The 127,525-nt window shown below is 49.2% G+C and overlaps 5 protein-coding genes and 2 pseudogenes across 13 annotated transcripts in view; all 7 read right to left on the bottom strand.

The window, feature by feature from the left end:
- Positions 1-12,748: 12,748 nt before the first annotated feature.
- Positions 12,749-23,829, bottom strand: LOC116479559 (uncharacterized; annotated as a pseudogene).
- Positions 23,830-40,685: 16,856 nt separating this feature from the next.
- LOC116479632 (putative elongation factor 1-alpha-like 3) lies at positions 40,686-42,576 on the bottom strand (annotated as a pseudogene).
- A 9,295-nt stretch (positions 42,577-51,871) lies between these two features.
- LOC116479631 (free fatty acid receptor 3-like) lies at positions 51,872-53,011 on the bottom strand. The gene has a single exon (XM_032171645.2). It carries the CDS (start codon positions 53,009-53,011, stop codon positions 51,971-51,973), a length of 1,041 nt encoding a protein of 346 aa, XP_032027536.1. The 3' UTR covers positions 51,872-51,970.
- Positions 53,012-63,803: 10,792 nt separating this feature from the next.
- FFAR3 (free fatty acid receptor 3) lies at positions 63,804-65,992 on the bottom strand. Its single transcript, XM_032171644.2, has 2 exons — positions 65,751-65,992; positions 63,804-65,521 (listed from the first exon to the last, which is right to left on the bottom strand). Exon 2 carries the CDS (start codon positions 65,508-65,510, stop codon positions 64,470-64,472), a length of 1,041 nt encoding a protein of 346 aa, XP_032027535.1. The 5' UTR covers positions 65,511-65,521; positions 65,751-65,992; the 3' UTR covers positions 63,804-64,469.
- Positions 65,993-70,444: 4,452 nt separating this feature from the next.
- FFAR1 (free fatty acid receptor 1) lies at positions 70,445-76,387 on the bottom strand. The gene is made up of 2 exons (XM_032171643.2): positions 73,460-76,387; positions 70,445-73,102 (listed from the first exon to the last, which is right to left on the bottom strand). Exon 2 carries the CDS (start codon positions 72,753-72,755, stop codon positions 71,853-71,855), a length of 903 nt encoding a protein of 300 aa, XP_032027534.1. The 5' UTR covers positions 72,756-73,102; positions 73,460-76,387; the 3' UTR covers positions 70,445-71,852.
- A 544-nt stretch (positions 76,388-76,931) lies between these two features.
- Positions 76,932-103,269, bottom strand: CD22 (CD22 molecule). Of its 5 annotated transcripts, none has more exons than XM_032170497.2 (15): positions 103,166-103,269; positions 94,747-94,788; positions 91,893-91,948; positions 91,043-91,420; positions 87,670-87,975; positions 86,275-86,541; positions 85,880-86,143; positions 83,134-83,391; positions 82,671-82,934; positions 82,312-82,575; positions 79,323-79,419; positions 79,122-79,197; positions 78,541-78,659; positions 78,025-78,109; positions 76,932-77,694 (listed from the first exon to the last, which is right to left on the bottom strand). In XM_032170497.2, the coding sequence occupies exons 3-15, from the start codon at positions 91,924-91,926 to the stop codon at positions 77,563-77,565; spliced, it is 2,544 nt and encodes an 847-aa protein (XP_032026388.1). In that variant the 5' UTR covers positions 91,927-91,948; positions 94,747-94,788; positions 103,166-103,269; the 3' UTR covers positions 76,932-77,562. The 5 variants fall into 5 exon arrangements, with proteins under 5 accessions (XP_032026388.1, XP_032026390.1, XP_058281865.1 ...); XM_032170499.2 differs by having other exon boundaries at positions 91,043-91,414; XM_058425882.1 differs by lacking the exon at positions 85,880-86,143.
- Positions 103,270-110,351: 7,082 nt separating this feature from the next.
- Positions 110,352-127,525, bottom strand: part of MAG (myelin associated glycoprotein) — a 19,593-nt gene continuing 2,419 nt past the window's right edge. For 4 of the 5 annotated variants that reach the window (XM_032170494.2, XM_032170493.2, XM_032170495.2 and 1 more), the window contains 9 exons: positions 126,641-126,709; positions 126,115-126,483; positions 124,043-124,339; positions 123,545-123,802; positions 121,323-121,583; positions 113,995-114,282; positions 113,513-113,609; positions 112,145-112,244; positions 110,352-110,868 (listed from right to left, as the gene is read on the bottom strand). In XM_032170494.2, coding sequence (XP_032026385.1) covers positions 110,704-110,868; positions 112,145-112,244; positions 113,513-113,609; positions 113,995-114,282; positions 121,323-121,583; positions 123,545-123,802; positions 124,043-124,339; positions 126,115-126,483; positions 126,641-126,686 — 1,881 coding nt within the window. In that variant the 5' untranslated portion in view covers positions 126,687-126,709 and the 3' untranslated portion in view covers positions 110,352-110,703. Of the gene's footprint in view, positions 110,869-111,836; positions 111,882-112,144; positions 112,245-113,512; positions 113,610-113,994; positions 114,283-121,322; positions 121,584-123,544; positions 123,803-124,042; positions 124,340-126,114; positions 126,484-126,640; positions 126,710-127,525 lie in introns of all 5 variants that reach the window. The other variant, XM_032170492.2, reaches the window with a different exon arrangement.

Raw genomic sequence — 127,525 nt, 5'->3', positions numbered from 1 at the left:
AGAGGATCACTTGAGCCCAGCAGATCAAAGCTGCAGTGAGCCTAGATTGTGCCACTGCACTCCAGCCTGTGGGACAGAGTGAGACCCTGTTTTTTGTTTTTTGTTTTGTTTTGTTTTGCTTTGTTTTTAAAGGCAGACATGGTTCTTGCCTTCATGAAACTGACATTGTAGTTGTGGGGAGGGATGAGACACTAGTATAGTCTCTGCAGGAATATAGAAGGTAATGTGGGGCACGCTTTCGGAAGGAAATAGAATTGGATGATAGAATAGAGTAACCTGTGCTGGGGGCAGCAGGGAAATGTCCTTGAAGGGGTGACGTTTGAGCTGAGGCCTGAAGGTGCTCTCCATGGAAGAGCCGGGGGGAGAAGCACTTGGGGCAGATGGGATATTTTTTGCAAAGGCCCTGAGGCGATACAAAGCTTGGTGTGATGGAGAAACCGAAAGGAGGCCAGTGTGGCTGGGGCGGGGGAATGAGCGTGAGGGAAGTGACGGGAAACCAGGTCAGAGACGTGACAGTGGGGGATAGAGGGAGTGGAGGGAAAGCACATCGTGCAGGGCCCTGTTGTCCAAGGTAAGGATTTGGATTTTATTCCCAAAGTCATAGGAAACTCTTGAAGGGTATTAGGCAGAGGAGTAAGTGATCTGATGTATGGGTTTCATTTCTTTTATTATGTTTTATTTTCTTTCTTTATTTTTGTATGGTGTGTGGGTTTTAAGGATTCCTCTGGCTGCCTGTTTGTGTGCGAGTGTCTTGCCCCACTGTCTGTCAAAACTTTCTTCCTCGCCTGTAATTCCAGCACTTTGGGAGGCCGAGGCGGGGGGATCACAAGGTCAGGAGATCGAGACCATCCTGGCTAACACGGTGAAACACCATCTCTATTAAAAATACAAAAAATTAGCCAGGCGAGGTGGCCGGCGCCTGTAGTCCCAGCTACGCAGGAGGCTGAGGCAGGAGAATGGTGTGAACCCTGGGGGGCGGAGCCTGCAGTGAGCCCAGATCGCGCCACTGCACTCCAGCCTGGGTGAAAGAGCGAGACTCCTTCTCAAAAACAAACAAACAAACAAAAAACAAAAAAAAAACTTTCTTCTTTCCCTGCCATTAGGGAAAGCCTCATGATTCAGCAGCTGCTCATTTCTCTCTCTCTCTCTCTCTCTCTCTCTCTCTCTCTCTCTATCTCTTCTGGTTTCACTGTCCTCCTGTAGTTGAATCCAAAGCTCATACCACTCTCTGCACAACAGCCAATAAATCAAGAGACAAGATATCGGGGGAAGGAAAATGACATTATTTCAGAGAGCCAGCAGACTGAGGAGATAGCAGACCTAGTGTCCTGAGAACCATCTTAAGTAATAGAATTTTGGGCTCCTTTTACATTAGGGAAGGGGGAAGAGAGTGGGGTTTAAGATCAAGAGGTGACCGATGATTGCGGACATCTGGATGGCAGTGAGTGTCCGAGGAGGGGCATTGTGCAACTTCTTTGTCCTGCTGAGGTCACAATGTTCCTATAAATCTTTAACATGATGTAGCTGCTAGTGTGTACGCCCTCCTTAGCTCCTTGGCAGTGAGTGTTGGGAAGGGACTATTGTCATCCTTGTTTTAAAGTTAAACTGTAAACTAAATTCTTCCCATGATTAGCTTGGCTGATGTGCAGGAATGACAAAGGCCATTAGCTTGTGAGGTTAGAAGCAGGGTGGAGTCAGCTATGTCAGATTCTGCTGTTACACTCCATGTAGACCCACTTTCTAGATGAGGAGGGGGAGCATAAGGGTCCTTTGCGTCTCTTGACTGTCCTCACATCATCTGCTTTTATTATTTTCTGTAAATGTTTGTCATGTCCTGAATTTGAGTGAATACCACAAGCTTCCTGGCAAGGAGATGTTGATAAGAATGAGTGCGGCTTTCCCCTTGAGTTTCGTCTCGCCCGGCCTCCTGCCCACTCTTGACTAGACGGAAGGGACCACAGGCTCTGAGGATGATCGAGGAATCTCCACTTGGGGAAGAAGTCAAGCCACAAGTGGTCTTGTGATCCTTAGACCTCTTCAGCGTCCTCCTCTCCACCCTGGTCACCTAGGGGGCATTCCTACCCTACCCCTCTCCAGGTGTTCAGCCTGGGTAGGCGGGAGGAGGAGGAGGCGTTTCAGGCATGGGAGTATGAACCTGGAGCAAGGCTGTGTTCCTCCTGCTTTCTGCCAGCTGGCCTCACCTTCCCCCTTTTACAGCCTTCCCGTCTGATCTGGCATGAGGAATGTCAGGCTTCCATGACGCACCCCGCCCCTGTCACGTGAACATCTTTGCTGGGGTTAACGGGGGATTGTGCTGAAGACAGACTCTCCCATGCTGTGGAGTATTCAGAAGCCTTTACATTGGCCAATGTTTGTTCCCAGCCCTGCTGAGCCACCCCGTCTAGTATCTCTGAAGAGTGGAGGGTGATGGGGTATTTGGGAAGAGAGAGTGTGGGATGGGATGGGGTAAGTACATTGACAAAGCATGTTTCATGTTATTTTATATTTGAAGAACAAAACCAAAAACAGTTGTTTGCATGGCATGAAGTGGTGAACATCAGCTTTTGGTTTATTTTTACAAAAGATTGAGAAGGGAAGATGGCGGGCCAAATCCAGCTCTCAGTGGGGGCCATCCCCAACATTTATTTAGGCTGACCCTCAAGCCCCTCTCCACATCGCAAGTTCTTTCACAATTCCACCCCAGTCCAGCACCCTCTTCCATCAGTAGAGCCGTCCATAGCCCATATGGGAATGCATGTAGGAGCTAACCACGCAGGTTTTGAGGTTAGACTACTGGGATTCACATCGCAGTTCCCATCCCATTGGTAGCTCCGGGTTCCCTGGCAAGTGACCTAACCTGTAGCTAAGCCACTAAACTCATGATTTCAGGGGTTAAGAGTGTGGACTCTGGAGCCGGCCCTGTGGGCTGGACTCCTGGCAGCTACTTGTTGGCTGTGTAACCTTGGGCAAGGGCACTCATCTTCTCTGGGCCTCAGTTTCCTCATTTGTAGAACGAGAAGACTAACATACCTACGTTGTAGGTTTGCTGTGAGGATTGAAATGAATATGTATATGTTTGTGTGTATGTGTATTACACATCTCTACACAACCACATGTTGTGTGTATACATGTTTATAGTTGTCTATAAACATACGTACTGGGCTGGGGACAGTGACTTATGCCTGTAATCCCAGCACTTTGGGAAGCCGAGGTGGGCAGATCGCTTGAGCCCAGGAGTTCCAGACCAACCTGGGCAATAGGGCAAAATCTCGCCCTTACAAAATATACAAAAGAATTAGCTGGGTGTGGTGGCATGTACCTATATTTCCAGCCACTTTTGAGGCTGAGGTGGGAGGATTGATTGAACCCAGGAGGTTGAGGCTGAAGTGAGCTGTGATTGTGTCACTGCACTCCAGCCTGGATGACAGAGCCAGACTCTGTCTCAGAAAATCCCATATGTATGTATGTATGTATATGCCTGGTACATAGCAAGTACTTAGAATTGCTGGCTGTTACTATTATTAATATTTATTTTTGCTTAGGGTAAGGCTAAATTATATGTGAGAAAAATAAGTCAATTAAAAAAAAAAAAACAGTGGCTCTGCCAGGTGTGATGGCTCACGCCTATAATCCCAGCACTTTCGGAGGCCAAGCTGAGTGCATCACCTGAGGTCAGGAGTTCAAGACCAGCCTGGCCAACATAACGAAACCCTGTCTCCACAAAAAAATACAAAAAATTAACTGGGTGTGATGGCAGGCACTCCATCTCAAAAAAAAAAAAAAAAAAAAAAAAGAGCAAGTTTGCTCTCTCTGCTCTCTCTGTTGAGTTGGGATGTCCATCTTCTTCTGCCCTCAGACATCAGTTCTCAGGCCTTCAGATTTGGACTGAATTACACAACCAGCTCTCCTGGTTCCCCAGCTTGCAGACAGATGGGACTTCTCAGCCTCCATAATCACATGAGCCAATTCCCACAATAATCCTCCCTCTCTCTCAGAATAAATGAGGTAACATATGTGAGAACACTTTGCAAAATGGCAGAATACTCCTCTATTGTAAATTGTGTGAGAAACAAACTCTGCCAGGTGCCATGGCTCACGCCTGTAATCCCAGCACTTTGGGAGGCCAAGGCGGGTGGATCACCTGAGGTCAGGAGTTTGAGACCAGCCTGACTAACATGGTGAAACCCGTCTCTACTAAAAATACAAAAATTAGCCAGGTGTGGTGGCGGGTGCCTGTAATCTCATCTACTTGGGAGGCTGAGGCAGGAGAATCACTTGAACCCAGTAGGTGGAAGTTGTAGTGAGCCAAGATCACGCCACTGCACTGCAGCCTCGGTGGTGGGGTGAGAGGGGGTGGTTAAGGAGGCCCTGAGTGATAGGCGCCCGGCAGCTAGATGAAAGGGAAAAAAAAAGAAAAAGAAACAGAAAAAAGAAACAAACTCACTCGTCCAAACCAAAGAATGGACTTAGGGATGGGAGAACAGCAGAAGCAAGACCTTAATGGCTATCTTGCAAGATGGGGTGTCTGGCATGCAGGCACACCTGGAACGATTTCAACAAGCAATTTATTCCCGAGTGCACAAGTCCCTCCCCTAGTTCCTCACTGGCTGAGTACTATTGGGTTACAATCTTTCTGCATGTCATCTATTGGTAGTTGGGTTAAGGCTTTCAGTATGCTCTTTAGGGTCTTTCTGCTGCATTTTATTGCAGCCTATAATGCATTGCAACTGTTTCAGGACTCTTCAGACATTTGAGTTATGGCCATAGTGGCTGGACTTAGCTGATAAGAAAGAGTACAATTATTTATGTTGCAAGCTAGCCTAAATTATTTTTTTTTATTTTTATTTTTTGAGACGGAGTTTCACTCTTGTTGCCCAGGCTGGAATGAAGTGGCGTGATCTCAGCTCACTGCAACCTTTGCCCGCCTGGTTCAAGCGATTCTCCTGCCTCAGCCTCCTGCGTAGCTCAGATTACAGGTGCCTGGCTAATTTTTGGATTTTTAGCAGAGATGGGGTTTCACCATGTTGGCCAGGCTGGTCTTGAACTCCTGACCACAGGTGATCTGCCCGCCTTGGCCTCCCAAAGTGCTGGGATTACAGGCATGAGCCACTGCGCCTGGCCCAACTAAATTCTTTGGAGGGGTGGAAGGGGATGGTTAAGGAGGCCCTGACTGATAGGCACCTGGCAGCTAGATGAAAGGGAAAGCAAGAAGCGGGATGGGCAGGAGGGGGGGGGGGGGGGGGGTGACTTAGTACATTCTGCTTCTTTATCTCTTTGTAGCCTGTTTAAACCTATATTAAGGCACTTAGAATTGAAAATGGACCACCACACACAGGTTATTTTCTACAATTGTAAACAGACAACTGAACTCTTTTTTTTTTTTTTTCTGAGACCGGGTCTCACTCTGTCACCCAGGCCGGCGTGCAATGGCTCCATCACGGCTCACTACAGCCTTGACCTCCCAGGCTCAAGCAATCCTCCCACCTCAGCCTCCCAAGTAGCTGGGACTACAGGCACACACCTTTACGCCTGGCTTAGTTTTGTATTTTTTGTGGAGTTGAGGCTTTGCCATGTTGCCCAAGCTGGTCTTGAACTCCTGGGCTCAAGCAATCTGCCTGCCTTGGCCTCCCAAAGTGCTGGGATTATAGGCATGAGCTATTGTGCCTGGCCTCAACTGAACTCTATACAGGAGCAGTTCTTTTTTTCTTTTTTTTTTGAGATGGAGTCTCAGTCTGTCGCCCAGGCTGGAGTACAATGGTGTGATTTCGGCTCACTGCACCCTCTGCTTCTCAGGTTCAAGCAATTCTCCTGCCTTAGCCTCCCGAGTAGCTGGGACTACAGGTGTGTGCCACCATGGCTGGTTAATTTTTGTATTTTTAGAAGAGAGGGGGTTTTACCACGTTGGCCAGGCTGGCCTCGAACTCCTGACCTCAAGCAATACTCTTGCCTCGGCCTCCCAAAGTACTAGGATTACAGGTGTGAGCCACCACGCCCGGCCTAGGAGCAGTTCTTAACTTCTTTCCAGTGACCACACAAGGGACAGGTTATGTCCACATGCTGGATAGACTCCAAAGCAATCTAGCCGCAACTTCTCCCATCCTGCTCCTGCTCAAGAGAGGGAACATTGACAGCCTCCGAGTCAGAAGTTCCAAGGGGCAGAAGAGCTGCCTCTGTGCCTGTGGGCATGCCTTAGCTGTTCCCAGCTCCCCAGCTCCAGCCCAGGAGAGCATCACGCAGTCTCTCCATTAGAAGCTCTCCACTCCTGTTCCCTTTCTGTGATCTTTGCCTTCCCTGGTTCTGTCTGTCCCTTGGGAGTGAGCCCCTTGCTTTGCCCCCAACAGTGTGGCCCTCTCCTGATTCCTTCTCCACCAACATCCTTTCCTGGAGTACAGGCAGCTGCCCGGAATCCTTGCTCTACTCTCATTTTTTGTTGGGGAGTGGAGTGATAACCTGCAAACAGAAGTCTTCATGCTCCTTACTGAAGTTTGCAGAGTAGGAGCTGGCTCTACCTCCTCTGGCTCTGCTCTAGGGACAGGCTTTCACACTAAGATGGGCTGTGTCCGTTGGAAAGTTGGTAATTGATTACCTCCATGAAAAAGAAAAAAACAAACCTGAAAAATTCCACCTTTTCTCCAGAACCGATTCCGCAAATCTAACGTATGGATTCCCAAATGCAGACCTTGGCTGCTTCCCCGGTATTCCTTTGACTTCTACATTTAGGTATCTGGAGAGGTATCTCGTGAGGCCGTGTAGAGTGGAGGGCAAGGGCATGGACTGGGATGCAGACTGCCTGGATTCCAGCCTTGCTGGGCTCCCTCCAGCTGTGTGTGCTTGGACAAGTCCTGTAGTCTCCTGGGCTGTGGTTTCCTTCCCTCTAAATGGAGGCAATGATAGTGTCCACCTCATGGGCTTTTGTGAAGACTGAATGGGTTGATGTATCTAAAACTGTTGGGGAGCCGGGTGTGGTGGCTCACGTCTGTAATCCCAGCACTTTGGGAGGCCAAGGTGGGCAGATCACCTGAGGTTAGGAGTTCGAGACCAGCCTGGCCAACATGGTGAAACCCTGTCTCTACTAAAAATACAAAAATTGGCAACAGAGCGAGACTCTGTCTCAAAAAAAAAACCAAACCAAACCAAAACAAAACAAAAATTAGCTGGGCGTGGTGGGGACTCCTTTAATTCCAGCTACTCGGGAGGCTGAGGCAGGAGAATCACTCGAAACTGGGAGGCGGAGGCTGCAGTGAGCCAAGATCATGCCACTGCACACCAGCCTGGGCGACAGAGACTCCGTCGCAAAAATAAATAAATAAATAAATAAATAAATAAATAAATAAATAAATAAATAAATAAATCTCTTGGGTCAGGATCTGGGACACAGTCAGCGCTGTGTGTTTTGTGTTTGTCCTTCCTCGTGGTAGCCTGGATTCCTTGATGTCCCGGTAGGTCCACTCCTTCATCACACCTGGGACTACTCTCGTATTTGTTTCCTCTTATCCTGAGTCCTAGTGGGTTTTCATTTGCACTCCAGGGTTCAGCTGCAGACCCACCAGGTGAAGACCCACCAGGTATGTGTATGGGCAGTGGGATCACTTGGCTTGGACCCCAGATCTTTTCTTCTGCTTGGAAAAGGTTTACTAGTTCCAGCTTCATCTAGGTGTGGTTCCTGGGGAATTGATGGCCTGCTGGCCTCCACGTTCTCTTTCCCAGCACACCTTGCCCTGCTTCTGGGCCACGTCTCTCCAGCGCACCTGCAGGAGACCTCTGTGGATGCACCGTGTCTCCTAGTACTGTCTCCAGCCCACACTGAGCTTGTCTTGCGTGGAAATCTTTGTCTCTGCTGTTGCCTTTGCCTGGAGCGTCCTTGCCCCACACCCTCTCGCAGCTGCCTGTCGTCTTTCCAGTGTCTGTCCTTGGAGAGCCCTTCCTGGCCACTCCATCTAAAGGAGTCCTTGGCCAGGTGCAGTGGCCCACACCTATAATCCCAGAACTTTGGGAGATGGAGGTGGGAAGATCACTTGAGGCCAGGAGTTCAAGACCAACCTGGGCAACATACTGAAACACCCCATGCCTATAAAAATAAAAAAGGAAAAAAAGGGGTGGTGGTGCACACTTATAATCTCAGCTATTCTGGTGGCTAAGGCTTGAGCCTAGGAGTTCGAGGCTGCAGTGAGCCAAGATCGCACCACTGCACTCTAGCCTGGGCAACAGAGTGAGACCCTGTATCAAAAAATAAAAATAGGCTGGGCGCAGTGGTTCACTCATGCCTGTAATCCCAGCACTTTGGGAGGCTGAGGAGGGCAGATCACCTGAGGTCAGGAGTTCAAAACCAGCTTCGCCAACATGGTGAAACCCTGTCTCTACTAAGAATACAAACATTCCAGGCCGGAAAAGGTCCAACCACTGTTCCTCCAATGCCGGCGCTTTTCCAGAACATGAACTTCATGAGAGCTGCAGCTTCCTGTCTTGTTCACCAAAATATTCTCAGCAGCTTGAACAAGTCCTGGCCGGGAGCAGTTGATGAAGGAGTGAATGACAGGCAAATTGGGATGCAAGCAGGTGTCCATGTCTCTGGACAAGGGGGTGTCTTTTTTCCCCAAACCCCTGCAACAAAAGCCTTTGAGGAGAGCTAAGAGAGTGCTTTAGAGCACAGGAAACCTTTGAAACAGTGCCGAACTGTTGACGGGGATGTAAATTAATACAGTCATTATGGAAAACAGTATGGAGGTTCCTCAGAAAAGTAAAAATAGCACTGCCATATGATCCAGAAATCCCCCTGCTGGGTGTAGATCCAAAGGAATTGAAATCAGTATGTCAAAGAGATGCCTGCACGCCCATGTCCATTGCAGTGTTATTCACAATGGCCAAGATGAGGAAGCAACCTAGATATCCACCATCAGATCAATGGCTAAAGAAAATGTGGGCCAGGCGTGGTGGCTTACGCCTGTAATCCCAGCACTTTGAGAGGCTGAGGCAGGCAGATCACTTGAGGTCAGGAGTTCGAGACCAGCCTGACCAACATGGTGAAACCCCATCTCTACTAAAAATACAAAAATTAGATGGGCGTGGTGGCGGGTACCTGTAATCCCAGGTACTTGGGAGGCTGAGGTGGTAGAATCACTTGAACTCAGGAGGTGGAGGTTGCAGTGAGCCAAGATTGTTCCACTGCACTCCAGCTTGGGCAACAGAGCAAAAACTCCGTCTCAAAAGAGAAAAGAAAAGAAAATGTGGTGTAGATATACACTGGAATACTAGTCAGCCTTGAAAAAGAAAGAAACCGTGTCATTTGTGGCAGCATAGATGAGCCTGGAGGGCCTTCTGCTAAGCGACATAAGCCAGGCACAGAAAGACAAATACTGCATGATCTCACTTACGTGGAGAATCTTAAAAAGCCGATCTAGAAGCAGATCTCATAGTGAGAAGTATGGTGGTTACCAGAGGCTGGGGGAAGGGGCTGGATGGGGAAAGGGAAGATGCTGACTGAAGACTTCAAAGTTTAAGTTAGGAGGAATCACCTTTAGTGATCAATTGTACATAATGGTGTTTGTAATAAATAATAATGTAATGTATATTTCAAAGCCATGAAAAGAGATTTTAAATGTTTATACTGCAAGAAAAGGATAAGTATGTCAGGTGATGGATGTGTTTAATTGGCCTGATTTAATCATTCCACGTTGTAAACATGGATCAAAACATCATATTGTATCCCATACATAGATACAATTATTATTTGTCAATTAAAATGGAACTGTGCTGAGCCCACAGTAAGTACTCCACAACGTTTCCTGCTCCCCCAGGACCCAGGCAGAAGCACCAGCAGCTTCGATTCCCCTCCAGGATCCCGGCATTCAATCCTTTAGTGTTCCTGTCACCACATCCCACTGCTGTAGTGCAGAACGCGCACAGGGGAGTGGAGACTGGCAGATTCAGTCATCATGGGGCCAGGACCATGGTGTGAGGTGCAGGCGAGCACAGGGAAAGCCCTGTTCCTGGGCCAGAGTCCAGCTGGTAGCCGCTGCCCCAGGAGAAGCCAGACTGACGAAGGCACAGACCACGAGCCACCGTGGGAGCTGGAGCAGCCTGGCCATCTCGCATAGTGGCAGTTGCCACAGCAGGTGGAGCAGGGCAGCATTCTTCCCAGGCTACACACATGGCCAAGAGGCTGGCAGAGGGACCAGTGGCACAGACAGGATGCAGCTGCGGAGGACTGTCTGCCTAGAGACCTTGGATGCTCTCCTGATTGTATCTGTTGGATTTCCCACTACAGACAACAGACTCTCCTCTTCCCAGGTTAAGCGGAAAAGGAATTTTGTTCTTATTTATTTTATTTATTTTTTATTTTTTTTGAGACGGAGTCTTGCTCTATCGCCCAGGCTGGAGAGCAGTGGCACGATCTTGGCTCACTGCAATCTCTGCCTTCCAGGTTCAAGCATTCTCCCATCTCAGCCTCTGAAGTAGCTGGTATTAAGAGGCTGGTATTATAGGCACCCGCCATCACACCCAGCTAATTTTTGTATTTTTAGTAGAGACAGGGTTTCATCATGTTGGCCAGGCTGGTCTCGAACTCCTGACATCAGGTGATCTGCCTGCCTTGGCTTCCCAAAGTGCTGGGATTACAGGTGTGAGCTTACCATGCCTGGTCTATTTTTTTTTAATTTTAAAATTATTTTTATGGAGATGGGATCTCACTATGTTGCCCAGGCTGATCTCAAACTCCTGGCCTCCAGTGATCCTCCCACTTGGAGCCATCCTCCCATCTCGGCCTCCCCAGACACTGTGATTACAGGCGTGAGCCATCCCACTCAGCCTAGGAATTTTGTTTTTAAAGGGTATTCGGTAGCTTGTGGAATCTCCAGGCCAGCCAGAACACCAGGCTTGGAGGGTATGCCTGGATGATACCCTTGCAGACACCACCGCCTCCACCACTGGCACAGACTCTGCAGTTCACACGCTTGGCACTGCTGCCACACCCTTGGCACCTCTCTCTGCTGCCCTGGCAACTGGCTGTGTGCTGCCGGCTCCCTAGAGTGGCCTCCTGGCCTAACGTCACAGCTGTGCAGCACTGCCCCCACCTGGGCTTGCTAATTGGCTGGACTTTGGTCACATGCCTGTGCCCTAGATGGGAGCCGACTCTGAGAAAGCAAGTTTCTGCTTCTCCCTTGGGCAGGCATAGATTTACAGGCAGGGAGTTCAGAGGTTCTGGGTGGCCAAAAAGAATGACGTAAGTCCTTGATAGAAGACATGTAGTCAGAGCCAGGTGCAGTGGCTCAGGCCTGTCATACCAGCACTTTGGGAGGCCAAGGTGGGCAGATCATTTGAGGTCAGGAGTTCGAGACCACCTGGCCAACATGGTGAAACCCCGTCTCTACTAAAAATACAAATATTAGCTGGGCATGGTGGTGCGCACCTGTAATCCCAGCTACTCAGGAGGCTGAGGCAGGAGAATTGCTTGAACCGCAGAGGTTGCAGTGAGCCGAGATCATGCCATTGCACTCTGGCCTGGGTGACAGACTGAAACTTTGTCTCAAAAAAAAAAAAAAAAAAAGGCATTAGAAACTAACTTCATCGGATTGTTTTATGACTGAGGAGTGATAATATGTGTGGAAACTTTCAAAACTGCAGAATGCACTTCTGATTGAAATAGTTGTTAAGCAGGCATCTGATTTATTGGTGCAGGGAGGGCTGTCGCCAGCATACTGGGGTGAAGTGCCATGCCTGGCCCATGGGCTGTGACTCTAACCCTTGCATGTCAGAATGTGAGTGCATTCGTGAATGTATTACACAGCTAGCCTTGAATCTTCTCTGATTCATTTTTTAAAATCATAAAAGATACAATTCAGAAATGCCTTTATTCTTTTTCTTTTTTGAGATGTAGTCTTGCTCCATCTCCCAGGCTAGAGTGCAGTGGTGTGATCTCGACTCACTGCAACCTCTGCCTCCCGGGTTCAAGCGATTCTCCTGCCTCAGCCTCCCGAATAGCTGGGATTACAGGTGTGTGCCACCATACCTGGCTAATTCTTGTATTTTTAGTAGAGACGGGGTTTCGCCAGGCTGGTCTCCAACTCCTGACCTCAAGTGATCTGCCCACCTTGGCCTCCCAAAGTACTGGGATTACAGGTGTGAGCCACTGTGCCCGGCCCTGGAAATGCCTCTATTCTTTATTATTATATTCTTTATCTTTTATTATTATTAAGTTACCTAAAAAACATTTGTATTCATTGCTTCCGGGTAACAAAAAACCTTGCTTCAGCTAATTGTGCAAAAATGAGAATTTATTAGCTATGAAATCGAAGAGTTGAAAGTGGCTTCAGGAATGGTGAGATCCATATGCCGAAATGAAACTTTCAGCCACCTGTCTCCATGTCTCAGCTCTGCTTCTCCATGCTGGCTTTGCTCTCAGGCAAATTCCTCCTGTGTGGTGGCGGGAAGCTCCAGGATTACCTTCTACCTTCCTAACCATCCTGTGGAAAGAGAAAGCTGCTTTCTGAATTAGTCTAGAAGAGTCTAGAAAAGATTGACTCTAGATGGACTGAGCTTGTCAAGTCTGGGTTGCATGCCCTGCAGTTATAACAGGGCCAACCTCCCTTCTCCCCCTGTCCCCCTCCCCACATCCCACAGACCAAGAGTAGAGGAGGAGTGGTTAACTAGAGGAAAATTGGGATGCTGCTACCAGAAGAAGGAGGGATGAATTCTAGGCAGGCAGCGCCCAGGTACCACTCATAGTAGGTCACCACACAGAGTGTGAGGACTGTCATATCACAGCCAAGTTGAATGCCAGGGCATTGCTCCACTCTGAAGAGAAATCCAGGGAGAATAAGGATTGAGGGAGCAGATCTGGATCCCAGTCCCACTTTTGGCAATTCCCAGCTCTGTGACTTTGAGAAAATGATACAGCATTCTGTGCTCAGGGCAATTCTCTGCTCTGTAGAGGATACCTGATTCTGCTTGGTGCCTTCCCATTTCAACCTCTGTCATCCCTCCACCAATTTCTCTCCTAGTTTTTGTTCAGTTTTCTTGATCTTTTACTATCCTGGTTTCCCTCCTGTGCTGGAAATGAAAGTGAGAAAACCTTGTTCCCCAGCAAGGTGAACCTGTAGTCACCTGGGTCTCTCATCCTTTTCCTTTCCCAGGTGAGAGCTTAGGGTGTCATCTCCTGGGACGTGCTGGGAGTATTTTATGTATATAGCATCATCCTGTTTCTAAGCAGACAGCTCTTGGTGATCAGCCTTAAGTGGACTTTTATCAACTTGTTGAATAATGTGCATAGATACAGCCACCTCTGCCATTTCAGGATCTCTCAGGAACCAAGAACTTTTACACTTGAGCTTGCTATGTGTCAGGAAGAGGAAGGTCAAGAGTTGAGCTGTTCTCAGGCGGCTTAGCCCTCTGTGTTTCCCCTGAAAGTCTGTTCCCACAAATCTCATTGATCCTTTCTAGATCTCAAGCCCTGATTATTCTTTCAGACTTTGTTCTGCTTTCATAATTCATTCAGGCATTCTGTTTCATTTCCTCTCTTGGTGGATTATTCCAAAGGAGCTTGTCCACTGCCAGTTTCTCCTATGCTTCCATCCCTGCCCCCGGCTACTGTCCTTGTTTGGTCAGTTTTCCCTATTCAGGGTCAAAGTGGAATAGGTTATTTTTGTTTGCTTGTTTCTTGAGACAGGGTCTCACCCTGTTGCCCAGGCTGGAGTGCAGTGGCATGATCATGGCTCACTGCAGCCTTGACCTCCTGGCCTTAAGCAATCCTCACACCCCAGCCTCCCAAAGTGCTGGGATTACAGGCATGAGCCCCTGTGCCTAGCTGGAATTGGTTATTTTTTTTAGCTCAGCCTCACAAAACCTCCCTAGAATCCCTGGACACATGAGCACCTAAGAAGAAAGTGGGGCCACTTATTAAAATGTCCACAGAGGGCCAGGGCTCCTCACATAACCTATCATTCTCTGCAGGCAGGAGCTCTGATTCTGTCTCACACTCTGGCCTCATGTCTTGGTGTCCCATCCCCTACCTCTGCACTATTCCTGGCTTCTTTTCACTTGTGCTTTCCTTAAACCACATAGACCTAAGTGGCTCTAGTTCCCTCGGAAGCCGTTTGACACAGACACATGAGCACAAGACAGACCACGCTCCATCTCTCTGCAGGAACCATGTCTTATCTTGGCCCATGTCACATGACCCAGAGCCAACAGAGGCTTCATTCTCATCCCCATGAACCAGGAAGCTTGGCCACCACCCCACATCCTCCCTCAAGATCCTAGCATCTTATTTTCCCCTTCTCTCTATCTCCAATCTGCACTCTCCTCCAAGACCAAGATTTCCTAGCCTTCCATTCACTGTTTCTCTCCCGCATGCATGTGCTTTTTCTTTATATGGTGAGATTGGGAGAGAAACCCCTCTGTGCTGAATTTAATTGCATCATTTAACCTTCAGCTTTGTTGGAAGCTGAACAAATGTTTCTTATGATTAGGCATAACTGAAGCCTGTCAGTAACACTATGAACCTGTGATCAGTTAAGCAGCTGACCAATCGTTACCTCCTCCTCCTTGCTCTTGTTACCCAATAAATAAGGGGGGCTGCCTTTGCTCACTAGAAGCAGGGAGCTCTCTTCTTCCCCATGCTAGCCTTTACTTAAAGCAGTTTCTTTTTTTCCTTGGTTTTCATTTCTACGTTCCTCCCTTCCTTCCGTCTTGTAAGGACGGTCTCGAGCAGTAACAGTGGTAACTGCTGTAATGACAGTCTCGAGCAGTCAGAGTAGTAACTGCTATAGTGACGGTCTCAAGTAGTAACCTTGGAAGTCAGCCACAATGCTTCTCTTGAATGTTCACGACAATCTGAATTCAGTTAAGAAAGGCAAGGAGTGGGGAGGTGGGGCACTCCTTTACCCCTGGAGTCCTGGGGAGAGTGTCTGTCCTGGATACATCTGGCACTTGTGCCAATCTGCTAGGTTCCTGTGAGTGTCTCAGGTGCTTCTTTGAACTCCCTTTCCTCTGGGCAGGTCGTGCATGCCTGGGTCACTCCCCACCGCTCATTACCTAGGGTCAGTCTGCAGGGCTGCAGGGCTGGGGTGGGGAGAAGAGCTGGTGGGAAGGCTGGTGAGCCTTCTTGCAGAAAGAGCTGGATTTACGCCATCACTTTGAAGAGGACCTTGGCAGCTTCTACTGAAATGCAGAATGCACATGCCGTGCCACCCAGTGGAAGAACTCTTCCATGTGTGTGCGAAGAGACACACACAGGGATGTTCAAAGCAGCATTGTCATGCTGGCAAAGAATGGGAAGTGATTTAAATGTCTATCAATAGTAGAATGGAAAAAATAAAACTCGTCTTATTAATATGAACAGACAAAAGAAATCAATGAGATATGTAAGGTTTAGTGATGGAGGCCAGATAGCAAAGGGGTGATTTGGGGTAGAAAGTAGCTAGTTGCAGAATGACTTGTACTATAGGTATTTATGGATATTTGAAAAGACGCAAAAGAATACTAAACAGTGTTTAGGTGCAAAGTATATTTGCAAGGTACAATTTAAAATCATGGACAGGAAGGATGCACTTAAAGTCCAATATGATGCTGCCTCTGATGAAGAAGGTAGGAGATTCAGTGAGGGAGAAGCATAATGGGAACATCAACCACAAAAATCCAAAGAAATACGACTCAGTGTTGGCTGGTGTGGTGGCTCACGCCTGTAATCTGAACGCTTCGGGAGGCCGGGTGGGCTGATCAACTTGAGGAGGTCAGGAGTTTGAGACCAGCCTGGCCAACATGGTGAAACCCCATTTCTACTAAAAATACAAAAATTAGCCAGGTGTGATGGTGTACACTTGTAATCCCAGCTACTCAGGAGGTTGAAGAGGGAGGATCACTTGAACCCAGGAGGCGGAGGTTGCAGTGAGCTGAGATCATGCCACTGCACCCCAGCCTGGAAAACAGAACGAGACACTCTAAATAAATGTCTCACAAAACTCAATAGTAAAACAAAAAAACAACCAAGCAATTCAATTAGAAAATGGGCAAAAGGCTAATCTTTAGAACAAGGACGAGCATAAAGCAATGAATATACAGGCTTGTGCAGAGCAATTACATTATGTCCATCTCAGCTTCAAACTGGCTTTAAGCTAAGGAAGGAGAATATTTGGTTTTCAAATCTAAAAATCCCCAGAGTAGATCTGCTTTAGGTCATCAAATGCCTGAATGTGTGGTTTCTCTCTGTTTCACCTTCCTTTAAGTTGACTTCAGGCTTAGGCAGCTTCTCTTCACAATGGCCCCCAGAAGAGAGGGACAAGCCTTCAAGTTCAAGATCAGTAGAAGAGAGGTTCTTTCTCCTGGTAGTTAAAAGAGAAGGGCTGGCCAGGTGCGGTGGTTCATGCCTGTAATCCCAGCACTTTGGGAGGCCAAGGTGGGTGGATCATGAGGTCAAGAGATCAAGACCATCCTGGCCAACATGGTGAATCCCTGTCTCTACTAAAAATACAAAAATTAGCTGGCGGGGTGGTGTGCGCCTCTAGTCCCAGCTACTCAGGAGGCTGAGGCAGGAGAGTTGCTTGAACCCGGGAGGCAGAGGTTGCAGTGAGCCGAGATTAATGCCACTGCACTCCAGCCTGGCGAGACTCTGTCTCAAAAAAAAAAAAATCCAGAGTGGGTGGGCTGGATCCACAGTGGGTGCACTCTGTCACCCAGGCTGGAGTGCAGTGGCATGATCTTGGCTCACTGTAACCTCCACCTCCTGTGTTCAAGTGATTCTTCTGCCTCAGCCTCTCAAGTAGCTGGGATTACAGGTGTGCACCACCACATCCCAGCTAATTTTTGTATTTTTAGTAGAGACGGGGTTTTGCCATGTTAGCCTGGCTGGTCTCGAACTCCTGACCTCAACTGATTCGCCTGCCTCAGCCTTCCCATGTGCTGGGATTACAGATGTGAGCCACCACGCCCAGCCTGGGTTCATCTTTCGTTGGTCTGGATTGAGTCATGCACCCAAGTGTGAACCATCACTGTGGTCAGAGGATGAACTGCAGATGATCAGGGTCCTGGTTTCACACCTGCCCCTGGAGCACGAGCTGGGGTTGAAGTCAGCTCCACCAAACCACATGGCAGAGGGCAAGGGAGGGATGCTGCTAAGAAGGCCAAACCAACCGGTGCCACCTCTGATCGCTGGTTCATTTTTGAAAAGAGACTGTAGAGCATGTTATGATAAACTTGCAGTCCTCAGGGTCCAACAATCAGTACACTCTTCCACCCCTTCCTCTTGTGTTTTTTGTTTGTTTGTTTGTTTGTTTTAGACAGAGTGTCTGCTCTTGTTGCCCAGGTTGGAGTGCAACGGCATGATTTTGGCTCACTACAGCCTCCGCCTCTTGGAGTCAAGTGATTCTCCTGTCTCAGCCTCCCAAGTAGCTGGGATTACAGCTGCACACCACCACGCCCAGCTAATTTTTATATTTTTAGTAGAGATAGGGTTTTGCCATGTTGGCCAGGCTGGTCTTGAACTCCTGGCCTCAGGTGATCCGCCTGCCTCAGCCTCCCAAAGTGCTGGAATTACAGGCATGAGCCACCGTGCCCGGCACGCCCCTCCCTCTTATCACTGTGTCCCACCCCTAGGAGCAGGACTTCCCCAAGGTCATTGAGAGTAACATTGTAAATGGTGGCATCTTGAGCCCATCTTTAGGAGAAAGGTCTCCCATAAGTTTACAGAAATCAAGTGACCTAACTTCACATCACAGTCCCTTTCCGGTGGACACTCACTCTCCCCACCATTAACCTGAAAACCAGAGAGGGCTGAAGGGAGCCTTGCCGGTAACCTTCAAACTTCCATTCCTCGCTTAACACAATGCCTCAGGAACCATTTATTTCCTGGGAGGTGCAACGGAACTACTTGAATCGCCCTAGCTTATATTAACTAGATGCTATCAAGTAGTCTAACAGTAAAATTGAGGCTTTCACAAAGGCTTTGTGAATTCCCCCATTCAAATAAAACACACTAAGCCTGTTCATAACTTTTGCCCTGAAAACCTTTCTTTAATCTTTGCTGACAAGAATTAAATGTGCACTTTCCCCAGGATGATGTAGGACAAATATAATTAGTATTACACTTTCCTTCTCCCCCAGTTCCTATAGCCTCTAAGATTGGAAATCTTACATATAGTTTGGGTTAATATTCCACCTAATTGTAGATGAAGTTATCCTTCCCCATAAAACAAGAAGAAAAACTCCAATTTAAAGAATCTTTAGATCCGGCGCGGTGGCTCGCGCCTGTAATTCCAGCACTTTGAAAGGCTGAGGTGGGTGAATCACTTGAGGCCAGGAGTTCAAGACCAGCCTGGCCAACATGGTGAAACCCCATCTCTACTAAAAATACAAACATTTGCCAGGTGTGTTGGCACACGCCTGTAATCCCAGCTACTTGGGAAGCTGAGGCATGAGAATTGCTTGAGCCTGAGAGGCGGAGGTTGCAGTGAGGCAAGATCATGCCACTGCACTGCAGCAGCCTGGGTTATAGAGCGAGACTCCGTCTCAAAAAAAAAAAAAAAGAATCTTTAGAACAGGAACTAACGTAACATGGTGAATACAGGTCTGTGCAGTGCAATTACATCCCATCCATCTAAGCCAGCTTTGTTACTTCATCTCCTCATTGAATAGTTCTGGTTGTTAGGTCTCATATTTAATACCTCAACAAGCTTTGCATTTTACCAGGCAGACTTTAAACTCACTTTGAGAGCTAAAGTGGCATTAGATTTCATGAAATTTCGAATCATTAAACACACATCAGGTAGCAGAAGGTTTCATATGTGCACAATTGCACTTAGCAGAGTAAGCCTGTCTGTCATCTCACGAGGTCAGCAATTCTCAAACTTGTGGATCTCAGGGCCGGTTTATACTCTTGGAAATTACTGAAGGGATGGATGTGGTGGCTCACCCCTCTAATCCCAACACTTTGGGAGGCTGAGGCAGGTGGATTGCTTTAAGCTTAGGAGTTTGAGACCAGCCCCGGGCAACATGGCAAAACCCCATCTCCTCAAAAAATATAAGAATTAGCTGAGCATGGTGGCATGCACCTGTAGTCCCAGCTACTCGGGAGGCTAAAGTGGGAGGATCACTTGAGCCTGGGAAGACGAGGCTGTAGTGAGTTGTGTTCATGCCACTGCACTCACCCTGGGTGACAGAGTGAGACACTGTCTCAAAAAAAAAAAAAAAAAAAGAAAAGAAAAGAAAAAAAGAAAATTCCTGCCAGGCATGGTGGCTCATATCTGTAATCCCAGGACTTTGGGAGACTGAGGTGGGCAGATCATGAGGTCAGGAGTGCGAGACCAGCCTGACCAACATGGTGAAACCCTGTCTCTACTAAAAATACAAAAATTAGCCGGGCATGGTGGCGTGCGCATGTAATCTCAGCTACTTGGGAGGCTGAGGCAGGAGAATCGCTTGAAGCCAGGAGGCAGAGGTTGTGGTGAGCTGAGATCACACCACTGCACTCCAGCCTTGGCAACAAGAGTGAAACTGTGTATCAAAAAACAAAAAAAAAACAACAAAAAAAAAACAAAGTTAAAACAGAAAAATTTAAAAATGTGTATTAACTTATCTTATAATAATAATAACCATAAAACCATTACATGTTAATTAAATGACGTGTTCCTAGAAAAAACAACTATATCTTCAAAAAATTCGTGACAGTGGCATTGTTTTACATTTTTGCAGATCTCTTTAATGCCTGGCTTAATGGAAGACAGCTGTATTTTCCTATCTGGTCTGCATTCATTCCGTCATGATACCACGTCACGTAGCTCTCAAAACCTCCACTGTGCACATTATTTGTGAGCTAATGAAGGTGAAGAGAGCAATCAGCATCTTAATAGCATTATGAATAGTTTTGACCTCACAGACAGTGCTTTGAGAACTGCTGCCCTAGATTCACATAGTTTGAAGCCACTTGGGTTGGGTTTTCCTTGATGTGTGGTATTAAAGGGAAGAAGGAAGGGAGGGAGGGAGTAACTCATTGAGGAACTCCTAACATCTTACAATGTTTAAAATAACCACTAAATAATGGAAACAGAACATACAGTTTCCAAGTCAGTGGAGGAATAAATGAAATGAGAAAGAAAAGAAATAAACAAACTGAATCTCAAAAGAAGGCTAGAGAGAAGAAAAAAAGAAATATTAAAAGGTGAGGGATGGCTTGGAAAGGTGGCTCACACCTGTAATACCAGCACTTTGGGAGGCCGAGGTGGTTGGATCACCTAAGGTCAGGAGTTCAAGACCAGCCTGGTCAACATGGTGAAACCCTGTCTCTACTAAAAATGCAAAAATTAGCCAGGCATAGTGGCACACACCTGTAATCCCAGCTACCTGGGAGGCTGAGGCACAAGAATTGCTTGAACCCAGGAGGTGGAGGTTGCAGTGAGCTGAGATAATGCCGTTGACTCCAGCCTGGACAACAGAGTGAGACTGTGTCTGAAAATAAAATAAAACAAAATAAAATAAAATATGAGGGAAATCAAAAGCACAAAATAATATGGTAGACGTTTCGCTTTTTCCTAAATAGGTGTGTTCACTCTGATATTTGTGATAGTTTATTTGGCCTGTACACTTATTATTTGGCCATGCATGGTGATACGGTTTGGCTGTGTCCCCACCTAAATCTCATCTTGAATTGCAGTTCCCATAATCCCAAGTGTCACGGTAGGAACCAGGTGGGAGGTAATTGAATCATGGGGTGGTTACCCTCATGCTGTTCTCCTGATAGTGAGTGAGTTCTCATGAGATCTAATGGTTTTATCAGATGGCTTCTCCCATTTTGCTCTGCACTTCTTGCTGCTGCCGTATGAAGAAGGACCTGTTTGCTTTCCCTTCCACCATGATTCTATGTTTTCTGAGGCTTGCCCAGCCCTGTGGAACTGTGAGTCAATTAAACCTCTTTTCTTTGTAAATTACCCAGTCTCGGTTATGTCTTTACTGGCAGCGTGAGAATGGACTAATACACATGGTATGCATGTATATTTCAATATATTTGCACATACTTCACTAAAAGTATTTAAAATAAGATGACAGAGATAAATTCAAATATATTGGAAATTATTATTTTATAACTATAAATGGACAAAATGATACAGTTAAAAGACAAATATTGTCCAGTCGTCAGACCAGATTACAAAAAAATTCAACCACTCTATACACTGCTTAGGAAAAGCACATTTAAAACATAAAGATATAGCAAGGTTGAATGTAGAAGGATGGACAGAGATGGACTAGGCAAATAATAAGCAAAAACCAAGTTGATGTGGCTCTGTTAATATCAGACAAAATCAACGTTAAGGCAGAAAGAATTTTGAAAATTTCAATTCACCAGGGAGACAGAACTACAAGGAGAAATAGACAAATTTACCATGATAGAAGGAGCATGTAACGCACCTCTTCATATAACTGATAGATTAAATAGATGAAAATGTATATAAAGGTTATGAAGATTTGAACATCATAAATTAACAAGTTTGATCTAAGGTATATACAGAGAATATGGCACCCAACAATTGCAGAATCTATCTTCTTTTCATTACTGGAATACTAGAATACTGTTTATATTCTAAGCCAAAAAACAATTCTCAGCAAATTTCAAAGAACTGATACCATTGAAACAACACTCTCTAGTTAGAAATGAATAACAAAAGGATAAAGGGGGAAAAAATTCTGTATTTGAAAATTAAGATACATTTCCAAAGTCAAGAGTCAAAGAAAAAAATCACATGGAATTTGGAGCCTATTTAGAACTCAAAATAATGAGAACGCTGCAAATCAAAACTTGTGACTTCCCACTAAAGCTGTTTGTAGAGGGAAATCTATCCAACACACTAAATGCTTACATTAGCAAAGAAGAAAGGCTAAAATGAACGAGTATCCAAGTTAACATGTTAGAAAAGGAGCAACAGAGAAGACTCAATAAAGTAGAAGGAAGGAAACAATAAAGATAAGATTAGAAATTAATGCAACAAGAAAACAAAGATAAATGCTGGAGAGGATCTTGGTTTTCTGAAAAGACAAATTAATGGACCTCTTGGCAAGACTGAGAAAGGAAAAAAGAAGGCACAAACACAGTAGGATGTAACCACTAAAAAGTATCATGACCTGTTTCTTCCCACCACGTGGACTCTGCTCCAAAGGACTGTTTCTTTTCTTGCCCGGTTTGTCCACCTGTGCCAGCCACTGCTTTGTTTCGGGTGCTGGTCCTTTGAGTCCACATGCAGGCACCTGCCTTGCTCCCCAGACTTGCCTGTGCTGGGTTATTCAGACCCAGCATGAAGAACCCCCCTTTCTGAATCGGGGCCAAGGATAGAATTAAGAGCTCTGCAGCAGATAAGTGAATGCTACTGTCTTCTAGATACAGAGTAGGGAAGATGAAGAATTCCAAGACTCTGATATTACAGGATAAAAAGGCTTGTGGCTTACCATGAGGCAGTACCAGCCATAATGAAGAAAATGTCATGGGCTGGGTGTGGTGGCTGATGCTTGCAATCTCAGCACTTGGGGAGGCCCAGGAGGGAAGATCACTTGAAGGCAGAAGTTGTTGAACATCCTGGCCAACATAGTGAAACCCTGTCCTCTATAAAAAATAAACAATTAGTCGGCCATGTTGGCGTGCACCTGGAGTCCCAGCTACTCAGGAGGCTGAGGCAGGAGGATGGATTGAACCCATGAGTTAGAAGCTGCAGTGTGATATGATCACACCACTGCATTCCAGCCTGGGAGACAGAGGGAAACCCTGTCTCTAAAACAAACAAACAAACAAACAAAACAAAACAAAACAAAAGGAAAGAAAAGAAAATGGAAAATATCATAGACCCCAAGGAACAAAATGAAAACACTCACTCAATGGCTGAGTTGGGTTTGAGCTATCTACTACTCTCCTTGACCTCTGAAACTGGGCACAGGAGAACTCACCTTTGTTCTGTTTCATTGTTCCTCTTTTTGAGCCCTCCTTCCCCAAAAGGTTACCCCAAGCTGGTGCCTCTAATCTCCTGTGAAGGTGACATTGGCCATCCCTAAGATCCGCATCTTCTCTCTGCAGCTGGCTCTCCAGAGCTTTCACCACCACCTAGACAGTGAGACCCCTGCCATGCTGCCACCTCTGTGGCCCTCTGTCAAAGGCTTTGTGCACGGTGGAGGAAAAGAAACAGAAAATCAAGGGGTTAGGCTGGGCATGGTGGCTCACGCCTGTAATCGCAACACTTTGGGAGGACAGTGTGGGCAGATCACTTGCGGTCAGGAGTTTGAGACCAGCCTGAGTAGAGGTTGAAACCTCGTCTCTACTAAAAATACAAAAATTAGCCGGGTATGGTGGTGGATGCCTGTAATCCCAGCTACCCGGGAGACTGAGGCAGGAGAATAGCTTGAACCTGGGAGGCGGAGGTTGCAGTGAGCCAAGATCACACCACTGCACTCCAGCCTGGGTGACAGAGCGAGACTCCATCTCAAAAACGAAACAAAACAAAACAAAACAAAATAAAAACAAAAACAAAGAAAGTCAAGGGGTCAATGCAGCATCGAGAGCACTGAACAACACTGCGCCTGCCTACCAATTTGACTCTTCCACTGGGGGAACCCACCATGGGAGACAAAGCATAGTGTCCAAACAGACCTGGAAGTTGAAGAGGGTCATGGCAGCCAGTCTCCTGGCTCTTCAGCACCTCCAGGTCACCACTTAGGGCCAGGAGAGCATGATCTGCACAAAGTGCCAGTGGCAGAAGGTGGTGACCGCCATGGGGGTGAAGAAGAGCTCCAAGCACAGCTCCAGCTGCAGCACCACAGCCAGCTGCTCTTGGGGGAAGTTCTCATAGCAGATATGGAGCCCTCTGGCATATCTCATCGTCTTCTTGGTAAAAACTAAACAATGAGCCAGGCATGGTGGCTCATGCCTCCCAGCACTTTGGGAGGCTGAGGCAGGCAGATCACTTTAGGTCAGGAGTTCAAGACCAACCTGGCTAACATGGTGAAATCCCAACTCTACTAAAAATACAAAAATTAGTCAGGAGTGGTGGCACATGCCTGTAGTCTCAGCTACTCGGGAGGCTGAGGTAGGAGAATCACTTGAACCTGGGAGACAGAGGTTGCAGTGAGCCAAGATAGTGCCACTGCACTCCAGCCTGGGCGACACAGCAAGACTCCATCTCAAGAAAAAAAAAAAGAAAGAGTAAGCTTAAATCTCCTCGAAGTGATCATTGAAAGGTAAACATTTAAAATAAAACTTGTGGCTGGGAGCAGTGGCTCACACCTGTAATTCCAACACTTTGGGAAGCCAAGACAGGAGGATTGCTTGAGTCAAGGAGTTCAAGACAGCCTGGGCAACACAGTGAGAGCCTTTCTTTACAAAATGTTAAAAAATTAGCTGGGCGTGGTGGTGTCTGTAGTCCTGGTTACTCTGGAGGCTGAGGCAGGAGGATCACTTGAGCCCAGGGGCTTCAAGGTTACAGTGAACCATGGTGGCACCACTGCAATCCAGCCTGGGTGACAGAACAAGACCCTGTCTCAAAAAAAAAAAAAAGTTTAAAGATGAATAAAATAATGAGGCCTTAACCTGTGATGGATAACATATTGCCGCTGGCCCATCTGTACATCTCATTCTGCATTTGGGAATTTCAGAAGTAGAGGACCAGATGCATGGGAGTGGCCCTGCCGCCGTGGGGCTGAGCTCTACGCTTTCCTCCTGCTCCTCCTCGCCAGGCCCTGACCATCTCTCCACTGACTTGTCCTGGCCCCTTTTCCATTTCTGTGGCCTCTTCCCTCTCCTCCTTGGAGAGTACCCCTGTCCTCCGCTCCCTGCGTGCTCTCCTTCCATCCCGTCTCTCCCTGGGGTTATGATCCCAGCAACCTCTTCCCTGAGCCCAGGTGAGGTCAGGTCCCTTGCCTTTTCCTGCAGGTAGATGGATGGGTTTTCAAAGATGTCTGGTTTCAGAAGCAGGTGGCATCTGGTCTAACTGGACCCCCTTTTCCTTTTCCACCAACGGCAGGCTTTTTGTACCTGGAAGAGTCATGTGGTCAAAAAGAGGAAAGTCAGTGGTGGTTGAGCTCTTTCTAAAGCCGCATGACCTTCTGGGTCTCCCACCAGATTTTGTCCCCAACAGACTTATTTCACCCAGAGTCCAATTTTTTTTTTGAGACAGAGTCTTGCTCTATCGCCCAGGCTGGAGTTCAGTGGTGCGATCTCAGCTCACTGCAACCTCTGCCTCCCTAGTTTAAGTGATTCTCCTAACCCCAGCCTTCCGAGTAATGGGATTACAGGTGTGCACCGCTGCGCCCGACTAATTTTTGTATTTTTTGTAGACGGGGTTTCACCATGTTGGCCAGGCTAGTCTCGAACTCCTAACCTCAAGTGATCCACCTGCCTTGCCTCCCAAAGTGCTGGGATTACAGGTGTGAGCCACTGTGCTCAGCCCAGAATCCAAATTTGAACAGTTTTTTCAGGCTTCCTCCTCCCCCTGCATTCTAAGAGGTTGCATTCTGTTTCCTGCCCATGGGCAATTATCCCACACGACTACACACACATCCATCTCTCACTTCCACTTTCTTTCTTTCTTTCTTTTTCTTTCTTTCTTTTTTTTGTTGTTGTTGTTTTGAGACAGGGTCCCACTCTGTTGCCCAGGCTACAGTTCAGTGGTGCAATCACAGCACACTGCAGCCTTCACCTTTCAGGCTCAAGCGATCCTCACACCTCAGCCTCCCGAAAAGCTGGGCCACAGGTGCACGCCACTGCATCTGGCTAATTTTTTGTATTTTTGGCAGAGACGGGGTTTCACCATGTTGCCGAGGCTGTTGTCGAACTCTTGAGCTCAGGCAATCCACCCGCTTTGGCCTCCCAAAGTGCTAGGACTACAGATGTGAGCCACCATGCCCAGCCCCAAGTTTGTTTTTAGAAAAAAAAACCTAGCACTGACCCTTGCCTATAACGGACACTCAAACCCTTGTGGAATGTAAGCATGGAGGTTGGATGTGCCTGTGAGTGCTTGCTAGCTGATGACACAAGCAAAAAATGTGTCAGAACCTGCGCCTTTTGTCTTCTGTCCTTTATCTGCATTCTGTTGCCCGGGTTACTGGTATGGGGACATCTTTGGTGCTGAGGTCTAGGTTCCAATGAGTCAAAGGGAGAATTCAAACTAAGTTGTTTGGCAGCACCCCAAGACTGTGCTGTCCTCACGCACAGCTGTATCACGGGAGTGGGCGGTGCAACATCTCAAATCCAACTCAACTGAGCAATGGTTCAGGCTGAGTCACACCATGTATGAATGGGGGGGCGGGGGTATGTGGCTCCTCTCCAACAAGCCACAATGTCTGCTTCCCTGTCACAAAACACATGGAGCCCTTACTCTGTGTGAGGTACCGTTCTAGGAGCTGGAGACAAGAGTGACCAGGATGGACAGAAAACAAGTAGACAAACCAACAAGGCAATTTTCCAGGAAGAACGGAACTAGGCCAGGCAAGGTGGCTCATGTCTGTGATCTCAACGCTTTGGGAGGCCCAGGCAGGAGGACTGCTTGAGACCAGAAGTTCAAAACCAGCCTGGTCAACATAGCGATACCCCGTCTCTACAAAAAATGAAATAAAAAGTCAGGCATGGTGGCTCACACCTATAATCCCAGCTACTTAGGAGGCTGAGGCAGGAGGAGGATTGCTTAAGGCTGGGTGTTTGAGACCAGCCTGGGCAACGTAGTGAGACCCCCTGTCTCTACAAAAAAGGAAGCTGAGGTGGGAGAATCATTTGAGCCCATGAGTTTGAGACCAGCCTGGGCAGTACAGCAAGAGCCCTGTCTCTACAAAATGAAAATTAAAAAGCTGGGTGTGATGGCATGTGCCCGCAGTCCCAGTTACTTGGGAGGAGGAGGCAGGAGGATCCCTTTAGCCCGGAGGTAGAGGCTGCAGTGAGCTACAATTGCACAACTGCACTCCAGCCCAGGCTACTGACTGTCTCAAAAAATAAAAATAAAAATTAAAAATTAAAAAAAAGAGAAAAAAATGTAAAAAAGCAAACCTTTTTTTTTTCTTTGATAGAGTCACTGTCACCAGGCTGGAGTGCAGTGGTGCAATCTCGGCTCACTGCAACCTCCACCTCCTGGGTTTAAGCGATTTTCCTGCCTCAGCCTCCCGAGTAGCTGAGCCTACAGGTGGCTGCCACCATGCCTGGCTAATTTTTGTATTTTTAGAAGAGACAGGGTTTCGCTATGTTGGCCAGGCTGGTCTTGAACTCCTGACCTCAAGTGATCCACCTGCCACGGTCTACCAAAGTGCTGGGATTACAGGCGTGAGCCACCACGCCCAGCCGAGAAAACAAATTTTTTAAAAGGGAAAAGGGTATAGCCACCAGCCACAAGGCAACTGGATCTTTGAGCCACGCCCCCACCCACTCTTGGCATTATCCATCGCCTGAGATTTTGCCAGTCGCATGGATATCAAGTAGCATCTCCATGCCGTTTTAGTGCAGTCTCATTTTTCTGATTACTAATGGTTTGCACGTCTCTCAACAGAACGCAGGCTTCTTTGCTCATCATCATTGTGCTGGACTCGTGTCTCAGCAATCGCTGTTAATTGCAGCAACAGAGACCAACTCTGGCTTATTTAGGGATTTAATGATAAGATATTGGGTAGCTCAGAGATGTGCCAGGAAGGCTGGAAAACCAGGCTTCTAGAATCAAGGAAGCTGCACAGCCAGGGCCACATTAAAAGTCATGCCATTAACTCAGTCCAGGAAGGACGTGGGAGTCCCCCCGCTACCGCACACTAGGACCTAGAGCCACATTCTGTTTGCCACCACTACTGCCACTGCCAGAAATAATTTTCCACTTTTCCTCCTTTGTGCCATTAGCCTCAAATTCAGAATTTGGGGCAGGTGCACCTGATTGGCTAAACGCAGGCATCAGGGATGCTTGGAAAATAAGGTCCCTGCATCAGTAGCTTCTCTAGTGGGAGATGGGCTCTGCCTCCTCACAAGGCTCATACGTGGCCAGTTGCCTAAACACAGAAGGGGTTCAGAAGCCAGGAAACCAAAAGATGGCCACTGTCCCCTCAGGGCCTTTCAGAGGTCAGGACAGCCTACACCACTTCCATTTTTCATTTCCCAGTATATGAAAAAAATGATACAATACCAAAACCGTGAGATTTATGTATTTGTGTCCTCATTTGAGGTGACCAAAACCATGCTGTTGGCTAGTTGCAGTGGTTCACGCCTGTAATCCCAGTACTCTGGGAGGCCGAGGTGGGCGGATCACCTGAGGTCAGCAGTTCAAGACCAGCCTAGCCAAGATGGAAAACCCTGTCTCTACCAAAAATACAACAATTAGCCGGGAGTGGTGGCTCACACCTGTAATCTTAGCTACTTGGGAGGCTGACGCAGGAGAATTGCTTGAACCCGGGAGGCAGAGGTTGCAGTGATCGCGCCACTGCACTTCAGCCTGGGCGACAGAGCGGGACTCCATCAAAACAAAACAAAACAAAACAAAACAAAACCAAAAATAAAAAAACAATAACAGAGCAACATTCTTAATGTGAAATAAGTAATGTATTGTTCACAAAATAGTTTTAGGATGTTATTTGTTTGTTTGTTTTTGACAGAATTCAGCACAGTGTAGAGCCAGAAATAGGCCACAGGTTTAAAGTTGGGTGCTGTCAAGATAGCCCTGTGACTGTATGTTTACCTTCATTCAGTATTCATGACAGAAGAGTGATTATGAGGCCGGGGCCAGATGGCCCAGAACTGCGATTCAGCGTTGCTGTGAGTTCAGGACTTGTCCTTGGGCAGCAGCCCCTCCCAGCACAAGCAGCCTGGTCTCTTCTGCAGGCCCAGAGCTGCACTGGATGTCTGTCGTGCAGACGCTGAATGCCAAAGAGGTCAGTTACAGCACAGGACCCTCCTTCTTAGAGAAAACACTCCTGCTTTCAATGCCTGAGGCTTGGGAATGGTTTAAGCACCTCGCTCCTCCGCAGCCCCAGGGATGGGCACTTAGAAGCCTGAGCATGTTAAATCATTTATTTATTCCCATGATTCCAGCCACCCTCACAGTGACCCTGGAGGTCTCCAGGCAGCTTGAATCCCTGTGCTCCCTTATCTGCTCTCGCTTGGTCAGAATCAAGGTGCGGAATGGTTCCCCATTATTATTTCTCTAATTTTAAAAAGTTGCATTATAACGCATGAATATAGCCTTTAAAAAAACCCAACAGTACAGAAGTAAAATGTGAAATACCATTTCACTTCTCCCTTCCCAGAGGAAACCTCTATTTTGTTTATGTCCATATATGTGCGTATACAAATATTTGGTTTAAAAATGCATACATGGGGCCGGTTGTAGTGCCTCACACTTGTAATCCTAGCACTTTGGGAGACCAAGGCAGGCAGATCACTTGAGCCCAGGAGTTCGAGACCAGCCTGGCCAATATAGTGAAACCCCGTCTCCACTAAAAATACAAAAAATTAGCCAGTGTGGTGGTGCGCACCTGTAATCCCAGCTACTCGGGAGTCTGAGGCAGGAGAATTGCTTGAACCCAGGAGGCAGAGGTTGTAGTTAAGCCGAGATTGCACCATTGCACTCCAGCCTGGGTGACAGAGTGAGACTCCGTCTCAAAAAAAAAAAAAGCATAACTGGGGCTGGGCCCGGTGGCTCGCGCCTGTAATCTCAGCACTCTAGGAGGCTGAGGCAGGCGGATCACCTGAGGTCAGGAGTTTGAGACCAGCCTGGCCAACATGGTGAAACCCTGTCTCTACTCAAAATACAAAAATGAGCCAGGCATGGTAGCAGGCGTCTGTAGTCCCACTACTCGTGAGGCTGAGGCTGGAGAATCACTTGAACCCAGGAGGCGGAGTTTGCAGTGGGCCGAGATGGCACCACCGCACTCCAGCCTGGGTGACAGAGCAAGACGCCATCTCAAAAAAAAAAAAAAAAGAAAGAAAGCGTAAATGGAATCATACTGTATTTTTCTGAAATTTTATTTTTCACCTTACAATATGCCTTAGTGATCTTTTCATGGCAGCCTATACCAATCTAGAGTCTTTCTAACGGCTACATGGTATTTCATTTTAGGACTGTCTTACAATTTATGTAACCATTTAGGATTAATTTACATAGTTTATAGTTCTTTGGTACAACAAACAGTGCCTCTGCAAATTTATCTATTATCTATCTATCTATCTATCATCTATCTAGCTAGCTAGCTAGCTATCTGAACAGGTGTGAGTATTTTGGTTAGATGAATCTTTAGATCTATAATTTATGTAATTGCTAGGTCAAAGAGATGTGCCTTGAAATTATTGATAGATATTTGCATATTACCTTCCTGATAGCGTTTGGTAATTTACATTTCCACCAGCTGTACATGGCAGAACCCCTTCCCCTACACCTTCTCCAATATTGGATGTTTGAATCTTTAATATTTTTCCTAATTATGGGTAAGGATGGGTAAGAATGATGAAATCTTGTTGTTTTAGATTACATTTGGAGAATTCTTCCTACTTAAGTGATCCAGGTCCATTTCAAACCACTGTGAGAAAGGATGGTCTATTCAGTAAATTATGTTGGGATAGCTGACTATCCACTGGGAAGAATTACAGCCAGGTAACAAGAATAAAAGGCAGGTGCATTCAAGATCAAAAATGTTTTTAAAAATAATAAATGTTGTGTAGGTATTGTGTAATTTTAAAAGTCTTATAAATAAGGAGGCTTTTTCCTGGTATGACATAACGTAGAAGTCATCAAAAAATGGTGAGAAATTTGAGCACATAAAAAGAGATAACTTATGAAAAACATTACAATCAACAAAGTAAAAGGCCACTATCCCTCTACTTATATACCTGATATGGGGTTTGTAAGCCAATATTCAAGGAACTCCTGTAAGTCAAATAAGAAGGAAGCAAGTATTGGGAGAAACACAAACGACTCTACACAATATGTAAATATTGTCTATCATTTTTAATCTGGGAGATTAATTTGAAAATAATATAGAGTATGATGATTAATTTTATGTGTTGGCTTGGCCAAGCCACAGTGCCCAGATATTTGGTGAAACGTTATTCTGGGTGTTGCTGTGAGGGTGTTTTTGGATGAGATTGACATTTAAATTGGTGGACTCTGAGCAAAGCAGATTGCCCTCCAAAATGTGGGGGCCTCCTCCAGTCACTGAAGGCCTGAACAACACAAAAGGCTGACCTCCACATGCAAAAGAGATTTCTCCTGCATACTGGATTCAGACTTTGTCTGCAGCAATGGGTCTTCCTGGCTCACCAGCAGGCTCTCTTTAGACTCAAACCACAACTTCTTCCTGAGCCTCGAGTCAGCCAGCTTCCTCCATCAGATTTTGGGCTCATCAAGCATTCACAATCCCATGAGCCAATTCCTTAAATAAATCTCTTTATACACACACGCAGACATGCAGACACACACACACACACACACACAGAAACACAGAAACACACAGGCATGCACACAGAGATACACACACAGACACACACAAAGACACACAGACACACAGAGACACACACTAACACACAGACACACAGAGACACACATGGACACACACACAGACACGCACACAGAAACACAGAGACACACAGACATACACACACAGAGACACACAGGCACAAAAACACACACAGAGACACACAGAAACACACACAGACATGCATACAGAAACACACACACACAGAGACACACATTAACACACAGAGCCACAAACATACATGCACACAGACACACACAGAGATATACAGACACACACACAGAGACACATACACACACACACAAAAACACACACAGAGAAACACACACACATTCACACAGAGACACACATAGAGACACACACAGAGACACACATACAAAAACATACACAGAGACACAGACACACAGATACACACACAGACACACATACACACACTCTATTGGTTCTGTTTCTCTGGAAATCCCAGACTAATACTTAAGTTTCTAAATTCTAAATATCATCTCAAAAAATTAAAATACAATATTTTCTCTTGTCAGCAGAGTTTGGAGTCTCTTACAGACTGTTGGGGAAGAAAGGGTTGACTCAGCCGGGGAAGGTGATTCATCGATATTTATCAAAGCTTTACATGTATATATCATTTAATTCAACAGTACGACTTGTAGGAAATGCACAGTGCACATGCCTTTATGTAAAAGGATGTTTCTTATAGCATTATTTATAATAGTAGAAAATTAGGAATATTTTTAAAAAATCATTCATTCATTTATTCACCATCAAATGCCCAGTCTGTGCTAGGCATGGTTTTAGGCACCCACTGGGTATATAGTGACAAACAAAACTGACATGATGACTGCTGTCATGGGCTTCTCAGTCTAGTAGGAGTCATGTTAAACAAATGAACACACAAATACAAACATCAAACCATCAGAGCGCAGTGTGAGATAATATCAGAAGGGGGCTTCTTGAGATTGGATGATCAGGGAAAGCCTCTCCAAGGCGTGACATTGGACAGAAACTTGGAAGAAGTGGGGAACCAGCCAGGTAAAGAGTGGAGGGCATGGTGCATGCAGACATTCAGAGCTTGGCCTGCTCAAGGGACAGAGAGAAGTCCAGGCCAGAAGAGCAATGTCAGTGACACTTCTCTGGGGATGGCCCCAGAGAAGCTTGGAGAGAGAGGCAGGACCTCAAAGGCTGTGAGGAGGGGACCAGAATGGGAAGCCATTGAAAAGTTTTATTCAGGGCAATGACAGGTTCCAATTTATATTCCTCATGAAACTGGCCTGATTGTCCCATAGATACTTCTTTTGGATCAACATAGAAATTCACCCTCCTTTTTTTTTTTTTTTTTTTTTAGATGGAGTCTTGCTCTGTTGCCCAGGCTGGAGTGCAGTGGCGTGATCTTGGCTCACTACAACCTCTGCTTCCCAGGTTCAAGCAATTCTCCTGCCTCAGTCTCCTGAGTAGCTGGGACTACAGGCGCATGCCACCAAACCCAGCTAATTTTTTGGATTTTTGGTAGAGACAGGGTTTCACTGTGTTAGCCAGGATGACCTCGATCTCCTGACCTCATGATCCACCCACCTCGGGCTCCCAAAGTGCTGGGATTACAGGCATGAGCCACTGTGCCTGGCCCCCTCCTGGTCTTAAAGTTTGAAGCCCACATTTGTCTTATCTGAGTTCTTGCCACAGGAAACTGACCCTCAGGCCTCCCAGATAATATCAACGAATTAAAACTCACCAGATCACTGCATCCAGACAATGAGATGCCAGACCCCTCATCCCTCCTGATTTCCTTATCCCTCCCTAATTCCTTTGACCAACTCCTCTTCCTTACCTCTCCCTAACTCTGGTTTTCCCACATGTAGTTACATTTCTTCCCTGCTATATAACCCCCTGATTTTAGTTGACTAGGGAGATGGATTTGAGACTGATCCCCATTTTCCTTGGCTAAAGCACTCAATTAAAGCCTTCTTCCCAGGCAATACTCATTGTCTTGGTGATTGGCTTTCTGTGCAGTGAGCAACGGGACCTAGACTGGAGCCCTGGCATTTCAGTAACAGATTTTGGTTCCCTAACTGGGAACACATTGCTTGTGGCTCAGCTGCTGCAGACTGGGACTTTCAGAAGCCCCCTGAACAGCTGTCTGACCGTTTTTGGCTGGAGGTGGGTTTCCATCTTTTTCTCTTTGGCCCTGCTGCTGCCAGCCCCAAATGTATTGCTGATTGCCTAGGAAGAACAGCCTTTGAAATTTGACATCTGTGTCTGGATGGATGAGTGTCTTTTCTGGGTTCCAGACAGCAGGAAGGGCTCCTCTCAATTTGGGAATTTTCTAAGGAATTTCCATTTGCAGGTTGAATAAGCCCAAATGATGGAGAGAGGAAAGCATCATGACTGTTTCAGTTTGGACACTCTTGGGGCTTGTTAGTGAGAACTAAGCTCTGATTTTTAAAATCTTGCCCAAATTCCTATCTAAGGGGTCTAGAGAAGTCATGCCCTACAAACCATAAATTCTCATCAGATTTTTTTTTTTTTTTGAGATAGTCTTACTCTGTTGCCCAGGCTGGAATGCAATGGTGTGATCTCAGCTCACTGCAACCTCTACCTCCTGGGTTCAAGCAATTCTCCTGCCTCAGCATCACGAGTAGCTGGAATTACAGGTGCCTGCCACTATGTCCTGCCAATTTTTGTATTTTTAGTAGAGACAGGGTCTCACCATAATGGCCAGGCTGGTCTCGAACTCCTGACCTCAGGTGATCTGCCTGCCTCAGCCTCCAAAAGTGCAGGGATTACAAGTGTGAGCCTCCAAAAGTGCAGGGATTACAAGTGTGAGCCACCATGCCCAGCCCAGATGGGTTTTATTTAACTCTATATATCGTGACTTACTTTCCAATCTTACTCTGGTATAACATTACATGACAAAGAAGAAAGTCATAATATTTTACCCCAAAACATGTTTCTTTGCCATATTTTGAAATGGCCCTGCAAAGTTGTCCTTTGTGGGGGAAATTTGCATCTGTAAAGAATCTCTATTAACATAGCTAGATCTTTTTCTTTCAGGCCCTCCCAATCCTGAAGAGATTAACTAAGAGTCTAGCACCTTTTAAAGGTCTGAATAGGAAACATTTGTCAATTACTGTTTCTAAGGGCAGCCACTGTAAGACTTCAAAAGAACCTTGGTTTCCACAATCTTTTAACCTGAACATTTCCTTTCTATGATCCCAGGTCTTTAGACAAACCCAACCAATTGTCAACCAGAAAATATTTAAATTTACCTATAGCCTGGAAGCCCCATCCCGCTTTGAGTTGTCCCGCCTTTCTGGGCCAAGCAAATGTATTTCTTAAATGTATTTGATTGATGTCTCTTGCCTCCTTAAAATGTATAAAACCAAGCTGTACCCCAATGACCTTGGGCACATGTTCTCAGGACCTCCTGGGCACTGTGTCATGGGCCATGGTCACTCATATTTGGCTCAGAATAAATCTCTTCAAATATTTTACAGAGTTTGACTCTTTTTGTTGACATTAGTAATTGTGTGTGGGCACAACTGCGTCTGGACATGTGAGTGATTTCTGGTGGGTACCAGGTGGCTGCTCTTGATTTGGGAAACTCAGAAGATATTTCTGTTTGCAGATGGAACAAGATCAACTCTTGCACTCTGACAATCCACTGACCCTACCCGAACCCATGACTCATGACTCAACTGGTTCTGTGGTTCCCACCCAGAGGCAGACTCAGTGCACAAGGACCATTTTCCACACCCCTACAGTTTTACCCCCAACCAATTAGCAGAACCCACTCCCTAGGCCTCTGCCCACCAAAGGTTTGGTTTGGTCTTTAAAAACCAACTGAGAGAGGAAGGCACCCCAGCTGTTTTAGTTTGGACACACTTAAGACTTGTTTGTTGCTGTAGCAGTTGGATTGCATTTTGATAATTGTTTGTTTATGTGTGTGTGTCAATATAGTTGTGAGAAACGAGAATTTGATCAATGGATATTCTTTTGCAATGCTCTGGCCCCTCCATGGGTCTCATTTTGCTGTTGAATGGGAAAGTGGGATGGAGCTCCATGTATCCAGGTTTTTACGTTGCTGTTCAAAGCCGGGTTGGGCTGTAATTGCCTGATGGATTTTTCTTGCCCACTGCACAGAAAAAACCAATTCACTGAGACCATGATACTGCAGTAGAGAAAGAATTTAATTAACACAGAGTTAGCCAAACAGAAAGACTGGAGCTGTTACTCAAATCAGTTTCCCTGAGGATTCAGAAGCTAGGGTTTTTATGGATTATTTGGTGGCAGAGGTCTAGGAGATGAGTGCTGCTGATTAGTTGGGGATAAAACTGTTAGGGTGTAGAAAATTGTCCTTGTGCACTGAGTCTGCCTCTGGGTGGGATCCACAGGACCAGCTGAGTCATGAGTCATGGGTTCAGGTGGGGTCAGTTGGTTGCCAGAGTGCCAAAGTCTGAAAAACATCTCAAAAGACCAATCAGGTTCTACAATAGCGATGTTGTCTATAGGCACAATCAGGGAAGTCACGAGTCTTGTGATCTCTGGCCACAGACTCCTGAGCAATAAGAGATTATTGAAACTATGCCTACATTTTAACAGAATCCAGGCCCCTCCCATAATCCTAATGTTGTGGCCTTTCATTAGTTTTATAAACGTGGCTTCAGTCACTGAGCAAAGAGGGTATAGTTTTAGGGAAAGACTGTTATCATCCTTGCTTCAAAGTTAAACTATAAATTCTTCCAATGGTTAGCTTGGCTTATGCCCAGGAATAATGAGGACAGCCAGCCTGTAATGCTGGAAGCAAGATGGAGTCAGTCATGCTAGACTTCTCTCACTGTCGTCATCTTTGCAAAGGTGGTTTCAAGGCCTTATTAGTACATGATGTTCTTCTGTGGTACTGTTTGGCCTCAGTGTTCTTTGGAGTCTGGGGAGGTTTGGCCTTTAAAAATCAAACTATAGGCTGGGCGTGGTGGCTCATGCCTGTAATCCCAGCACTTTGGGAGGCTGAGGTGGGCAGATCACTTGAGGTCAGGAATTTGAGACCAGCCTGGCCAACATGGTGAAACTCTGTCTCTACTACAAATACAAAAATTAGCTGGATGTGGTGGTGGGCACCTGTAATCCCAGCTACTTGGGAGGCTAAGGCATGAGAATTGTTTGAATCTGGGAGGTGGAGGTTTCAGTGAGCCAAGATAATGCCACCGCACTCCAGCCTGGGCAACAAAGTGAGACTCCATCTCAATAAATAAATAAATAAATAAAAATAAAACTATAGGTCAGGCACAGTGGTTCATGCCTATAATCTCAGTGTTTTGAGAGGCCAAGGCAGGAGGATAACTTGAGCTTAGGAGTTTGCAGCCAGGCTAGACAACACAGGAAGATCCTTTCTGTACAAAAAAATTAAAATATTAGCCAGGCAAGGTGGCATGCACTTGTAGTCCCAGATATACAGGAGGCTGAGGTGGGAGGATTGCTTGAGCTTGGGAGGTCAGGGCTGCAGTGGGCTATGGCTGTGATTGCACTACTGCACTCCAGCCTGGGCATCAGAGCAAGACCCTGTCTCAAAAAATAAAAATAAAACTATCATAGAAAGTGCTTTACTCAAAATTTTGGTTCATAGCCTTCATTGAATTACCTATCAGGGAAAACAAAGTTTACCTGTGTGAGTATGTTTATAAACTGGTGAATTTGTATTGCTATCTCATGGCAAGAATCCCCATGAAAAGCTATTGGATCTTTGCAAGTGCCTATGTTCCTGGATGTTATATGTTGTTTTTGCAGGGTGCCAAAATTGGCATGTAAATAAAGGAGCACTCATAAATTAAGTGTATGAGTCCAAGCATTTTTCAAGTTTACATGACTTAGGTAAATGTTTAATAAATAAGCTGGCTTTAAGATAATCAGTAAAATAAAAATAGAAATGTCTTCTGAATTGTCAGCATACATTTTTTTCTGGGTTTTATCTTTGTCTGTGCTAGACATTTTAAGGTATCAGAGTTTGGCACAAAAGATTATAAGATGGCAAATCTAGCCAGGAACAAAATGATCTTCGTGTGATTTTTTGATGGGTAAGACTAATTTAATGTTGTTAGTTTAAAAAAAGTAGAGGAATCTTCTGAGTTACGGGTGAAAATACCCAAGTATTTAACTTGAAATTTCTTACTTAGGTGAACACCTGATATTCACAGGTTATAAAAATGGTTAATGAAGACATAATGACTAGCTTTGTTTAATATCCCAATTTTCATTAGTAAGCTAGATAAATTGCTAAAAATGAATGAAATGTAAATGGGATAAATGCAGTAGGGAAACTTTTCATGTAATTTAAAATCTTGAAATTATATTGGGTGCTTATTGGATGTCTGGGACATTTCCAATTCAGAAAGGGTTATGATGTAGGAAAACATGTTTTTAAAAATTGTGGAATTGTCTTGCCAATGCTAACATCTGTTAGGCAGTTCAGGATTTCTTGCTTCCTAGGTTTTCACTAAAATTTAAGATTACAAAGAATAAGAATTCTAGTTAACATGTAATTCTGTATGTAAAATGTGCCAAAGAAGATGTGTTCTTATTGAGAATAAGAAAAATTTTTTCTAATTCAGAACTTATCTAGAGGTTGATTCACGTTATGGGCTTGGAAAGGTTATTTATGAAACAAGGTAGAAAGCAAAGGGGAGAGAGATGTGAAGACAGTTATGGATATAAAGATGTGTTTTTGGTAAGGAAGGTTATAAAGAAAATACTTTTGTAGGAGAAAGGATCTTGCATGGTAAATTTCTGTCCTAAAGTAAAATGAGGGGTTATTTAAAAATAAAAAATTTAGGACAGACAGGGCCCAGTGGCTCATGCCTGTAATCCCAGCACTTTGGGAGGCTGAGGCAGGCAGATCACCTGAGGTCAGGAGTTCGAGACCAGCCTGGCCAACATGGTGAAACCCCGTCGCTACTAAAAATACAAAAATTAGCTGGGCAAAGTGGCACACACCTGCAATGTCAGCTCTTTGGGAGGCTGAGGCAGGAGAATTGCTTGAATCCGGGAGGCAGAGATTGCAGTGAGCCAAGATCATGCCACTGCATTCCAGCCTGGGCAACAGAGCAAGACTCTGTTTCAATAAATAAATAAATAAATAAATAAATAAATAAATAAATAAATAAAATCAGGACATAACAGGAAGTCCAAGCATGTCATAGATGGTCTACATAAGTCATACCTAGTTTTTTATTTTTTTCTGTTTCTCTGAGTGTCTGTGTTCATGAACATACAGAAAAAATAGGAAGTTGAAAAAGTTTAGTTAATAAGATATTTTTGACTGGGCACAGTGGCTCATGCCTGTAATCCCAGCAATTTGGGAGGTTGAGGCAAGTGGATCACCTGAGATCAGGAGTTCAAGGCCAGCCTGGCCAACATGGTAAAAACCCATCTCTACTAAAAATACAAAAATTAGCAGGGTGTGATGGTGGGCGCCTGTAGTCCCAGCTACTCGAGGGAGGCTGAGGCAGGAGAATCGCTTGAGCCTTGGGAGGCAGAGGTTGCAGTGAGCCAAGATCATGCTGCTGCACTCCAGCCTGGATGATAGAGCAAGACTTTGTCTCAAAAAAAATAAAATAAAATAAAAATAAAATATTATTTAAAACATGGTGGGTGGAAAATTACAGAAATTTGGCTAGTTAACATTGCTCATAGTTAAAGCTGTTAGTTGTGATGAAGTTAAAATAAGAAATATTGTGAAGAAACACATTGACATTTTGGCAATTGTTTTTAATGTAGTTAAGCGTGAAGCCAGGTTTAGCATGCAGCCCAATTTCACATAAATGCTTGCACTGGTTTGTTTCACTCTGTATTTGCTATTTTGCATAGACAGTACTAGCACTAAGGGACTTACTGGTCATGTGCCTCAGGTGAATTTCTTTTTCTTTTTGTTTTTTAGAGACACAGTTTCACTCTGTCACCTAGGCTGGAGTGCAGTGGCATGATCTTGGCTCACTGCTACCTCTGCCTCCCGGGTTCAAGTGATTCTCCTGCCTCAGCCTCCAGAGTAGCTGGGATTATAGGTGCACACCACCATTCTAGGCTAATTTTTATATTTTTAGTAGAGATGGGGTTTTGCCATGTTTGCCAGGCTGGTCTCAAACTCCTGGCCTCAAGTGATCTGCCCTCCTCAGCATCCCAAAGTGCTGGGATTACAGGTGTGAGCCACCACACCCGACCTCAAGTTAATTTTTTAATTGCACAGAATGTATAGTGGTGTTGGTGGGTTTAAAGATATTAATTTGTGTACCAGGAACAAAATATCCATGGTGTTTTTCTTTGTTTGTTTATAGGCTCTGGGTAACACTGTAGCTTCCAAGGTGAAGTAAATAGGAGGTCGAGTGTGGTAGTTCATGCTTGTAATTACAGTACTTTGGGAGGCTGAGATGGGAGGATCACTTGAGCCTAAGAGTTTGAGATCAGTCTGTGCAACATAGTGACATCCTGCATAGTGACATCCTGTCTTTACAAAAAGTTTAAAAATTAGCCAGGCATGGTGGCATGGATGAAGCTCAGTGACATTGTGCTGAATGAAAGAAGTCAGGAAGCTGGGTGTGGTGGGTCATGCCTGTAATCCCAGCACTTTGGGAGGCCGAGGTGGGCGTATCACCCGAGGTCAGGAGTTCAAGACCAGACTGGCCAACATGGTGAAACCCTGTCTCTTCTAAAAATACAAAAATTAGCCAGGCATGATGGTGCATGCCTATAATCCCAGCTACTCAGGAGGCTGAGGCAGAAGAATTACTTGAACCTGGAGGGCAGAGGTTGCAGTGAGCTGAGATCGCACCATTGCACTCCAGCCTGGGCATCGCAGTGAGATTCTGTCTCAAAAATAAATAAATAAATAAATAAATAAAATAAATAAATAAAAAGAAGCCAGCTCAAAAGGTTACACACTGTAGGATTCTGTTTATGTGACATTCTTTTTTTTTTTCCTCATTAAACTTTTTTAATGGGTCTCAAAATTCTGTGACAAATTTTTGGTCAAGTTGTTTCCATTAAAAAGCACTGATTTTAAACACTAATAAATTAAAACTGCCACATGCAAAAGAGAAAACCAAAGTGGTCCACAAAACGTTCTCCTTTCCTTCTGAAAGTTTTACGATGCATTGTTATCATTAACCAGTCTTTTACTACTAAACTTAAATGGCCAACTGAAACAAACAGTTCTAAGACCATTCTTCCACCACTGCTTAATACCAGGATGGCAGATATTAGGGATAATATTCATTTAGCCTTCTGAGCTTTCTGGGGATACTTGGTGACCTTGCCAGCTCCTGCTGCCTTCTTGTCCACTGCTTTGATGACACCCACTGCAACTGTCTGTCTCATATCACAAGCAGCAAAGCAACCCAGAGGTGGATAGTCTGAGAAGCTCTCAACACACATGGGCTTAGCAGCAACCATATCAATGATAGCAACATCACCAGATTTCAAGAATTTGGGGCCATCTTCCTGCTTTTTACCAGAAGAGCGATCAATCTTTTCCTTCAGCTCAGCAAACTTGCATGCAATGTGAGCCATGTGGCAATCCAGTACAGGGGCATAGCCAGCACTGACTTGTCCTGGATGGTTCAGGATAGATCACCTGAGCAGTGAATCCAGCTGCTTCCATTTGCGTGTTGTTTTTGCAGTTACCAGCATTGTTACCACAATGAACATCCTTGACAGACACATTCTTGACATGGAAGCCCACGTTGTCCCCATAAAAAGCTTCACTCAAAGCTTCATGGTGCATTTCAACAGATTTTACTTCAGTTGTAGTGTTGACTGGAGCAAAGGTGATCACCATACCAGGTTTGAGAACAACAGTCTCCACTTGGCCATCAGGAAGAGTACCAATACCACCAATTTTGTAGACATCCTGGAGAAGCAGGGCTTGTCAGTTGGACGAGTTGGTGGTAGGATGCAGTCCAGAGCCTCAAGCAGCGTGGTTCCACTGGCATTGCCATCCTTACGGGTGACTTTGCATCCCTTGAACCAAGGCATGTTAGCTCTTGGCTCCAGCATGTTGTCACCATTCCAACCAGAAATTGGCACAAATGCTAATGTGTCAGGGTTGTAGCCAGTTTTCTTAATGTAGTGCTGACTTCCTTAACAATTTCCTCATATCTCTTCTGGTTGTAGGGTGGCTTAATAAAATCCATTTTTTTTTAACACCGGTGATTAGTTATTTCACACCCAATGTCTCAGCCAGAAGGGCATGCTCTCAGGTCTGCCAATTCTTGGAGATACCAGCTTCAAATTCACCAACAGCAGCAGCAACAACCAGGACAGCACAGTCAGCCTGAGATGTCCCTGTAAAGATGTTTTTGATGAAGTCTCTGTGTCCTGGGGTGTAGCAGGACGAGTCACAGACAAAACTCCTCAGACACCAGATTAAAGAAGGAAGAGGTTTTTATTCGGCCGGGAGTGTCTTAAGAGCCGAGCTCCCCGAAAAAGAAATCCCTAGCCCTTTTAAGGGCTTACAACTCTAAGGGGTCCACGTGAAAGGGTCATAATAGATCAAGTAAGCATGAGGAACGTGACTGGGGGCTACATACATCAGCTAACAGAACAAAAAGTTTTACAGTACTTTCTCATACAACGTCTGGAACTTATAGATAACACCAGTAGTTTTGGTTAGGGGTTAATATTATTATTATTGTTTTAACCACCAGGGCCAGGTGGTGGCGCCAAGGTCTTCTAGCTATTTATCTTACTTCTGTTTTTTTCCAACTTTTTGCTTTCTCCATTTTCTCCTGTCTTATAAACTAGGGAAAAGGGAAGGTTGGGGAGAAGCTGGGAAGGACAACAGGAGAAGTGGTGGTCTCATTCCTTAGGGGCATTAATGATAGTCATTCAGTACTTGCTGGTCTCAAATTTCCACAAGGAGATATCAATGGTGATACCACATTCACGCTCAGCTTTCAGTTTATCCAAGACCCAGGCATACTTGAAAGAGCCCTTTCCCATCTCAGCAGCCTTCTTCTCAAATTTCTTAATGCTTCTTTTGTTGATGCCACCACATTTGTAGGTCAGATGGCCAGTAGTGGTGGACTTGCCCGAATCTACGTGTCCAACAACGACAATGTTGATATGAGTCTTCTCCTTTCCCATTTTGGCTTTTAGGGGTAGTTTTCATGACACCTGTGTTCTGGTGGCAAACCTGTTGCAAAAAGTTATGTGAAATTCTTGAGAAGATAAAACCCTAATGATAGATCTGTGTTTCATAGTGGCTAGGGGTGAAGGGAAGATGTGACTATCATTGCTCTTTATCTTGATTTTGTTGGTGGTTACGGGAATCTCTCTGTCTGTTTGATTCACAGAACTGTACACCTTTTCCTGAAAACATTAATTTTATTGTATGATCATTTTAAAAATTAAAAAAAAATCAAATCTCTAAAAAAAGAAAGAATGGGCTGAGCATGGTGGCTCACACCTGTAATCCCAGCAATTTGGGAGGCTGAGGCAGGCAGATTGCTTTAGCCCAGGAGTTCAAGACCAGCCTGGACAACATGGTGAAGCCCCATCTCTACTAAAAATACAAAAATTAGCCAGGCATAGTGGTGCATGCCTGTAATCACAGCTACTCAGGAGGCTGAGGCAGGAAAATCACTTGAACACAGGAGGTGGAGGTTGCAGTGAGCTGAGATTGCACCACTGCCCTCCAGCCTGGGCGACAGAGTGACTCTGTTTCAAAACAAAAAACAAAAAAAGAAAGAATGAATGAATTAACGAATGACATCTGGGTTTCTGATATGGGCAGACTGTGGGTGGTATTGCCATTTACAGAGGTGGAGTAGGCTGGTTGGTGGGGCCAGATTAGGAAGAGGAAGTAAAGAGTTAGGTTTGATCTTGAAAGTCTAGAAGTTGAGATGTCTCTGTATACAGTTGGATACACAAGAGTCTGGTGCTGGAGATGTGGGAGTCATGAATGTTAACAAGCATTGTGATGGATCAGAATGCCTGCAGAGAGGAGAGAGAAAATGAGTAAAGGCAGGCAGGGTCCGAGCCTGAGGAACACCTGCCTTCAGTGCCAGTTGGGAGGGGGAGTTGGGAGGGGAAGGAAGGAGAGCCAGCATCAGTCTTCAGAGCTTCCCTCCCTGCCTGGCCTGTGGCCTCCAAGATCTTTTTGTGGATGAGGGAGACAGCTTTCAGAGAACAGCTGTAGGGGCAGGGAGGGACTGCAAAATAAGAAAGAGGGATGAGGAAGAACATCTTCAGACGTTCTCGTCAATTGCCTGTCTTGGGTTCTGAGTAAAAGTATGGGCCGTGCTTACTGCAGAATCACACTTCCTCATGCTCCTTCCCCTTCCCTCCCGACCTCTGAGCCCTCCTCTGCCTCCACTGCTGCAGAAGTCACAGGCTGGAAATCTAGAAAGCAGTCCACAACCCTCAGGCCTGATTCACTTTCCTCACACAGATACTTAAACGTTTTGAATTTGTTAGCAGTTTTTTAAAAATGTAAGATTTCAAAAACAGCAATGAAAACTGGATTTTCAACTTGGAAAATTGGAAGGTATGACAGAGCTGCCCCCACAGCCCCACATGGTGACAGGAGGTGAAATGAACCATTGCACTGTCCAGTTGCCGCCCTTTCCACCATGCCCTGCAGATCTCCAGCACCAAGATAAAAGCTGGTTGCCACGTATCATTTGTTTGCACATGGTTTCTACACTTTTATGTAACCTGGGTTATCATCCAGCAGTCACAGCCTCTGCAGAGCAGCCCAGCAAAAGCAGAGACTTGCTTGGCTGGAGGAAACTTAGCAAGATTGATACTAGGTACACAAACACTACAAGCCAGGAGGTGAGGTGACATCATTTTTTAAAAACAACATTATTGAGGCTTCATTGACACACCATAAAATGCACCCATTGGACGGAGAGAGTTCAATAAGTTTTGACTTCTTGTGTGACCCCCACCGCAATCAAGTGATCTAACATTTCCATCACCTGAAAATGTCCCTCTGATATCTTCCCAGTCAACACCCTCCTCTCTCCCATCCCCAGCCCCTGGCAACTACTGGTCTGCTTTTTGTCAGAGGCTACACTGTGAATCAAAAGGTTAGCTGGAAAAGCTGTAAGCAGAAGGGTTCACTGCAGAGTGAACAAACGGACCAGCAAGTGTGGGCCAGGGAAGCAGTCTGCAGGCCTGCAATGGCTGGGGATGCCTGGCAGTGCTCCTGCAAGTCATTGGATTGTTCACCAAAGGATACACAAACAAGGAGTTATTTTTATGGAGGCTTTAAGAGAGCATTCTAGACTGTTAAAAAAAAGATGAGAGTAACGCTTTAAGAGTAGAGAACCACTGGAAATTATCAAGGCTAGGTGCACTGGCTATCATGCCAGCAGTTTGGGAGGCCAAGGTGGGAGGATCGCTTGAGCCCAGGAGTTTGAGACCAGTCTGGGCCACATAGCGAGACCCTATCTCTACAATTTTTTTTTTTTTTTTTAATTAGCCAGGCATGGTGGCATGCACCTATAGTCCCAGCTACTTGGGAGGCTGAGGTGGGAGGATTGCTTGAGCCTGAGAAGTTGAGGCTGCAGTGAGCCATGATTGAGTAACTGCACTCCAGCCTGGGTGACAGAGCCAGACTCTGTCACAGAAAAAAAAAAAAAAAAAGAAGGGAGGGGAGGGAAAAGGGAGTCATCTAATTGTGTGTGTTAATTGTAAGTAGTAAATTAGGCATCCAAGACCGCATATCCCCATCTTCATGTGGGCATTGTGTGTGTTCGAGTGACTCCACAGGCACCAGGACAGGAGAGCACAAGTAGCTCTCCTGTGCCCAAGAACACTGAACAGAGACAAGTACTTTTCCACAGGATAACATTGCTCATGGTCCACATCAAGAAAGAGAGGTCTTTCAGCCTTCTCTTGTTTCCATGGCATCCAGGAGCCCATAGTAAGTATGAGAATTTTTTTTTTTTTTGAAACAGAGTCTTGCTCTGGTGCCCAGGCTGGAAGGCAGTGGCATGATCTTGGCTCACTGCAACCTCCATCTCCTGGGTTCAAGCAATTCTCCTGCCTCAGCCTCCTGAGTAGCTGGGATTACAGGCGTGTGCCACCACACCCAGCTAATTTTTGTATTTTTAGTAGAGACAGGGTTTTGCCATGTTGGCCAGGCTGGTCTCGATCTCCTGACCTCAGGTGATCTGCTCAAGTATGAGAATTTTTATTAATAAAAGTGCAGGCTTGCAATTAAGACTGTCAATTAGATGAACATTCTACCTTAAAAGGGTCCCATCTAGCATGTTTGTTTTTTTGTCTTGGAAGGCTATGTTCATGCAGCCCCAGCCAGTCAGCTCTCAAAAGCCTCCTTCTGAATGAGGAGAGTCCAGACATCTTGGTGCTAGAGCTAGTGTCTAGAACCGTAAGACATCTCCTGAGTTCAGCTGTAACAGATAAGGCAAACGCTAACATCACATAGCTCCTATAAGGCAAATAGGCAGAGTGTAGGAACTCCAGGAACCTAAAATATTTTAAGGTGAGAGAAGATGTCATTGGGTAGGTTCTAGTAGGATATAGGCTGATCTATTGTGTTAAGCTGCAAGTTAGAGGGTATCTGGCCAATAGTGAGTCAACAAAAGGAACATTTACTACAGTGACTTTGGAGGTTGGTGGTCCCACCTCAGCAGGGTCAAGGACGCAGGCCCTTTACATCCTGCTGCTCTGCTGTCCTTAGCTTGTTTGCCTTCTTCCTCAAGTTTGTAACCTCATGGCCCCAATATGGCTGCTGTAGCTCCAAGTATCACATCCTTCCATAGCAAGTTCCAGATTAGATTATGCATCTATTTTTTTAATGAGATAGAGGAAAATCTTTCCCAGAGGCCCCCAGCAGACTTATTTCCCTTTGTTGGCTGGAATTGGGTCACGCTTCCATCTTGAGACCAGTCACCAGTAAAGGGGGTCGAGAGCATCATGATTAGTGCCAATCACAATCTGACCCCTGAGACTGGGGGAATCTGCAACAGGGGATGATTGATTGGGTTATCTCACTATACTCTTCTTTTAATTTTAATTTTAATTTTTTTTGAGAAAGCGTCTCACTTTATCACTCAGGCTGGAGTGCAGTGGCCTGATCACGGCTAACTGCAGCCTCGACCTCCCAAGGTTCAGGTGATCCTCCTACCTCAGTCCCCCAAGTAGCTGGGACTACAGGTATGCACCACCACACTCAGCTAATTTTTGTATTTTTAGTAGAGACAGGGTTTAGCCATGTTGCCCAGGCTGGTCTGGAACTCCTGGCCTCAAGCTATCCACCTGCCTCAGACTCCCAAAGTGCTGGCATTACGGGCATGAGCCACCATATCGAGCCACTATATTCTTCTAAATACATTAAAAGCACTTTCTCCTTAAAAAATATTTCTGTATCCCATTTCCTCTTTCACAACATTTTCTCTCCGCTAGCTCCACCCTGGCTCCCATGGGAGGTGAGCTCTGCCCTCCCCAACTTCTACCAGTGTTGATCAGCTTTCTTCTTCTTCTTTTTTTTTTTTTTGAGATGGAGTTTTCTCTCTTGTTGCCCAGGCTGGAGTGCAGTGCTGCAATCTCAGCTCACTGTAACCTTGCAACCTCACAACCTCTGCTTACCAGGTTCAAGCGATTCTCCTGCCTCAGCCTCCTGAGTAGCTGGGATTACAGACACATGCCACCATGCCTGGCTAATTTTTGTATTTTTAGTAGAGACAGGGTTTCACCATGCTGGCCAGGCTGGTCTCGAGCTCCTGACCTCAGGTGATCTGCCTGCCTCAGCCTCCCAAAGTGCTGGGATTACAGGTGTGAGCCACCGCACCCAGCCATGTTGATCAGCTTTCATTCCTTCTATCCCACCTTTTCTCTGGAATGTGATCCCAGCAACCTTTTCCCAGAACACAGGCTGCTGCTTTGATATTTTGATTTGCCTCCCTATGAATGGCTTTTCAGAACTGGCCTCAAAGGAAAGTCAGAAGTCTTCCTACAGATGTTAACGAAGTTTTGGGAACCACAACCACCAGTATCTCTTGGGGACTTTTTACTGTTGTTTTCTAAACCAGAAGAGTCATGTCCTCAGAGAGGAAGGTCAAAAGTTGAGCACCTTCTCACACTATTCTCCCACAATAAAAACCTCTATCTCCCACTTGTAATTCCCAGAAACAGTGGCCTCACTTTTCTTCCAGGTGTCTTTCAGCTTTTATCGATGCTCAGCTTCCTTTTTTTGGAAGAGTCCCGCAACTTATTTTGTAGACTCCCAGGCTTCTTGCTCTCCTCGTCTGGTCTTTGTTTCCCTTCTGATGTAGGGCAGATGAGCCCTAAATTGGGGTTTAGCCTGGGAAGTTTCTTGGCTTTGCCCAGGAAAGAATTTATTTATCTAATTTTTAAATTTTTATTTTTTTTTTGAGATGGTGTGTCACTCTGTCACCCAGACTGGAGCACAGTGGTGTAATTTTGGCTCACTACAACCTCTGCCTCCTGGGTTCAAGCAATTCTCCTACCTCAGCCTCCTGAGTAGCTGGGATTACAGGTACGGGCTACCACGCCTGGCTAAATTTTGTATTTTTTAGTAGGGACTGGGTTTCATCAAGTTGCCCAGGCTGGTCTCAAACTCCTGATCACAAACGATCTGCCTGCCTCAGCCTCCCAAAGTGCTGGGATTACAGGTGTGAGCCACTGCACCCAGCTCACCCAGGAAAGAATTTAAAGGCTACCCAGTGGTAGAAGAAAATGGCTTTATTGAAGTGATGGTGTTATAGTTCTGGCAGTGCAACAGCTCCGTGATTGCCCCTGCAGAGCAGGGCTACCCCATAGCAATGTGCTAAGAGTAGCAGCTTAGGGCAGTTTTGCATTCATATTTATATCTATTTTTAATTACATGCAGATTAAGGGGTGGTTAATGCCCAAAGTTTTAGAAAAAGGGTGGTAATTACCAGGTGTTGCCATGACAATGGTAAACTGACAGGGGACACTGGTGGGCATGTCCTATGGGAAGTCGCTTAAGCCCCGTCCCTGTTTCCCTGTTTTAGCTAGTCCTCAATTTGGTCCAGTGTCTGAGCCCCACCTCCAAAATCAAGTCCAGCCTCCTACCTCCCTTCCACCTCCCCTGGCCCTGACCAGGTCTATGACTGCCCCCTCCCAGTTGAACCCAGTTGAAGCCAGCTCACCGATCCTGTTCTGCAGCACAGCTTCCCATGCCCCACCGGGCATATTCACAGCCTGAGAGGCCACTTACTGCACTCTCCAGTGGATATATGTTTAACTCATAAAAAGACACTGGCATCCTGTCTCCCAGTGGGGAATTCCTGCTCTGCCTCTGCTCTGCCACTGCCACTGGTTTACTGAGTAGTCTGAGCTTACTGGGCTCAAGCCTGCAATGGTCTCACTGCCTTCCATGGGATGGATTGAACCATCTTTGTCAGTTTCTTAGGTTGCTTCCAAAGGTTTGTGGTTACTCTTGGTGATTTATACATTTCTTTCTTTTCCTTTCTTTCTTTCTCTCTCTTTCTTTCTCCTTCCTTCCTTCCTTCCTTCCTTCCTTCCTTCCTTCCTTTCTTTCTTCCTTTCTTCTTTCCTTTTTTTTTTTTTTTCAGGGTCTTGCTCTGTTACCCAGGCTGGCATGCAGTGGTACAATCACGGCTCACTGTAGCCTCGACCTCCTGGGTTCAAGTGATCTTCCTGCTTCAGCCTCATGAGCAGCCGGGACTATGGGCACGTGCCACTATGCCCAGCTAACTTTTTCTTAGAGTAAGGAGTCTTGCTTCAAGCAATCCTCCCACTTCAGCCTCTCAAGGCACTGAGATTACAGGCGTGAGTCATCGCACCCAGCCAACACTGGGTGATTTAAAATTTCTTGTTTCCTCTCACTCCCCTGTAATCTGAGACTTGACCTATGGCCTCGGGAAGCTGTAGCCGAGATGGGTTGAGTCTTCCCTTCCTCTTGTCCTTCTGGGTTGACCTGCCCTTGGTTTCAGTGAAGGAGGATCTCTCCTTCTAAAAAAGTTCCTCTTGTAAACCTTTAACAACTTGTTTTGCTAATTAACAAAAGGATATTGCTAAGAAACCTTGTTCTCAAAAGTCAAAGATAGTCGGAAACTTAGCTGCATGAGCTCATGAGTAAGAAAGGAATATATACTTCTACTTAGAAGATCAGAGTCTCTGACACAGAGATGCAACCTTGATTTTCAACCCACCAGAGCTTCAGATCAGGAGTTTTCCAATACAGAGTTCTACCTTTATCTTTGCTTGGTATTTTCCAGAGAAACAGGACCTTGACTAGTCTTCCCGGCCTCCACCTAACACTGGCCTCTTTCCACACATCCCTGCTTTGTGTTGAGCCTATCACACACCTCTTCATCTAAATTCACGCTACCCTTAGCTCAAATTCAATGATAACTGGGTCTCTTCTCTTGTACGAGACCTCACACTTCTTCCGGAGTGTGATCTCCCTTCCTGCAGCAAGGTCCTCAGCTTAATTTTGTTGGGCTGCAGTTCTGTGAGACGGGCTCTATCCGTATATTAGATGGGACCATTTCCGTGGCTCAGACATTCTCAGCAGCAGCAATGTTGATCCCAAATAGGTGAAAACTAGTTCTTGGGGAACAACAACAACAAAAAATCTCACAATGGTTTGTGTCTTTCTTTTCCTTCTTTTCTTTCTTTTTCTTTCTTTCTTTCTTTCTTTCTTTCTTTCTTTCTTTCTTTCTTTCCTTCCTTCTTTCTTTCCTTTCTTTCCTTCTCTCTTTCTTTCTCTCTTTCTTTTCTTTTCTTTCTTTCTTTCTTTCTTTCTTTCTTTCTTTCTTTCTTTCTTTCTTTCTTTCTTTCTTTCTTCTTTCTTTCTTTCTTTCTTTCTTTCTTTCTTTCTTTCTTTCTTTCTTCTTTCTTTCTTTCTTTCTTTTTTTGAGATAGAGTCTCGCTATATCATCCAGGCTGGAGTGCAGTGGTGTCATCTCGGCTCACTGCAACCTCTGCCTCCTGGCCTCAAGCAATTGTCCTGCCTCAGCCTCCCAAGTAGCTAGGATTACAGGTGCATGCTGCCACATACAGCTAATTTTTGTATTTTTAGTACAGACAAGGTTTCACCATGTTGGCCAGGCTGGTCTCAAACTCCTGACCTCAAATGATTCTCTTGCCTCGGCACCCCAAAGTGCTGGGACTGTAGGCATGAGCCGCTGCACCCAGCCGGTTTCTGTCTTTCTAAAGGGCCACAACACATAAACAGACAGTGTGTTGGTTGCACTGAAATTGCATAAGCAGGCAGAGGAATGTGCTGTGTAGGAAAGATGTATATCCAAAGAGGCTCCTGAAGGGGACAAGGATGTAAAAAGTTGAAGAGATCCTGCATTAGCTAAGATTGAGGAGCATCGGGTGCCCACTGTGAGTCACCTGCCCAATCATTGACTCCAACTAGCATAATCTATATTTTTCAAGACGGCTTCTTTACTGGGGAAAGGATGCACTCACACAGATACTCACTGTGCTTTGCATTTAGTTTTGTTTCTTATCATGGCTGGTTTGCATTTGTCCTGCTCAGACAGCCTTATCTGACTTGGGACATTTGAATGGGCCAGGTGACCACAGGTGACACACAGCTGGAGAACAGCAGAGTGGCTTAGGGGCATGGGTATCAGAGTCCACTGACGCCAGCTTCTGGTCCCATTTCAATCGCCCACCAGCAATGGGATCTCAGGTAGGAGATGTCACCTCTCTGGGCCACTCCCTCATCTGAAACTGGGGATAACGCTGGTACCTCTCACAGGGCTATTGAGAGATAGAAGGAGATGATGTGTCAGGCCAAGTCCTTTAGACAGGGCAGCTGTTATTTTCATCCCTGCAAGCCAGATCCTCTCCCAGCATCCAGGCATCCTGGTGTTTGGCCCTTTTCCTCCAGAGTCTGGTGTTTTCTCCTTCCAGCCTCCAGTCCCAACCGGCTCAAGCACACCACCAGAACAAAACAGGAGAAGAAGGAAACACTGTTCTCTTTTGCTTGCTTCCACATTTATTTGGGTAATTTTTCTTCTGTCATTGTTCATAAATGTCTCTGATGATCCACATTTATTGAGCAATGGGAACTTTCTGGAAAAGGCACTGTGGGAACAGAATAGGGCCTCATCCCTGGAGCCCTGTCTCCCCCGCTCCTGACTCGCTGGCTGGGAGCAGCTCTGAGGATGGGGTTCTCCTCTCTCCTGCCCCTGCCATTCACTGGGCAGCCCCCTCAGACCCTGGGCACTGCTCTTAGCTCCTCTGTCACTCTCAAGAAAACACAGGAGCTGCCTGCTGCTATGAGGACCTCATTGTTGTCCAGAGCACCCTCTCACCCTGACCCCTTCCCAGAGCCCAATCCATAGTGTGTGAGTGGGTGGGGATGGAGGTGAGATCGAGAGCTGGGCTTTAGTGTGCACACCCTTAGGGAGGCTAGATGTCTATTCTGCCCCCAAGCCCCATCGGGCCCCAGCTCGCCACTCCAAGTCCCTCCTGGCATGAGCGAGGAAGTGCCCTGAGGATGACATGCTAGCTATACCCTCCTCCCCTGGAGGACCTAACTTTCAGCACGGGCCACCTGGCCACCAGTTCCACAGCCCTGTGAGTGTTCACTGGTCTTTCTTTCAGCTGGTCGGTCCTCTCTCTGCTCCTCCCCTCCCTTCTGCTCCTTCAGCTCCACGCTGCCCTCCTGCTGCCACTGGCCCCAGAGCCCACACAGTCTCCTCAGCAGCTCATGAAAGTCGGCTTGGAACCCAGAGGAGGAGAAGTAGTAGACAAAGGGGTCGACGCAGGAGTTCAGGGTGCTGAGAAGCGTCACGTAGATCCTCCACACCGGGCTTTCACCGCAGATATAGCCCACGACATGGGACACGTTATAGGGCCCAAAGCAGACAAGGAAGTTGAGCAGCGTGGCCGCCACCAACCCCGCCACCCTCCTCTGCCGGCGGTGGCTGCCCCCTCTGCCGAGGATCCACACCAGGCGGCTGTAGCAGTAGCTGGTGATGATCAGGGGGACCGCAAAGAGGACCACAGCTATCTCCAGCCGCACGGGCAGGAGGATGGCTAGCTGGTCCTTCCGGAACTCCAGATAACAGGTCCCATTGGTGCCCTGGCTGTGGGAGATGTCCCCTGAGAATTCCGTGACATAGATCACGCTGCAGTGAGCAGAGGCCAACAGCCAGCAGGCCACACTCACCAGACCTGCCTGTCCCAGCCTCGGCCGGGTCTTGTACCATAGTGGGTGGGCCACACTCAGGAAGCGCTCAATGCTCACAGCTGCCAGGAAGAGGGCGGTGAGATGGAAGGTGGTGAAGAAGATGAATTGGGAGAGCGGGCAGAGGATGAAGGGCAGGGGCCAGTGCAAGCCATTGGCTGCCTCCACCATGCGGAAAGGCAGGAACAGCAGCAGGAGCAGGTCTGAGGCGGTCAGGTTGAGCAGGAGCACGTCCACGGCCACTGGGCGGCGCCGCAGCTTGCCCGCAAAGACCACCAGGGCCAGCAGGTTGAGGGGGAGCCCCACCAGGAAAGTAAGAAGGTACACCGAGAAGACAAACCAGTGATTGCCGGAGAAGTAGGAGTGGTCGGGGCCTGCACTCATGGTGGTGGCCACTGGTGAGAGAGAGTAACATGGAGTTGGTAGTGGGGGGCCTAACGGCCTCTGGCCAGGAGCATCTCCCCCAAAAGGGCACGAGGTCACTACGCCCACCCCTCTTGTCTCCGGGTGCCTTGCGGGGGGGTCAGCCTGCCTGTCTTCCTGAGCATGCCCTGTCCCCTGTCCCTTCCCCAGCAGAGAAGCACCAAGGTGCTCCTCCACCCAGCCCCTCGGGCCCAGGCTCACCTGCTTCTTTGAGACCCCAAACGCTCTGCCGCACAGCACCTTGCTGTCTCTCCAGACCTAGTGCGGTTGGCTATTTATCCGACAGAACTGATAAAGACCTGGCCGTGCCCATGACGTCACTCACTGTTGAGCAGTGGCACAAAGATGCCTTGAGCCCCGTTGCCAGGGCTGGTCAGCATGCAAAAAGGGGAACAAATTCCACGACTGCATGCCTCCCTCCTTGTGCAGGCTCAGCTGGGATGCTCCAAACAGGCCCCAGCAGACATCTTCTTCCCCTCCCCTCTCCTCCACTTGAATTTTGTCTGCTTCTCTAGAATGGCACTTATCCAGTTTGCCTTGTAAGGGCACAAAGCGTGAGGCAGTGACAGAGACTGGACTCCATGAGGTCTGTTCCTTCCTGACTTTGTGATTTGGGGGAAGTCTCTGCTTCCTCCCCTACAGAACAGGGATTGTCATAGTACCTGTACCATATTTCAAAGCATGAACACACGCAGATTAAAACATATATACAGGTAGATTAAAATGTTAATAATATAGGTCAATTGCTTTTTGAAAATATTTATTTTAGATTCGGGAGCACGTGTGCATGTTTATTACATGGGTATATTGCATAATACTGAGGTTTGGGCTTCTATTGAACCCCTTACCAAAATTGTGAACATAGTACCCAACAGGTAGTTTTCCCACCCTTGTCCTCCGCCCTCCCTCCCCCGCTTTGTAGTCCCCATTGTCTTTGGTTTTCCATCTTTAATGTTTGTGTGTACCCATTGTTTACCTCCCACTTAAAAGTGAGAACATACGGCATTTGATTTTCTGTTTCTGTGTTAATTCACTTAGGATCATTCACTTAGGCCTCCAGCTGCATTTATGTTGCAGCAAAGGACATGATTTCATTCTTTTTTATAGCTGCATAGTATTTTATGATGTAGATGTACCACTTTTTCTTTATCTAGTCCACCATTGATGGGCACCTAGGTTGATTCCATCGCTTTGCCATTGTGAATAGTGCTGTGACAAACATATGCAAGGAGGTGTCTTTTTGGTAGAATGATTTCATTTTGTGAAAAATGACATTGATAATTTGGTAGGAATTGGGTGGAATCTGTAGATTGCTTTGAGCAGTATGGACATTTTAATGATATTGAATCTTCTAATCCATGAACATGGAATGTTTTTCATTTATTTGTGTTTTTTAGTTCTCCTTGTAGAGATCTTTCACTTTCACTTCCTTGATTAGATGTATTCCTAGGTATTTTATTTTTGTGTGTGGCTATTGTAATTGGGATTGTGTTCTTTTTTTGGCTCTCAGCTTGACAATTGTTGGCATATAGTAATGCTACTGATTTTTATGCACTGATTTTGTATCCTGAAACTGCCAGTCATTTATCAGGTCTAGGAGTATTTTGGAGGAATCTGTAGGGTTTTCTAGGTATAGAATCATATCATCAGTTAACAGAGATAATTTGACTTCCCCTTCCTATTTGGATGCCTTTTATTCCTTTCTCTTGCCTGATTGCTCTGGCTAGGACTTCCACTACTATGTTGAATAGGAGTAGTGGGAGTAGACATCTGTGTCTTGTTCTATTTCTTAGGGGGAATGCTTCCAACGTTTGCCCATTCAGTATGATGTTGGCTGTGAGTTTGTCCTGGATGGCTCTTATTATTTTGAGGTATGTTCCTTCGATGCCTAGTTTTTTGACGGTTTTTATCATGAAGCGATGTTGGATTTTATTATATGATTTTTCTGCATCTATTGAGATGATCGTATAATTTTTGTTTTTAATTTTATGTGGTGAGTCACATTTATTGATTTGCATATATTGAACCATCTTTGCATCCCAGGAATAAAGCCCACTTGGTCATGCTGAATTATGATTTTGTCATGCTGCTGGATTTGGTTTGCTAGTATTTTATTGAGGATTTTTGGATCTATGTTCATCGGGCTATTGGCCTACTGTTTTCTTTTTTCACTGTGTCCTGCCAGATTCCGATATCAGAATCAGACTGTTCTTGTAGAATGAGTAGGGAGGAATCTCTCCTCCTCAATTTTTTGGTAAAGTTTCAGTAGGATTGGTACCATCTCTTCTTTGCAGGTCTGGTAGAATTTGGCTGTGAATCCGTCTGGTCAAGGGCTTTTTAAAGGAGGTAGATATTTTATTACTGATTCAATTTTGTAACTCATTATTGGTCTGCTCAGGGTTTCAATTTCTTTCTGGTTCAATCTTGGTTGTATGCTTCCAGGAATTTATTTGTTTCCTCTAGATTTTCTGGTTCATGTGAATATAGATGTTCATCGCAGCCTCTAAGGATCTTTTGTATTTCTGTGGAATTCGTTGTAATGTTGCCTGTGTTATTTCTGATTGTGCTTTTTTGGAGGGTTTTTTTTTTCCTTTGTTAATCTAGCTTGCAGCCTATAAATCTTGTTTATTCTTTCAAAAAACCAATTTTTCATTTCATTGATCCTTTAAATGGCTTATTGGTCACAATTTCATTTAGCTCTACTCTGATTTTAGTTATTTCTTTTCTTCTGCTAGCTTTGGATTTAGTTTGCTCTTATTTTTCTAGTTCCTTTAGGTGTAATGTTAGGTTATTAATTTGAGATCTTTCTAACTTCTTGATGTAGGCATTTAGTGATACAAAGTTTTCTCTTAAAACTGCTTTTGCTGTATCCCAGAGGTTTTGGTATGTTGTGCCTCTATTTTCAGTTGTTTCAAAGAAGTTTTTGACTTCTGCCTTAATTTTTTGACTTCTTCCTTAATGACTTACCCCAAAGTCATTCAGGAAATAGTTGTTTAGTTTCCATGTATTTGTGTGATTTTGAGAATTCCTTTTGGTATTGATTTCTATTTTTATTCCACTGTGGTCTGAGAAGAAGGTTGGTATAATTTTCATTTCTTTAAATTTATGGAGATTTGCTTTATGACTAAGCATTGGGTCAATCTTAGAGTATGTTCTTTGTGCAGATGAGAAGAACGTATATTTTGTGGTTGTTGGGTGGAGTATTCCGTAGATGTCTATTAGGTCCATTTGATCGTGTGTCCAATTTAAGTCCAGAATCTCTTTGTTAGTTTTCTGCCTCAATGATCTATCTAATGCTGTCAATGGGCTGTTGAAGAACCCCACTATTATTGTGTGGCTGTCCATCTCTTTTCTTAGGTATCGTAGTAGTGGTTTTATAAATCTAGGTACTCCAGCGTTGGGTGCTTATATATATAGGATGTTAAATCTTCTTGTTTAATTGAACCCTTTATCATTAGGAAGTGCCCTTATTTGTGGTTTTTTACTGTTGTTGGTTTAAAGTCTGTTTCATCTCATACAACAATAGCAACCCTTTGTTTTCCATTTGTATTAGAGATCTTTCTCCATCCCTTTGAGGGTTTGGGTGTCATTATATGTGAGATGGGTCTCTTTAAGATAGCAGAAGTTTGGGTCTCATATTTTTATCCAATTTTCCACACTATGTCTTTTAAATGGAGTGTTTAGGCCATTTACATTCAAGGTTAATATGTGAGGTTTTGTCCCTATTGTGATTTATCATAGTGTTGTTAGTTAGTTACTTTGTAGTCTTGGTTGTGTAGTTGCTTTTTAGGGTCTGTGGGCTTTGTACTTACGTGTGCTTTTGTGGTAGCAAGTATCGTTCTCTTGTTTTCACGTTTAGAGCTTCTTTGAGCATTTCTTGTTGGACCAGTCTGGTGGTGATGAATTCTCTTAACATTTGATTGTCTAGGAAATATTTTATTTCTCCTTTGTGACGCTTAGTTTGGTAGGATATGACACTTTTGGCTGGCATTTTTTCTTTAAGAAGCCTAGAAGGCTTGGTGTGGTGGCTCACCCCTGTAATCCCAGCACTTTGGGAGACCGAGGTGGGTGGATCACAAGGTCAGGAGTTTGAGACCAGCCTGGCCAATATGGTGAAACCCCGTCTCTACTAGAAATACAAAAAAAATTAGCCAGGCGTGGTGGTGCATGCCTATAATCCCAGCTACTTGGGAGGCTGAGGCAAGAGAATTGCTTGAACCCGGGAGGCAGAGGTTACAGTGAGCTGAGATCGCACCACTGCACTCCAGCCTGGGCAACAGAGCAAGACTCCATCAAAAAAAAGAAGACTAAAAATAGGCACCCAATCTCTTCTAAATTGTAAGACTTCTGCTGAGAAGTCCACTGTTATTCTGAGTGGATTCCCTTTATAGGTAATTTGGCTCTTTTCTCTAGCTTCCTTAAAGATATTTTTCTTTCGTGTAGTCTCATGACTATATGCCTTGGGGATGGTCATTTTGTATAGTACCTCTCAGGCATTCCCTGAATTTCTTATATCCGCATGTTGACCTCTTTAGCAAGATTAGGGACATTTTCCTGAATTGTACCTTAAAATGCATTTTCCAAGTTGCTTATTTTTTCTTCTTCTCTGTCAAGAATGCCAATGGGTCATAGTTTGGTCATTTCCCATAATACTATACTTCTCAAAGCCTTTGTTCATTTCTTAAAATTATTTTTCTTTATTTTTGTGTGACTAGGTTAATTCAAAAAACTCATTCTGCCTCTGAAATTCTTTCTTCTGCTTGGTCTAGTCTATTGTTGAGGTTTCCAACAGTATTTTGAAATTCCTGTAGTAAATTTTTCAATTCCAGAAGTTCTGTTTGATTCTTTTTGTGTTTTGGTTCTTTCTCTCTCTATATAGTTTTTTTTCCCCCTATATATCTATCTTTCACATCCTGGCTCATTTTTATGGCTTCTTAGTATTGGATTTCAACTTTCTCTTGGGTCTTGCTGAGTTTCCTTGCCACTCACATTCTGAATTCTAGATCTGTCATTTTCAGCATTTCAATTTGGTCAGGATACATTTCTAGGGAGCTAGTGAGATACTTTGGAGGTGACAAAACATTCTGGCTTTTTGTACTGCCAGAGTCCTGTGCTGATTCCTTCTCATCTGAGAGGGCTGATGCTTCTTTTTCAAAATTTGCTATCATTTGGGTGGGGCTTTTTAATTTTTTTATTCTTTTTTTCTATTGAAGGTATGACTGTGGTGTGTGTTGTATATGATCAACTGGCTTCATTTCTGGATGCTTTCGAAGGGCCAAGGCTCTGTATAAGTTCTTGGTTGCAGATAGGTTCATGTGGTGGCTTTCTTAGATGCCGCTTGTTGTAGCAATATATTTTTATTTAGTGGTGCAATTTAGGCTGAAGTCTAGTAGATGGCACTTAAGAAGAGCTGGCAGGTAGGCCAGGGCCCAGTGGTCACACCCTCCTTGACAGGAGTGGCAGGAAGAGATCGTGATGGGGTGCTCTGAAGTGACACAGAAAGGGGTAAGGGGTGCACCAGCTCCTTGTCCTAAGCCAACAGAAGCATGATCCACTTCCCTACACCCCTGTTACATGGCACATGACCTTCTGGTTATAAAGTCTTTGTCCTTTGGTTCCCAGCCACAGTGCTGTTGTGGACTGTAGATCCACCTCTCTGCCAGCTACAATTAAGACAGGCGTCATGGCAGAGCCTCTACCCCAAGTCCAGAGCGTGCAACTCCGCGAACTGTCCTACATTGCTGGGACCCTGCTGCTCCTGTAGGGAGGGAGAGTTGGGTGCCGCCCTTTGTGAAATCCCAAATAAGAGCTGTGTCAACTACTTTGAAGGAGGCCTGGCATGTGATGGTGAGTATTCAGCACCTGTCAGCTGCCAGCATCCAGGTCACAGATGTGGGCATGTCTCTGGGGTGACAGTAATAATAATAATGGTGGTGGTGGTGGTAATGATAACAACCGCTTTTCGGTAGGCACATAATCCACAGATCCAGAGATACTCCACTTCTCAAGGCATCCCCTATTGTCATGAAATCCTTTGTGCCTCACAGAGGGGACGTGACTTGCTCCAGGTGATACAGCTTATTAAGTATCACCACCAGGGTTCAAACCCAAGTGCTCTCCAGTGCAGAGGTAATTTATTTCTTCATTCAAATACTTAGGGAGCACAATGATGCCATTTCACATCCACTAGAATGGCTATAAGCAAAAGGCAGACAATAACAAGTGATGGCGAGGATGTGGAGAAACAGGGGCCTCTCATTGCTGCTGAGAATGTCAGATGGTGCGGCTGCTTTGCAAAGCAGGTGGCAGTTTCTTAAAAAGTTAAACATCAATTTAACATGTGATTCAATAATTCCACCATACGTATTTATTTAAAATAAGTGAAAACATTCGTCTACGCAAAGACTTGGTCCTCAATGTTCGTAGCAGCATTCATCATAAGAACCAAAAGTAATTCTCAGCAAACTAACACAGGAACAGAAAACCAAACACTGCGTGTTCTCACTCATAAGCAGGAGCTGAACAATGAGAACACATGGACACAGGGAGGAGAACATCACACACCGCGGCCCGTCAGGGCATGGGCAGCAAGGGGAGGGATAGCATTAGGACAAATACCTAATGCATGTGGGGCTTAAAACCTAGATGACGGGTTGATGGGTGCAGCAAACCACCATGGTACATGTATACCTATGTAACAAACCTGCATGTTCTGCACATGTATCCCAGAACTTAAAGTATAAAAAAAAAAAAAAGAAGAAAAGAAAGAAAAAGAAAAAGAACTAAAAGTGGAAACCTCACCTTGAGGCCCTTCTGCTAGTTAATGGATAAAAAAGTGGCACGTCTATACACTGGAATTCTATTTGGCAATAAAAAGGAATGAGCTGCCTATACCTAGTGCATCAGAGCTCCCCAATCCCGGGCTGCAGACCCGTGCAGGTCAGTGGTCTGTTAGGAACCCAGCCACACAGCAGGAGGTGAGCAGTGGGCAGACAAACCAGCATGACTGCCTGAGCTCCTGTCAGATCAGCGGCAGCATTAGATTCCCATAGGAGCGCGAACCCTATTGTGAACTGCACATGCGAGGGATCTAGGTTGCGTGCTCTTTATGGCAATCTAAATAATGCCTGATGATCTGAGGTGGAACAGTTTCATCCCAAAACCATCCCCCCACTCCCCTGAGGTCTATGGAAAAATAGTTTTCCACGAAACCAGTCCCTAGTGCCAAAAAGGTTGGGGACTGCTGTACTATATCATGGGTGAATGTTTAAAATATTACGCTAAGTGAAACAAGCCAGGTGGTCCCATAGAGGGCTAAGGAGAGCTGCAGGGGCAGGTCCATGGGGCCACCGTCCTGGCCTGCATGGCTCCTGTGTACAACTGGCTCACTGTCCTCAGATCTTGAGGCCCCAGAGAGAAGGGGCTCCTGGGATCACTCGTGGGTTCCAGCCCTGCCTGGAGGATTACCGTTCGCCTGGTGGGATCACCCAGGAAATGGAGGCCCACAGAGGAATGCAGCAGTCAGGGAGCAGCGGAGCCTGGATGAGAAGCCGGGACCTGTGGCCCCCAGTCCTGTGCTTTCTCTCCACCATATCACCTCTTAAACTGAGGGGAGCACCCGCAGGGTCACAGGAGATAGGACTTCACACGTGGGTCCCAAAGGAAGAAAGCTTCTCGATTTCTGAGACTCTGTGGGGAGGAGGGGTGGAGAGAATTCAGAACAGGGCTGGGCCCACAGCCTGAGTCTTCTCTGGGAATGAGAGTTTGACTCCTGAGCCCACTGCCCTCCCCAGTTCCCTGGCAAGGCAGGAGCTTCCCCCCCCAACCCACAGTGGAAAGCTGGCAGGGCAGCAGGGAGGAGAAGGGTGTGGATAAGGTGAGGGTGTGGCCAGGGACAGGAAAAGGGGGTCCCCCAGGGAGAGCCCAAGGGTCAGCTGGGCCCCATCCATGTCACGGTTGAGCTTAGCAGTTCTCAGGGGCCACCTGGGCAGGGGTGGTCTGGGGGGTCTGGGGAACAGTCAGGTGAAGAGAGGAGCCACAGAGACAGGGACCCACCTCCTGCCCATCTGGTACTGCCAGATGTCCCTGAGGCTCAGCAGTCCCCTCAGCGGGCTGATGGAAGATGCCCGGGATGGGCAGTGAGCCGGAAGGAGAGTGGCAGAGTGAGCTGGAATGGCAGGGCTACTAGCCTGAGGTTCTAGCAGCTTGGGTGAGAAGCTGATGGGGCATCCTGGCTGGAGCTGAGGCGGCACTGGAGGAGGTGAGGGGCTGGGAAGATGCAGGAACACAGAAGGGCCAGGGAGGAATCAGGGTCCTGTCTGGGTAGGGGCTGGGTGTGTAGCCAGTGCCTCTCAAGGGCAGGGCTCCGGGGCTCAGCCACAACCCAGCGCCATTCACTCCCCAGTCCTCCTGCCTGTTCACACCTGCGCTGGGGCCAGGTCTTCTCCACCCTTGATGCACCCCTGCGCAGGCCCCGGGCCTCGCTGGCTCACTCCTGACAACACAGGGTGCCCCGTGACCACAGCCATGAAGCCATCTCCAAGTGGCAGTGGGTGTGTGGAATAAGGAGTGATCACACCCAGGTGCAGTTCTGCATAGGCTGTGGGCTTGTTTTAGTTTTTGCAAGGAGGGGCCCCTCTGTTCTGCCTCTCCTTCCCCTCTAGCTCCACAACGGTGGTTTCCAACCTTTCCAGGGCTGGCAGAAGGATGGAGAGGAGGAAGGCAAGGGACAGAACCTCCGCTGGCTGGCACTGGAGGACCCAGGCAGTGGCCTCAACTCCAAGGACTCCTCCCAGGGTGTGTGGCTAGGGATATTGGGGGTCCCTCCCCGAGGCACATGGGATGTGGCCCTGGCCGGCTGTGCAGCTTCCTTCTCTCAACCCTGGGAATCCAGCCAGCTGTTCAGCTCCCCGGTGGGGTCACTTGGGCCTCCCAGGAGGACCTAAGGAAGATTCCTAACCTCTCTGGACGCTCTCTCAGGTGTGCCCACGCCTGCCGGTGAGAAGCCAGCTCTGCTCTGTGAATCTGTCTCTGTCTCTCACTGTGCCCGTGTCTGTCTGTCTGTCTGTCTGTCTGTCTCTGTTTCCTGCCTCAGAATGACAACACAGCCTCTCCACATCTGTTTTCTCAGGCATGTGTGGGTCACCTGACCACTCTGCCCCTTCCGAGTTCCAGGTCCCCCATCATCAGCCTCTTGTGTGGCCTCCTGGCAGCTCTGGTCACCAGGCTTCAGGGGGGACAGCAAGGGGGCTCAGCCTATCATCACCTCCCTCCAAAGACGCCATCTCCCTTCTTTTTGCGTGTGATTGCTTCACCCATGGGAGATTCACACCTACCTGCTCTGCCCGATGGAGAGGGTGCCAGCTGCTGCACCCCCCACAGTTTTCCCCCACCTCCTCTTTCTGCCTTTCTCCCGCCCCACCTAGATGGCACCAGGCGGCAGCCCCAGATGCATCTCCCGTTCTCTGACAGCCCCGTTCCCTTGGCTTCTGAGAAGTATGGAAAATGCTCCAACATCCTCCTCACCCCCACTCCCACGATCACCCACACCCTGATGGCTTTTCATCTTCCCCACCCCTGGGATTTGCTTATACAGACTGGGCTTGGCTGGGAGATGGCTGGGGACAGCAAAGCCCATGAAGCTGCCTCTTATTCCCTCTTATAAACCTGGGGGAGGAGGGAGACTCCAGCTCTTCATGGCTCTCTTTCGACTGTGGGGTTTTCAGTTTTTCTGTTCTCTGCCTTGGGGTGGCGGTGCCCATTCTGAAGTTGCAGGATTCCATGGCACCCTTGTCCCCTTTCTGAGCCATGAACACCCCTACTTGCATCAACTTCTTTGCAGCCACCAGGGCTGAGTGCCCTGGGGATGGACAGGTGAGCCATGGGAAAGAGAGACAGCTCATGGTTTCAACTCTCCACAGAGTCCCTCTCCTTCCACCTGAAATCCACTTCCCCACACACAGCCAGTCTTCATTCTCCCAGCACACTTAACCCCAGGGAGGAAGCAGATATTTAAAGACCCTGGTGTCGAACTCCCCGAAGTTCTGAGCCCAGCCATCTGCATGCAATAGATGTTCAACAAATGCTTCTGAAATACTGCTGACGGCATGCAAACAGGGGCTGGCGAGTCTCAGGTGGCCTTGCTTGGGGAGGAGGTCCTGATCAGCTATTTCTCATGGGCCACCACTCAGGGAACATGAAAACTTCCTGAATGGCCACATTTTGATGAATAGAGCTCTGAGGAACATCTGTCTGACTTTGCAGAAACCTGAAGTCCATTGTGCTGACTAATTATCTTTTTTTTTCCCCAAGAGGGCTTTTTTACTGGGAAAAGGTTGAACCCACACAAATAGTCAATATGCTTTGCATTGAGTTTTGTTTCTTATCATGGCCGGTTTACATTTGTCCTGCTCAGACAGCCTTATCTGACTTGGGACATTTGAATGGGCCAGGTGACCACAGGTGACACACAGCTGGAGAACAGCAGAGTGGCTTAGGGGCATGGGTGTCAGAGTCCACTGACGCCAGCTTCTGGTCCCATTTCAATCGCCCACCAGCTATGGGATCTCAGGTAGGAGATGTCACCTCTCTGGGCCACTCCCTCATCTGAAACTGGGGATAATGCTGGTACCTCTCACAGGGCTATTGAGAGATAGAAGGAGATGATGTGTCAGGCCAAGTCCTTTAGACAGGGCAGCTGTTATTTTCATCCCTGCAAGCCAGATCCTCTCCCAGCATCCAGGCATCCTGGTGTTTGGCCCTTTTCCTCCAGAGTCTGGTGTTTTCTCCTTCCAGCCTCCAGTCCCAACCGGCTCAAGCACACCACCAGAACAAAACAGGAGAAGAAGGAAACACTGTTCTCTTTTGCTTGCTTCCACATTTATTTGGGTAATTTTTCTTCTGTCATTGTTCATAAATGTCTCTGATGATCCACATTTATTGAGCAATGGGAACTTTCTGGAAAAGGCACTGTGGGAGCAGAATGAGGCCTCATCCCTGGAGCCCTGTCTCCCCCGCTCCTGACTCGCTGGCTGGGAGCAGCTCTGAGGATGGGGTTCTCCTCTCTCCTGCCCCTGCCATTCACTGGGCAGCCCCCTCAGACCCTGGGCACTGCTCTTAGCTCCTCTGTCACTCTCAAGAAAACACAAGAGCTGCCTGATGCTATGAGGACCTCATTGTTGTCCAGAGCACCCTCTCACCCTGACCCCTTCCCAGAGCCCAATCCATAGTGTGTGAGTGGATGGGGATGGAGGTGAGATCGAGAGCTGGGCTTTAGTGTGCACACCCTTAGGGAGGCTAGATGTTTATTCTTCCCCCAAGCCCCATCGGGTCCCAACTCGCCACTCCAAGTCCCTCCTGGCATGAGCGAGGAAGTGCCCTGAGGATGACATGCCAGCTATACCCTCCTCCCCCGGAGGACCTAGCTTTCAGCACAGGCCACCTGGCCACCAGTTCCACAGCCCTGTGAGTGTTCACTGGTCTTTCTTTCAGCTGGTCGGTCCTCTCTCTGCTCCTCCCCTCCCTTCTGCTCCTTCAGCTCCACGCTGCCCTCCTGCTGCCACTGGCCCCAGAGCCCACACAGTCTCCTCAGCAGCTCATGAAAGTCGGCTTGGAACCCAGAGGAGGAGAAGTAGTAGACAAAGGGGTCGACGCAGGAGTTCAGGGTGCTGAGAAGCGTCACGTAGATCCTCCACGCCGGACTTTCACTGCAGATATAGCCCACGACATGGGACACGTTATAGGGCCCAAAGCAGACAAGGAAGTTGAGCAGCGTGGCCGCCACCAACCCCGCCACCCTCCTCTGCCGGCGGTGGCTGCCCCCTCTGCCGAGGATCCACACCAGGCGGCTGTAGCAGTAGCTGGTGATGATCAGGGGGACCGCAAAGAGGACCACAGCTATCTCCAGCCGCACGGGCAGGAGGATGGCTAGCTGGTCCTTCCGGAACTCCAGGTAGCAGGTCCCATTGGTGCCCTGGCTGTGGGAGATGTCCCCTGAGAATTCCATGACATAGACCACACTGCAGTGAGCAGAGGCCAACAGCCAGCAGGCCACACTCACCAGACCTGCCTGTCCCAGCCTCGGCCGGGTCTTGTACCATAGTGGGTGGGCCACACTCAGGAAGCGCTCAATGCTCACAGCTGCCAGGAAGAGGGCGGTGAGATAGAAGGTGGTGAAGAAGATGAATCCGGAGAGCGGGCAGAGGATGAAGGGCAGGGGCCAGTGCAAGCCATTGGCTGCCTCCACCATGCGGAAAGGCAGGAACAGCAGCAGGAGCAGGTCTGAGGCGGTCAGGTTGAGCAGGAGCACGTCCACGGCCACTGGGCGGCGCCGCAGCTTGCCCACAAAGACCACCAGGGCCAGCAGGTTGAGGGGGAGCCCCACCAGGAAAGTAAGAAGGTACACCGAGAAGACAAACCAGTGATTGCCGGAGAAGTAGGAGTGGTCGGGGCCTGCACTCATGGTGGTGGCCACTGGTGAGAGAGAGTAACATGGAGTTGGTAGTGGGGGGCCTAACGGCCTCTGGCCAGGAGCATCTCCCCCAAAAGAGTACGAGGTCACTACGCCCACCCCTCTTGTCTCCGGGTGCCTTGCGGGGGGGTCAGCCTGCCTGTCTTCCTGAGCATGCCCTGTCCCCTGTCCCTTCCCCAGCAGAGAAGCACCAAGGTGCTCCTCCACCCAGCCCCTCGGGCCCAAGCTCACCTGCTTCTTTGAGACCCCAAACGCTCTGCCGCACAGCACCTTGCTGTCTCTCCAGACCTAGTGCGGTTGGCTATTTATCCGGCAGAACTGATAAAGACCTGGCTGTGCCCATGACGTCACTCACTGTTGAACAGTGGCACAAAGATGCCTTGAGCTCCGTTGCCAGGGCTGGTCAGTATGCTAAAAGGTGAACAAATTCCACAACTGTGTGCCTCCCTCCTCATGCAGTCTCAGCTGGGATGCTCTAAACAGGCCCCAACCGACGTCTTCCCCTCCCCTCTTCTTCACTTGAATTTTGTCTGCTTCTCTAGAATGGCACTTATCCAATTTGCCTTGTAAGGGCAGGAAGTGTGATGCAATGACAGAGCGAGCTCCATGAGGTCTGTTTCTTCCTGACTTTGTGATTTGGGGGGAAATGATTTAAATTCTCCATGTCTCTGCTTTCTCCCCTACAGAACAGAGCTCGTCATAGTACCCATCTCATAGATCACCGCATTAACACATGCAAATTAAAACAATATGTAGGTAGATTAAAAGATTACTAATACATGTTGAGTGGTTTGATGGAAGCCTGGCGTGTGGTTGTGAGTGGGCAGTGGATGCCAGCTGCTATTTTCCCTGTCACTGGTGCAGGATTATCTCTGGGGTGACAATATAATAATAATAATAATAGTGGTGGTGGCGATGACGACAGCAGCTGCCTTCTCGTGGGCACATAATCCGTAGCAGACACTGCTTCTAGGGCGACGCTTTTATGTCATAAAATCCTTGTCCCTCACCGTAGGGAAGTGACTTGCTCCAGGTGATACAGCTTGTGAAATGTCACCACCGGGGTTCAAACCCAAGTGCTCTCCAGTTTCACTGGTGATCTATTAGTTCATTCAGACAGTCACGGGGCACAATAAGATATGATTTCACATCCACTGGAATGGCCACAAGCAAAAAGTCAGGCAATGCCTATGGTCGGCGAGAATGTAGAGAAATAGGGGCCTCATTCACTGCTGGTGAGAATAATGGGAGGTGGTGTCCCCGCTTTGGAAAGCAGGTGGCAGTTGCTTAAAAAGTTAAACATAAATTCACCGTGCGATCCAACAATTCCACCGTAGGTATTTACTTAAGAGAAGTGGAAATTCAGGTCTACTTAAAGACTCAGTCCTAAATGTTCACAGCAGTGTTGGTCATAGTCACCAGCAGTGGAAATGTCACCTGGCAGCCCATCAGCTGGTGAGTGAATAAAAAAGTGGAACATCCATATACTGGAATTCTATTTGGCAAAGAAAAGGAATGAGCTACCCATACACACTACAGCCTTATGCTGAGTGAAACAAGCCAGACATAAAAGACCATATATTGTCAGATTTCATTTATATGATATGTCCAGAATAGGCAAAGTTATAGAGTCACAAAGTAGACTTGTGGTTGTCTGGGGGATGGAGGTAGAAATGAAGATTAAGTTGGTTTTTTTTTTTTTTTTTGAGACAGGGTCTTGTTGTCACCCAGGCTGGAGTGCAATGGTGCGATCTTGGCTCACTGCAAACTCTGCCTGCCGGGTTCAAGAGATTCTCATGCCTCAGCCTCCCAAGTAGGTAGGATTACAGGTGCCCACTACCATGCCCGGCTAATTTTTGTATTTTTAGTAGAGATGAGCTTTCGCCATGTTGGCCAGGCTGGTCTCAAACCACTGACCTCAGGTGATCCGCCCACCCCAGCCTCCCAAAGTGCTGAGATTATAGGCATAAGCCACCCCGCCTGGCCCAATATTAAGTTTAAATGAACATGAAGGATTTTACAAGGGTCATGAAAATGTTCTAAAACTAGCTGATGGTAGTGGACTCACATCTCAGTAAATTTACTAAAAATCATTGAATTGTACACTTAACATTGGTGAATTTGATGATATGTACATAATATCTCAATTAAGCTGTTAAAAGTGCAGCAGTAGGCTGGGTACGGCAGCTCAGGTCCATAATTTTAGCACTTTGGCAGGCTGAGGTGGGAGGATTGCTTGAGCACAGGTTGTTTGAGACTAGCCTGGGCAACATAAGGAGACCCTATGTCCACAGGGGCAAAAAAAAAAAAAAAAACAAGAAAGAAAGAAAAAAGAAATTAGCTGGGTTTAGTGGCATGTGCCTCTGGTCCCAGCCACTTGGGAAGCTGAAATGGAAGAATCACTTGAGCCCAGGAATTCAAGGCTGCAGTGAGCCATGACTGTGTCACTGCACTCCAGCCTGAGCAACAGAGTGAGACCGTGTCTAAAAATAAAAAAAAAAACGCAGTTGTGAACGAAAAGTTTTTGCTGTCATGCTGTTTACATTACATTTGGTGGTGAGGGCTTGGGGGATGGAGTAGGGGAAGGATCATGAAGACATGGATACTGAAGAGGCAAACAGCCACTGGAGGGAACACTGGGGCAGGGGAGTCATGGGTGCACAGGCTTGGCCTGCTGGGGAAGCTAATAGGAGGTTTGGGTCTCACAAGAGTGAAAGGCACCTGGGGTGGATCACACTGAGTCTCCTGGGCCCCAGGGAGGCACTGGATTTGCCCTAAGTAGGGGGAAGCAGGAGGAACTGGGAGAAGCAGCCCAGTATCCAGCAGGGGCTGTGGAGCAGGAGCCAAAGAGAGTGGGCCCTGGCACCCCGCGGTGCGGGAGGAGGCACTGGGGCTCCCTGGGGTGGAGTTTGGGTTTTTACTGAAATTCCCTCGTGTTGTCACTGCACAAGGGCCAGGCTTGTTTCTGGCTTCCAAAAGAAGTTACTTAATTTCTCTGGCCTGTTTCCATATTGATAAAACAGATATAGAACTTTCTTTGGAAGGCTAGTAGAGACATTCATTCATTCATTGAGCAAATATTTACTGAGCACCTACTGTGTGCCACTCTCTCTTCTGGGCACTGGGGATATATCATCAATTACAAGAAAAATCCTTGCTTGCATAGACATTTCAGCCTGAACAGAGCTCATTTGTAGAAATTGGTGTGTGCACCCCAGCTGGTGGCTGCCATTTGTTGTGCTCCAATACATCATCATTGCATGGCATTGCTGTCATTTAGAGCAGGTGCCCAGGTGTCTGTCTCCTTCACAGCCACAGCCACTCCCCTCTGCCCTCCCTCTCATGGATTGGGGATGCTATCCTTTGCAAAATGGACCACAAATACAGGGTTAACCCCCACACCCCCAGGTTTCCCAAATGTCCCCTGGCTCTTGGGGGTCCTGCTTGGAAGGATCACATCCTGCTTTTACCCCTTCCTTGCTGTAGGGCCTCAGGCAAGTTTCTTCATCCCGTTAGCTACCTGGTGCAGCACCTTTGTGCAAATTAGGTGCTCCCTTTCCAGAGGAGCCCACCCCGCACCAAGTGCTGCCTAAGGAGTGGCTGGTGTATTTCTTCAAATTAGAACACAATACTCCTTCCCTTGATGCAAGCAAGGCAGCCACGTGGCTTGCTGAGCAAAGCACAGGCTAGAATTTAGTCAGTGTTTGCTCCTCTGCCCAGTACCTTCATGTAGTGAACACCCACTCATCTGTACAGCAGTGGCAGGGCTAAACCACAGGGTTGTGTGAAGCTGAAGTGAGACAACACTCACTGTAGACACTCAGCATGACACCCATCACGTATTACAGACTATACAGTTGACCTTTGAATAGCACAGGTTTGAACTGTGCAGGTCCACTTACTTGTGGATTTTTTTCAATAAATATATTGGAAACATTTTCAGAGATTTGTAACAATTTGAAAAAATTTACAGAGGAACCACAAGCCTAGAAATATATTTTAAAAATTAAGCAAAAGTTAAGTATGCCACAAATACAAAAAAATATATGTAGGTACTGGTCTATTTACTGCCACAAAATGGACACAAAGCTTTTTTTTTTTTTTGAGACAGGATCTGGCTCTATTGCCCAGGCTGGAGTGCAATGACATGATCTTGGCTCACTGCAACCTCTGCCTCCCAGGCTCAAACCATCTTTCCACCTCAGCCTCCTCAGTAGCTGGGACTACAGGCACACGCCACCATGCCCAGCTAATTTTTTTGTATTTTTGGTAAAGACAGGGTTTTGCCATGTTGCCGAGGCTGGGCAAATCTCTTATAGAAAGTTAAAACTAGCAGGGTACTGTGGTTCACGCCTGTAATCCCAGCACTTTGGGAGGCCAAAGCGGGTGGGTCAACTGAGGTCAGGGGTTCGAGACAAGCCTGGCCAACATGGAGAAACCCCATCTCTACTTAAAATACAAAAAATTAGCCAGGTGTGGTGGTGGGTGCCTGTAATCCCAGCTACTTGGGAGGCTGAGGCAGGAGAATTGCTTGAACCCGGGAGGCGGAGGTTGCAGTGAGCCAAGATCACACCATTGCACTCCAGCCTGGGAGACAGAGCAAGACTCTGTCTAAAAACAAAACAAAACAAAAAAGTTAAAATTTATCAAAAATATACACACGCAAACACAAACTCTGATGCCATTTGAAGTCGAGAAACGCAAGCAAACATAAAGATGTGCAGTATTAAAGTCATAAGTGCATGTTTACTGTAGATATACTGTACTCCTATAATAATTTCGTAGCCACCTCCTGTGCTTTCTCCGTGAGCTCACCTGTTGAGTATCTGCTTCAAACACCACGTGAAGCTAATCATCTCCTGGTGAGCAGTTCTCGCCAGTACATTGTGTGTAGAAGTAAAAAGTGATCTTTCGTAGTCATTGCATATGTTTCACCATGTTTACTGCAATACCGTAAACTTTGAATAACCCCCTGGGCCCCATATGCGGGGCCACTAGTGGTGCCAGAGCTGCTTCCAAGAAGCAAAGAAAAGTCATGACATTACAAAAAAGGGTTGAACCGCTTGATCTCTACCACAGATTGAGATCTGCAGCTGTGGTTACTGCCGCTTCAGACAGACAATTTCTCATATAAACAGACAACATAAACTTACGGTATTGATAAATACAGCACAGTGCTGTGAAGGTATTTTCTCTTTCTATTAATGTTTTCAGTAACATGTACTTTTCTCTAGCTGACTTTATTGTAAGAATCCAGCATATAATACATATAACATACAAAATATGTCTTTTTTCTTTTTTTTCCAGAGACAAGATCTTGCTCTGTCACCCAGGCTGGAGTGCAGTGGTGCAATCATGGCATTGCAGTCTCGATCCTGGGCTCAAGCGATCCTCCCACCTCAGACTCCTCAGTAGTTGGGACTACAGGCACACACCACCACGCCCAGCTAATTATTTTTATTTTTATTATTTGTAGAGGTGGGGGTCTCACTATGTTGCCCAGGCTGGTCTTGAACTCCTGGCTTCAAGCAGTCTTCCCGCCTCGGCCTCCTAAAGTGCTGGGATTACAGGCATAAACCACTGTGCCTGGCTTCAAATATGTCTTACTCAATTGTTTATATACTGGGTAAAGCTTTTGGTCAACAGTAGGCTATTAGTAGTTGAACTTTGGGGGAGTCAAAGTCATGCACAGATTTTCCACTGCGTGGGGGTTCGGCACCCCATCCCCACGTTGTTCAAGAGTCAACTAACTGCGTGGCCTTTGCCCATCACTGCGGGACCTTGCATTTTCCCTCCCCGGCTGAAGCGTCTTTTCCTGCCAGCCTCCGTTCCAAGCTCCAAGGCTGCCCCCTTGCGAGTTTCACATGGTATAACAGCGTCATTATCCTGCCTCCTGCCTCCTCTCCTACTCGGAAATCAAATGTTCTCTCCTGGGAACTGATTTCAGAGTAGCGTGTCCTCAAGTGCATCACCGGAGTGGCAGTTCCTGTGGGTCAGAAACAGACTGCCTCCTCCTTCCCCTAAGTACAAGGCCTCTGCTCGCGGCCCACTGAAGACAGGCAGGTGAGGACGTGCAGAGGGGAGAGAAAGACAGGCGAGGAAGGGGGCCGACCTTGCAGTGGCAAACTTACCTCCCCCTGCCACCTTGCTGTGGCTCCGTGCTCCTCTCTTGACTGGGGTGCTGCCCTCGGCAGGCACCACTCTCCTCTTGAGTGGCTCCAGGGAGGCCTCCGGGCCAGGCTGCCCTGCAGTTCCTCCGAAGCAGCCCCCCGCAGGGGCCTGGAGAAGCAGCCGGGCCCTCCTGCCCCATGCTCCTTCCCCCGAGCGGTGGCGTTACTTCTGGGACTTGCCCCCTTGCGTTCTTGCCGCACACGCTGTCTTCAGGCCAGGACCCCTTCCCAAGTAACCGGTCACCAGCGGATTAAGCACCACACTCCAGGCACCCGTGATGAGCCCCAGCTTCCGCCAGGAGCCTCCCAGATTGGGGTACAGGAAGCTGGCCACGTTGGAGGCGTTGTAGGGTCCTACGCAGAGCAGTAGCGTAAGGAGGGCCCCGCCGGCCACCCAGGCGGCCCTCAGCTTCCGCCTATGCGTCAGGCCAGAGTGGGCCAGTGCCCGGAGGCAGCCCACGTAGCAGAAGGCTGTGATGGCCAAGGGCAGAAAAAAGAGCAGGAGAGAGAGGCTGAAGCGGGCCGGGCCGGCAGAGGCCGGGTCCCAGGCCTCCAGGCAGACCGGAGAGCCGTTGACCGGTGTGTTGATGCCCAGGGAGGTGTTGCTGGGGTCCAGCCAGCCTCCCGGAGCCTCCAAGCCAAAGACCAGACCCAGGTGACACAGGACGAGGGCCCAGATGGCCGCGCACACCCCCCAGGAATAGCACGGCCTCCGGAAGGCTTGGTAGCCCAAGGGGAAGGCTGCTCCCAGGTAGCGGCCTGCACTCAGGGCGGCCAGGAAGCCCCCGCCGGCATAGAGTGGAGAGAAGTGGGCCACTGCGAAGACGGGGCACAGCGAGGCCGGCAGAGGCCAGGCCCCCGAGGCCAGCGCCTCCACCGCCTTCAGGGGCAGGGAGACTGTCAGCAGCAGGTCGGAGCAGCCCAGGTTCAGGGCGTAGACCAGGCTAGGGGTGAGACGGAGCCGGGCGTGGGCCGTCGCGCCTCGGATGGCCAAGACGTTGAGCGGGAAGCCCAGCGCAAAGGCGGCCACATAGAGGCCGAAGGAGAGCTGCAGGGGCAGGTCCATGGAGCCGCCGTCCTGGCCTGCACGGCTCCTGTGTGCAACTGGCTCCCTGTCTTCAAATCTTGGGGCCCCGGAGAGGAGGGGCTCCTGGGATCACTCGCGGGTTCCAGCCCTGTGTGGAGGATTACAATTCGCCTGGTGGGATCACGGAGGAAACGGAGGTCCACAGAGAAAGGCAGCAGTCAGGGAGCAGCGGAGCCTGGATGAGAAGCCAGGACCTGTGGCCCCCAGTCCTGTGCTTTCTCTCCACCATATCACCACTTAAAACCAGGGAAGCTCCTGCAGTGTCACAGGAGATAGGATGTGGCGCGCAGGTCCCAGAGGAAGAAGGCTTCTCGATTTCTGAGACTCTGTGGGGAGGAGGGGTGGAGAGAATTCAAAACAGGGCTGGGCCCACAGCCTGAGCCTTCCCTGGGAATGGGAGTTTGACTCCTGAGCCCACTGCCCTCCCCGGTTCCCTGGCAAGGCAGGAGCTGCTCCCCCACAGTGGAAAGCCAGAGGAGAAGCAGGGAGGAGAAGGGTGTGGATGAGGTGAGGGTGTGGCCAGGGGCAGGAAAAGGGGGTCCCCCAGGGAGAGCCCAAGGGTCAGCTGGGCCCCATCCGTGTCACGGTTGAGCTTAGCAGTTCTCAGGGGCCACCTGGACAGGGGGTCTGGGGGTCTGGGGAACAGTCAGGTGAAGAGAGGAGCCACAGAGAGAGGGACCCACCTCCGGTGCTGCCAGATGTCTCTGAGGCTCAGCAGTCCCCTCAGCGGGCTGACGGAGGATGCCTGGGATGGGCAGTGAGCCGGAAGGGGAGGAGGGCAGGTGACAGGGCCATTAGCCTGAGGTTCTAGCAGCTTGGGTGAGCAGCTAATGGGGCATCCCGGCTGGAGGTGAGGCCACACCAGAGGAGGTGAGGGGCTGGGAAGATGCAGGAACACAGAGGGGCCAGGGAGGAATCGGGGTCCTATCTGGATAGGGGCCGGGTGTGTAGCCAGTGCCTCTCAAGAGCAGGGCTCAGGGACTTGGCCACAACCTAGCGCTATTCCCTCCCCAACCCTCCTGCCTGTTCACACCTGTGCTGGGGCCAGGTCTTCTCCACCCTCACCCCTGGGCAGGCCCCGGGCCTCTCTGGCTCACCCCTGACAACACAGGGTGCCCCGTGACCGCAGCCACCAAACCATCTCCAAGTGGCAGTGGGTGTGTGGGGTAAGGAATGATCACACCCAGGTGCGGTTCTGCATAGGCTGTGGGCTTGTTTTAGTTTTTGCGAGGACGGGGCCCCCCTGTTCTGCCTCTGCTTCCCCTCTAGCTCCATGGTGGTGGCTTCCGACCTTCCCAGGGCTGGAGGAAGGAGCAGGAGGAGGAAGGCAAGGGACGGGGGCAGCCTCTGCTGACTGGCACTGGAGGACCCAGCTTGTGGCCCCCACTCTGCCTGTCAAGGGGTGGCACAGATGTCCAAGCCGACTCCCCCCTGGGTGCATGGCTGGGGACACTGGGGGGCACTCCCCGAGGCACAGGGAATGTGGCACCGGCCGGCTGCGTAGCTTCCTTCTCTCAGCCCTGGGAATCCTCCCAGCCTTTCGTGTTTCCCACTGGGGTCACCTGAGCCTCCCAGGAGGACCTAAGGAAGATTTCTAACCTCTCTAGACGCTCTCTCAGGTGTGCCCACGCCTGCTGGTGAGAAGCCAGCTGTGCTCTGTGATTCTGTCTCTGTCTCTCACTGTGCCCGTGTCTGTCGGTCTGTCGGTCTGTCTCTGTTTCCTGCCTCAGAATGACAACACAGCCTCTCCACATCAGTTTTCTCAGGCGTGTGTGGGTCACCTGACCACTCTGCCCCTTCCGAATTCCAGGTCCCCCATCATAAACCTCTCTCTGTGTGGCCTCCTGGCAGCTCTGGTCACCAGGCTTCGGGGGGACAGCAAGGGGGTCTCAGCCTATCACTAACTCCCTCAAAGACACCGTCTCACTGCTTTTCATACCTCAGAGCCACTAAATTTGTCCATGCTCACTTTTCTCTCGAGAGCCGCATCTGGGGTGCAGCGCCCGCTGTGAGCGGAGAACTGGCCTCCTACTGTTCAGTGTGTTGTTGGGAACCGAGAAATGGACAGAACAGAGGAAGAATCCACAGCAGTGCGGTTTCCCCTCCTACAGCAAGAGTGAAGCCCCAGGGAGCCGTTGGGTTTTCCAGATCTTCTCTGCTTTGGCCCCACCCACCTGGCGTCTGGATCTTTGCCCAAGGGCACCTTCTCCAGGGCCTTCCGGCGTGCCTCAGCCACACTGATCCCTCCTGTGAATCTCACTTTTGTTGTCTTTCTTCAGTGCGACATCGTCTTGGCTGGCTCCCGAGCTAGAATGCCGGCCTCCTGAGGGCAAATGCTTTGGCCTGCTTTGCCTACTACACGTTGCACAGCAGGTGTTTGGGAACCTAAATGCACGATCCATTGTCTGGACCCTGGGAAGACTGTGAGAGCTGGGGTTGTGGAGGGCAGCCTGCATCTGGAGTCCTGGTCCCCCAGCTTCCTGGCCACCTGCTCTTCACCTGCTCTTCACGCCTCAGCAATGTCTATTGATGGCCACATCTCACGGTCAATCAGCCATGTAGTAGGTTTATGTCAGCAGCTGTGCTGAGGGACAGGGTGGGAAGGGGAAGACGCTTGATGGTTGCCAGGGAGCTTGAGCCAGGCCCTTCAGGCTTAGGACTGCCTCAGCTCCCTCCAGGGGATCTTGCCTTTAAAATCCTTGGTGGCCCTAGACTAGAGATCCCCAAGGTTGGTCCTATACCTTATCTTTTTGGTGTCCTAACAACTGGCTCTGTACTGGTGCATTTCCAGGTGCTCAGTATCTGTGTGCCGAATGAGTGAAGAAAGGGTTGAATGACACCAGACCTCATTTTGGGCACAGACACCCTAACACCCTCCCTGTCTCATTTAAACAGTTTTTGTTGTTGTTGTTTTGAGACGGAGTCTCGCTCTGTTGCCCAGACTAGAGTGCAGTGGCGTGATCTCGGCTCACCGCTACCTCCGCCTCCCAGGTTCAAGTGATTCTCCTGCCTCAGCCTCCCAAGTAGCTGAAATTACAGGTGTGAACCACCACGCCCAGCTAATTTTTGTATTTTTAGTAGAGACAGGATTTTGCCATGTTGGCCAGGCTGGTCTTGAACTCCTGACCTGAGGGGATCTGCCCACCTTGGCCTCCCAGAATGCTGTGATTACAGGTGTGATCCACCACGCCTGGCCTTTAAACAGTTCTTAAAGCCTCACCTTCCTCCAGAAAAGTTAATGGTGCTCACGAGAATCAAACCAGGGACAAAGTGGATTGATGGGGAGATCAAGGCCTCCCTGAACCATAATTCCTAGCGTTACCATTCAGGTACTGAGCAGAGACGGGAGGGGAAGGAGGGTGGGAAAGGAAGGTAGCAGTCTGGGGACACCTGCCACGCGCTAGGAACCGATGTCCTTGATGATCAGATAATCACACCCCTGCCCTCTAAGGAGAATGGGCTTTAGCCCCTTTGCAGAAGCAGGTGAATGGGTGGAGAAAGATCAAACCCGAGAAGCGGAGAGGGGAGCTGGGGCACCTAACTGGAAAGTCTGAATCAGTGAACAGAATTAGAGAATGGGTGCAGAGGACCTCGAATGACAGAAAAGCTGTGAGGTTTCTCAGGGTGGCTGGTCTTCAAGACTTTCTCTGGCAGCTATGGGTTGTGCAAGAACTGGGTAGTGTCACTTTTGGGAAGAGCTGTTTTGAATCGGCTTCCCCTTTTCACATTCTTTGAAAAATGCAAATAAAGGATGGAGGTTTGTTTTCTGGGGGACTTTCAGCTTCTGTGCTGGGTCTCAATGTGGCTCCAGCATATATAAGACGATGCCTCACTTCCTATCGTGGGCCACCTGCGTGGTAGGCAGTGGCCTTTCCCTCTCCACTTTACGGATGGAGAAGCCGAGACTCAGGCAAGCTGGCGAGCCCTGCCAATATCACCGGGCTAGTTAAGCCAAAGAATCAAGATTCAAGCTCTCACGCTTGTCTGCCTGCAAAGCCAGTATGCTTTTCCTAACAAGACACCAGACTCTCTAATCTGCTGATTTGATCACTAAACCACTGTGACTCCATTTCCTTCCCCCCAGGCCCCATGAAGACTTTCCCCTCTCCTCATCCCCACTCTGACTCCACAGACTGAAAAGAGTTCACTGGTTCTTTGAAGTGGCATCTGAGCCATTTTTATTGTGAGCTCTGTCTTCATGGCATGTTAATCCACACCAGTGTGTACATCTCAAACCCGGAGTCCCCGGAGTCAAGGGGCCGCTGTTATGTATGCCTCCCCGTGCAATGCCTCACTTCCAGAGAAGCCAGGCCAGGACTGGGCCCCTTCCTACTTCATTTCTGTCCTTTTCTGGGCTTTCCCCCAGAGGCAGAAACTGGGCATAATATTCGTGAGTGGGGATGTCAGATCAGGGGTAGGGGGCCAGAGAGATGGAGAAGGGAAGGAAAAATGATGACCAGCAGATCCTAGACACAAGCACCTGGGGGTGGGGATGGCCAGTGGCCAGTGGCTGTGGTGGGGGCAGGGGGAGGCGTGCATGTCAGGGCAGGTATTTAGATGGATTTCTGGGTAGCAAGGAGAGTGGAAGAGAACAGGGGCAGGAGTTTTGGAGGTTTGGGGTTACCCTCACCGAAAAGACTGGCTCTGAGCCAGGCACAAGGTTCTCCGCAGTGTGTGTGTGTGTGCACATGCGTGGAGGAGGAAGCCGTGTGGTGGTGTCTGGGGAAACTCTGGGACTTCCCTGGCCCCTGCTGCCCCCAGCGCCTCCGCCGCAGCCCGTCCGGTGTCAGTGCTTGAGGATCACATAGTCCACGTTTTCTTGAGCCTGAGGCCGCTCCCCGACCCCAAACTGAATCAGCTCTGAGTAATGAATCCCCTCATCTTCTGGAAAATCTGGAACGACGTTCTCATAGTCGCCCTGAGAAAACCGCATGGTGGTCAGCCTGGCCCCACTGTCGCCAGCCTCCACCGCCGCTTTTCTCCGCATTCTCTCCTTCATTCTACCCGGGGGTCCAAAAGCCCAGGAGGGTGTCCTTGTGTCAGGAAACTGGCTGTGGCCGGCATCCAGGACCCGGAGGTACCTGCCTGGCTCTGACCAGCTCTGCCAGAGCAACCGTCTCCAACACCCAACCTCTGCCACCACGGATGCCTACCCAAGTCCTTCCTATGTGGGACCCACCGCTGAGGCCAGGCCCGGTCCCCAGCCTTCCCCAGCCCCTCTCGGGAGACCTGGAGAGACCCTCCTTACCACTTGGCACTTGTGCAACACTGAATAAGTGACCGTGTCATCGCAGTCTGGGCGAGGTCTCTGCATCTCTGAGGTCTCTGCATCTCTGAGAGACAGGGCAGATAGACGACCACGCATGAAGCATCTCCCATGAACTCTTCTCCCTCTCAGCACCCACAGCCTCCAACAGCACCCCAACCTCAGCCCCTTATGTAAAACCTGCAGCCTCCCCAGTGCCCAAAGCTCACAGTAGGAGCTCGTGCAAATGTGTGTGGAGGGAGTAGGCGTGGGTGTGTATCACGAGGTCTTGACCTTTGTGATAAGAACGGACTGGGCGTGTGTGCTGCTGACTTGAAGGAGCAGGTCCACTTCCGGAGACTGGCCCTTACTCAGAGGCTTGTTGCCAAGCGGGAATGAGGCAGTGCGTGTATCAGGGTGCCTGGCATGGGCCTGGCACAAAGAGGGCAGGCGGAACAAGAGCTTTTCCTCCCGCCTCCCTCCCAGGGTGCAGGGTCACCCTCCTGGTACCCTCAGTACCCAGTTCGTGGTATGTTCGTCTCGGGAAAGCGCAGGGTGGCGTAGCTAATGCCATCTTCCATCATTGGATTGTAGCATCCCAGGGAGTGGGGGCCTTCAGAGAGGGGGGCCCTTCTAACCTGGGAGGGAGACGAGGGTGAAGTGCTAACCACCTGTTCCCCAACCCTCGCCCCCTTCCCTGGCCTCTGACAGCCCAGGTCTCCCCAGAGGACATTTTATCCCCTTCATTCACCTTGTTTCCCCACTCAGCTTCACAGTCTGCCTCATGCCTACCCCCCTTTTTTTTTGAGGCAGAGTCTCAGTCTGTCACCCAGGCTGGAGTGCAATGGCGTGATCTTGGCTCACTGCAACCTCCGCCTCCCAGGTTCAAGCTATTCTCCTGCCTCAGCCTCCCGAGTAGCTGGAATTACAGGCATGCACCACCACGCCCGGCTAATTTTTAAAATATTTTTGGTAGAGACAGGGTTTCACCATGTTGGCTATGCTGGTCTCGAACTCCTGACCTCAGGTGATCCACCTGCCTCAGCCTCCCAAAGTGGTGGGATTACAGGCATGAGCCACCGCGCCCAGTCCCATCCTACCTTTTTATTCCTCACAAAGAAGCTCTGGCCACTGGAATTCTCCTGAAGGCCCTGCTGGCTCTGTGTCCTCTTCCAACTGAGAAATAAACGCACATGTATGAGAGTCAGGGACTCCAGAGGCTGGAGGCTTCGAGATGGAGCAACTGGACACGGGCCTCTACCAAGGGAGAGAGGAGGTGGTGGGGGGCGGCAGGAGCTCACCGTCGCTGGAGCTTGAACCCACAGATTGCCAGGATGAAGATGGCCAGGCAGGACCCGAGTCCCACAGCCACTCGCCTGCCGATGGTCTCCGGGCTATCTGGGTGGAGAAAGGAGAGACCTTAATCAACTGAGGGGTCAGCTTTCCCTGGCAGCCTTTGCCTGGAAGGCATCCTGGACTTCTCTCTGCAGCCAGACTCGTCCTTCTCCCCTGCATGCATGCAGGGGTGCAGAGAAAGAGGGTGACAATGGCCCCTGCTTGCTCTGGGCCTCCCTTTAGGAATAAGGCACTAATTCTCCCGAGGAGCTGCTTTTCCCACAGACGTGGCACGCCCAGAGCCTGTGGCCCGCACCCGCATAAATGGGTGCAGCTGTTCACGGCAGTATGGCTGTGTGATCAGCTCTGAAAGTGCACCTGTCTTCCACCCAGCAATTCCACATCTTGCAACTGTCCTTGCAGGCATGCCCAAAACAAGAGGCTGCAGACCTAGGCCCTGAAGAGGGCACTGGGAGGAGGATGTATGCAACCTTCATACGCGAGGACTCCATGGCCCCAGGAAAAAGAGGAGGCTCTCAGGCTGTCTGCAAAGGGGACACCCAGGGAACAATGATTTTATACAATGGGATGTGTCTGTTACATTTCCAGATAACATGTTTCAGATGTTTTCCTTTGGCCTTTGGCCGTGCTGGTGATGGTTCCCTAGATTGACCGATTGATTGATTGAGACAGAGTCTCGCTCTTTCACCCAGGCTGGAGTGTGGTGGTGAGATCTTGGCTCACTGCAACCTCTGCCTCCCGGGTTCAAGTGATTCTCCTGCCTTAGCCTCCCGAGTAGTTGGGATTACAGGTGCGCACCACCACACCCAGCTAATTTTTGTATTTTTAGTAGGGATGGGGTTTCACCATTGGCCAGGCTGGTCTGGAACTCCTGGCCTCAAGTGATCCACCCACGTTGTGGCCTCCCAGAGTGCTTGTGGCCACCCACTTTGGCCTCCCAAAGTGCTGGGATTACAGGCGTGAGCCACTGTGCCTGGTCAGATTCCCTCAATTTAAGACCATGTTTCCAATTATTAATCTGAAAAAGTACAATAAATTAATTATGTTCCCTATGCTTCCAGACTCTTTTTTGTTGTTATTATTGTTTTGTTTGTTTTTAAAATTATTTTTGGTATTTTTTGTAGAGATGAGATCTTGCTATAAGGTATGGGCTATGTTGCCCAGGCTGGTCTCGAACTCCTGGGCTCAAGTGATCCTCCCACCTCAGCCTCTCAAAGTGTTGGGATTACAGGCATGAACCACCACGCTCAGCCTCTAGACTTTAGACACTCTGTGTATGCATAGATACAGAACAATGTCCAAACAGTATTATTACATGGAAAAAAGCAAATTCCCGGGCAAAGTGTGAGCTCTGCCTCATCTGCGTCATGAGGAAGGGTGTATAGGCACAGACCTCTGTGTGTGAATTGTGCGTGTGAAAAATACCCCTGGGGGAGATGGGAAGACTGTGTGCAGTGAGGACCTTTGGTGGGGATGAGAGTTCTCGGGGATCAAGGGTGAGCCGCGTCTGTCTTTCCACTATTTACTCTTTCATGCTTACATTTTATTTTTTTACCAGGTGCTTGTATGATCTGTTTAAAAACCACTCAAGTCGACTACTCTGGAGGCTGAGGCAGGAGTATCACTTGAGCCTAGGGGGTCGAGGCTGCAGGAGCTGAGATTGTGCCACTGCACTCCAGCCTGTGCAACAGGGTGAGACCCTGCCTCAAAAAAAAAAAAAAAAAAAAAAAAATCGGCCGGGTGCGGTGGCTCACGTCTGTAATCCCAGCACTATGGGAGGCCGAGGCGAGCGGATCACAAGGTCAGGAGATTGAGACCACAGTGAGACCCCGTCTCTACTAAAAATACAAAAAAATTAGCCGGGCGTGGTGGCGGGCGCCTGTCGTCCCAGCTACTCGGGGGGCTGAGGCAGGAGAATGGGGTGAACCCGGGAGGTGGAGCTTGCAGTGAGCCGAGATCATGCCACTGCACTCCAGCCTGGGTGACAGATCGAGACTCCATCTCAAAAAAAAAAAAAACCATTTACATTTTAAAAGATAAAAACAAGGAGCCTGTCAGGGCTGAGAGAGACAGAGTAGTCAGAGAGAGAGAGACAGGGACCCAGTAGGAGCTCAGGACTTCTGGAAGGTGGAGCAGCCTGAGAGGGGACCCTAGAGGGAGGCAGGAGAGACTGCAGGGGAGGTAGAAAAAGAGAGACTGGTGACACAGGACAAGATGACTCCTTCAGCACAGTGGCAGATGGCCTGGAGCAAGGGGTGTGAATGGGAAAGGGGACAGTGAGGTGGGGAAGAAGGGGCCAGCTGGTCTGGAAGGCTTTTCGGGAAGTCACAGGAGCAGACAGGGCCAGAGAGGAGCCTGAGAGGAGACAGGGAGAGACTTAGGCCGCAGTGGCTCATGCCTCTAATCCCAGGGCTTTGGGAAGCTGAGGCAGAAGGGTCACTTGAGCTCAGGAGTTTGAAACCAGCCTGGTCAACATAGTAAGACCCCATCTCTACAAAAATGTAAAAATTAGCCGGGTGCGGTGGTGCATGTCTATAGTCCCAGCTACTCAGGAGGCTGAGGCGAAAGGATTGCTTGAGCCCAGGAATTGGAGGCTGCAGTGAGGTGTCATTATGCCACTGCACTCCAGCCTGGGTGACAGAGTAAGACCTTGTCTCTATAAGAAGAAGAAGGAAGGAGAATGAGAAGAAAGAGGAGGAGGAGGAGAAAGCAGAAGAAGAGGAAGAAGAAGAAGGAGGAGAAAGAGGAGGAGGAGGGGAAGAAGAGGAAGAGGAAAAGAAAGAAAGGAAGGAAGGAAGGAAAAAAGGAAGGAAGGAAGGAAAGAAGGAAGGAAGGAAGGAAAAAAGGAAGGAAGGAAGGAAAGAAGGAAAGAAGGAAGGAAGGAAGGAAGGACCGACCACCACCAACAAGAACAAGAGCAGGAAGAGGCCTTACAGTAGATGGTGAGGGTGCTGAGAGGTGAGTGGCCCTTGCCCACACTGTTGGTCCCCTGGCACCAGTAAGCACCCGAGTGCTGGACCTTCACCGGCTCCAATCTCAGCTTCTGGCTGTGGTAGGGGAGGCTTCGGTTATTCCAGTCAAACCAGGTGTAGTGGGAGACGGGAGGGTTGGCGTCGCTCTCACAGGTCAGGGTTGCACTCTTCCCCTCCATCACTTGGTCCCCCGGGCTCATGGACACACGCAGCCTCCTGGGTGCATCTGCATGGTGGGCAGAGGGAGGGGGTGCAAAGTCACTACCAGGCAGGCCACTGGTCCCCGCTCTGCTCCACTCCCAGCCTCCAGCCCTCACTCACACAGCACTTTGAGTGTCCAGGCCTTGGACGCCGTCTGTCCTATGGAGTTGTTCACCCAGCAGCTGTAACTCCCAGCATCTTCTGGGGAGATGGAGTCAAAATTCAGCTGGCTTTCTTTCCCCAGAAGGCTGCCATTTTTCTCCCAGAAGAACTGGACTTCTTTGGGGTGGCTGCTTGAGAAGTCACATTGGAGGCTGACCGAGTTCCCAGAGTGAATCTCGGAAAGGGGCTTGATTTTCCGGACCCTCACGCCTCGGGGGGCATCTGGAGGGCAAGGGTCCCAAGCTGACCTCTCCGCTCCCGGTCCCTTTTGCTGTCCCCAGGCCTCCCCTCGGCCCTGAGGTTGGGCTCCCGTCCCTCAATTCTGTGGAAGACACTGGCCCAGGCTCCGGCCTCGCCGTCTTCATCCCCTCATCCCAGCCGGGCCACCTCCCAGATCCCCCTGCTTAGCCCAGGGACTCACACTGGACATTCAGGGCGACAGGGGAGGCCCATGAGCACCAATTGTTACAAGCTGCGCAGGCAATGGTTGTGTTGTCCCAGCCAACGTTTTGGATCTTCAGCACCCCAGGCGATGGCTCCTCCCAGGTGCCGCGGGGTTTCCATTCATACCGGGTAACACTGGGGTTACTGGAATTGTAGTTACAGGAAAGGGTCACCGTGTCTCCTTCTCGAATCGGCGTGGGGTTTTGAATCACCGTGGTCACCTTCTTGGGAGGATCTGGAAGAAAACCAGAGAGGTGAGCAAAGAAAAGCCAGCTGTCTATAGTACCCCTTCCCTCCTGCTTCCTCTTCTCCCGCTACCTGTCCCGGGCATCTGCACAGGTCCTAAATTAATCAAAGGGGGGCTCGTGCATCCTTTCTGCATCTGTGTGAGAACAGAAACTCTGCCCTGGCTCTCTGGCCTGGCTGTGGTTTGGTGCAGGGGTTCAGGGCACAGCACTGAAGCCAGATGGCTGCCGAGAGGTGCACGGGCATGGGCTGTGGGTCTCAGTTTACGCGTCTGTCAAATGGGGTCCTGAGGCCGGGCGTGGTGGCTCACGCTGATAATCTCAGCACTTTGGGAGTCCGAGGTGGGCGGATCACCTGAGGTCAGGAGTTCAAGACCAGCCTGGCCAACACAGCAAAACCCTGTCTCTACTAAAAACTTTAAAAATTAGCTATGCATGGTGGTGCATGTCTGTAGTCCCAGCTACTCAGGAGGTTGAGGCAAGAGAATCGCTTGAACCCGGGAGGTGGAGGTTGCAGTGAGCTGAGATCAAGACACTGCACTCCAGCCTGGGCAACAGAGGAAGACTCCATCTCAAAAACAAGAGGCAGTGGGGGGTGGGTGGGGGGTGAGTCCTGAGAGTTCTTAACCTCCTGTGAATTGTTTCAAGAAGGAAATGAGATGATGCCCTTAGAGCAGAGTGTGGCGTGTGGCAAACACTCCACAAACATCGCTGCGGCTGCCGTGATCGCGCATCCAGCTGTCTGAGATGCTCAGGATTTGGACACCCCTGTCCCGTTAGCACATGTGACATCTCAGCGTCCAAGGATTGAGCTTATGTGTTCTTTTTGTCTGTGCTCTACATGGTAACAAGATTCACTGTGTTAAAGAGGGTCTCACAATGGTGAGGTAATGAGACAGGTTGCCCCAGTTCTCGTTAAAAATTTCAAGACCTCTTTCAAGACTCAGCCACTGCCTAGGGACACTAAGTCTCTGTGTCCCTCATGGAGCCCTGGTATCTTGCAGTTAATTATTCTTTTTTTTTCTGGAGACAGAGTCTCACTCTATCCCCCAGGCTAGAGTGCAGTGACATGATCTCAGCTCACTGCAACCTCTGCCTCCTGGGTTCAAGTGGTTCTCCTGCCTCAGCCTCCTGGGTAGCTGGAATTTCAGGTGCCCGCCACCATGCCTGGCTAATTTGTTGTATTTTTAGTAGAGACAGGGTTTCGCCATGTTGGCCAGGCTGGTCTCAAACTCCTGACCTCAGGTGATCCGCCCACCTTGGCCTCCCAAAGTGCTAGGATTACAGGCATAAGCCACTGTGCCTGGCCAATCCATTCTTTCTTCTGAGACAAGGTCTCACTCAGTCACCCAGGCTGGAGTGCAGCGGCGCGATCATGGGCTCACTGCAGCCTCGACTTCTGGGCTCAGGTGATCCTCCCACCTCAGCCTCCTGGGTAGCTGAGACTACAGGCGTGCATGACCATGCCAGGCTAATTTTTTTGTAGAAATGGGGTTTTACCACGTTGCCCAGGCTGGGCTTGAACTCCTGGCCTCAAGCGAGCTGCACGCCTTGGCCTCCCAAAGTGCTGGGATTATAAGTGTGAGCCGCTGTGCCCAGCTCACACCTATAATCCCAGTCCCAGCATTTTCTTTTTCTTTTTGAGACCCAGGTCTTGCTCTGTTACCCAGGCTGGAGTGCAGTAGCAGGAACATAGCTCAGTCTGCAGCCTTCACCTCCTGGGTTCAAGCGATTCTCCCTCCTCAGCCTCCCCAGTAGCTGGGACCACAGGCACGCACCACCATGCTCAGCTAATTTTTGTATTTTTTTTGTAGAAATGGTATTTCGCTATGTGGCCCAGGCTGGTTTCAAACTTCTGGGTTCAAGAGACCCTCCTGCCTCAGCCTCCTAAAGAGCTGGGATTGCAGGCGTGAGCCACTGCACCTGACCTCATTCATTCAACAAGCATCTACAGGCCGGGCGCGGTGGCTCACGCCTCTAATCCCAGCACTTTGGGAGGCTGAGGTGGGTGGATCACGAGGTCAGGAGATTGAGACCACCCTGGCTAACACGGTGAAATCCCGTCTCTACTAAAAGTACAAATAATTAGCTGGGTGTGGTGGCGGGCGCCTGTAGTCCCAGCTACTCAGGAGGCTGAGACAGGAGAATGGCGTGAACCCGGGAAGGTGGAGCTTGCAGTGAGCCGAGATTGTGCCACTGCACTCCAGTCTGGGAGACAGAGGGAGACTCCGTCTCAAAAAAAAAGACAAAACAAGCATCTACCGAGCACCCTCCGTGAGCCAGGCCCTATGCCAGGAGCTGAGACAGCAGCTGTGAACAGCAACAAAGTCCCTGCCCTGAGAAGCTTACATGTCAGGAGACCCTGACTGCTCCTTGCTCTTGACTCCGGGACTCTGGAATGCCCTGCACCCCATCTGCCTTCCCCGTTCCCTGTGTCCATCTTCTCTCCCTAGAACCAGAGGCTCTGTGGCAACTCACACTGGACATCCAGCTCAGCTCCCAGGCCCCTCTGTCCAGTACCAAGAATGTTTTCTGCCACACAGGAATAAGTCCCAGAGTGCCAGGGGAGGATCTTTGGGATGTGGAATTTCTCCTCTGTCCTTCCCTGCATTTCTTTTCCATCGTGGTACCACGTGTAATTTGTTGGAAGAGGATTGGCCGGTGATGTGCAAAGAAACTCGACTTCACTTCCCTCCACAGCTGGTGACTGGAAAATCTGAACCGTGGAAGGTTCTGGGGCATCTGGAAGAGGGGGCAGAGGCGAGCGGAGGGGTGAGGAGAGCACCCCCAACCTGTGCGCACGGCCCCGAGAGCCCCCGTGGCTCTCCTCTCCAGGTCCACCCCTGCTACCTCCCTGCCTCCGAGGGGCTCACACTGCACTTGGAGGAGCACTTCTTCCGACCTTCCCGGGCCCACGTCATTGGAGACCTGACAGCAGTACTTCCCACACTGGTCCTTGGTCACTTCGTGCAGGGTTAGGGTGAGTGTATTCTGCTTCTTCAGCGGGGTCCCATCCTTGAGCCAGGATACCATCGTGTACTCCGGGTTGCTGCTGCTGACCTCGCAGGTCATGGTCACAGAATCCCCCTCCCTCACTATGGCATCACTGGGAGTGACCTCGATCTCCAACTTCGGGGTGTCTGGAGGAGCAGAGGGGCAGTCAGGGAGGGGGCGGGGAATTCTCAGAGGGCGGAGGGTGTGGAAAGTGCTTTTATTCTGACAAAGCGGTGGCCTGCCGGTCCCTTCACCCGGGTGATGGTCACAGCCTCCTAACTCGGCTCTCAGCTTCCCCCTCCCACTTCCTCTACCTGTTGGTCTCCACCAGCAGCACGCAGGGTTCCTAACACCATCCACCAGACCTCGCCAATCCTGCTGGAAACCACGAGCGGGTTCCGTGCTTTGCATAGAATCCCAAACCCTCACCTCAGTCTTCGGGATCCAGAGTCCTGCTCCATCGCCTGCCTCCTGTCCTACCATGTGGCCCTCAGAGGCGGTGAACTTCAGCCTCTGAGGTCCTTCCACCCAGCTCCTGCCTCAAAGCTTTGAACCTGCTCTTCTCTTTCCCTGAAATCCTCCTCTCGAAAATATTTGCCAGCCTCAGCCACTACTTCCGTTCCAGTCAGCTTAAGTGCTCACCTTCTTAGAGGTCTCTCTCCATCACTCCCCTCTCCTGGCCTTATTTTTTTCCTAACACACATATAACTACCTACAATAGTGTTGTATATTTCTTTGTTAACATTGCTTTGTTCCAGATTCTAATGTCTTGGCTCATGCTCTGTATTTCTTTGTTAATCCGTTTGTTGTCTGTCTCTTTCACTGCAGTGCCGGCTCCGTGTGGGGCAAGAGCTTTGCTCACTGCTGCACCCTGCCCACCGCCCCATGCCCCCCATTGGCAGCTGTAATAAGGCCTGGTACCTAGCAGGTTTGTGATAACGTATTTATTGAATGAATGAGGCACAAGATAATGATGTGAAAAAAATCCCCACCAAGAGGGGAACAAAAAGACCTAACCAGATAATCCCCAATTCATGTCATGGCTTGAGGATGGACCATTTTATTCTGTTAGGCTAGAGCAAATCTTTTTCCCGAAACACCAGGGCTGACAAGGTGGCGTGACCTGGGCTGGAGGACGCCGCCGTCTGTGCAGGCTTCCCCGTGCCCTGGGTGCGTGCCCCCTGCGGGGCTGGGGAGAAGGTGACACAGAACTTGCCCTGGGGAGAAGGTGACACAGACCTTGCCCTTCTCACAGGCATGTCGGGGAGACTCACGCTTCACGTTCAGCTGCACCGTGTCTTCGGAGAGGGACTTCCCATCTGCATCGTGAAGCCGGCAGGTCACAATCTTCCCATGGTGACTCCACTGTGGGGAGAACTTGAGCTCGCTCCGGGTGAAGACAGACTTGGTGGTCAAGGAGGTCAAGGTGACAGCAGCCTCCCTCATCGGAACCCCCTCTAGGAACCACTGCAACTGGATGGGATACCCATAGCAGGAGAAATTCAGCAAGCAGGTCAGAGTGACTTCCTGGGACTCTTGGATTTCTGGAGGGAGCTGGATATGAGGTGGAAAAGGCCTTTCTGCAAAAGAACAGAGCCCGTGCTGGAGCCTGGGGGACTGAGGATGTGAGCGTACACCTGGCTTTAGATGTCCTGTCCCAAATCACCCCTCAGGAACCCCTTGCCACTTCATTCCACCTCTCTGCAGTCCTGCTTTTTTTTTTTTTTTTTGAGATGGAGTTTCCCTCTGTCACCCAGGCTGGAGTGCAGTGGCGTGATCTTGGCTGGCTGTAACCTCTACCACTCCAGTTCAAGTGACCCTCCCAAGTAGCTGGGATTACAGATGCCCACCACCATGCCCAGCTAATTTTTTGTATTTCTAGTAGAGACAGGGTTTCGCCATGTTGGCCAGGCTGGTCTTGAACTCCTGACCTCAAGTGATCCTCCCGCCTTGGCCTCCCAAAGTGCTGGGATTACAGGTGTAAGCCACCACACCTGGCCTCTTTTTTTTCTTTAGAGACAGGGTCTTGCTTTGTCGCCCATGCTGGAGTGCAGTGGCGCAATCCTAGCTCACTGTAGCCTCGACCTCCTAGGCTCAAGCAATCCTTTCACTTTAGCCCCCTGAGTAACTGGGACTACAGGCATGTGCCACCACACCTAGCTAGTTTTTTAAACATTTTGTAGAGACAGGGTCTTGCCATGTTACCCAGGCTGGTCTCAAACTCCTGGGCTCAAACGATCCTCCAACCTCAGCCTCCCAAAGTGCTGGGGTTACAGGCGGGAACCACTGCATCCAGCTCAGTCCTGCTTTTCTCCACTTTGAATCACTTTTGCTCACCTGAAATCCCCTCTGAAAAGCCTTGACCACACAAAACCTCCTTGGGAACTGTAATCTACTCTTCTTTCATGCTCATTGCCGGATATCTGCTTTCTGAATGATTGCAAAGTTCTATTCCCACCACCTCTTTTTTTTTTTTTTTTTTTTTTTTTTTTTTTTGAGACAGAGTCTCGCTCTGTTGCCCAGACTGGAGTGCAGTGGCGTGATCTCGGCTCACTGCAAGCTCCACCTTCCGGGTTCACGCCGTTCTCCTGCCTCAGCCTCCCGAGTAGCTGGGACTATAGGCACCTGCCACCACGCCTGGCTAACTTTTTGCATTTTTAGTAGAGACATGGTCTCGATCTCCTGACCTCGTGATCCACCCTCCTCAGCCTCCCAAAGTTCTGGGATTACAGGCGTGAGCCATTGTGCCCGGCCTATTCCCACCACCTCTAAGTGAATTTTATCAGTTTAGTTCACGGACTTTTCAGCTTTGACAAACTTGTGTTACTTTGATGGCTTCCTTCAGTATTGCAGCCATCCAAGCACCACATTCCTTTAGTGGGGTGGGTCTGTGTGCACCCAGCCTCAGCTCTCCCCAAGGCTGGACCACCTCCTTCAGACAGCGGAGTCTGAAGTTGCATTGCTCACCCCAAACTTAAGGCTGCTCAGAACTGCCCATCCGGGAAATGGTGTGGAATGGAGTGCCCACACTCCCTACGGCAGGGGCGCCCACACTCCCTACGGCAGGGGCCCCCACACCTGTGTTTGAGGGGTCAAAGCCACCCCTACATGTGCAGTGCTATAACTGAGCTTATGTTATAAAAATTATCAGATGTTCATTTTACTTCTTTTCTTTTCTCTTTGTTCTTTCCTTCCTCCATGCACGATTAGTTACATTTTGGTCATTTCAGTAGCAGGTAACCATTAATTCACTAACAATTGTTTAACTTATATCCTGACCCCCTGGCAGCTGCCTGCAAGATAAATGAACTTGTCTCTCTTTCAAAGAACAATGATCCTTAGGTCACACAGACCTCCTTGATGACATCCAGAAATTTGATGAGCCGAAGGGCACAACAGCTTTGATGATCTCCCGATCACATCCTGCCCACCTACTTTACTCATAAAAGCCCCCAGTAACGCTCAAAGTCAGGTCAGATTTGAGAGTTTCTTCTGTCCCCTCGCTTTGGCTAAATTAAATAATCCTTTCTCAGCTTCTAAGCACTGATGTGTCAGCGTTTGGCTGACTACGCATCGGGAGCTCAAACCTGGCCTTTGGGGTTTGACAACAGTGTCGTCTAACCTTGAAGAGCTCATCAGAACTTGCCATGAACATTAACACACTGAGAGATTTCACTGGAAAATCTAGATTTCCATCGTCTCTTGAAAAATCAGAAGATCAGGCCGGGTGCGGTGACTCATGCCTGTAATCCCAATGCTTTGAGAGGCTGACGCAGGAGGATTACTTGAGGCCAGGAGTTCAAGACCAGCCTGGGCAACATAGCAAGACCCATTTCTACAACAAATTAAAAAGTTATCCAGGCATGGTGGCATGCACCTGTGATCCTAGCCACTCTGGGGGTGGGAGGATTGCTTGAACCCGGGAGATCAAGGCTGCAGTGAGCTGAGATCGCGCCACTGCACTCCAGCCTGGGTGACGACAGTGCGAGACCCGGTCTCATAAAAAGGGAGAGGAAGGGGAAGGGGAAAAGAAGACGAAAAAAAGTAAAACAAACATTTTATGATTTTTTTAACACAGGCTCAGTTATGGCACTGCACATGTAGGGGTGGATTTGACCCATTAAACACAGGTCTGGGGCCTCTGCCCTAGGCAGTGCGGTTACTCCGTTCCACACCCAGTTTCCTCTATAGAGAGCTCTGAGCAGCCCTAAGTTTGGGGTGAGCAATGCAGCTTCAGACCCCGCTGTCTGAAGGGGGCGGTCCAGCCTGGGGGAGAGCTGAGGCTGGTTACATGCAGACCCACCCCACTAAAGGAATGTGGTGCTCGGATGGTTCCAGTACTAAGGCCAAACACGAGTTTGTCACAAAAGCTGAAAAATACATGGTGAGAAAGAAAGAGAGAAAGATCAGGAGATCCGACAACCTTGGAATCCAGGTCCCAGAGGGGCAGGAACTGAGGGGTCAGATGGGACATCTGAGGTCCCGCAGCTCTGTCTAGTGCTGCTGCATCGCATCGTCACCCGCTGGCGTCCCCTGCCTGAGCTCTGCAGGAAGCTTGGTTTGTGAGCTCTGTGCCAGGCGTCAGGTATTTCCTGCCTCCCACTCACCCCTGCCCAGAGCAGAGGACCTGCTCCCGGAAGGCCTTACCAGAGACATTGAGGTGTATTCGTTCCATCCATTTCTCATTCTTGGACTCCATCCTCAGCCCCAGCTGACCACTGTCATTGACGTGCACCGGATGGATACTTAGTGTGCAGTTCTTAATCTTGTCTCCCAGGAATTGCACCCTTTTCTGCTCAGAAGGAAACTTCCCATCCTTTGTGCTTTCATAGAGTCTGGTCCCATCAAACTTCGAGATGTTCTTGTTATACTCAGGATTGTGGAGCAGGATGAAGCTTTCCAGGGCACCATCTAGGGCTGTGTAGGTGCAGGGGACCCAGACGCAGGCCCCCTCCCAGGCGTAGAGAGTTTCAGGGTGGTCAAACTTCCATTTACTTGAGTCAGAGAAAGCCAAGTATTCTAGAACTCACCACAGTGATCAGAAAGCATTACTGAGGGGGCATGAGAGCCTTCTTTTAAAAATTATCCTTTATTTTAAAATTTGTTTAATTTTTTATTCTTTTTAGAGATAGGGGTATTGCTATGTTGCCCAAACTGGCCTCAAACTCCTGACCTCAAGTGATCCTGCCACCTCAGCCTCACAAAGTGCTGAGATTTCAGGCATGAGCCACTGCACCCAGCTGAGAGCTTTCCAAAGACTAAAGAATTCCCTCTGAAGATAGTGGGAGAAATACAGAGATACACAAAGACAGCAGGATGCAACAAGAGAAGCATATGTATATATGGGAAACATATATATTTGTATGTACATTTATCTATACACACTGCCACCCCCACCCTCCCCTATGTTGATGCCTCTTTGCCCGGGTCTTTCCTCCTCCTCCAGTGCCCACTGACATCCCAGAACCCCAGTACTAGTCCAGGCCACAGTCCTTACCCAGGAGCAGGAGCCAGGGGCCGAGGAGATGCATGGTGTCGTGTCTGGGTGGAAGCCTGAGCAGGGGAGAGTTTGTCTTTGAGCCATCTGGCCACTTACTTCTTCCACATGGCTTTTCTTGTTCACCCACTGAGCTCCGACCCTTCCCCTGGATCCAGGAGGACCGGGTCTGGTTGCGTTACAGGGATGTGGCATTTGGGATGCTCATGGAGTTCTTTCTTTTTTTTGAGACAGAGTCTTGCTCTGTCTCCCAGGCTAGAGTGCAGTGGTGCGATCTCCGCTCACTGCAACCTCTGCTTCCCAAGCTCAAGCTTTTCTCTGGCCTCAGCCCTCCAAGTAGCTGGGTAAAGGCAGGTGCCACCACGCCTGGCTGATTTTTGTATTTTCAGTAGAGATGGGTTTTCACCATGTTGGCCAGGCTGGTCTTGAACTCCTGATATCAGGTGGTCTGCCAGCCTCAGCCTCCCAAAGTGCTGGGACTACAGGCGTGAGCCACCACTCCTGGCCAGGAGTTTTTTCTGAGTATGCTGCGCCTCTCCTTCAAACTGACAGGCCTGTGGGGGCAGCCTCTCTCTCTTCCCAGAACTCCTTCCTTTCTTCCTTCCTTCCTCCCTTGCTTCCTTTTCCCCATCCATCCATTCATCCATCTCTAATTTTATAAACTTCCTGCCTGACTCGCAGGCTTTGAGTGGCACCAGACCACTGAGTGCTTTGAATGCCAGGCCCCGGGTAACGTGGAGCTCTCTCTGGTGCTACTCATCAAGGATTATACTCAGGGACAGATGTGGTCAAAACTTGGTTTGAAAGACCAGGTAAAAAGGAATTCTAAAACCAGTAACAAAGTATGGGTAAGCCAGGCGCAGTGGCTCACACCTGTAATCCCAATACTTTGGGATGCCAAGGCAGGCAGATCACTTGAGGTCAGGAGTTCAAGACCAGCCTGGCCAACATGGCAAAACCCCATCTTTACTAAAAATGCAAAAAATTAGCCAGGCGTGGTGGCGCACACCTGTAATCCCAGATACTCAGGAGGCTGAGGCAGGAGAATTGCTTGAACCCAGGAAGTAGAGGTTGGAGTGAGCCGAGATCACGCCACTGCACTCCAGCCTGGGCAACAGGGCAAGACTCTGTCTCAAAAAAATTAAAAATAAGTAAACTAAAAATATACAGAGCTGGTCAAACAAAACCTATCTGTGGGTTAGGTTCTGCAACTGTTGCCCATCTTTCTCTCTTTCTCTGCAATGAGCTTGTCCTCCACCATCCCTGACCTCTGCATAGGGTTATATTTACATAGAGTTAAATTTAAGTCCCAATTTACATGATCATGGCCCTCCGTGCTGGCCCCCGGGGACCCCGAAGGATGTGACAGCAGAGTGTGTCTCCGGTCTCAGCACCAACCCAAGCCCCTCCCACTCACCTGCCAACATTTCCCACGCATCAATGTTCCTCTCTCTGTCTGTTTATCTCCTCGGGCCACATGGCTCATGCCAAGGGCTGCTGGGTGGCTGTTCATGGGTGTGGGGAAAGCTAAGCTGCTTGCTGGCAGCAGGAAGGGGGTCTGGCCTGGCCTAAGCAAGAATTTGGGGTGCAGGGTCTGAAGCTGAGGCAGATTCCCCAGGCAGAGCCGACATCAGCCCTGCAGGTACTCATCATGTCACATGCAAAACACGTCTTCAAGGTCACATACACTTGAGAAAGGCAGGGTTAAAGAGTTAAGTAAGATTCTTTTTTTTCTTTTGAGACAGAGTCTCATTCTTCTGTCACCCAGGCTCGAGTGCAGTGGTGTCATCTCAGTTCACTGCATCCTCCGCCTCCAGGGTTCAAGTGATTCTCCTGCCTCAGCCTCCTGAGTAGCTGGGACTATAGGCATGTGCCACCGCACCCGTCTAATTTGTTTGTTTGTTTGTTTGTTTGTTTGTTTTAGTAGAGATGGGGTTTCACCATGTTGGCCAGACTGGTTTCAAACTCTTGACCTCAGGTGATCCCCCCAACTTGGCCTCCCAAAGTGCTGAGATGACAGGCATGAGCCACTGCACCTGGCTTAAGTAAGATTCTTTACTGCAGGACTTTAAAAACCTTTTAGTAAACTCTATCTACACCATTAATCTCCAGACATGGGGATTAGAGTATAGTATAATACATTGTCCATACTTCTTTGGCCATGGGATCTATTTTACATGTTCCATAAAAAACTTAGCAGGGTTGCAGAGCCAGTGTTCTTTGAAATCCCCCTAAGGTTACCTAAGGGGTAACAAGGGCTGTGGCAAGGACTAGACTCTGTTCCCTGCAGCCAACACTTGCCTCCAGGAGCCGGGCCATTGTCCCTTCTCTGCCAGCACCCTCCAGCCACACCCTGCTCTGGGACGGGCTGGAGCATCCCAGCATGAGTGGGAGATGGGTGCCTCCAGAGCAGGGCTGTGTGCTGCCTCAAGGAGCTCCAGGAGTCTCTGGAGCACAGGAGTAGGGCCCCAGGCCCGGGAATTGGAAGGCTGAGGGTGGGGTGGAGGTTAGGGACAGCAGTTATTATGCACAGAGGCTCAGGACAGGGCCATGCTGTCCTGACCTCCTCAGTCCAGGCCTGTTGAGGGCCTTGCAGAACCTTGGGGCCGACCTCCCTGGCTCCTTCTTCCCTCCTGGGCATCCAATAACCTACCGTACTCTCAGAAGACTCAACAGGCCTGGCAAGGAGGATGCTCAAGACAGGAGTCTGTCTACAACCTATTGTAACACCGGTAAGAGAGAGCCAGGGAGGTCCCCGCTGTGTTCCCAGCTCTGGGAGGTATGCCTGGCCCATAACTGCTGTTCCATAATAACTTGCTTGTTGAATGCAAAATAAAAACAAAATGGTTTTTACCTGTTTCCGCGTGTCTTCCCTCTTCAGGGACGCTGGCAGCATCTGAGAGCAAAAGGAGAAGTACAGTAAAGTCTCTGGTGACAGAGGTTTCCCCTCCATGGCCACACCCCCTGCTTCTCTATGGCTCTGAGGGGGACCAAGCGGCACCGTGATCTGGGGAACGGGGAAAAGAGACGACTGAGGGGGATGCGGGCTCGGAGTCAGATTGGAAGACTCAAATATGTATGGGCAGTTCTTCCTTTCAGTGTATGGGTTTGCAATATCAGATCAGTTTCAGAACTGGCTCCTCCACAACTCCCCCTCTACCCAGCTCTCAGGAAATGCGAATGACTCAAGCCAAGCAGGAGAACTGGAGCCCGCTGAAAAAGGCACAGGCCCACCTGAAAGTATTTGTAGTTTAGTGACACCATCCAGTTATTACCATTTCCACTCTTTTCATCATAGGCATAAACGGTGGGGAATCTGACCACCTACACTGAAGCCCCCAAGGGTTGAGGGAGGAGCACATAGACATTGAGGAGGAAAAAGATATCTCGGCTGGGCACGGTGGCTCATGCCTGAAATCCCAACACTTTGGGAGGCTGAGGTGGATGGATCACTTGAGGTCAGGAGTTCGAGACCAGCCTGGCCAACATGGTGAAATTCCGTCTCTACTAAAAATACAAAAAATTAGCTGAGTGTGTTGGCAGGCGCCTGTAGTCCCAGCTACCCAGGAGGCTGAGGCAGGAGAATCACTTGAGCCCAGGAGGCGGAGGCTGCAGTGAGAAGAGATCGCACCACTGCACTCTAGCCTGGGCGACAGAGTGAGACTCTGTCTCAAAAAAAAAAAAAAAAAAAAAAGAAAGAAAGAAAGGAAGAAAGAAAGAAAAAGGAAAGATATCTCGTAGGACTGGGCGTGGTGGCTCACGCCTGTAATCCCAGCACTTTGGGTGGCCAAGGCGGGTGGATTGCCTGAGCTCAGGAGTTCAAGACCAGCTTGGGCAACATGGTGAAACCCCATCTCTACTAAAAAAAAAATCCAAAAATTAGCCGGGTGTGGTGGCAAGTGCCTGTGGTCCCAGCTACTCGGGAGGCTAAGGCAGGAGAATCACTTAAGCCCGAGAGGCTGAGGTTGCAGTGAGCAGATCGCGCCATTGCACTCCAGCCCAGGTAACAGAGCCGGATCCTGTCTCAAAAAAAACAAAAAAACAAAAAAGATATCTTGTAGGAAGTGTTATTGAATGGAGAGTCTTGAGGCTGAAACTTCATCACTTTTATAATCTTGTAGCCAGCGAGTGTCTTAGGAGCAGAACAGACAGTAGTGGAAGCCATGCACATCCTACAGATGAAGAGGGATGCGCTGAGAGGTCTTCACTCCAGCACCACTGCCCTCTATGGGCAGCTGGCCATAGGGAGGGAAATGGAGAGAGGGAAGAACACCTTCTTCCAAAAGCACCAATGGGGCTGGGTGTGGTGGCTTACTCCTGTAATACGCTTTGGGAGAGCGAGGCAAGAGGATCGCTTAAAGCCAGAAGTTTGAGACCAACCTGAACAACATAGCAAGACTCTGTGCGGCTACTCAACAAAAGCAAAAAATGAAAAGTAGCTGGGCATGGTGGCACGTGCCTGTGGTCCAAGCTACTTGGGAGGCTGAGGCAGGAGGATTGCTTGAGCCTGGGAGTTCAAGGCTACAGTAAGCCATGATAGCACCACTGCACTCCAGCCCAGGCAACAAAGTAAGACCTTGTCTCAATAAATAATAAATAAATAAAATGAACAAAAAACAGCAATGTTCTGGAAAGATGGAGTAGATGTATTTATTTATTCTGCCAAGTATAACTGAAAACCTTGATCATGACAAGACAAGCATAAGAAGACTGAAAGATGGAGAGAAGCAGACTGGTTAGGGACCTCAGGACTTAAGGAATGGTGGTGAATTCCCTGGGATTTCTCTTTGCCTCATATATCTCAGGCTGAATACTGGAGAAGCCAACAACTGAAAATGCCAAGGGGCACAAACAAGAAAAAGTCCCAACAAAACAAATTCTAGCAAAACTATGCTTTTCTAGCCAAAGAACAAGGAAAGGGGCATCCTAGAAAGACAGAGCTCTTTTAGTCCATACCTGCTCTGCTCTAGCCAAGTTCCACCCTCACCCCTGTCAGCAAAGGCTGGGTGGGAAACCCAGGCTTTCACCCTCACCGGGCTGTAACAAAGAACCCTAGGCCACTCCCATACTCAGCCGGAGTGATGCCAGACTTGGAGCTGGGAACTTCATCCCCACTGGGATCCCTCCCCCGATGTGGTGTTGGTAAAAACCAGTGGGCAGCCTGGGCATCCACTGCCACTCCAATGCAGAAATGAGGCATCCCCCCGCCCCCATTGGAGTAGTGTCAAAGGGGGCCTAGTGGAGAGTTGGGACTTTCACCACCACTCAATGGTAACAAGCGCCCCCCTCTCTCTGCCACACACAGTGTCAAGGAAAGCCACATAGGGAGCAGTGACGAAGTAACCCTCCCACTCCCAGCCAGGGAGTTGTCTTGGATTCCTAGTGGGGAACCCGAACTTCTACCCTTACCTAACAATAACATGGAGGCCTCATCTCTCCCAACCCCCAGGTTCAGGAAAGGCTGAATGGAGAACCTGGACTTTTATCCTTGTCTGGAAGCAATGAGGAGTGCCCCACTTTATTTCGCTGGAGCAGTATAAAGGGAAGCCCACTAAAACAAAAGATTTAAAGAAGATCCAGAATCTTATAACACAGTGCTCAGAATATCTTGACTTCAATGGCAAATCACTTGTCATACTAGGAATCAGGCATTCTCAAACTGAATAACAAAAGATAATTAACAGACACAAACATCAAGATGACACAGATGTTAGAATTATCTGACAAAGATTTTGGAGCAGCCATCATAAAAATGTTTCACTGAGAAATTATAAATGTGCTTGAAACAAATAAAATAATAAAAAGTATCAGCAAAGAAATAGAAAATATAAAGAAAAACCAAATGGAAACTTTAGAACTAAAAAATACAAGAGCTGAAATAAAAACCATAATGGATGGGCTCAATAGCAGAATGGAGAGTACAAAAGAAAGAAGCCGTGAAACAAAACATATAACAATAGAAATTACCCATTCTGAACAATGGAAAGAAAATAGATGAAAGAAAATGGAACAAAGCCTCAAGGACATGCGTAACTATAATAAAAGAAGATCTAACATTTTGTCACTGAAGTCCCAGAAGAGGAGGAAAAGGAGGGTGGGCCTTAAAAAATTATTCCAAGAAGTAACGGCTGCAAATTGTCTTCATTTGACAACAGACACACACAACATATGTCTACAGATTCAAGAAGCTGAGCGCATCACAAACCGGGTAAACCCAAAGAAATTCATGCCAAGACACATCATAGTCAAACTCCTAAAAACAAGAGGCAGAGAAAATTCTCGAAAGCAGCCACATAAAAATGCAAAAAATTAGCCAGTTGGGTGGTACGTGCCTGTAGTCCCAGTTACTCAGGAGGCCAAGGCAGGAGGATCACTTGAACCTGGGAGGCAGAGGTTGCAGTGAGCTGAGATCGTGCCACTGCACTCCAGCCTGGGCAACAAAGCGAAACTCTGTCTCAATTAAAAAGTAAAATAAAATAAATTTAAAAAAAAACCTCTGGAAGATAACATAGGAGAAAATCTCTGAGACCTAGAGCTTGATGAAGTGTTCTTAGACATGACACCAAAGGCGTGAGCCCTAAAAAAATTAATCCAACTTCATCAAAATTAATTTTTTTTTTTTGCTCTGTAAAAGACCTAGTTAAGAGAATGAAAAGACAAATTACAGACTAAGAGAAAATATTTGCAAACCACATATCTGACAAAGGACTCCTATCTAGAACAAATATATAAAGAACTCTCAAATTCAACACAGAAACACTACATAAAAAAATCAAATAATCCAATTAGAAGATTGGCAAAAGACATAAAGAGAAATTTCACCCAAGGGGATATATGGATAGAAAATAATTATCTAAAAAGATATTCAACATCACTAGCCTTTAGACAGGTTAAGACCACGATGAGATATCACTACTACACATCTATAAGAACAGCTAAAATAAAAGATAATATCAAATACTGGAGAGGATGTACAGAAACTAAATCATTTATATATTGCTAGTGTGAATATAAAATTGTCCAGCCACTCTGGAAAAAAGTCTCAAAACAGTTCCTCCAAAGATTAAGCATAGAATTACCATACACTCCTGCATCTCCACTCCTACATATACAACCAAGAGAAATAAGAACGTGTTCACCCAGAAACTTGAACACAAATGTTTACAGCAGCATTATTCATGAAAGCCAAAAAGTAGAAACAACCCACATGTCCATGAAGAGATGAATGAATAAAGAAAATATGGGAGACCTAAACAATAAAATATTATTTGATAATAGAAAGGAATGAAGTACTGATAGATACTACAACATGGAGGAACTTTTTTTTTCGAGACCGAGTTTCGCTCTTGTTGCCCAGGCTGGAGTGCAGGGGCGCCATCTGGGCTCACTGCAACCTCTGCCTCCTGGGTTCAAGTGATTCTCCTGCCTCAAGCTTCTGAGTAACTGGGATTACAGGCATCCGCCACCACACCCAGCTAATTTTTCGTATTGTTAGTAGAGACGGGGTTTTACCACGTTGGCCAGACTGGTCCTGAACTCCTGACCTCAGGTGATCCACCCGCCTTGGCCTCCCAAAGTGCTGGGATTACAGGCGTGAGCCACGGTGCCTGGATATGGATGAACTTTGAAAACATTAAGTGAAAGAAGCCAATCACAAAATGTCATATATTGTATGATTCCATTCATGTGAAATATTCAGAAAAGGCAAATCTGTAGAGACTGAAGTAGATGTGGTTGCATAGGGCTGGGGTGGGGTGAGGAAGGTGAGAGGAAATGAAGAGTGACTGCTAATGGATGTGAGATTATTTTGGGGGTGATGAAATGTTCTAAAACTGGTTGTGGTGATGGTTGCATAACTCAGTGAATAGACCCAAAACCATTCAATTGGACATTTTACATGGGTGTGTTTTATGGTATGTGAATTATATCTCAGCAAAGCTGTTATATATGTAGTATATATGTAATATATAACAGCTTTATATACAGCTTTAACACACATATGTGTGCATATATGTGTGTGTATGTATATTGTGTATATATATATATAATAAAAATCAGGCTGGGTGCGATGGCTCACACCTGTAATCCCAGCACTTTGGGAGGCTGAGGTAGGTGGATCACCTGAGATCAGGAGTTCGAGACCGGCCTGGCCAACATGGCAAAACCCCATCTCTACTAAAAATACAAAAATTAGCAGGCATGGTGGTATGCGCCTATAATCCCAGCTACTCAGGAAGCTGAGGCAGGAGAGTCACCTGAGCCCAGGAGGCGGAGGTTGCAGTGAGCCGAGATCCCGCCACTGCACTCCAGCCTGGCCGACAGAGTGAGACTCTGTCTCTAAATAAATAAATAAATAAAAACCAGTCCAATTAGAAAATAGGCAAAAGACATGATGACACATGTCCCTGAAGAAGGTATACAGAAGGCAAATAAGCACATGAAAAGATGTCCCACATCACCAGCCATTAGTGAAATGCAAATTGAAACCCATGACAAGATACCGCTTTAGAACAGCTAAAATTAAAAAACCAATAATGACAACACCAAACACTGGTGAGGATGCCTTGAACTTGAATCATTCACACATGACTAGTGGGGGTGCAAAGCGGTCCAGCTACTCTGGAAAACAATTTGTCAGTTTCCTGAAAAACTAAACAAAATATACCTACCAGATGACCCAGCAATTGCACTCCTGGGCATTTTATCCCCAAGAAATGAAAATATACATCCACACAAAAACCTGCACACAATTATTCACAGCAGCTTTATTTTTTTTTTTTAATTATTATTTTTTTTTTGAGACGGAGTCTCGCTCTTTCACCCAGGCTGGAGTGCAGTGGCGCGTTCTCGGCTCACTGCAGGCTCTGCCCCCCGGGGTTCACGCCATTCTCCTGCCTCAGCCTCCCGAGTAGCTGGGACTACAGGCGCCTGCCACCTCGCCCGGCTAATTTTTTGTATTTTTAGTAGAGATGGGGTTTCACCGTGTTAGCCAGGATGGTCTCGACCTCCTGACCTCGTGATCCGCCCGCCTCGGCCTCCCAAAGTGCTGGGATTACAGGCGTGAGCCACCGCGCGTGGCCAGCAGCTTCATTTGTAATAGCCAAAAACTGGAAACAGGCCAGGCACGGTGGCTCATGCCTGTAATCTCAGCACTTTGGGAGTCCGAGGTGGGCGATCACCTGAGGTCAGGAGTAATCTCAGCATTTTGCGAGGCCAAGGAGGGCGATCACCTGAGGTCAGGAGTTCGAGACCAGCCAGGCCAACATGGTGAAATCCTGTCTCTACTAAAAATACAAAATGAGCTGGGCGTGGCGGTACATGCTGGTAATCCCAGTGTAAAAAGTAAAGCAGAAGTTCCTTTTCAAAGAGACTGTCTTCCCCATCTAATTAAGAATAAATAGTAACTTCTCTTAGAAGCAAAATTTATTCAGAGACCTGTGCTAACATTCTTAAATATCTACTAGCCGTCATAAAAAAATCAATGTACTTTATGTTCTTAGATCCTACAATTTAGCCTAAAGATTTGCCCTAGCATGCTTATACTAGTCCAAGAAAGCATTAAATCAAAGCCTGTTCCTCTTCCTTATTTAGAAATGCTTTTACTTTTCTCAGTATTCCACGTTACTTTCTCCTTCCTTTGTTCTCCTCTGCCTTTGCCTCTTTTAAAAAGTTCTAAGTTGCGACAAATACAGAATGTGAGGTCCCGTTCCAGCCAATAGAAACCAGACACAGCAATAAAGTAGATGCGTCAAGTTATAAATGACCCTGTCTCCTTTGTTCAGTGTACTTTTGTAGCAAAACTGCTAGTGAGTATACCCTTTCTGCAGAAAGTAAAAATAGCCTTGCTAAAGAAATTAAATTTACATTCAAGTGCTATTTCTTTACAGCACCAAAAAACAAGCATTTCTAACACAAGCTACTCGGGAGGCTGAGGCAGTAGAATTGCTTGAACCTGGGAGGCAGAGGTTGCAGTAAGCCGAGATCACGCCATTGCACTCCAGCCTGGGCAACAAGAGCGAGACTCCATCTCAAGAAAAAAAAAAAAAAAAACTGGAAACAACCAATACATCCTTCACTAGGTGAGTGGCTTAACAGATTATGGAGTACTATGCAGCAATAAAAAGGAGTGAGATATGAAGAGGATACAGGCAACAACTTGGACGATTCTGAAGAGTGGTACAGAGAGTGAAAAAAGCCAGTTTCCAAGGATCACATGTGTTACAACATTCTTTTTGTTTGTTTGTTTTCTGAGATGGAATTTCGCCCTTGTCCCCCAGGTTGGAGTGCAGTGGCTCGATCTCAGCGCACTGCAACCTCTGCCTCTTGGATTTAAGTGATTCTTCTGCCTCAGCCTCCCGAGTAGCAGGGATTAAGGTGCTTAACACCACGCCTGGCTAATTTTTGTATTTTAGTAGAGATGGGGTTTCACCATGTTGGCCAGGCTGGTCTCAAATTCCTGACCTCAAGTGATCCACCTGCCTTAGCCTCCCAAAGTGCTGGGATGACAGATGTGAGCCACCATGCCCAGGCATAACATTCTTGAAATGACAAAATGATAGAGGTGGAGGAGATGAAAAGTTGCCAGGGGTTAGGGATGGTGGGGGAAAGTGTTTGACTATGAAGGGAGTAGCACAAGGGAGGTCTTTGTAGTAACAGAATAATTCTGTATCTGGACTGCAGTTGTTGTTATATACATCCAGATGTGATAAAATGACATAGAACTGTACACACACATTATACCAATGTCAAATTCCTGGTTTTGATATTGTCCTGAATGATTAAGAAGTAACCATCAGGGGATACGGATGAAGAGCACACCAGACTTCTCTATTCTATCTTTGCAACTTCTGTGAATCTATACTTATTTAAAAAAAAAAATTTAAGACAGAGTCTCGCTCTGTCACCCAGGAAGGAGTGCAGTGGTGTGATCATAGCTCATTGCAGCCTTGAACTTGAGGTGGGCTCAAGTAATCCTTAGCCACCTGAGTAACTAGAACTACAGGCACCAGCCACCATACCCCGTTAATTTATTTTTTATATTTTGTTGAGTCGGGGTCTCACATTGCCCATTCTGGTCTCCAACTCCTGTCCTCAAGCAATCTACTTCTTCAGCCTTCCAAGATGCTGGGATTACAGGTGCCAGTCACCGCACCTGGCAGTAAATTTTTATTTTTTTAATCCCAGCAATCTCAATGGGGGACTCCAGGCCAGGTGGCCAGGTCCCAAAGGTCTCAGGCAGGGGACCCTTTGGGGCTTGAATTCCTGCTCCTCACCTAGAAGGAGTAGCTGAGGTTTCTGCAGGCCACGGCGCCAGGTGTGGCTCATAGTCTTGTAACAGGAGGAGGTTGGGCTTGTGGATGTGTCTTGATTTCTGGAGTCCAAGGGCTGTGTGGAGAAGGCAAGGGAGGAGGAGCAGGACTCTTGAGAACGCAGCCTCGGCGCTTTCACTCTTCCTCCCCGTGTTCCTCCAAACAGGTCGTTGGTTTCCTTTTTTGATGACTTGACTGTCACCCCTTTACCAGGAAAGCAGTGAAAGCAGGCAACTAACAGAGTCCCTGTGAGCCCTGGGTGGCTACTCCTTGCCTGGCTATGTCCCCGTCACCCCCCAACCTCTGCCCAGGACGGTAAGACGGGAACAATGATAGTGCCTTCCTCACAGGGCTGGTGACAGCACACACAGGACACACTCAGCAACCCGCACATCCCATGACAAGCATGTGGTAAACAGACCTGGGTTCCAGTCCCAGGTCTGCCATATGTTTGTTGTGACATCACCTCAGTTTCCCCTCCCCAGGTGATAATAAGATTGCTGTTACGACTTCAGGGCTGTGCTGTGACAGGTCCCCAGCCACTACAGCACTTTGCACGGTGGCTGCTATGGAATGGGCTCTCTGTAAAAGTGAGCTGTCATTATTCCAGACATTGTCACATACCCTGCTGACCCAGCACTCCCTGTAGACATTAATGCATGCACCTCTGGCTACTCAGCCCTAGCCTGAGCTTCACAGAGAGGCCCTTTGGGACTAAACTGCTATTTCCTTCCCGCTCCCCAGGCAGATCGAGCTCTAGGGTGGGAAGCGGCCTTTGGCTCAGCTGCTGCCAGACTTCTCTGTTCTATCTTTGCAACTTCCTGTGATAATTATTTCAAAATTAAAAGACTTTTTTTTTTTTTAATTTGCGAGGTTGAGGTTGTCACCTCCTGTTTAAGGAGCAGCCTGGAGTTGACAGCGAGAAGAGTGGGGAAAGAAAGCGGCTTGCCTACTTCCTTTTTTTTTCCCTTTTTCTTTCTTTCTTTTTTTTTGAGACCAAATCTCGTTCTGTTTCCCAGGCTGGAGTGCAATGGTGCGATCTCGGCTCACTGAAACCTCCGCCTCCTAGGTTCAAGCAATTCTCCTGCCTTAGCCTTCTGAGTAGCTGGAACTACAGGCACATACAACCATGCCTGGCTAATTTTTATATCTTTAGTAGAGATGGGGTTTCGCCATGTTGGCCAGGCTGGTCTTGAACTCCTGACCTTAGATGATCTGCCCACCTCGGCCTCCCAAAGTGCTGGGATTACAGGCATGAGCACCACATTCGATCTTTTTTTTTCTTTTTTAGCTACTGAGTCTTACTCTGTTGCCCAGGCTGGCATGCAGTGGTGCAATCATAGCTCACTGCAGATTCAAACTACTGGGCTCAAGTGGTCCTCCTGCTTCAGTCTCCTGAGTAGCTGGGACTACAGGCATGTGCCACTGTGCCCAGCTTATTTTTAAGCATTTTTTTTTTCCTACATACAATGTCTGCTATGTTGCCCTGGCTGGTCTTGAACTCCTAGAAAGCACTTCTCAGCAGTGCAGTGCATCTCCACCACTGGCCAGTCGCAAGACCCCAGCCCTGCATGATCACCCACCCGGGGAGAAGGCTCTGGAGTGGCCAGTGCCGGCCGGGAGCTCTTTCATCAAGGAGGATAATGGAGCCGCCTGCCCCAGGCACTGCCCCAGGGACAGGGTGGGAGGCAGGCCAGGGATGGATCGGTCATCTCCGTCAGGAGTGACTTAGGAGGTTGGCAGACCAGGAGGGACAAAGAGACCCGTGTCATGACCATGGCCCAGTGCCTGGGTGTCCTCCCTCCCACACATGGTGGCCCAGCCCTCCTGGCACGTGAGGCCATGAGACCTTCTCACCTCCCTTCCTGCCTGGCCAACCCTCATCTCAGCATCTGCCCCCATCTCTCTGAGTCACTGTGTCTTGTGTTCTGACTCTTCCTCGGCTTGGCATTTCCCAGGGAGGAGGTGCCATCTGCCTTTCCTGTCCCTGAGGGCCTCCCTGCGCCTGAACTCCGCCAGAGTAGATCACTCTCGCGTTCTCCACTGAACCTGCCCCTCCCGCTTTCTTCGACCTCTTAAGGAAGCTGCTGGAGTCACCTTTGACTCTTCAAGTGAGTCCCACCATTTCCTCCTCCAAAATGGGTCCTGACCCCACCCCTCTCCCCATCTCCACTCTCTCTCTCTTGGACAATGGCCAGGGCCTCCCAAGCCCTGTCCCTGCCTCCACTGATAGCCTGTGCTCACTGTCCACGCAGCTGCCAGTGGGCCTCTGAAGCCTCAAGCCCTCCATCACACCCCTCCGAGCTCACTTCTCCAGCGGCTTCTCAACGCGCTCTTTGAAAGCCCAAGTCCCGGCTGGGCGCAGTGGTTCACACTTGTAATCCCAGCACTTTGGCAGGCGGAGGCAGGCGGATAACTTGAGGTCAGGAGTTCGAGACCAGCCTGGCCAACACGGTGAAACCCTGTGTCTATTAAAAATTAGCTGGGCGTGGTGGTGCATGCCTGTAATCCCAGCTACTTGGGAGGCTGAGGCAGGAGAATCACTTGAACCCGGGAGGCAGAGGTTGCAATGAGCAGAGATCATGCCACTGCACTCTAGCCTTGGTGACAGAGCGAGACTCCAACTCGAAAAAAAAAAACAAAAAAAAAAACCTAGGATTAAATTCCATTGCTGGGCAGGGTGGCTCACGCCTGTACTCCCAGCACTTTGGGAGGCTGAGGCGGGTGGATCACCTGAGGTCAGAAGTTTAAGACCAACCTGATCAACATGGTGAAACCCTGTCTCTACTAAAAATATAAAAATTAGACAGGCGTGGTGGTACATGCTTGTAATCCCAGCTACTCAGGAGGCTGAGGCAGGAGAATTGCTTGAACCTGGGAGGCAGAGGCTGCAGTGAGCTGAGATTGTGCCACTGCACTCCAGCCTGGGCAACAGAGCGAGACCCTGCCACAAACAAACAAACAAAGAAACAAACAAACAAGCCCCAGTCCTGCCTGTGGCCTACAAGGCCCTGTATAATCGAGCTTCCTTGGGCAACCACTCCGGCTCCATCACTCCACTCAAGCATGCTTCTTTCCTTCTTGTTCCATGAATGTAACAAGCACATTCTCGCCAGGGGCCTTTGCACTTGATTTTGGCCTTCCCTGGATCCACATTCCCCAGGAACCCACAGAGCTCCCTCCCTTACTTCCTTCTGGTCTCAAGTCAAGTGACTTCTCTTTCTGAAATGGCAGCCTGATCCAGCACAGCCTGACCTTGCACCCCTCTGCAGTTCCTTCACTGTCAGATGTGCGGTCATGTGTTTGCTTGTCTTTCTGATCGCTGTCTGTCTCTTCCGCAGAATGTCCGCTCTGGGAGGTCACAGAGTGATTCTTTTTGGGCACTGCTGTGACCCTGGGGCCCAGCATAGGCCTGGCACACAGAGGTGCTCAGTGAGCATGTGTTGAATTCTGGTGGGGTCCAGGAGCTGGGTGCGGAAAGTCTGAGAGAGTGAACTCGAGTTCAGGTCCTACTTGTTTGTTTGTTTGTTGAGACAGGGTCTCACTCTGTTGCTGAGGCTGGAGTGCAATGGTTCAATCTCGGCTCACTGCAAACTCCATTTCCTGGGCTCAAACGATCCTCCTCCTTCAGCCTCCCGAGTAGGTAAGACTACAGGCGCATGCCACCATACCTGCCCAATTTCTGTATTTTTTGTAGAGACAGGGTCTCGCTATGTTGCTGAGGCTGGTCTCAAACTCCTGGGCTGAAGCCATCCACCAGCATCAGCCTCCCAAAGTGCTGGGATTATAGGCATGAGCCACCGCACCCGGCTCGGTCCTACACATTCGCCATGGTTGAGTGCTAGTCCCTCCTAAGGATGGTCTTTGTGTCAAATTCCCTCATTGTTCCCCAAACTTTAGAGGTTTGCCTACAACCTTCAGGAGCCACCTGCAACATGTTTATTTAATACATTTTTAAAATCAATTCAGTTGATTGATTTTTTTCTTATTTATTTATTTATTTTGACTTAGCCTCATCTGAAGCTGGTGTGGCATTCTGGTTTCCTGTTGTTCTGGCACACACTAAATGAAGCATACACAGTAGCGTCACAGTGGCTCCCGGGGCCCTCAAGCTGCACTTTGGGCAGTGTAAGGTTACTCCCCGATCCCTGGTTATTGACAATGTTCTGCTCCTCTGGGCGAAGTCCTCCCAGACCAGACCTGCTGGAGCCAGAGTCTGTCATCAGGGGACAGGTGTGTCAGGCAGGACTGGTGAGCATGTATGCAGGGGATCTGGAAGAGGCTTCCCCATCGACTGCGGAGAGGCCCCTGTGTATCCCCAGCCCCGTCTGATGCCTCTCTGGCCTTGCTTCAGCTCCTGGAATTTTGCTAAACATGTTCCCACTTGGGGCCTTCACACATGTTCACACTTGGGGACTTCACACGTGTGTGAGTTTCCTTCCAGAGGGAAGCCTCCCCTGCCCCCTGTGACCTTAAGTCACACTTAGATTCTATGCTGTAAAGCAGTGGTCCCCAACCTTTTGGCACCAGGGATCGGTTTCATGGAAGACAATTTTTCCATGGGCCTGAGAGTGGGGAGGGAGCTGGGGATGATTCAAGCACATTATATTTATTGTGCACTTTATTTCTATTATTATTACATTGTGATATATAATGAAGTAAGTATACAACTCACCATCATGTAGCATCAGTGGGAGCCCTGAGCTTGTTTCCCTGCAACTAGACGGTCCCATCCGGGGGTGATGGGAGACAGTGATAGTTCATTAGGTATGATGTGTGAGTGCGCAACCTAGATCCCTTGCATGCACAGTTCACGATAAGGATCGTGCTCCTGTGAGAATCTAAAGCTGCTGCTGATCTGACATGAGGCGGAGCTCAGGTGGTCATGCTTGCTCGCTGGCTGCACACCTCCTGCTGTGCAGCCCAGTCCCTAACAGGCCACAGACCAGTATCAGTGTGTGCAGTATAGCATTGGGGACCCCTGCTGTAAAAACTCTGAGCTTCTCCTTGGGAGCCGGTGTCACAGTTGCAGTTTGATATTGTGCATGAGATTCTTTCATGTCCTTCTCCCTGCAAGACTGTGAGCCCTGTGAGGAAAGGGCATGCACTGCACCCTGCCAGCTTGGACAGGCCCCACAGAAGGTCTCCCTTCCCACTGCCCACAGCCTGGCCCCCCACAGATCTCTTTTCCTCCTGCATGTGGACTTCCCATCCCAGTCAAGCAGCCCCATGTCACCTCCCCTCCTGACCTGGTTTGTTTATTCCTGCCTCTAGGCCTTTATTTTGGTCTCTGTGCTGTGTCCTCTGCCTTCTTCAAAATGCAGGGAGAGGCCAGGCATGGTGGCTCATGCCTGTAATCCCAGCACTTTGGGAAGGTGAGTTGGATGTATCACTTGAGGTCAGGAGTTTGAGACCAGCCTGGCCAACATGGTGAAACCCTGTCTCTACTAAAAATACAAAAATTAGCCAGGTGTGGTGGTGCACGCCTGTAGTCCCAGCTACTTGGGAGGCTGAGGCATAAGAATCGCTTGAACCTGGGAGGCAGAGGTTGCAGTGAGCCAAGATCGTGCCACTGCACTCCAGACTGGATGACAGAGTGAGACTCCATCTCAAAACAAACAAACAAACAAACAAACAAACAAAAACAGGGAGAGCCGCCATCTAGGAAACCCTGCCCTCACTGCCCGAAGCCCATAGCTTAACCTTACTGCTCCTCCAGCACCCGGGCTCTGTGAGCAGCTGTTGGTTCTCACCAAGATGGCCGTGTAGCACAGCATCAGAGCATGGCCTCTGGAGCCAGTGGTCAGGGCTCAAATCTGGGCTTCACTGCTAACAGTTGGGGACCACAGAACTGATGTAACTTCTCTGTGCTTCAGCTGCTTGTTCTCAAATGTGCATGTGCATCAGAATCCACCAAGGACTTCTCAAAACACAGATTCCTGGGCCCCACCCCAGGGTTTTTGATTCCTGAAGTCTGGGGTGGGGGCTGAAAATTTGCCTTTTTAGCAAGTTCCTGGGTGCTGCTGATGCTGCTGCCTAGGGACCACACTTTGAGAACCATCGTCATGTTATTAGGGAAGTTAAATGAGGTTAATGGAGATTAATTAATGCAAACTGGGTAGAATCATAGAAAGCGTTCAACAACTGTTAGTTACTAATCCCATTTACACCAGACACTCTGGCCCTTTTTAACTTCCTGACAGGTATTATAGAAAAAGTGCATTTGATACAAAAATTAGCTGGGCGTGGTGGTGAGTGCCTGTGATCTCAGCTACTCGGGAGGCTGAGGCAGGAGAATCGCTTGAACCCAGGAGGCGGAGGTTGCAGTGGGCCGAGATCGCACCACTGCACTCCAGCCTGGGTGACAGAGAGAGACTCCAGCAAAAAAAAAAAAAAAAAAAGAGAGAGAGAGAGAGGGAGGGAGGGAAAAGAAAAGAAAGAGTGCATTTGAGTCAGAAGAATCAACCCCAGGGCCTGGACACACCATTTCTGAGCTCTGTGACCCTGGGAAAATCACCTAACTTCTCTAAGTCTCAACATTCTCATCGTCACAGAGCTGTCCTAGGAGACCCTTCTCAGGATAGCCTGAGCCTCTGGAAAGTGCTCAGTATACAGCTGGTGCTTAATTAATGTTTCTCGAACTGAATATAGTGATGGGTAAAGGCTGACGCTGCAAATTGCAGCATGAATGTGAGAGATGGGGGTGAAACCAACACGGGCTGGTGAGACCTAGATCTGTGGCTCGCACTCCAAGCTGCAGGGACCAGGAGGTAATCTCAGTGCAGGAAGCCGGACAGGTGTGGGACAATAGGGAGTGGTGGGGACTGCGGCCAGTTCACAGGACCCTCCCTTTCAGCAAGTCATGGCCACGTACAAGTGCAAACCTGGTGCTGTCAGCTGATCTGACTGTGGCAGAAACCAGCATGAGGATTTTTATGTGAAATCACCCATAAGTCAAACCAGACCCAGCTCACAGCTACCAGCTCAGAGTGGGAGCAACTTAATGGCCACTGGCCCTGGGTTCAAGGCTAAAATCCCTGGGCCCTTGCCTGCATACCGGGCAAGGAGAAATTCTGTCATCGTTCTGTAGACGGTGGGATGGCAGGCTGCCCAAAGACGGGTCAGAAAGCATCAGGATCTAGACTGGCATTTGGCTTCGGGGCATTTATTTCATGTCCCTTTTGTACAGGCCCCAGGGCCAGGTGTGGGGGCAGGAGACCAGGCAGGAAGTAGCAATAAATAACACGGACAGACAGAGCTCCCCTCCAGACAGATGAGGGTAAAGGAGGTTAGAGAGGAGCCTTAATGAGGGTGTGGGGGTGCTGGCAGGGAGGGGCAGCTGGGAAGGAGGGGGAGGTCAGGCCCCCAGGACCTCACTGTCACCTGCCTCATTCCCCTCCTGCCCCAGCCCCCGCTACTTTTGGGAGGAAGGGAGCCCGCAGCCAGTGGGGGCCAGCGAGGGTCCTGAGGGGGGTCAGCCACGCAGGCTGCCCCCAGCTCCTTCACTTGACCCGGATTTCAGCATACTCAGCTAGCTCTTCCGTCAGCGTGTAGCTGTCCTTGGTGGGCCGTTTCCCCAGGTCCGAGTGAGAATAGCTCAGGTCCAGCTCTGGGGGTTCACCCCGAAGGCCCAGCAGCCTCCTCTCAGATCCCAGGCGCCTCTCGCTCTAGGAGGGGAAACCACCCATTAGCAGGGTCCTGCTCCCTGCCTTTTCCCGATGCAGAGGCCAGAGTGTTTGCACCCTCAGAGCTCCTGAGTTCAGTCCCAAATAAATCCCTGCGAGAACCTCCTTTCTCAAGGACCGCAGGCCCAGCGAGCCCCACGGTCACCGGGTCCCACTCTGGAGCTTCTGCCAGTGTTAATCATTGCTGAGCTTGAAATTTGCCTACAAATTCAGTTTCTCCAGGAAGCTTTCTTCTTCTTCTTCTTCTTTTTCTTTGAGACCCAGGCTGGATTGCAATGGCTCGATCTTTGCTCACTGCAACCTCCAATTCCTGGGTTCAAGCAATTCTCCTGCCTCAGCCTCCCGAGTAGCTGGGATTACAGGCGCCGGCCAACACACCTGGCTAATTTTTTGTATTTTTAGTAGAGATGGGGTTTCACCATGTTGGCCAGGCTGGTCTCAAACTCCTGACCTCAAGTGATCCATCCGCCTCAGATTCCCAAAGTGGTGGGATTTCAGGTGTGAGCCACTGCCCCCGGCCAGGAAGCTTTCAACATAGGAGTTTTGAGGGCACACAATTTAACCCCGAACACCTTTTTGGGTGAAAGCCACCTAGTCGGGACCCCATCTTTCCAAATTCCTGGAAATACCTGGTTTGGTACGTGCCCCCCCATGGGTCCTGCATGGGTCCGCCCTCAATCTGGGAGGTCCTACAGGTGACATGTGGGTTCCCCCCATGCTTCCCACCCCTCCCTCCGCCCCCTAGCCACAGGAATTTGGACACACAGGATGGTGGCCACAGACAGAAGGGAGCTGCAACAGGACAGACTAGACAATGCCAGCACCGCCGGGCAGGCCCAGACGTCACCAGAGACCACCTTGATGCCTGACAGGGACACACGGACATGCATGCCAACCCCAGGGCCCAAGGAGGGCCCAGAGGAGGGCACACTGAGGCCCCCGGAACCTACCTCCTGGGGCGCTCAGTGAGATTCCAGGATAGAAACCTCTTTGGACTATTGGAGAAGGAAATGCAGTCACAGACACAGGCAAGGAGGGGAGGGGGCCCTTAGGCCCCACATCCCATCACCCCCTACACAGCTTCAGCCTGGGCACCTCCTCCCCAGCCTCCAGGTCCAACCCAGCCCCGGAATGTCCTTCCTCTCCTCCTGTGAGAGGCCGCTCCCACTCCCCTGCCCCTTGGCCTCACAGGCCCTTCCCATGCCCTCAGTGTCCCTGGCATCCAGGTTCCCAGGCCAGCCTGGAGCCTGGTCCTTACCTCGTACTTCTCTGGTGCCCCAGAGATGCGGAAGTCGCTGCTGAACAGGACGGGAGGGTTGTCCCCTGCCGAGAAGCTGGGGCTCTCTGTCACGTTCTTTCTGCAGGGCAGGACTCGTCAGACCTCCCTCTGCCCTCCCTTTCTGCACCCGCACATGTTTTAGGAGTTTGGCTCAGGGGATCTCAGAGTTCTCCCACTCATCTCTAAGATGTGGCAAGCAGCCCTTTCAGAACCACCAGCCTCTGCTACCCACACGGCCCATCCTTCCCATCTCTGTGGCCCCTGCCCGGCTGGGGACGAGCCACCTGGCCCCTGAGCTCTGCCGTTTTTCAGGATCCCCGCCTGGATTCTCCAGGTTTCCCTCACAGGCTCTGGGTCTGTCTGCCCCTCTTGCCGCCAGGATGTAGGCAGAGGGGTTAATTTATTTCTCAGGACAGCTGATGTGTGTGTGCCACAAGGAAGAAACACGGCTGCAGCTGAGTTGGGCCAGGTGGGTGTGGTTTGGGGCTGGAAAGGCTTTCTGTCTGTCTGTCTGTTTGTTTTTAGAGACAGGGTCTCTCTTTGTCACCTAGGCTGGAGTACGGTGGTGACATCACAGCTCACTACAGCCTCAACCTCTCAGGCTCAAGCGATCTTCCCTCCTCAGCCTCCAGAGTAGCTGGGATCACAGGCACATGCCACTATGCCTAGCTAATTTTTTCATTTTTTTGTAGATGGGGTCTCCCTATGTTGCCCAGGCTGGCCTCTAATTCCTGAGCTCAAGAATCCTTCCACCTCGGCCTCCCAAGTAGCTGGGACTACAGTGTGTGCCACCATGCCGACTAATTACAAAAATTTTTTTTTAGAGATGTGGTCTTGCTATGTTGCCCAGGCTGGTGTCAGATTCCTGGCCTCAAGCAATCCTTCTGCCTTGGCCTCCTAAAGTGCGGGATAACAGGTGTGAGTCAACGCACCCGGCCAAGGCATACTTTTTTTTTTTTTGCCACAGATGTGTGTAATCTTTAGGGCTTCTGGCATCAAGTAGACCTGCTGCTGTGGCTGCAGGGGGTACCTGGGCTTTCCCTACCACACTGGAGTGTGTAGGGGAGAGTTCCTAGAGGTAGGGAGGCTGTCAAAATAGAATGTGGGGAAACAGGTCTCAAATGATGTGTGTAAAGGGCTCAGCCCAGGCCCTGGCATGCCCTTGACCAGCAGGGGCTGGAATTAACAGGAACCCTCTCTCCTCTGTCCAGCTGAACATTCCCAGAACAGAATCTGCCTCCTCTACACTTATGGTACTACCTTCCCCACCCACTCTGGGCCTCCATCTCCCGCCAGGTCCCCTTTTTGGAGACTCCCATCCCCAGATCAGCCCCGGCTGGCACTCACTTCCTGCGTGTCTGGGTAATGTAGCAGACGATGGCAATCAGGATGGCAAAGGCGACCACGGCGCCCACAGGCCCAATCTTGGCCCACATCAGTCGATCTGAGGACAGAGAAGACCCAGGCACCCTTAGGACTATGGGTGGTGGTGACGACACCTGAGAACTTTGGAGACGTGCTGGGGTGACAGTCAAGGTATTCACACAGCGGGGGCATCCTTGCACTGACTGATCGGCACGGAGCCTCCTCGTGCCAGGGCAATCCCTTTCGTGCTAGAGGGCCCTGGGGAGGGGCTCATACCTCAAAGGTCGGAGCAAACTCGGGGCAAACTCAGGGCGGCTTCTCCTCTCCAACCGGAAAGGGAGAATTTGACCTTTTTCTCAATCTGTGTAGCCCAAGCTCTGTGGCTGTTGGTCAGCCTTGGGAGCTTGGATCCAAGACGAGCCTGCTCCCTCCTGTGGCTCCCACCCCAAGTCCACGCCACTCACGGGCTCCCTGGAAGGGCAGCTCCAGGCTCTTGGCGCCATAGAGGTTCCTCGCGGTGCAGATGACGCGGGGCGGGGCCTGGGCCTGCCCCCGCAGCGTGAGGATGCTGGTGAGCACGAGGCCGCTGCGCTCCGAGTACACGAACTCCCGCTCGCTCTCGTTCACGGTCACATTGCGCGACGGCAGCTCAAAGGCCACGGACGGCTCCGGGTTGGACTTCACCACGCACAGGCACTGCACCGTGTCTCGGGCTGCCGCGCAGTGGGACTCCAGGAGAAGCACAGGGGCGACTGCAGGGGCAAAATCAAGACTGAGGGTGGCCCGGAGCCAATGCGAGGCCCGGCCCGGGAGACTCCTTGGCTCAAGGCAAGGCCAGCGTGGCCAAGGATGGGGGCGGTAGCTTCATGTAGGGCCCTCCAATTTCCCCTCCTTTTTTCTGTGTCCTGAGAGTGCCTTCACCTCACTACGACCCCGCCGGCTGCCTGTTTTCACTGCAAGCTTCACTAACCCACGCCTGGGGCCTTGAACATTCCCAGGCACTGATAAAGGTGTTTAGGTTGTTGCTCAAAACACTAAAAGAGGCTGGGCACGGTGGCTCACTGCTGTAATCCTAGCACTTTGCGAGGCCAAAGAGTGGTTGGATCACTTGAGGTCAGGAGTTTGAGAACAGCCTGGCCAACATAGTGAAACCCTGTTTCTACTAAAAATACAAAATTAGCCAGGTGTGGTGGTGCACACCTGTAGTCCCAGCTACTCGGGAGGCTGAGGCAGGAGAATCGTTTGAGCCTGGGGGGCAGAAGTTGTAGTGAGCTGAGATCTCACCACTGCACTCCAGCCTGGGTGACAGAATGAGACGCTGTCTCAAAAAAACCCCAAACAACAACAACAAAAATGAAAGAATGAAAGAAACCAGCCCCAGCCCTGGGCCAAATGCCTTAAACCCACATGTAAACCCATACCCTGACCCTCAGGGACATGTCTGGGTAGAATCTCCGTCTCTCTCGCCATAGCACTGTGCAAGTTCCCCTCCCAAATGCTTTGGACTGATGATCACCTGGTGTTTAGTGCCTCTCTCTTTGGAATCCCAAGTGGCCTCATTTCGGGATGGTTTGGGGTGCTCTCTTGGGGCGATTCTTCTGGTGCCACTTTTGAGGCGACTCTAGCCTCAGGTTCAGCCTGGACGAAGCACTATGTCACAGGGACGGGCTGTTTCTCCTGGGCCCTGGCTCTTACACTCTCTCTAACCTCATTCACCTTGTAATACATAAATCAGATCATGGCACTCTCTGCTCAAAACCCTCCTTCTGTTGCTCCATGGTTCACCTAAAATACAAATCCTTTATTTTTTGTGGTTTAGAGACAGGGTCTGGCCCTGTCGCCCAGGCTGAAGTGCAGTGGCAGTACTGTAGCTCATTTGCACTCCTGGCCTCTAGTGATCCTCCTGCCTTAGCCTCCCAAAGTGCGATTGCAGGCATAAGCCACTGCACCCAGCCACATTTGACCATTTTTGACATGCAGAAAAAATTTCACATAGTTCAATGTAATATATACAGCAAAAAGTATGAATATTCACCCTAAATGAAATCAGTATAGATTACAAACAGCCTTGTGTTCTTTAGGCCAGATTTTGCTGTCAAATCAGGGTGGTGCCAAATTTGCAAGACGCCTTTTGATTTTAAAGCTTTATGTTCAGAATTGCAGAGGACGGTAAATCTGTCATACTCATGATAGTTACTGGAGGGTTTTTTATTTGTTTTTGTAGAGACAGGGTCTTGCTATGTTCCCCATGCTGGTCTTGAACTCCTGAGCTCAAGCAATCCTCCTGCCTTGGCCTCCCAAAGTGCTGGGATTTTAAGGCGCAAGCCACTGTGCCCAGCCAAAATACAAAGTCTTTCATCTGCAAGGCCCCTCAGGCCCTGCCTGACCACACGCTCTCTCCTTCTCTCCCCCGGCTTAGTCCTTTCCAGCCACACCAGTTCCTTGCTGTGTCTCAAAATCGTGGAGCTTTCTCCCACTCCAGGGTCTGTGCGTTTCTCCCTCAACTTGGAACACTTCCAGCAGTTGCCTGTGGAACGCCCTCCCTCGCTCCAAGTTGGCCTCTACCCACGCGGCATCTCCTTCTCTGACCACCCAGGGAAGCTGCACCTCGCTCCACGTGTCATTCACTCCCTGCCTCCCTCAGTTCTCCTCCCCAGCACTCACCCTCCCTGCATCACACACTGATATAAGGGGCCTCCTGTTTCCATCAAGACAGGGGCTTGCTCATTCTCCACTCTGGGCCCCACACATAGAAGGGAGGAACCATGGAACTCTCCCAGCCCCCGGCCTCCCCAGACCCTTGGGGCTCACACAGGCTTAGACTATCCCCTCCTTTCTGGCTTCCAGCCTCTGCTCCTTCCTTTCAGTCCACGCTGCAGATGCCCCCCACTTCCTCCCCTAAAGCCCCCTTGAACCCCGGCCCTCCCTCACCCATGAGATTTCCTTCTGCCACTAGCACCAAACACCACCCTCCACCCAAAGTCACTTGGTTGAGCTTTGCTGCCACTGGATTACAAAAATAGTACTGGTAGGTTTTTTTTCTTTCATTTTCCAAAACAGGGAATTATTATTATTATTATTGTTATTACTATGATTTTTGAGACAGAGTCTCTCTGTCACCCAGGCTGGAGTGCAGTGGCACGATCTCTGCTCACTGCAACCTCTGCCTCCCAGGTTCAAGTGATTGTCCTGCCTCAGCCTCTTGAGTAGCTAGGACTACATGTGCGTGCCACCATGCCTGGCTAATTTTTGTACAAAAATACGAAATTGTATTACAGCACAGAACGCTGCTTTCTAAACTATGTTCTCTTTGTCGGCCGGAGAGTCCAGCACCCTCCTTGGCTTTTTCTAGACTGAGCACTGGTTCTCAGTGAGTTCTCACCAAAACCCACTTACACACAGGCAAGAGACCCTTGGCTCACCTACCACACGTATTTTCAATTGCCAGCAAAAAGAATGTGCCGGTAACGGTGGTGGACCTGGGAGTCACACGGGCACACGGATTCATGGCAGGAATGGGAACCTCTGCGCATACGTCTCTAAGTCTACTGAATAAAAAGTCCTGTTCGGGCAGAGATGCAATATGCTTGCTATAGCGTTAACCAGCTGACACACCACAGAGTACATTAATAACAGCAAACCTGAACCGACAGACATGAAACTTTTTCAAAGCACTTCCACTCAAGACAGCCCCGCTGGTGCTCTGGTGACACAGTATCCGACCTGGATGTTGGCGGAACGCCGACACCCTGCTGATGCACGTGCTTAGTATCTTTTCAGACAACCTGTGAAGCTGCGGAAACCGTTACGGGACTCTAGACAAACCTCTAAGACAAAGGTACAAAGAATGAGGAGTTTGTGGTGGGATGGATTTGGCTTGAATCCCAGCTCTGCCATCTACTGGCTGGGTGAGGCCACTCAGCCTCCTGGGCCTCCAGGATGGAGTTCTCATCTGTGCAAACCAGGGGGTTACAGTCAGTAACTCTCAAGGGGCTACAGGACTCCGAAGATAGGCACGCAAGTGTGTTGTAAACACTTAACATCCCAGCCGGGCGTGGTGGCTCACATCTGTCATTCCAGCACTTTGGGAGGCCAAGGCAGGAGGATCACTTGAGCCCAGGAGTTTGAGACCAGCCTGGGCAACAGAGCAAGACCCCATCTCTACAAAAAATTAAAACATTAACTGGGCATGGTGATGTGTGCCTGTAGTCCCAGCTACTCAGGAGGCTGAAGTGTGAGAATCAATTGAGCCCAGGAGGTTGAGGCTGTAGTGAGCGATGATCAAACCACTGCATTCCAGCCTGGGCAACAGAACAAGATCCTGTCTCAAAAAAAAAAAAAAAAATACGTAACATCCCACCCAAGTACTCATGGGTAGATAGACAGAACCATTCCAGCAGAGAGGTCACATGAGCAAAACCTCAGCAGCAAAACACACAACAAATATTTAACCTGGGGTCCAAAGGAAAAATCAGTGAGAACGATGATGACACCCAATATCCACAGAGTACGTAGCACTATGAACACTCGGTATTGTTCTCTTAGTTCTTCTTTTTTTGGGGGGAGTGGGGGGGTGGGACAGAGTCTTGCTCTGTCGTCCAGGCTGGAGTGCACTGGCTCCATCTCAGCTCACTGCAACCCCCACCGCCCCGGGCTTAAGCGATTCTCCTGCCTCAGCCTCCTGCGTAGCTGGGACTACAGGTGTGCGCCATCACGCCTGGCTAATTTTTGTATTTTTGGTAGAGATGGGGTTTTGTCAGGTTGGTCAGGCTGGTCTCGAACTCCTGGTCTCAAGTGATCCAACTGTCTCAGCCTTCCAAAGTGCTGGGATTACAGGTGTGGGCCACCACGCCCAGCCTAATTCTCTTAGTTCTCACAGCCATCTTTGTGGTAAGATACTGTTATGAACCCTTGCTAAGGGTTGCAAAGCTGAAGTCACTTGCCTGAGCTCAGGCAGGAGGATGGGGACAGAGCTGAGATTCTAGCCCAGGTCTGTTCAGCCCTATTGGGACTGGATGCCAGTCAAACTTCTGTTTCCTTGTATTAAACTGGGGTGAATAATGGTACCCTCCCCACAATCGCATGGTTGTAAGAACAAAATAGGTCAATACGTACAACGTACTCAAGCAAGTTCCCTAGACATCTCAGGTACTCGGTAAGGTTGCACGCTTCCTGCATGCCCCGTGCCGTTCAGGGCTCTGGGGTTGGCAGGCAGGACAGAAGGCCCTGCTCAAGGGTCACCACCATTGTCAATGAACATTGGAGACCTGGTGCCAGGGAACATTGACTGTGTGGAGAGGGAGGGGGCCTGAGGGTCGCACTCTCCAAGGGCAAGCACTTTGACAGGCCTGGGTGAAGAGTGGGGAGCTGGCAGGTGGGGCAGGGGATAAAGCCACTGCTCCCCTCAACTCTAGCAGGGTGAGGCCTGCACACTCCACATCTGCCTGTGTGTTCGTTTTCAAGAGAAGCCAGATTGAGTCCTGGAGTGCTAAGAGCTGTGAGGGAGGTGAGGCAGCCAGAGGTTTAACAGCCGGGGCAGACAGGAATCTGGAAGTATCGGGCTCGGACCAACTTTTATAGCTGCCTGGCCTCAGGGACTTCCGCCCTTGAGTTTTCTCCTTGGTAAAGGGGATAATGATAACACACCCCTGTTTCACAGGGTGACCCTAGAATTGAAAATGAGCCAGATAGGCTGGGCATGGTGGCTCACACCTGTAATCCCAGCACTTTGGGAGGCCGAGGCGGGTGGATCACTTGAGGCTAGGAGTTGGAGAACAGCCTGGGCAACATGGAGAAACCCCGTCTCTACTAAAAATACAAAAATTAGCTGGGCGTGGTGACACATGCCTGTAATCCCAGCTAGTTGGGAGGCTGAGGCAGGAGAATCGCTTGAACCTGGGAGGCAGAGGTTGCAGTGAGCCAAGATCGTGCCACTGCACTCCGGCCTGGGCGACAGAGCGAGACTCAGTCTCGAAAAAAAAAAAAAAAAGAACTGAGCCAGAAAACAGCTGTAGAGGATTCAAGGTCTGGCCCAGGGCAGGCCCCTAACGCACATTTGCTGCCCGCTGCTCTTACTATAAAGGAGAGATCTGCTCCCCACTGGAAAATGTATGTGAGGTGGTGCTGCATTCTTGTTCAAGTACTCCCATCGGCTCCTCTCTCTGACTCTTAAACTTAAGAAGCACTGGTGTGGGGTGTAACGGGGAACAGGGGACAACCAGATGGGGAAGCTGGCCCAGGATAGCACACATAGATGGAGGGAGCAGGGGACCACGCAGCCCCGTGCCAGGATCACATCAACCCGGCTAGGGAACAGAACCAGGAGGGAAAGTGCCTGAAGATTATAGGTCAGCAGGAGAGGCACGGCTTTGCCATGAGAGATTGCCCCCGAGGACTAACCAGTATCTGCCATGTACTGATTGTCGCCATGTACACAGCACAGAGCATGTACCGTGTAGCAGACACTGCATTGAATTCTTTGCATGTTGAATGTCATCAAACCTTCTGGCAAACTTGTGTGGTGGGGGCCATTGTGGGCATGGTGAAGACCAGAGAGGTGAAGTTTGGAGAGGAGTGCTAGAAGCCAACAGGAACTTGGGAGGAAGCAGGGGAAATGGAAACAGGAAGGCGACATTCCAGAGGGAGTTGTTTAAGGAAGGGGAGTCAAAACTGTGACTTGGCTGCTACAACCTGGAGTGATGGCTGTGGGGGTAGGGGTGGTGGGAGATGGTGGCACAGTCCATAGTGAGGAAATGAGAGGCACTGGCCAGCGGTGCAATGGTGAGTTTCATTTCCAAGACAGTAGCTTTTTATGTGCATCTATGTCATCTCTCCAGCTATTCCGTACCTGTTCATAAGTGTGGTGTCTTCTCAGCCCCTCCACCTCTCACAGAGCCGCACAGCCTTTTGTGTATAACAATTACCCCATCAATGTATTCTGCTGTCATAACATAGGATGAGGTCAGCCTTGGGCAAGGAAGAAGAATGGAACCAGGCTGCCTGGATTCAAACCTCAAATTCTGCCATTTCCTGGCTGTGGGAACTTAGGCAAGTGGCGTAACCTCTCTGGGTCTCAGTTTCCTTCTCCGTAAACAGGGGAACAGTAATAGAACCTCCCTCATGAAGATGTCATGAGGATGAAATGAGTGGGTTGCTGTACAGCGCTTCCAACAGTGCCTGGTACATAGCGACACTCTACACAGTTTAGAGATCATGCTCATTGTTCTGGTTAATGCAGAGGGGCAGTAGCCACAGGATCCAGAAATTTCATTGGTCAAAAGCCCACCCTAGGCTGGGCGTGGTGGCTCACGCCTATAATCCTAGGACTTTGGGAGACTGAGGTGGGCAGATCATCTGAGGTCAGGGGTTCGAGACAAGCCAGGCCAACATGGCGAAACCCCATCTCTATTAAAAATACAAAAATTTGCCAGCTGTGGTAGCGAGCACCTATAATCCCGGCCACTCAGGCGGCTGGGGCAGGAGAATTGCTTGAACCCAGGAGGCAGCAATTGCAGTGAGCCGAGATCACGCCACTGCACTCCAGCCTAGGTGACAGAGCAAGACTCTGAAAAAAAAAAAAAAAAAAAAAGCCCACTCCCGGATGTGGGAACACAGTATTCTCAGATGGGATTTTATTTTCCTGCTGTGAATTCAGCTTCCCTGCCCTCCCTTCCTCGTCTCTGCAGAGGACAGGCAAAGCCAATACTGATTGGGATGCATGGGCACCCACAGTAACCCTGGTGTCCCCCACGGAACCATCTATCCCCAGCGTAGGGGAGCAGAAGGTACTCACACTCCACAGACAGGTTGAAGGCAGTGGCCCTCTGGCCATACTGGTTCTCAGCCACGCACCAGTACTCTCCATCATCCTCGGGCGACACGGCTGGCAGCTCCAGCTGCAGCTCGCTCTCGTAGATGACTGTGGCCAGGATCTGCTTCTCCTTGAAGATGGTGAGAATAGGGTCCGGGTTGCTCTGTGTGGAGCACAAGATAGAGACCGTCTCCCCCTCTACGGCCACCATTGTCCCGTTCACCGTCGGCTTCCAGGGTGCATCTGCGGGGTGGGATGGGACTGATGGTCAGCACCCAGGAGGTGCTTCTTCTGCCAGCCAACTACCACCCCCAGATATGACCCCAGATCCCACCCGAAACCTAGCACACTGGTTCAGGAAGGCTCAGGTGACCCCAGTCCTGGCTATCTCATTTCCAAGAACAGCAGCTTCGTAGCCAGAGTGCTTGTCTTCAGATCCCTACTCTATCCCTGTCCAGTTGTGTGTGGACCCACACCTTAACCTCTCTGGGCCTCACTTTTCTTATCTGGAACAAGGCCCATGTGGAAAGAGCCGATGTAATTAAATAAAATATATGTTTTGTAAGATGGGAAGAAGTGTGTAGAGAAAAATAAAGGGGCTGACGGTATGGAAAATCAGGGTAGTTACAGTTTGGGATAGGATGATGGGGGAAGGCTTCAGCGAGCCTAGGAGGTGGGCAGAGCCAGCCGTGGGAATGCCAGGGGGGAGATTGCATGTCAAAAGCACACAGGAGGCCGAGCGTGGTGGCTCACACCTGTAATCCCAGCACTTTGGGAAGCTGAGGCAGGCAGGTCACCTGAGGTCAGGAGATCGAGACCAGCCTGACCAACATGGCAAAACCCCGTCTCTACTAAAAATACAAAAATTAGGCTGAGTGTGGTGGCTCACGCCTGTAATCCCAGCACTTTGGGAGGCCATGGTTGGCAGATCACGAGGTCAGGAGTTTGAGACTATCCTGGCCAACATGGTGAAACCCTGTCTCTACTAAAAATACAAAAATTAGCCAGGTGTGGTGGTGTGCGCCTGTAATTCTAGCTACTCGGGAGGCTGAGGCAGGAGAATTGCTTGAACCAGGAAGTGGGAGGTTGCAGTGAGCCAAGATTGCTCCATTGCACTCCAGCCTGGTGACAGAGCCAGACTCTGTCTCAAAAAAAAAAAAAAAAAAAAAAGCACGCAGGCGCTGTGGAGTTGGCTGGGGCTGTCATTATTAATATCCCCAGTGCTGGGCACTTTGCCTCAATACACATTTGTGAATGAATGAATGAATGAATGAATGGTCTCTCTTTGGTTCTCAGCTAAGAATCCTTTTCTGACCAGCACCCTTCTTGCTGGCCCAATAATATAAATGTGCATACAAGGGGCTGGATGAGGCCTGAAGTCCCCTCAACCCTCTCATTAGAACTACAATAGAATTCATTTAAAAATGCAGATTCCTGGCCGGGCACAGTGGCTCATGCCTGTAATCCCAGCACTTTGGAAGGCTGAGGCAGGAGGATCACTTGAGCCCAGAAGTTTAAGACCAGCCCAGGGAACATATCAATTCTCTGTCTCTACAAAAAAATAGAAAAATTGGCTGGGTGTGGTGGCACCTGCCTGTGGGCCCAGCAGCGCAGCAGGCTGAGGTGGGAGGCTCTCTTGAGCCCAAGAGTTTGAGACCAGCCTGGGCAACATAGCAAAATCCCACCTTTACAAAAAAAATCTAAAAATTAGCCTGGTGTGTGGTGGTGCACACCGGTAGGCCCAGCTGCTCAGGAGGCTGGGGTGGTAGGCTTGCTTGAGCCCAGGAGTTTGAGGGCAAGCAGTGCTATGATGGTGCCACTGCATTCCAGACTGGGCAACAGAGCAAGACCTTGTCTCCAAAAAAATTTTATAAAGTCAAATGCAGATTCCTGGGGCCAGGCCCACATCAAGTCCCAGAACAGCCAGGAGCTGCCCCCAGGAAGCTGCAGTTAACAGGCTTCCTTAGGAGGCAGGCCTGGGTCTTGTCCTGGAAGGAGGGTGAGGCAGAGCAGGTGTTCCCCAGATTCTTGTGGAAAGAATGAAGGTACACCTTGACCTGCAACCCTCCTGTCCACCTTGGCCTCGACCGTGTTTATGGCCGGTCCCCTGCGGGACCCAGCCGGTTCTCGCCCTGGATGAGGCCCCTTTCCCTTTATCTCTCGGCTGCAGGTGGGCGTGTGGACGCACAGGGTGGGCCACTCACACATGACACTGAGCCCCACGGTGCGGTTGTCCTGGCCATAGGCATTCTCGGCCAGGCAGGCATAGACGCCGTCCTCGGCGGGGGTCACCTCCTCCAGCTCCAGGAGCAGGCTCTCTGCCACCGCCTCCCGGAGGACTGTCCCGTCCCGCATCCAGGTCAGCAGCGGCGGGGGGTTGCTGTCAGCCCCACAGAGCAGGCTCACGTGGGAGCCCTCGATGGCCTCCACCGAGGAGTTCATCTCCACAATCACCGGGGGGTCTGAGGCCCGCGACACAGCGAGGTTAGTGAGCAGGTGCTGGGGACCCGGCCCAGTGCCCTCTCCCAGCCCGGCCCCGCCCCAGGACTGCCTGGTTCCGCCCGCGTCCCACCCAACCCCCCAATCCCTGCCTGGCCCTGGCCCCGCCTCCATCACTGCCCGGCCCCGCCTCCGGCCTCATCCCCAGGTCCACCCCCTCCCCGGACCCCGCCCCACCCCGCCCCGCCCGCACCCAGGCTCACACTTGACGTCCAGGCTGGCGTAGCCCTCGAACTGCAGGGTGGTGTTGGGGAAGGAGGCCTGGCAGCCCAGCCTGTGGCCGTTGGCCTCCCTCGTGGGCACGAAGTGCAGCAGCGACACCTGCACCCAGGTGCCTTCGTCCTCCCGCAGCCGGCCCAGCACAGCGGGCTCCCCCAGCCCCTCGTGGCCCAGCCAGCTCAGCTCAGGGCGCAGGTCTGGGCAGTTGTCCGGCACCATGCAGCTGACCTCCACTTCCGTGCCTGCCACCACCTCTGGGGGCACCACGATGTTGGGGGTGTCTATATAAGGCGGGGAAAAGGAGGGCTGAAGAAGCAGCACTGGGCTATGGTCCTGGTCCCACCCCACCCACCCTCCTCCTTGTCCACCTCCATTGCTGGCAATGGTACTCCTCAACGGCACCGCCTCTGCTCCCTGCCTCCGGATTCAGAATTCCCTTCGCCCTTCCTCCTCTTGGTCACCCTGGAGCCCTCCACGGAGCCACCAGAGCGCCATCGTAATGAAAATCAGTGTTGTGGCCAGAGCACTTGACAGTGTTTAACTTGCCAGTCACTCCCGCAAAGCGAGAGGGTGAGTACTGTAATTTTGCTCATTTTGCAGATGAAGAAACTGAGGCTGCAGCTGGCACCAGGTAACACTGGCTACAAACCCTGTGGCTCTGGCGTCAGCGTGGGCTCCCCACACCTCATCACTTCCCAAGCGGCTCTTCTCTCCCATGACTGCTTGGTTTACCCTCCGCCGGGCATGTGAGCGTGTGTGTCTGTGTAGGTGTGTGTGTGTGTGTGGTGTGGGTGTGTGGTGCATGTGTGTAGTGTGATGTGTGTGGTTTGTGTAGTGTGTGGTGTGTTTGTGATGTACGTGTGTAGCATGTGGTTTGTGTGTATGGTATGTGTGCAGTGTGTGTTGTGTGTGTGATGTGTGGTTTGTGTGGTGTGAGTGTAGTGCGTGGTGTATGTGGTGTGTGGTCTGTGTCATGTGTGTTGTGTGTGTGATGTGTGGTTTGTGTGGTGTGAGTGTAGAGCGTGGTGTATGTGGTGGGTGTGTGTGATGTGTGGACATACATATTACATGTTGGGGTGTTGTGTAGTTTGGGTCGTGTGTGGTATGTGGTTTGCATATCCTGATGTGTATGGTGTGTGGGCAGTGTGTAGGTAGCATGAGCAGTGTGTGGTGTGTGGTTTGTGTAGTGTGTGATGTGTGTGTAGTGTGTGGTGTGTGTGTGGTGTGTGGGTAGTGTGTAGGTAGAGTGTGCAGTGTGTAGTGTGTGATTTCTGTAGAGTGGTGTGTGTGTGTACTGCACCTGTGCAGTCTCTTTCTGCACCAGGGTGAACCCGGCTCTCTCACAGGGACTCAGCGCTGAGGGCTCCAAGCAGCAGCGCGGCTCAGAAATGAGGCAGGGGAATCCCTGAAATCAGGCAGTGTGCCCTATTCTGATTGCCATGTCTGGCCATAGCTGTATTCTATTTGGCTTAAAGGATTTAAAAAAAGAAATCTGAATCAGCAGCCAAAATTTAAGAATTAGGAGATTACACCAAAGAATCCAAAATTCTGGTTTATCTTGAAAATTCAGAACACCTGACAGCCACGGCCCTGCTTTCTGTTGGCCAGAGCTGGGGGCCACGTGCCAGGTGCTGCTCTGGGCATGTGATGGCTTTTCACTATTACCTTAAGTGCTGTTCTTATCCCCATTTTACGGAAGAGAAAACCAAGGCCCAAGGAAGTGAAGACACTTGCCCAAGGTCACCACGATAAAGTGGGGACCCAGCAGCCTTGCCCCTACCCCCTGGCCCCGCTGCCTTTCTCCAGGTGTTTCCAAAAGAGTAGCAGCACCTGTTTCCCCCTGAGGGCAGCAAGACTATTTTGGGGCCCTGCTTTGTTCATGTCTGTCATCTGCATGGTCTGCGTGGGCCTTGAGGTTTGCACCCCCAGCCAAATCAGCACCTCCCAGATCTGCCATCCAGACCTGCTAGGGAAGGTGCGGGGAGGCCTTCCGGCCACACTCCTTCCCGCCCCGCTGCCCCAGCTCCCGGTGCCTGCACTACCGCTGGGGACTCACTGATAATATCAAGGACGCTGTGCTCTGAGAAGGTGTACTGGTTGTAGCCGCCCAGGTCCCCACGGAAGTAGTACTTCCCGCCCAGCTCGGGGCTGACGTTGCTGAGCAGGAGGGTGCAGTTTCGCAGGCCCAGGTCCCCCAGGAGGCGGCTGCGGCCCTGGAAGCTCTCGTGGACTACTTGGGTGCGCGACTTGAAGACCACCGGCGGGTAGTTCTTGGGGTAGGGGCTATTGAAGTACCAGACACCATGCACCACTGCGGGCCGCAGCTCATCCGGGAAGTCAAAGCGGCAGGGGATGGAGACGCACGTGCCTTCGAAGGCCGAGATGGACGAGGGCATCCAGGCACCCCAGTGACCCCCTCGGGAAGCTGCGGGCAAGCAGGAGAGCTGAGGCTCAGGGACACATCCTACCCAATCACCCCCTCCGGCTCCCATCCCCGACCACATGCCGGGAGCTGCAGGGACCCACCTCCAGCCTGCTCAGGGGCCAAGGCACTTGGGTCCCCAGCACCTGTCAGCCATTACCTGAAATCATAATCCAGAACAGAGGCAGTGCCGTGAGGAATATCATTGTGTACAGCGAGTGAGTGATCGCTGGAAAGGGAGAGGAGACGGTTAAAGGCTGGTGGAAGTGAAAGGGGGTGTTCCATCTGGGCTTCAGGAAGGGGCCCATTCACATGTTAGCTGATGCTGCTATTATTATTTATTTATGCATTTATTTACTTATTTTTCTGAGACAGGGTCTTGTTTCATCGCCCGGGCTGGAATGCAGTGGCACAATAACAGCTCGCTATAGCCTCAAAATCCTGAGCTCGTGTCGTCCTCCTGTCTCAGCTCCTGGTATGCTCCACCACACCCAGTTAATTTTTCTTCTTTTTTGTGAAATGGTTGGGGAGGTGGGGGTCTCACTATGTTGCCCAGGCTGGCCTTGAACTCCTGGCCTCCAGCAATATTCCTTCCTTGGCTTCCCAAAGGATTACAGGTGTAAATCACCATGCCTGGTCTGCTGATATTTTTTAACTTTACTTTTTGAGATGGGGTCTCAGCTCTGTCGCCCAGGCTTGAATGCAATGGTGCAATCATGGCTCACTCACTGCAGCTTCAATCTCCCAGGCTTAAGCGATCCTCCAGAGTAGCTGGGACCTCAGGTACACACCACCATGCCTGGCTAATTTTATTTTAGTTTATTTATTTGGTTATTGTTATCTTTTTTTTTTAGAGATGGGAGTCTTGTCATGTTCTATGTTGCCCAGGCTGGTCTTGAACTCCTTGGCTCAAGCGATCCTCCTGCCTCAGCCTCCAAAGTGTTAGGATTACAGGCATGAGCCACCTCACCCGGCCTGCTGCTATTAATTATAATTATAACCCCTTCTATGGCATTGGCCATGCGCCAGCCCTCACTGCTTATTC

Source organism: Hylobates moloch, unplaced genomic scaffold, assembly GCF_009828535.3.
Source record: "Hylobates moloch isolate HMO894 unplaced genomic scaffold, HMol_V3 SCAFFOLD_12, whole genome shotgun sequence".
Classification (NCBI taxonomy): Eukaryota; Metazoa; Chordata; class Mammalia; order Primates; family Hylobatidae; genus Hylobates; species Hylobates moloch.
This window is presented reverse-complemented; position numbering and strand designations above follow the sequence as displayed.

Excerpts from the sequence above, each read along its gene's own strand:
- CD22 (XM_032170502.2), bottom strand. The coding sequence starts at position 103,217 with ATGAGCCACACCTGGCGCCGTGGCCTGCAGAAACCTCAGCTACTCCTT. Across the intron at positions 82,935-83,133 it reads TGTCGCCCTGAATGTCCAGT|ATGCCCCCCGAGGCGTGAGG; the intron begins GTGAGTCCCTGG and ends CTTGCCCTCCAG. Across the intron at positions 79,198-79,322 it reads GGGTTCAAGCTCCAGCGACG|TTGGAAGAGGACACAGAGCC; the intron begins GTGAGCTCCTGC and ends TTTATTTCTCAG.
- FFAR1 (XM_032171643.2), bottom strand. The coding sequence starts at position 72,755 with ATGGACCTGCCCCTGCAGCTCTCCTTCGGCCTCTATGTGGCCGCCTTT.
- LOC116479631 (XM_032171645.2), bottom strand. The coding sequence starts at position 53,011 with ATGAGTGCAGGCCCCGACCACTCCTACTTCTCCGGCAATCACTGGTTT.
- FFAR3 (XM_032171644.2), bottom strand. The coding sequence starts at position 65,510 with ATGAGTGCAGGCCCCGACCACTCCTACTTCTCCGGCAATCACTGGTTT.